At 30.4% G+C, this 144179-nt stretch overlaps 2 protein-coding genes across 11 annotated transcripts in view; one reads left to right on the top strand and one right to left on the bottom strand.

Annotated features, from left to right (window-relative positions):
- Nucleotides 1–17191: 17191 nt before the first annotated feature.
- On the bottom strand, nucleotides 17192–84209 carry LOC142319267 (endothelin-converting enzyme homolog). Its single transcript, XM_075356322.1, has 18 exons — nucleotides 84005–84209; nucleotides 79364–80183; nucleotides 77671–77847; nucleotides 75922–76035; nucleotides 72792–72888; nucleotides 68632–68854; nucleotides 65982–66119; nucleotides 61955–62056; nucleotides 57502–57629; nucleotides 43691–43874; nucleotides 40914–41090; nucleotides 40608–40714; nucleotides 37917–37981; nucleotides 34497–34610; nucleotides 31034–31176; nucleotides 30788–30943; nucleotides 26382–26458; nucleotides 17192–22351 (listed from the first exon to the last, which is right to left on the bottom strand). Exons 1-18 carry the CDS (start codon nucleotides 84194–84196, stop codon nucleotides 22240–22242), a joined length of 3126 nt encoding a protein of 1041 aa, XP_075212437.1. The 5' UTR covers nucleotides 84197–84209; the 3' UTR covers nucleotides 17192–22239.
- Nucleotides 84210–91075: 6866 nt separating this feature from the next.
- Nucleotides 91076–144179, top strand: part of mxt (Eukaryotic translation initiation factor mextil) — a 75975-nt gene continuing 22871 nt past the window's right edge. For 3 of the 10 annotated variants that reach the window (XR_012755159.1, XM_075356323.1, XM_075356331.1), the window contains exons 1-11: nucleotides 91076–91230; nucleotides 96717–96860; nucleotides 107733–107873; nucleotides 113428–113582; nucleotides 115610–115781; nucleotides 117210–117281; nucleotides 134996–135056; nucleotides 135824–135969; nucleotides 137287–137414; nucleotides 141930–142003; nucleotides 143226–143365. Coding sequence is in view for 9 of the 10 variants with exons in the window: in XM_075356323.1 (XP_075212438.1) it covers nucleotides 96746–96860; nucleotides 107733–107873; nucleotides 113428–113582; nucleotides 115610–115781; nucleotides 117210–117281; nucleotides 134996–135056; nucleotides 135824–135969; nucleotides 137287–137414; nucleotides 141930–142003; nucleotides 143226–143365 (1204 nt within the window). In the remaining variant the exon portion in view is untranslated. Of the gene's footprint in view, nucleotides 91231–91351; nucleotides 91489–92569; nucleotides 92592–96716; nucleotides 96861–107732; nucleotides 107874–113427; nucleotides 113583–115609; nucleotides 115782–117209; nucleotides 117282–134995; nucleotides 135057–135823; nucleotides 135970–137286; nucleotides 137415–141929; nucleotides 142004–143225; nucleotides 143366–144179 lie in introns of those variants that run through there. The other 7 variants (XM_075356328.1, XM_075356332.1, XM_075356326.1 and 4 more) reach the window with 6 other exon arrangements.

Below are 144179 nucleotides of genomic sequence, written 5' to 3' on the forward strand. Positions count from 1 at the left end.
CCTACGTAGATTTACTACTAAATTACAATGTGAAAAATTTAGCAAATGAGTACAATAAATTATTTTCATACGCATACATTGTTATAACAACATAAATTAAGAATATCGCGGTGGCTGAAATCTTAACGTTACTATATTACGCGATTATAAGAAAGTTGTATTTTGTTCGGAAGGTTGCTATTTAGTTTGGGTTAGACGATTAGTCATGTACACGATTATACTCATTTTTAATCATCCTTATTATATTACAAATCATGCTTACTAGTATAAATTTATTTTTATACAGCTTTCAGATTCAAATAGAATTACCTGTGCGTGAGCCTGGAATTGCATCTAATAATAATAATAATTTACTGCATTAGAATGAACAAATTTATAATAATAACTCTTCTGAATTTATATTTTTATTATAAATATAGAAATATATTTTTATCGTAAATGTATACTTCTTGCATACAGACTTTAATTCAGCTAATACAAATATTGTTTATAGATTAGCATCAATCATACGTCTAATAAATGTAATATAAAAATGCTACAGCAGAATCGCCAGGATCAAGATCCGTGGTGTCAACTAATGGAGTTTCGATCAAAAGTAACAGATTCTGTTAATATTGTTACCACATATATGCCTAATTTAATATCGGCGGAAGAACACTGTAGCAACTCAATATGAGCTGGCGCAAAGCATACGGACGCGCTGAAACAAGCATCACTACCACAGCGCAGATGACCGCACAGTTCTCCCACCATAGCGGCGCTGCGGCCCCACTACTCTCAGGCTCCAATAAAAGAGCGTGCACGAGAGTGTATCTTCAATTCATCGTCGACCACTACCTGGAGAATACCAAGAACAAGAAGAAGATGAAAGAAGACAGAAGAAATTCCCTGGCCGCCTCGACATGGGATCTCCCGGCGGATGCCAATATCCCCGCCGGAGCAGCAGGCTTGGCCGGCCCGCCGAGGAAGCCGCTGGACGCGGACGCTACCTTCCCGCTCCAGCTCGCAGGGCTTCAATCGCCCTGGCTGGCGGACTCGGCAGCAGGAGCCGGCCCAGCAAGGGATCGCTCGGGAAGAACCGCCTCAGCCGCGCCGACCCGACACTGCGGGACTTTGGGAGCCACCACTATCAAGCTGTGATAGTGGGTACCCATGGGGAAATTTCCCATGTAGTGGGTACCCAACTGCCGCTAAGGGGAAGCTCAGTCGGACTTCAATGGACGAGCCACAACTCCCCGACTTCACCGGAGACCAGCTTCCGGACCCAACAGCTCTTCTCAGAGCTAACGCAAAAAACGACTCTTTTCAGGGCCGCCATAATGTTATGAATTACGAGCCGTCGAAGCCATTCGACGAGAACAGCCCTTCCCAAGGCTACCATAAGGTTAGTAATTACAAAGACCTGTAGAAGTCAATCGACGAAAAAAACGGCCCTTTTCAGGGCTACCATAAGGTTAATAAGTGCCACGTGCTGTCGAAGCCATTGGGCGACAATATATAGGATATCCAAAAAGACAGAGATTAAAAGTTATTTAATATCTCTTAACTCTGGCTTACAGTAATGAATCACAAATAAAATGTAAGAATAACTCTTACAGTTTTTCCTTACAAGTGTTCAATTTGAACACCTTTCTTTACTCGGTATGCATCAAGCGATAGGAGAGTTCGTACAACAATCAGCACATTTGATGTAAAGGCTGCGAAAGCTGCTTAGCAGAGGCACATACACAAGATTCTTAATAAAACTTCTAAGGAGAAAATCACATGAAATTAGATCGGGTAAATTCGGAGGCTATCGCGCACAAGCTGCCATCGGGTCCATGCTGATCATTCCAGTGACCAAGGAAAAGGTTATTCAATCATTCCCTTACAGAATTATGCTGGTGAAGAGGTACATGTTGTTGCCAAATAAAAGTTTTTGGTCCATCTTCCAGTCGAGAAAAACGCTATGTACGCATAATGTCTAAATAAGCAACCACAGTTACGCTAGCTTCAGCGCAAAGAACGGCCTGTAAACTTGCCTTCATTATATTTCATAGAAAATGTTTAACTTTGGGGCGTCCCTTTCGCATTGTAAAATTTCATGGGGAGTTTCTGATCCCGAAATACGGATATTATGTGTGTCAATTTTTCCACTAAGATTAGATGTCACTCATCGCTAAACATAATACGATCAAGAAAATTACAACTTCATGCTGCAACATTTCGATTGCAAAGTCGATACGCATACAGTAATCGATATGCTTCAAATTTGTAACAGTTTTAAATGACTTCCTTAAAATATTTCACACTATCACTACATGCTTTTCTATTTCGCGGCCGTTCTTCCTATCAGATTTCATTAAGATTATGCAGAAGCGAATCCATGTCATGCTCAACATTTTCTTCAAACACTCTTGGTTATCCCATAGTTTTCCCTTTATACAGACGTATGGTCGTTTTTTACTGATTATGCCAACTACAAAAGTTATCGTCACTTTTAAAGGAGGATTACAATTAAACTTTCTAGGGAACGCACGTTGAACTGTAGCTACTGATTCACATTTAACAAACTAAAAAACACAGAAGGCTTTCTGTTCAGGAGTTGCCATCTTTGTTAGTGACGTTATTAAGCGAAAATATAGGGAGGGAATCGATCTACGCAGCCATGGGCGCTTCTAAGATTGTCTTTTTCTCTCTGTGATTTTAGCCGTAAATCGACTTCACAAACTTCATCCAGGAGATATTAAAATAAATAAAAGCTCAGTTATTTTTTTTGTACGGTTTTTTTAACAGACACAATTCTAGTAATTTTCTTTTCATTCAATTAATTATTAAATTCATTTAATTTTCTTTACGCTGTAAATTTACTCTTGATTCAGTAAAATTAGTCGGTGTTACGTGAATAAAACCTTATTAAACACGGTGTAAACGAAAAACCTTATAAACACTATTTGTTTTATAAAGATCAAGGTGTCACATTTGCTTTACTGCATATAATCTTTTTTATTATCTGACAGGAAAAAGCTTATATATGTGTAATTATTATTCACTAAAGGCTACACCTTGTCGATTTAGCCACGTCACTCTCATCTCCGCTTCTCTCTTCAAGTAATTATATGAACCAAGGCCCACCTCTTCTTTAACATTATTGATGATGGTTGTTCTCGGTCTACCTCTAGGTTTTTTACACAAAACCTTGCCTTCAAATGTATTCGTCAAAAACTGGTCATGTCGTATTACATCATTTCTTTTTCTATCCACCCAACTTGTTCTTGTTATTCTCCTCCAAATCTAGATTTCCATTGCTTCCATTCTTCATCTTTCTGCTTTCCCAAGCGTCAATGTTTCACGAACTGTTTCCTTTTTTGATTAGTCAAATGATTATAAGTCAGTATATTCTTTTTATCCTTGAAAGCTCGTTTTGCCAGCGCTATTCTTCTTTTTACTTATGTGGCACATTTATTATCGCTAGTGACGATGCTTCCCAAATAACAAAAACTGTCAACCTTTTCTACAACAGTATCGTTTAATTTAATATCTGCCTTTGTACCTTCCTTTATTTTTCCTAGAATCATAATCTTTGTCTTCTCCTTATTAATTTTCAGTTTAAGTTTTGTTAGTACTTTAGATAGTGTTTCTAACATAATTTCCATTTCTCTTCCTAATTCCGCCAGTAACACAATATCAGCTGCAAAGCAGATACAATGTATGGATTTTCTATTAATTCTGATTCCTTTTGTTTTTTTTTTTGTTTTTTTCATTTCTAGAATAGCTTTTTCAATAAATAAATTGTATATGTGTAATAACGAGAATTTTAAGCCACATAAAAAATAAATAAAATTGAAAATATATGAAAATTTGTCGAAGAGTGAAAATTTTACAACCAGGTCATCATTAATTTTAGTAACAGAAATTTAAACGACTAATATTGGACTACTATATATTATTTTATTACTTTGTAGGGTTTTAAAATATAATAATCAATCTTAAAAAATACGAGATAACATAAATTAACTTATATTACAATTGACCGAACTTTTGTCTTATCAATTATTTATTAAATTTTAAAATTAAATTTAAATATTATTCCTATAAATCAGAATGAACTGAACGAGTAACTTGAGGGCAGGGAAGTTGCAAGAGTCTTGTCATGTTTGCCGTTTAACGTCGGGTTTGTAGATGATTGATGGAAAAGGCAGTGTCGTTTGACGGAAGCATCTTGAAAAGGCAAGCCAGATATCAAGCTCCAATGACTCGCTTCAATACAATCCTCTTCACTCCTACCTACTACAAATAAGAAACCCGCTGGAATATGGAAAGTGATAAAGCGAGCGGCAGGCTCATTAATATGCATAAATTGACATACTGCTCGTCTGCGAGGCCATTGAATTTTAATGTGTTTACATGCAGCGCACACAGGGTTGGTAGATCGTATTCGTGTAGATTTATCGATATAACGGCAAGGGGGTTGGAATCTCATCTCATCCGCTCTCATTTCGTAATTGCTCTCATCTTTTGTATATCGTGATTAGTTCATTTTGTTTGAACTTTAATTATTTTTATTAATCTGCTATATTTGAAACATTCGCATTTAAATTAAGTTATTAATCTGATTGTTACCTATACATATAAGAAACGTATTCTCTGTATTGCATTTGGAGACAAAACTCGATGCTGATATTAAAAATGTTTAAAAATTGAATTAAAATTATATTTAAAAACCTATTAATTAAAACCCCTACCAATTAATTATTAAACCAATTAATTAATTAACTAATTATATTAAAACCCCGCGCTATTGTGTCTATTAAATTATGTCCGAATATTTACTCAAAGATTAATTTTTTTGTTCTACATTTTCAATGCTTCAAGAATAATACTAGAAGATAATTTGTTTAAAACTCCAGAAGTTTAATAATAATAATAATAATAATAATTCCCACAATAATTCTCCTTATTCTTCTGAAGCGTTTTTTAGTCGGTTTTTTGTAAATTTGTAATTTTAGTTATGGGTTATTGGATTCTGGTTGATTAAAATATTTTGTTTCTGGTGGTTTATTGGGGTTTTTGAACTGATTAGGTTTTGTTTTTGATAAGTTTATTTATAAGTAGCATAACACGAAAACAAAAACAAATATCTAGTAGTATATTTGGATATAAATAATACAATTATAAAGAAAACGTTTTAATGATCATTTTTTCAATTGTAGTTGAATTAATTAGTTTAACTTAATGAAAAATACTTACTCCAGTTCATTTTAAACGTCGGAATGGTTTTCGAGGAATATGAATTTGGTGAAACAATGGATTTGGATTAAGCTTTCTTTATGAAAGAAACATTGTAACGAAAGATTTTTGCATTAACTGAAATGTAAATAATTTTGAAAACGGAGAGAACAATATTGTTATTTTTATTTTTATTTTTTTTTGAAGTGCCAGATATAAGACAGTAAATTTGGCGAGAAAGCTCTTATTTCTTTAAAGTTAATGGATTTTGTTAAATATGAATTCCATAAGACCAAATAAGTTTCAGTTATGACTTGTTTAAAAGTAATTCAGTATCGAAAAAATTTGAAAAGAAGAACGTCGACCCAAATAAAAGTAGTTTTTAGCTTAAATTTCGAAGAAGTCTCTTATTTTTGATAAGGGACTGCCTTGTAAATCGATTATCAAAAACAAATTCTATGTAGTAAATATATCTAAATTCACTTTAATTCTTATCCAAGTGTATATGTTTGGTTTCATACCGTTTTATATTGAAAAAACAGATGGATCATTTGTTTGAGATTAATTATTTTTAATTCTTCTAACCGATAAACTAAAGTTTTGTATAGGATTTTCTCTTGTTTGGTGATCGCGTTTGTTGTAAGAAGGCGTAGGTTATGTCAATACAGACGAGTCAGAGAATATCTCATCGAATAAAGAAATAAAAGTATGTACACAGTTTCAGGACGTATTCATTTAGCTTGTAAATTACTCGGTCGTATCATGTATTATTGAATGCCGTCTTCACATCCAAAAACTTCCGCAGTATAGTTCTTATTTTCTAAACCTGCAGTGATTAAATCCATAACTAGATCAAACTGGTATAATCGTGATCCGAATCTAATCTATGGTGAGGGATAACGTGATGGTCGATAAAAAAAAAGTTTTTCGATTTGATTTACAAAGAACGTAAAGTGAGAAATCGGGCAGCAATATTTTCATCGGATTTTCAGTGTTTTAAATTATATCACAACTTGCCCGATAATTTGAATACAATCCCTTTACTTCAAGGTACTGCTCAAGTCGTTCGATTTCTTTGAGTTAATTATATTTATCAGTTGTTGTTAAATGTAGGGAATAAATGGTAAATACAAAATTTTAGGGGTATAAACACACATCAGTCATATATATTATCCACTGCTAGCGTAGAAAAAGTGTCTATCACTCTTTTATGGGACCATGCCAGGAAGGAATAAATATATGAGTGGCGTTTATGCCCTGTAACTTCAGAACGGTCGCACTGATGTTCATCAAACAATTCATTTCATTTTTTCAAGTAATAACGAGTATATAATTATTTGAAGAAAACAAAGCTTAAGATGGTAGACGTAATTTTACATAAGGAAAATATCAAACTTATTTGAAACCCCATTTGTATAATAAAAGCAGAAAATAAAATATATGTTTATTTGTTTAAGAAAATGTATATCTGTTTAAAATCATTCAATAAATAAATTACTTTAATGATTAATAAGAAGAGAAATCTGAATGAAATAAATTTAAATTAAATCACGGTATATTATTTGAAAAAACAATAGAAATTGGAAAAATAAATTTAAATTGAATAGCATATTTATATGTATTTCAAATTTTAATTAAATAAAACCCAAGTAACAAAGATCATAAGTTTCCGTAAACGAAAAAATCTGAGATGGACACCACATGATTTCTTTGTACGCCTATTAAATTATATATAAACATTTTTTGCTGCACTTCATTTAAACTTATTTCATTTGAGAGTGAGATACGATCTTTCAATCTTTAATAAAGTGGTCAGTTACACAACTGCTAAAATATTAGGTTTTATTAACATTTATTTTACAAAAATTTATTCATTTATTAATTCAACAATCTTACATGAATATTTTACACCGAATATTATCGGTGTAAATATCATCATATCATAATTATCGAATATTATCATGTAATCTTACATGAATATTTTATTTTATAGAATAAAAGTCCCTTTATTACTTGTATTACTAGATCAGTATTAATCGTATCTTTGCGAGTTGTTGATTAACAAAAGTTTAGATTTCTTGTGTATCGTATAAATAAAATTTAATAATAATTAAACTATTCCATTTAGTGAACTCCTCTATACTTGTTACAAATGTTAATTTCGACCTTACGGTGTAAAATATTCAGTTTTTATTATTAGATTATTTGGTGAATAATCAAAAATGAAAAAGAAACGATCATACAGGAAAAAGAAAGATAACATGAAGAAATATATCTCAAAAAACCACAAGAGATGAATATGAAGAGGAAGAAAATGTTAAGAACGTGGGAAGAATAAAAAAATTAACAGAAGATGATAAATATAAAGAAGAAGAAAATGTAAAAACCAAAGAAACACTAAAGAGATCAAGAGAAGATGATAAATATAAAGAGAAAGAAAACGTTAAGACCGAGGAAAAACAAAATGATTAAGAGAGGATGATGAATGTAAAGAGAGAGAAAATTTGAAAACTAGAGAACGTGTACACAAATTAAGATCAGAAGAATTATAACAAACCAAAGAGCGATTAAATGATTGGCAACAAAAAACAAATAAACGAAATGATCATCAATTTCGACTTAGGGAGTACTGTCCGTCAATATCAGACGAGTAATGAACAAAAAAAAATAAGAATTTTTTATTAAAGATAGGGTATGTATGCCTCAATGTATGCTGTTCTTGTGAGGGTCTATTTTTCAGCCACTCTGTCATTTTTCAGTCATTTGTGTAATAGTTAACCTTAATGTAGATAAAATTAAACAGAAATTTCAGAATAATTAAATAAAATTAAACAGAGGTTAAACTAGAAAATCCAAAAATAATATGATTTTAAAATATAATTTTCAATTAATATTAAATAATCAGATGTTTCATCAAATCTATTACATATACACGTATGTAATAATGCCTATTAAATTACTTATATACATTTTTAAAAGCACATAAAATTTTATTTCACTAATAACTTCTGATTTTTTCATATTTTTCTTTTTTTTATTGTTATTATTGAATAATTATTTATTGTAATTTTTTTACAATCAAAGGTTAACAATTATTAATAAATCAATATGTTTAAATATAAATTAAAAAAAAATTAAAAAAAGGGGATGAAGACTGATTCGAATTGATGTGCATTCTCTTGTAAGATCCGAATATTTCATTAAATTTTATTAAAATTTATTTTCATTAATTTTATTAAAAATCTGAATATTTCATTAAAATTTTGATTGCTTATAACTCTGGAACCAGTGAAAATAAGTATCATTTATGATACATTGTTGAAAAGATCTCAATGAGAGCTTTACTGCAGTTAAGAAAAAGCCCAAAAATTAATTTTTTTTTGGATTTTGGCATTTTTTGGACACTTTTAGTTCAGCCGATTTCAATCAAAAGGGGAGGTGCACAAACTAGGTGTTAGAAAGTCCTATATTCAAAATTTCAACATCCTACGGCTAATCGTTTTTGAGTTATGCGAGATACATACGTACGTACAAATATAAATACATATGTACAGACGTCACGCCGAAACTAATGAAAATGGATTCAGGGATTGTCAAAAGAATATTTCCGTTGAAATCTGAAAACCAAATTTTTTCGCGATCACAATACTTCCTTTACGTCGCACAAGGAAGTAGTAAAAATAATATAAAATATTTGAATAAATATGATTGAACAGAATTCTTCAATTTTGGCTTTTCTTAAGTAGAAATCTCATAATTTTGCAACTTCTGTGATTTAACGGTAGCGTCTAAGTAACTTATACGAAAGATTCTTGATGCGAATCCTAGTCATGCTTAACATTTTTCATATACCTCGAAAATTCCAATTATGTATTTCTACGCATATGCTTCAAGTTTATAATGTAAAACGATCTTTTAAATCAAAAAACAAGTTGTATCAAACAAATTTTTGTCCTGGAAGTGGAAATTTGGGGCAGGCTATAAAAGTTGCACAATTGATATTTTTAAAATCCAATCCACGTGTTCTGGATCTGACAAAATTCGTCTCAGTATGGTCTCACACCTTCCCAATTCGGCACTACAACACCTACTGAGTTTAATGGTTTGTTCTTACAATTCTTCCAACCCGTCTGGTCGGAAGCTACTGTTGTACCAGTACTTAAACCTGGTAAAGACAAATCATGATCCTTAGGCTACCACCTATCTCCTTGACAACCGTTTTATGCAAACTGATATTGAGAATTTTGAACCTCTGGCTTACATGGTACTTAGAGACATGGCCTTTTATCTCGAGAACGTATGGTTTCCACCAAGAACGATCTTCCTTTTACCATTTAATGTCACTTGAAAGAGCTATTCAAAACGCTTTTCTACTCCGCCAGTGCTTCGTCTTCATCTTCTTTGATATCAGGGAGGCGTACGACATGGAATAGCGAAGTGGCATTTTAACATCCTTAAAAAATGGAGAGTTAAGGGCAATATGCTTGCTCTTATTAGAGGTTTCTTAAATGACCGAACTTTCGTGTTTGTGATTCTTTAACGTCACTTTGGAGAATGGAGTGCCTCAAGGAAGTTTATTAAGTGCCACCTTATTTGCTATAGCCAACAACAGTATTACTAAATGTGCGCAGCCACCTGTTCTTTATTTTTTGATGATTTTGCTACATATATATATATCACGCCCCGTTCAACAGCCACAGCAGAGAGACTATTACAGAACACTATATCTCGCCTTGAAGCTTCATCCATGGTTATCAGCTTCACTTTTTCACCTGAGGAAATAAAATGTCTAATCTTTTCTCGCCTCCGGGATCTTTTTATTCTGCAGTCTTTCTCAACGGAGAGCTAATTGCTATCTCTCGTGATGTTAAGTTTTTAGGTTTAATTTTTAATAGCCGTCTTAATTTTTAATAGCAGTTTGATCGTGGATCAAACACATTAAACAATTAAAAACGAAATGTTCCAAACTTCTAGATATGCTGCAAGTCCTTAGCAACACCAATTGAGGAGACGATCGATATATGTTGAGTTTTTATTATTCCTTAGTTCGTTCCCGTTTAGATTATAGTTGTATCATATACTTCAGCGCATCATACCGCGCTTAAAATACTGGATGCTGTACATCATGCTTTCCTTAGTCTTACAGGTGCCTTTAGATCATGTCCGATCGCAAGCATACTTGTTGACTGCGGTAAGCCATCATTTTTGATAGACGGGACCAGCTTCTAGCATCTTACTTTGCCCGTGTTAGGACAACCGAATCACCCGAGTTTTAAAGCAGTCCTTGCGAATCCTCATTTACAAAGTGACCATTCACGATATAGAGCATCAATGGGTGTTCGTACTCAGCGTTTACTACACCTTTTAAATTTTGGCACACCTGTGTTCCAATTTATCCCTGTTAATTACCTCCGTGGAGAATCAATCCTATAAATTTTAATTTAGACCTTACCTTACAGAATAATAAATCAACAGCTCCTCTTGTCTTTCAGTAAATGTTTTACCAATTTCTCTCCAAGACAAACCCAGACGGAGTAATATACACAGATGGATCGAAACAGAATGATACCGTTGGATGCGCATTTTTGTTAACGACAGAACCTATATGTTTGGTCTACTTAGTATTACAAGTGTCTTTACTGCTGAACTATACGCTATCAATAAGACTTTGAATATCATTAACCCAAAATACAGTCATATCCTTATTTGTAGCGATTCTTGTAGTGCACCCCAAGCTTTAGAAGATTTGCATTCTAGGCATACTATCGTCACCAAAATCTGTAATGGAATTGTTGAGTTGACCATCCCAACACACAAGTGAGTTTCTGCTGGATTTCTAGCCACGTGGTAATTCCGGATATTGAACGTGCAGATTCCATTGCTAAAGACGCATGTAATCAACCGTCCTTCACCACTCGTGTTGGATTCTTCGAGCCAAGTGCTAAGGTGACTGACTGCTACAGTAGATAAAACTCAGATACATCTAAGATACTGTGTTGCCATAGGACTCTTCTTGCAGAAAAATTCCCCGAGATAAAGTGGTTCTCTGCCGACTGCCGGTAGGACATACCAGAGCCACTCACGGATATCTGAAGTCAGCAGAAAACGCAGTACTAGCGTACGGTGTAAATATCGCTTGACTGTGCGCCACATCATTGTGGATTGCGTATGTTATGCGGCCTTACGTTGTAAATTTAAATTGCCCAGAAACATTCATCGAATCCTGGGTAATGATAAGGAAGTTTAGACTGGGTGTTGTTATTTCTACGACATATTAGTACTCTACAACCAATTTAATACTGTTTTTGTCATGTAAAACAAACAATTATTTTTGATTCTGTTTTTGTTTTACTCGGGGTATATATTTTGTATTGTTGCTGAAAAGCTTTCAATGTAGTTGTTTTTTCTTTAATTATTTTAATTTTTATGTTACTTTTTTATTCTGTTATGGGGTTTTTTATATCACTCTCGGACTTTGTTCAACTTTATTTATGTTTATTTAAATGTTTTATTTTTATTTTATTTTTGTGTTTCTTTTTTAATAAATTTATCTTATTGTTAAGATTCCGACTGTGATATTAATGGTAAGTTTAGTGATATTTTATGTGTTATTAGTTTTATTTAAGTTTTAGTTTTTTTTAATTATTTAGATTTAATCTAATTTTAAATTTTTTTGTAATAATATGCTTGTTCCGGGTGATGATAACGCGAAAGGGTTTTTCAAAAACGCTTTGAAAAAATTTTTTTTTTTTCACTATTAAAAAACACAACTAAAACAAATAAGTAATAGGCAATAACTAATAAACAAATATTTTAATAGACCTTGTTTAATTTTGAACATACTTAGAATTTCCATAAGTTAATAAATATTTATTATCTATTACATGCTTTACGATTGAAATTTTTTTCCAGTTTTTATAGCCAATAAAGTGTTTAGAAAATTACTTTCTGAGCCAGCTGGTGTAGTTATTTCTATAAAAGATATCATCATACAATGCACATAAATTGAATGTATTTTTATGTTTTTGTTAGTTTTTTTTTATAATTATTGCCATTGTTATTACTTTTATTACCTCTATTAATTTAATGTACGATCTATAACTAAAAATCTTTATTAAAAAATTGTCAAACTATAACTTTCATAATTGATCAAAAACGTCTGTTTAAATGAGGTTGAATTCTAGATCAATATCTTTAATTTTATCCTCTAACCCCCTCTCAGTACAAATATTTTATATATTTTATAAAAGATGATGTCATAAATTTTTGTATGAAATGTAATCGGTACGGCTGTAGAGACAATAAAATTATATACCGCATTTTTCTATTGATTTACTTCAAAACTGTTAAATTATTCATGAACCAGTATCTTCCCTCTAGTTCAAATATATATATTTGTTTTGCCAAGATGAACAGTGTCATGTTAAACATTAAGATATGGTATTCAAATTCTTTTTCTACAAAATATTCTTTAATATATCTGTATATGTGATGTGAACTTATAAACAAGTTCATATGCTTTTTAAAATTCTTTTTATATCAATTACATCATAAAATATATCTTGTACAGTAATCATTTCATATCAAATATGATTGGTTTATTTATTTAGAAAATATGTATTTGTGATAGCAGACGAAGAAGAATCAGATACTATTATAAGGGTTGGATAATAAATTTCCACAGAAAAAGGCCTCAATCTAGAACTTATTAATTTTTACTTATGGTTTTATTTTTAAAGATTTTTTTTTAAAAGATTATTTCATATAATTTTATTAAATATTATTATTAAATAATAAAATTATTATTTCTATTTTATAGCTATAAGTCCTGGGCTGCAAGTAACCTGGCAAATAAGTACATTTGAAGAATATTTCAAAGAATTAAGGAGAGATCCACCATACAATTTATTTTTAAATCATTTTTGTTATAACTGGACAGATGAACTTACTTCAAACATTTTCAATACAGATTCCTGAGTGTGTGTCCATCAATGGTCTGAAATTTAAAATTTAATAATAACATCAAAATAAATTGTATAATAAGACATTTTAAAGGTTCTTCAAAATGTACTTCCCATTTTATTTTAGGTATTTCTTTTTCTTTTAGATGTTAATGAACACCTAAATAAATTAATTTTATAAATAAGCAAATAGATATAACAGCATCCTCATTGACACACTCCTATACAAAATTAAAAAAATACATCACATAAACAAATATTCAGAGAAAACAACTCACAAATTTAAAAAGATCTGGATACAATGAGTCTTCACAACAAATAAAACAAAACTGTCATTATACACAGAACACAATTAACAAAAATACAATAACCCTGAAATTCAAGCATATAAACTGTCCTGACTGCTCAGTGTTCTAACCCAGTGGTTCTCAAACTTTTCCGAGTCACAGAACCCTTTTCCAATTAAAGTTTTTCCGTCCTACCCTATGTAAAAGTATGACTACTCGTAAGTAAGAGATAAATATTAATAAAACTTGTGTATCTTCATTATTTTTTTATTTTATTAACATTAAATTAATAATTATAAATGTCTTGGTTCAATTAATTATAAAGCTTTTATAAAATTTCACGGCTCCCTGGGGTGCCACGGTGCACAGTTTGGGAATCACTGTTCTCACCAGTCAAAAAAGGATGCAGGTTTAAACAAAGATTCAGTGAAAACTTAAAAGCCATTCACGGCAATATAAAGACAGCATTTGATAACCATATGAATGATACAAATCATAAATCCACCGACAATGATAACAAACTTGACATTCTACATATGTACAAAAAAGGAACACATCTTAATGGTATGAAATAAATAAATGTACATAACAACAATGTAGTAAATGAACAGACGCAATTAATATCACACACTTTTTGACCACATTCTTAATTTCACTGCCTGTTAAAAAAATTACTAGAAGTAACAGTAGCATCAGTCCGAGGATAGTAGCAAAGACATTTATAAAAAAAGTTTGAAAGAAAGTTTCTATAAAAGCATTTTATGATAAAGTTTTTGTCCAGCATGTTATAAACATTAAAATTTCTAATTATATCATCATCAAATATGGGCAAGGTAGCAAAATTTCATCACTAGTTTTGCAAACTAATTCTGTTTTTCATTTTAATTTTTCATACTCATTTGATTAGATATTTCACTTTTATAATTTTAGACTATTTCCAATGACTTCTATAAATATTATTATGAAATATGATTTTTCATATTAGTTAAAATTAATATATTTAAAAAATCCAAATAACGATGAACTGGAACAGAAATAGCGTTAGTAAAAATCTTAAGCACAATCCTCAAAGTGCTCAACAATCTTAAAAAAAGGAGAAGCGGAATTTCACATCCTGAGTAAGACTATTGTATAGAAATTATTACAGGTTTTACTATTTATCATTACCTTTGAAATGTGGAAGATGAATATATTCCACATTTCAAAGAGGTTTTTAAACCAGAAAAACTGCAAATTGTTTTAGTTATTGATTGACTTTTATTCTATGTTTTAATAGCTTGTTAATAGTCATATTAAAATTAATTAATCTAGAAAAATTGGAATTTTTAGTTTAAACCTCATAACTCATTCTCTGTTTTTTCCTGGACATCTTTGCCCTGTGAATTTTTAATACAATTTATTACCGCTGTGTAGACAATGATATCAATTAAACGCCTTACTTTCTGCATTATCCACATTCTTCCTAATTCCTTTAGACCATCATTGTTTTGGTCCATTTTTCATTTTGTTCATTGTCATCAAACATTTCATGCTATTCTCATGCACGCCAAATTCCGTTTGTTTACTATTCCAGTAATTTTTCTTTTCGTTTATATAAATTTTTATACAAAACATTTTTATTTCTATTTTTCAAATTTTATTTAAATAAATATTATTTACTCATTTTTCTCATCCTCAATATACAAGGTCTGTTCAGAAAATAAGCAAATTTTATTTTGTTTAATCTTTATTATTAATTTTACAGATTATTGGTCCTTGTCCTCTTCACTATTCATACACTTTTCTCAGTGGTGTATCCACTTCGCGAAGCAGTCCTGGATTGCTTCATTTGAAATAGCCTTTAATGTCCATGACGAATTTGCTTTAGCATCATCAATAGTTTAAAAACGGCGTTCTTTCATCACTATTTTTAATTTCGGAAATAAGAAAAAATCGCAAGGAGAGAGGTCTGGCGAGTAGGGAGGCTGAGGGAGGGGTCAGATCTGATTTTTGGCACAAAACTGAGGAATTGACAAAGCTGTCTGCAGGTCTATTGTTGTGATGAAGCAACCATGGGTTGCCTCAACTCTGGTCTCTTTTTGCGGATTTTTTCACGTTATCGTTGTAAAACGCCTTGATAGTACGCACGGTTCACTGTTTCACCTTGAGGTATGAAATCAAAATGCACAATTCCATTAAAATCGAAAAAACAAGGAGCATCACTTTGATATTCGATCGAGACTGACGTGCTTTCTTGGGGTGTGGAGATCCTTTGCCGTTCCATTGTGATGATCAAACTTTTGTCTCTATGTCGTAGGCGTAAACCCAGCTTTTGTCTCCCGTTGTGATCCTTTGCATGAATGTTTCATCGTCATCAACTAGTTCAAGAAGTTGCTGAAAAACGTCTACTCGATGTTCTCTTTGCTGTTCGGTCATCAAGCGAAGAAAAAATTTTGCTGCAACCTCGATGTATGTTCAATTTCTCAGTCAAAATGTCATGGCATGATCAATTGAGCTACTAACCTCTTCTGCAAGTTCTCTGACAGTCAATCGGCGATTTGCACGCACCAGATCGTTGATTTTTCTGAACGTGGGTGTCATCAGTTGAAGTCTAAGGCCTTCCTGATCGAGGGTCATCGATTGCTGACGACCACTTTTAAATCGTGAAAACCATTTGTAACATTGCGTACGACCCAGAGCATCATCTCCTTAAGCTTGTTTCAAAAGCTGAAACATTTCTGTGGAAGTTTTTCCCAGTTTCACGCAAAAGTTTACGTTGTATCATTGCTCCCGAAAATCGCACATCATAAAAATCGCTACTAACACTTAAACCCGTTGCACTCAAAGAACAATAACACGAAAACTAAATGAGTTATCAACAATCCAAGAGCATGTGGTTACAGAGGTTACGCGGAACACAATACTGCCAACCGCACGTCACTAAATCTCCGTTGGCGTGTAAATCAAAATGTTCGGTTATTTTCTAAATGGGCCTCGTATTCTTGTTGCTTTATCTATAAGCTGAATTTTCTTTAGTTTGTAATCTGTTTAATAATTTAACCCTAAAAAACACATCTGTCTAATTTTATAACGGTAACAGGTATACCTAAGCAACGAAGCAGCTCGTATACTACTAGCAACTTATCATAGAAGTGTGATTAATATAATTACTACAAAAACAGATTGTGTTTAAAAAAAACCTAAACATTTATTATGCAAAGAAAAACATAATTTAGTCAAACATTTAAAAAATAAATAAAATATCCTACAAAAGTTGTTTTATACGTCCTTTTTCTCTGTAATTTTTGGTAAAATTAATAAAAACTACATAAAATCAATTGAAGTAAATGAAAAACCAGTTAAAAAAGTAGAGTATAGCAATAAGTTAAAAAAAACCTACTGCTATACTCTAGCCAGTCTCAAACCAAGGAAAAGCCTCAAACCAGTCTACTGAGTGAACTTATGATGCCATTTAGAAATTTTATTACTGTTGTGAAATTTCTTATTAAATACATATGTTTATGAAATTATTAAAAATTTACTACTCTCGTTGTTAATCAAATCCAACTTAAGTATCTGTCTCATTAGGAATACAAATGTAAAAAATGTACACATACTTTTATATTATTTTTTTATTCAAATTATAAAACATGTAGATTAATTAAAATAAAACATTTTATTTTGTATATTATTTTATAATTTAATTTATTAATGTTACATTTTCCAAACTTTATTATGTAACTAATTTATTGCGTATTGATTTGTATTGCATTTCTTACAAATGATTACAAGCTAATTAAAGTAAACATATTATTTTTGATTTCCCAAGATATTAAAGAAGTGTTGTATAGAATTATATCTAAAAGATATTACTATAAAGAAAAGATATTAATACAGTTTATTGTTAAAAAACATATTTATTAAAATTAAGTACTGAATAACAATAAAAAATTTGTTTTCATAACATTATATTCACAATTAAAACTTAAAAAATTCATAATTAACTTAGTATTAACACTTAACAAATAATGTAATTTTCGTGTGTGTGTGTGTGTGTGTGTGTGTGTGTGTGTGTGTGTGTGTGTGTGTGTGTGTGTGTGCACGTGCGTGTGTGTGTGTGTATGCGCGCGTGTGTCTATGAGTATTTTACGCATATACTCGTGTATATATATATATATATATATATATATATATATATATACGCTCGCTCGTGTATCTATCCGGGCGCGCGCGTGTGTTTGTATACTGAATTTACTGAATATTTAATGTGAGGTAGCCAACCATACACGATCAATTAAACAAAACTATATAACCTGTACAAAATTTGGCATTCAACTCCCCCAAGCTTTTTCTAGTGCCGCAATCAAACATATTTTTCACTAGCTTCCAATGAACTATACAATAAACATAACCTGAGCCAACAAGGTAAAAATATAATATTAACAGTAAAACAATGTATAAGTTGTTTAACAAAAGAAAATAAACAAAATATGTTATTAGACTTTCACAAAAGTAATTTAAAATAATAAAAAAATGATAAAACTTAAAAAAACAGGACTGCTAAAAATTTGTTTTAAATTATAAATAAATAAATTGAATTTAAAAAAAACACAGTTAATCGAACTAAAAAATAAAATAAAACAAGGCATGGAAATAAAGGACTAAACATCGTTATGGAATATTTAATTTAATTAAATAACGGTGACCAACCAAAATGATTGGTAGCAATTGAAACTGTCTGAAAGTTGATTGGTCATCCATTATTTTATTTAACTAAATACTGCATAATGATGTTTAGTCCTTTATTTCCATACATTGTTTTCTTTTTTTTTTTTTTGTAGTACGATTTATTGTCCTTTTTTTACTTCAATTTATTTATTTAAAAACATTTTTTTTGGCAATCTTTTTTTTTAATTTTTATTATTGTTTTTATCATTTAATACTTTTTAGTGATCATCGAAAAAATTCACGATTCGAGAATGTATGTAAATAACATATTTAACGTACTGAGCCAAATGAGGAGGTTGTAAACATTTCAATCTGTTTATTTAAATAGCGTGTACTAATCTATACTTAAGATTTCTCAAGAGTACCTCGAGAGACTTTTTATCGTGCGGATCATACAGCAATTTTCTGGGATTCAAACAACTAATGGCTAAATTTTCCAATTTCTCACGAGACTCAATGCTACGTAGGCCTGGCCCTTATCAAAGATATGAGTGCTCAGATCTACGAAAATTCTATCTAAAGTAGTAACTTTGTTGTTCCTTTCCAAACATCTGGAAGAAAGTTTAATTTCTAAACCGGGCCTTGGTGCCGGTAGAAATTTTAACTATAGGCCAATAAGCTTGCTGGATATTATGGGTAAGACATTGTAGCGATTGTCCGAGTCTAAGGGTGGAGATTGATGCGTCTGGTGGTTTCTCTTCCAAACAGTTTGGTTTTGTGAGTGGGAGATCGACCACCGATGGTGTTAGATACGTGTTGGATTGGGCCAAGGCTAGAGCTGGAGGATCACGGAGAACGAGGAAGATTCCCCTCATAGTCCTTTTGGATGTTAAAGGGGCTTTTAATTCGTTGACGTTGGTCGGTGGTTTTTCGTAGAAGAGAGTTACCAGGATGTATACATAGCATCTCTGAAGATACCCTGTTTGATTGTCCTAGGTGGGACGGAGCAAGGAGAGGAGCCAATCTTGAAGGGCTGACTCCTGCAAACATTACGGAGTTTATGTTGCGGGGACAGCGTGAATGTTCCACAGTGGTGAGAATGGTGACGGAAATACTCAAAACCAAGGAGGAAGAGTATAGGATTTGTGGTTCAGGACAAAGAAAGCTGATGGCGAGTTTCGACAAGTAGGAAGATCAGGATTGGATTTCCAGGAACAGCATTTGTAAAGACCTCAAAACACGAAAGAGATGAAGACCGAGACCGTTGAGTGAGGGGGGATGGGCAGCCTCCTATGGAGCCGTCCTTTGTCCACGCTTGCGTGGATGGAGGATTGCGATGAAGCACGGGGACTCCTGATCCCCCCAATTTCAAAGGGCTGAGTAATGCTTTATTGCGGGTCAGGCCCTGGGGTGGGGGAGTTGTTGAGGTGGTTAGGTTTAGTCGGTAGGGCGCAGGAAGACATACGCTCTTTTAATAACATCTAGCGGAACCTGCCGCGAGTCCGACACTGCCCCTTCTGGAGCGTACGTAACTGGTAAAAAAAATAAAGGTAGTACCTTGTACTTTATGCACCGTCACAACCCAGCAGAATATTAGTGGCAATATACACCGATCCACTTAGCCCTGTCCCATTGAAGCTTCAAATTCGACAATAGTGGGCTCAATCTTCAATCCAATGCCGACAGCATTATCTCTAATCGTACCTCTACATCAGACTCTACAAAGACCGTTTGTGGGAATCGAATGGCCTGCGCCGTGCAGGCCACTCGATTCCCACTGATTTTTCTGAGTGTATCTGTTTTATTTTTGTTCTGGTTTGGTTCCATCGTGATTTTGTATTATATTAGCAAATACCTCGTTAGAATTTTGAAAATCGGAAAATTGGTTGTAAAGATACAACATTTCTAAATAACTGTGATCTGTTAGATGAAGAGTGTACCTGATGCATGTAAGAGTTAGCCCTCATCCTAACAAATACTCCATTTGAATTTTGAAAATCGGACGATTTTTGCAGAGATATTATAAGAGCACCCCATTGCACCTCCCAAAAAAGCGCCCGAGGGGCAACCCGTTTGTTACCAGTTGATGGTTATGATTGGTTTATCCTCGCATGAGATGCTTGCATCACCTCATTACTCTAGCCTCACACACAATCCTCACACGAAGCCCATTATTATTAAACAGAATTTTTTTTAAATTTCTGTAATGTTACTTTATTTTATTTAATGTAAATTTAATTCTATTATTTTTGTAATATTATTCATTTGACTAATTTGAATCATTCAGTTCAAACCTAGCTGACACAGTGATAGAGGCTCACAGTTCACAGATTATTAATTCAGTTCATTAACGTTTGTGCTTCAACTGGTAATCTCCACTACTAAATATTTATATTTACATATTATTTATTTATATAGACCTGTATGACACTTCCGGTAAGTAAAGATTCGAGTGCAGGGTCATACATCTAAATCAGTTTGGCTGTTGAAGAACTACAGTGGAATAAATATGCATACACACGGACACCCTAAATACATTACATACCTTTTTGGGCAGTTGTTAAAACATCATACATTTGTTTCAGTGTATAATACCTTCAACAGATCTTATGTACGAAATAGAAAAAAGGTAATGTATATCAAAACAGCTGTTTTGGTTTTTTAAATAAATTTTATGAAAATCTAATAACATATTTTACTTTATTTTTTTATGAAGGATTTTTATCAAGTAACGGCTTTATCCATCAATTAATTATAAGTTATTTATTTATTTATATTTAATTGTTGTTTATTACATGGTTATACCTTACATGAGTGTATACCATATATGAGTACCTTATATGTTAGTATATATGATCATATATATGTACATTACTTAAGAAAATTTTTTTATTTTTAAACTATTAAAATTTGCAGTCAGGATAGTGTCTCAAAACACAGGCCCTCCTTTCATAGTCCTCAGTTGTACCATCAGACAAACAAACAACTACATAAAAAATTAAAATAGCAGTTTTTCATTTTCTGTGATAAATTTGACTTGCATGGAATCTCAGAAAATAATACTTTTTGGAGAAATCAAAACATATAAGAGAAGGTTTCTGAAAATAATGCTATACATATGAAAAAAAATGTAAGTAGTCAATTCTCCAATGGCAAATGACATATAGATTAATGAAGGACCCACTTAAATATAAATAATAATAAAGAAAAGATATAAAAAATAATTCAAAGTTCCAGAAATAAATAATGATGATAAATAGATATTCTGGAGAAATTCTACACCAATTTATTTGACAATAAGGAGTAAATTGATAATTAAACAGCAGACAAAATGATTAATTGTTTTCCTTCAACTTGTTTAATATGGGCCTATCCAGAGAATGATAGACAGTTTTTTAAACATTTCCAGTAGTTCAGGTTTTTTAATGTAAAATCTCTTTTGGAGGCTGAATTTTTTTTCTCTCTTTCTCTAAATTTTCTTCTACCTTCATTAGGGGGTCACAATGAAATTTTATTATCAAAAAATTAGATTGTGGCCATTAACATTTGACACAGTTCATTGTAGTAGTGAAGAAGTAGCTTAATCGTTTAGTGAACAAGTAATTCCAAAAAATTAAAAAAACTATTTAGATTACTAAACAAGAAATTTAACAAAATATTTTAATTTAATAACTATAAATAACATTAAATTATCTTAATAAATTATTAAAAAATTAACTGATTAATCACGACTAACTAATAAGCGATTCAAATTGTTATTTTTATAAAATACTGTTACCTGATAATCTGACAAAAACTTGAAATCATGTCAGTTACATTTTATTTAAGGTGTCTGTTGTCCATTTATAAATGCATCGTTAAGACTACAGTTAATTGTTAATAATTAGTAATAAAAACAAACATTAAATATTCTAAATAGATAGAAATTAACATGAATTAAACTGTTATGAAAATTACAACTCGTATAGAGAATGCTTAAATTTTACACAATATAATAATCATTAATCATAATAATAAAATATTTACACTTAAGAATTATATAGAAAAATATAAATTGTTAAATATTAATTGCAATCTTTCTCTTGATTCATGATTTTGACATTTTTGTTTTGTGCATTTTTTGTTCACTGGTTTATTCATTTGAGATAAGGGAATGGACTAATTTTAAATTCCGAATTCATTTCTGAACCAACAGGACAAATAAAATTCAAACTGAATTCTTCAGAGTTGCTGAACATACTTCTAACCCTAGAAAATAAAATAATATTTTCACATACTATTTCTCTTATACTTGCATAGTGAAGAAAATTTAGCATTCACTACAGAAAATATGTGAATTAATCAACCTTTCTTTCCATACAGCATTGTTGCTACAAAACCAGCTGTCAGTGACTTCACTTGGCAACATGTTCTGATTTTTGTTGTTTTTTTTTTTACTTGTCTATAAAGTACACTCATTAGTATAGCTTTATTTATGTGGCAAAGATTATTTTTCTTATGTTTCTATTTTCTACTGTTCAACTGTACATCTGTTTACAAAATAATGTTATAACTAACATTATACTTGTCTCTCAATTTTACTCATTACATCAGTTTTTATTTGACATCTGTAAATAATTATAACTTTTAATTTTTAAATTAAATAAAAGATTTTCATTTTCAGAAACATCATTACCCTCTTGATGAGTTTTTTAAATGATACTAAATAAAAAATAATAATGATAATAAAAAAACTCAAAAATTCATACAAAATGAAGTGAAGTCATGATAGTGATACTGCATCAAAGTGTAACAGTTTTGAATTGAGACTGACTTCAGATGCACGCACAGTGTCATAATAATGATGACACAACACATCACGTCACTCAATAAAGAAGTAAATAGTTCTGTGTCTTCCCTGGCTTGGCAGTTATGAACAGATGACTGTTCTTTGACAGTTTCATGAATGATCTTGTGGTTTTAATGAAGAGCCACTACAGAAATATAATATTAATTATTAAGATTGATTAAGGAAATCTATTGGTTATTATTTTCAGTACATAGAACTGACACAAAATTTGTTGTCTTGTTAAAAATGAGTCAATTGAAGCTGTATAGGAGAGCTTCATGAGGAATTCAAGTAAGTTAGTACAAATGTACTCTCAAGACACAGGCCTTAAAAAAGTAATTATTCACAAACATTTAAAAAATCATTATTCACAATCATTTTAAAAAAATCTTTGTTTTAGAGCTTGTAATCTTCAGTTTTTGCACATATATTCAATAACATGATGTTCAATAACATTAAAAGATGTGCTTTTCCTTTTGATATGCTCAATGCGACAAACTAACAAACAATTTACAAAGATGAGGTGATGAGATCACTTTGAACAGTGATGAGATAATGTTTCAAATTCAAAAATTTAGCATCAGGATATGAGGTAATGAATAGCCACTTTCCATTATTGATCATGGGCATGATAGCCTAAGAGAGATCTGCGATGTGTCTTCACATATGATATAATCTGTTTTATTATATGATAGCCCATGTCTATTTTCAGAAACTACTGTGATGCCACATAAAAGGTGTGACTATTAAATAATGAGACTAATGCTGTAAAATATTTTATTTTAAATTTATACATATTTAGTTATTATCCCCTTCAATATACACCCCTCATTAATCCCTAAAATGCTCCATGTAAATTTTCCATTGTTCAAAACAGTACTGGAAGTCTTCTTCTGTGAGTTATTTCATGACGCGTGCCGCTTTTTCTTTCACAGCTTCAACAGTCTAAAATCTTGTTCCTTTTAATGCAGATCTGGCCTTGGAGAACAAATAAAAGTCATATGATGCCAGGTCAGGTCAGCTGAATAAGGCAGATGGTCTAATACTGGAATGTTATACTTGGCTAGAAACATTTTGACATACAATGTGTGTGTGCCGGTGCATTGTCCTGATGAAGAACCCATGTTCTTCTACAATTCAGGTCGTCTTTTTTTATTATTTTTTCATGGAATTGAGCAAGGATCTCAAGGTAGTAATGTTGATTAATAGTTTGATCTTCAGGAATCCAGTGAAGGTACATAATTCCATGAATATCGAAAAAATAATCATCATCGCTTTGAATTTAGATCATCTTCAACTCAGCCATCTTGGAAATGCTTAAACCACTCAAGAACCTGCACGATAAACATTCATTGCCATATACTTTTTTTTAATAAAAGATAATTTTCAGTAGTAGTTTTTCCAAGTTTCATATGAAATTTCACGACAATTCTTTGCTGTAATAAAACACATCATTTTTTCGGCAAAACATAAAAACAGATGTTACCCAAGCGAAGACCATGGCCAGACTATGCCTATAGAGACTGGAGTGGCAACAATCGACAGAGAAGGCTTCACACTACACAGCTGTTGGTTGTACGAATTTGGCGCATGCGCAGTTCTTCTGTAGCAGCATTAGTCTCATTATTTAATAGCCACATCTCATATTTATAGATTGGAATTATATGCAGTGCCCCAAATTAGAGGTAAATACATCATATTTCAACAAAACAGTAATCATTTGCATTACAGCAATGTTGTTCATAAATCTAAAACACAACACTAGTTAGAAAAGGTTTAGTAGAAGATATGGTCACCACAATTGTTAGATCTCATACATTAAGATTTTTACACCTGGAATTTATTTTGAGACTGTAATAATAACATTATAAATTTTTTGTGTAAATAATTTTAGAGATTTGAAACCAGTCACAAAAGCTGTCGTCAAACCTGATGTGCTTCATTGCATATGAAATAACTGAACTACTATTATACATATGTAGGGCATTGTATGGAAGCCACAACAAATTGTATTAAGATCAAAAAACCTTGGCAAGTTGCTACTTCATTTAAAATATATTAAAAATAATCAGTATGTATGGTATAGATAGTATGATACCACATCGTGGCTACAGAATTTTATATTTGTTATAGTTATTGTATAGTATGTGATATGCCATGATTTTCAGAGTGCTGGCGTACTTCAAACTTTCACAAACTTGGAATTTATTATATCTTATCAACAGTATTTTAATACTTTATATTTTACTTTGTATTTTAATACTAATGCTTTCAATAGCAGTCATGAGTTATGAAGGAGACACTGTATAACATAAATAAATTGGAAAAAATGAAAAAAATTATAATTTTTTAGAAGTGAATTTATTTATTTATTATATATACCCAATAAAAAGTGCTGCACTCAAAGTATTATAGGCTTAAAAACGGATAATGTGTTTTCTCTTAACATAATTTGTTTTTGCCATTAATGGTATATTTATGGCAAATGATTATTTGTTAATAAAAAGTTACTGTAATGTAACTAAAAACTGAATGATGCAGCATAAAAAAATATTACAAATAAAAATGTATTAATGTTTTTGTGAGATTACATTATAAATTATTTATAAATCTATTGATTGTGTAAAGGTAATATTCTAAAACAAATATATACTAGTTAATTTGTGATAAGAAGCTGTTTCAAAACCCCAACAATACACTTCTGCACATTTAGTTAAAATTAACTGAAACTAGCCTGAAGTGCACAATCACAAACTGAAAATTAATTCACTTTAGGTATTTTAAGGTAACTGGTTTTTTGAATACAAGTTATTTTTTGTCTTCATAATATTAGGACTTTTGCACAATAAATTTGTAGTACTGGGGATTGAAATTTTAGCTGATGATTCATGTGCAAATATACTGTAATAGACTTATCAATGCTGACTGTATCACATCTAACAACATATATTATAAACACATACACAAACACCAGCTTGTTTAAAAATTTATAATTTTCTGAAATATTATTTCCTGCTACTTTGCAAAATGGTCCCTCCATACAAAAAAAATTCTTTTAATTTGATAAACTTAATTTATCATGAAAAATCTATTTAATTATTAAGAAATAATTATAACATGACTTATCAAATTTTTAAGAAATTCTCTTTAAAAGGTCATTATTATCCTTAATGTATCTCTCAAGCTGAAAGAAAAAATTTGCAATAATTAAACATATTTAAATACATAATATAGTTATTGAAAGTAGTACAAGGTACAATAAATATTAGTCACAACTTACAAAAGTATGACAGACAGATATTTAAATTATTTATTTAGAGCTTATTACGATTTAAACCTAAAAGGTTACATAAAAAAATTTTAAAGATGATCAGTATATTTCTTGAGAACCTAAGTGTTACTAATTTTTAAAAAAAATATATTATTTCAACTTTTGTTATATTTACTTACCTCAGAAATGGTAGAAGAGTTTCTTTTTCAAATAAGTCAGGAAATGAATTTTGAACTGACTTTTTACTGCAAAAAGACTGGAATGGAAATAAAATTATTTTTTTTAATTTGTGGTAGAAAATACATAACAAACCTTTCAACAAGTAAATGATGAACATTTAGAAAACCTGAAAATATGAAACTACACTTTTGCAGTTTTCCTGTTTAACATACAGTTAGGGAGAACAGCATAGTATATTTTAGAATTTCTATTTTTTAACGTATTTAAAAACTAAACTAGTTTTTAAAAAACTTAAACTTAACTTGTACTTTAACTTAAAATATAATACAAAATAATGAGAACTTTGTAAATAAATAAAAATCTTATTCCAATCGTACATAATTAAATATTACCCAGACCACATCATGAATGGGCAAGCATGCTACTTAATCTAAAGATAAAAAATCTGATGTGAACAACACATGACTTTCTTGTACGCCTATTAAATTACATTTACACATTTTTTTAAAATGAAAACTACATAAAATTTTATTTCATTAAAAACGTCTGATATTTTTTTTTTTTTTTTATTATTATTATTATTCATCGTAAAAATCTTTTTACAATGAGAGGATAATAATTATTAATAAATCAATATACTTAAATTAACAAACAAAGGAGATGAAGTCTGATTTGAACCGATGTGCCTTCCCCTGATCCAAATATTTCATTAATTAAAATTTTATTTGGCTATAAGTCTGGAATCAATGAAAATAAGTACCACTTAAGATATGTTGTTGAAAAACTCTCAATGAGGGCTTATTACTGCAGTTAAAAAAATTTCCTAATCCAAATTTTTTTGGATTTTGGGCGTTTTTGGATACTTTTGGTGTAGTCGATTGCAATCAAAAGGGGAGGTGCACAACTAGATGTTACAAAAGTCCTAAATCCAAAATTTCAACATCCTACAGCTAATCGTTTTTGAGTTATGCAAGATACATACATATGTACATACAGATATACCTACGTACAGATGTCACATTGAAACTAGTCAAAATGAATTCAGGGATGGTCAAAATTTATATTTCCGATGAAATCTGGAAACCAACATTTTTTGCAATCACAATACTCCTTTACTTCGTACATGGAAGAAAAAAGGAACGTCCCCTAGTACTAACCTAGAAGGATTATGTTAAACATTGATAAAGGCAGTAATCACAAAATACTGCGTTAAAGTATATATAATTAATGTAATGTCTATAATATGTGTAATAATAAAGTAAATAATGTGTTAAATCTCATATTAATATATAAAATTAATAAAATATAAAACAATAATAAAGCAAATAACTAGATATAATAAATAAATGAAATCAATACAAAATAAAATAACTCTTTGGAAGGTTTTTAAATTATTTGAATATATATTAAGCAACAAATATATGTTGAAAATTTAGGAATCTCAAAATTATTAAAAATCTTATCAATTAAATAATATTAATTATGTAAAAGAATTTTAAGTAAGTCTTTTGGAAGACCTTTCCCAATCCAATGGATATTTTGTAAAAATTGCAACAGAAACATAATCTTAGTAAGGTTCTTTTTTATTTGTATTCCAAAATACTGGCTTGTACCATAAATGAGTAAATATAATTTTTCCAAAATCATTGTATTTGCAAGTATAAATGCATGGTGTATGTTTCTTTACATCACAAAATAAGAATTGTACATCTCTTCTGATAGTTTGTGAGCCACCTTTTGAGTGAATGGCCATAATAATCCAAATTAGTTGTTTCTGAACAGCCCAACATTAACCCCATTAACCAATAAGAGAATTTTTCCACTTGTTAAAGTTAAATTTGTTAGTAGAATTAACTATTTTAATCTGTATTCTTGAACATTTTTTTCCTAAAAAAACAATCTTCTTCATCAATGAATTTAGAATGGAGTAGGAATAAGGAAAAAAGAATTGTGAGATTTGTATTATTCATATTTTAATTTGTTTAAGGAAAACTGATAAATCAGCATAAAGAAACAGTTTAATACTAATTATTGAAGGAGGATTTTTTACAGCATGATTTTAATTAAAATTCCAAACATGAAATAAAAAGTACTTCATAGTTGTTTTAATATTTCTAATAACTTTTTGTCTGAGAATTAGGACTTATTATAAAATAAAATGTGTTTTAACTATTTTACTTAGGTCATAGTTCCAAATGGAAACCTTCCAAAACTGTGACTAAAACATATAACAAGTAACAATAGGTTACTTTACTAACCGCTTATTTGTTCCTAGTTGCAATTAATAATCTTTCTAATCAGCTTCATTGTTCTATCATCCTGTGTGCTAATGTTTTCCTGATTGAAAGGATCTCAGTGCTTCTATTGATAAATTTATTTTTTTGTTAATCCCATATTAGCTTGATCTTGACCAGAAGAGTACTCTATAATACTGGTAAAATATTTATAAACATTTCATACTGAACAAAAATATTTTTTTCCAATTTATACTGTTACAGTATTATTACAGGGGTATTTTGTGAAAAGAAGGAGGGTTGGTAGAATAAAAAATGAAAAAGTTTTAATGAATTGGAGAAGTTTATGGTAGAATTTTGTAAAACTGGGACAAAGTTGCTGAGTCATATGTTGAAGGATTCAGTGTTAATAAATCTATTTTAGAAAAAAAATGTCTAAAGTAAAAACTGTAAAGACAAAAATTGAAAATATTAAATGCATAATTGACAGTGTAGGGTGTTTGTGGTATGTTGTAATTGAGATCAGCATAAAATAAAAAATGAAAAAATGCATCAAATCATTTAAATGACTGATAAAAGAAAGATACTGCTGTTTTCATATAACGTGTGGTCTGATATGATGAGTAGAGAGTTTTGTTTTGTCCTATAAACAGTTCATCTTAGGGTTGGTTTTATGAACAACCACTAGAGAGGAAACCAAACTTTTATTTTTTGAAGTTTAAAAGCAACCTTTTTCATTCAGTTATTTTGGAATAAAATAACTTTTTTTTCTACAAAAGCACTGATTCTTTTTCCTCTAGATACTAAAGAACCATCTGATAACAGGGTTTACTTTCACCCCAGAATCATGTGGCAAATGAAAGTGTCTGACTTAATAAATAGACTGTCAACTGTTCAGCAGACTTCCACTGGAGGATAAAGATAATTAAGTATACATTTTAGGTTTGATTTAAAGATTTAGATCCAAAACTAAACTAGATGTAGACATAGATCAGTTGGCTAGGAGACTAGTCTGAAGAAATAGTCAGAATATCTGTCAGTGCAAATGACAGAAAGTACTGAAAACCTAACTTTATAACTCAATAATCCTGTTTTTTTTCTGTGCATCATTTACATTATATGGTATGTACTAAACAAGGACTGAACACAAGTATTCAAGGTAATATATTTAATTTATTATGTTTCACAAGTTCTTGAAATGCTTAACATAAACTTTCTGATTTAACTTCCTGGATTTTATGACTAAAAGTTATAAAAGTTCGGAATATGAGAATTATGCTTTTGAATAAGCTGTCTCCAAAAACTGAAAGATCAGTGTAGTAAATGATAAGATGAATTTTATGATATTGATTCATTAAAATTCCTTTTATAAATAACAAATCAGTCTTACTACAAGATATCACTAATGTCTTATAATTTGTTTCATTTTAATTGTACCCAAAACAATGTAGAATGTAATTATATTGGTTATGGGTAAAAAAGTAAACTGCATCATTCACAATCAGCTGTTCAATACTTGATGTCTGAATCTGGGTATGAGATAAAGTAAAATACCAATACCTAAAGCCATGTTTAATAAACCAGCTCCTACAAATCATTGACGTTAAGAATAATTAGATGTCAGGGTTTGTTCTCTGCATAATGATAACATTTTTTTAGTGACCAATGACAACATCAGTCAGTCTAGAGATAGTATTTATTTAGTATTATAATATTCAAAATAAAAAAGCAATTGTATTGCTCACAAGACAATGAAAATATTAATTTTGACTATCAAGAGTGTACTTAAGATGCAGTTTTATTCAGATTAAGGCTGGCAAGTTCTGAAACAGTGCTATTATTTGAACTCAAGTATCAAAGTATTACATGGGTGTTCAGGTCCAGTTAGACCTTCGATTGTATTAAAATGCAGGTCTGTAGGATTAGTGTTGAGAAAAAACAAAATTCCAATCACTTAACAAGAAATAATAAATTTAGGGTTAAAACAAAAGTAAATACGAACCCTTTGAGGTATAGCAAATTGTAACCTTGTTCAAACACCTAACTTTCTGAATTAAAGGTTTATCTTTTATTGTGTAATTTTTTTACTGAACTTATAAGTACTATTTTATAAATTTATTAAATTTAAAAAAAAAAATTGTTTTTATTCTGTTAAAAAAAACATAATTTACCTGTGCGAGTGTTACAAAATATAGTTGTTCCTTACTTAATCCACCCCAAGGAAGAACTTCTGGATCTTTTTTACCTCGTCGTTTCAGTGTTTCTAGAGCCAGTTTAGTTGCACTCATATCAGATAGTCTTTCATTCAGGGTCAGTTTAGACAGTACCTGTAAAACCATTTTGTTATCATTATCCTTTATTCACACACAACTTAAATACCCATAATTTTACCCATTTAATTTATTTTATTATTTTACCTTGAAATTATAAAAAATACCATCTTCTTTATGCGAGTGTGTGTAACTGAAAATATCTGCATCGTTTAACATGAATTTGTACATTTCATAGGCAAAATCAGTCAAAATACATTCTGGATTATTTTTGTGATTGAAAAATATTCCTGAAAAAGAGATTTAAAAAAATATATAATTCTGAAAGTATGATTTTTTTTTTATTTTACATATACATTCATGTGCAAGCAAATATAATCACATGCACACTAATATTCAATAAGCATTTTTCAATATTTTTATTAATTTAAAAAAATTATCATCAGTGTTTTTGAGTTAGTTTTGATTTTTTATAAGTGCAAACACATATAGTCATGGTCAATATTATAATTTAGTGAGTGTTGCCTTACAGAAAGAAAATTTTATGATGTAGACATTAATAAAATAATAACCTCTATAACTTAAGGCAGTTTGAATTATGTACGTATATTAAGAGCTAAAACAAAGTGCTTTAAGAAAATTAACATAAAATTAGTCACCCCTGAAAATGTTGCCTTCTTTCAACAACAGCAAGTCCCTTGCCAGACTTACTAGAGAAAGTTAGTAGTAAAGTGTAGCCTTATCACTCCAAACTAAGCCAAATTAATTGTTGCATGCTTATCCACTATCCATATCAGCATGCTTACCCACCAAAATATTGTTATTTTCACCTCTATAAATTTCACTTTCATTTTGTTCATCGTAGGATTAGAGGTACAATCAAGAACATTTCTATTATCTTACCATTACTGATGTGATAACTACTTATTAAAATAAAATATTGTTTTTAATCTAAGGTTATGTGTTTTAAGATGAATGCATATTTTAAAACACATTATTAGTCATGAAATGACAACAGTGAGCGTCTTCATTAATGCCTTCTTACATGAATTATTTATCAATTTAACTTTATTAAATCTATATACAGTGAATATGATGAAAATAAAAGCTTGCTTGCATGAGGCAGATAGTTTCTGTGCAGGGCATTGTATTACTCTTTTCTCATTACATTAGGATTGTTCAGAAACAGAGTATTCTACAATAAACATTTAAACAGTGTGTTTAATTATTTTCATAAATAGCAAAGATTCTTTTTACAGTTAAAATTTATTATCATTTTGTTTAATTTCAGACAATAATTTTTTTAAATATTTAGCTTACTTATAAATGTTTCTTGCTGTACACTAAACTAATAGTTTATAGGTGCATGTATTAATAGACTATTATTACACTCCCTCCATCACGCGAGTCATAAAATGAATGACCACTTTACACAAATAAAGGTTATTAAAATTTAATTTGAGTTGTACTTATATGCATTTGTTGTAATGGGTATTTATACTAATAAACATCACTATAAACAATAGACCTATACCCTACAAATTATAATAATTTTTTAACAGCTTAGTAATTTTATACGTATTCATAGAATAACAAAATAATCTTTTATTGCATTGTTGATTAATATTCAATATTAATGTTTACTTTTCATTTTCAGTAAATTGATTTAGATAAATTCTTGGTATATCCTGGTACAAATGGTATAGTTGTTTCCTTCTGTAATGTGTGGCATGTTAGTTAATGTTTTGTGTATATTAAAGAACTCATGTTTTTTGCATTTTTTGTTAGTGAATTTTTTTTTACAGTGGCAGAATTTAAGTCCATTATTAAGAATAAAAAGCTCCATAGTCAAGCTCGTGAAACATTTAATAATGTATACAATTTTATGAAGAAAGAAGCTATAAAGTTGGGAAAATTAGATGATAAACATTTAATACACATTCTGAAGAAAGAACCACTGCATCTGCAACTTATGGGATTTCAAGATCACAAGTTCAAAAACTCCAAAAAGAAAAGCAAGATCTTCTTATATCTAAATCACAGTCATTCTCATCCAGTACACCAAAAAAGTAAAACATTGTTCAAAACCATTTAGAGGATTAAACAGTTTTGATCAAAGTTAACAGACAAACAGTTAACAAGTTTCACACAAAACATATGAACTGTGTACATTAAATAAATTATATGAAGAACTTCAAAAGAATATTCAATTTAAAGGTTCTAGAACTACATTAGTGGCTATCCTGAAAGAGTTAGGGTTTGAGTGATGTAAAAATAATAATAGTAGAAAACTTTTGATTGAGAAAGAAGACATCCAGTAGAAGAGAATAGAATATTTAAGAAAAATAACCAATTGCAGAAAAGAAAATTCTTCGATTGTTTATTAGGACAAATTGTATACTTTAATGTCTGATTCGATGATAAACTCGTGGTCAAATGACAGTGGTGCTGACATAAAAGAGCCAATTAATAAAGATGATCAGATAATCATAATCCACACTGGAGGTGAAATGGGGTTCATTCTGAACGCAATGTTAAATTGGAAAATAAGTTCAAAGAGTGGTGATTATCATGACAGCTTCAACAACTAACAATTTCATGAAGCATCTGAAAGATTAATTCCAGATCTTCCTCCTCCAGTCAGTGGTTGTTATTGATAATGCACCATACCTCAATTCACTTCTAGAAAAGCCTCCGAATTCAAATGATAAAGAAAGTGGCATGATTAATTGGTTAGAAAAGAATAATATTCAGTTTAATAAAGCAGTATTAAAACTCCAGTTATGTGACATAATTAAATCACGTAGAAATTTAAAAATAAAATACCATTTTGATGAACTATTACAAAAAGACTAGGCCATCATGTTCTGCAACTTCCACCTTACCATCGCAATTTAAATCTGATCGAGATGGTACGGTCAGTTCTGAAAATAAATGTTAGTAGTAGTACACAACATTTTTAATGTCAGATATTAAAAAATTGGTTGAGGAAAAAATGAATGAAATAAATAAGGATGATTGGAAACCAAATTGTGAACATGTAAAAAAGCTGAACTGACTAAGAAGATGGGTCTGCTAATTGATGAAATGACAGATAAATTTATCATATATCTTGACAATAGTAGTGAAAGTGAATGTTCTGATGAAGACAGAGCAGTTGGTGAACTTGCACAGGAACTGGACATATAATGAACATTTCAAGTAAGTGTTAATAATAATAATAATAGTACAATCAACAATGAAAAGAATCATACAAAAAAAAATTGAAAATTCTAAATATTGTATAAAAAAGAATTGTACAATAATAATTGTACATTTAATTTAGTGGACACAACATTCATTCAAGTACTAGTTAAGATTTTTTTAGTTTAAAAATAGACCTAAATTAGAATTCTTGTTTCTGCAATCTTTATTTACTGAATCATTAATATTAATTATAACTAATAAAACATGAAAACGATAATAAATTAAATATGAATAAATAAAAGTAGAATGATTATTATTGCTGTTCTATTTGATGAGTGTTGTGTTTTCAAGTTCAGTAGTAATGCAGTCCCAACTTTCTCCAACACAATCTTTTATTTTCATTGTACGCGCTATATTTAACTACCTGTATTATCAAATGCATGAGAAAAACCTCTTGCTATTTCATGGCCCAATCTTGCCATATTTACTGCATCTGGCAGATCTATGTTGTATTTCATAAGAATTATTTCAGGAATGGCTGGAAAAATAGCATTTTTTATTAATATTCAATAAAACAAAAAATAATAAAACTATTTTATTTGATTTTTACATATTTTGTAAATCTTTCAATATGAAATTATGAATAAAAAAAAATTTAAATATGAAATAGAAATCTTAAAATATTTTACTGAAATTAATTTTACAAAATGATCTTATTCCTCTGTACTGTTAAATTGTATTTAAATTCTATTAAATAAACCACCTAGTATAGAATACTGAAGTAAGACATATCTTACCTTAATTTTTCGTAAAAATACTTCTGTTATTTCTTATATTTTTATAATTGATATGTTTTATATTTTACTGTTTAAGAATTTGAATTTGTAAATTTGTATTATTTTTTTTTTCTATTTTTATATTTTAATTATTTATCTTATTCATTGTTAATTTTAATTTTGCTTTTTATTGTAATTTATTTCTTCAAACTAGTACTTTTTTTATTATAGTTCCTAGTTCTGAATGTAGAATTCCTTTTTTTTTTTCTTAGTGTTTGGTTGAGGATATCAACCTGAATGATTAAGAGCTGAATTTTTCTTATTTTTTTAAACACTTTTTGAGTATTTACCTTTTTCACTCTGAATTTTTATTTTATTTTATTGATTTACTTGGTTATTTTAAATTTTTTGATTATTTGGTTATAAATTATTTTATATTTTTTATATTGTTTTCTTCTTACTTTTCTACCTAGCGCTATAGCAAAGTTATAACTTAAGAAGGGAAAGTATTGTAATCGGTCCAATTTAGGCATATGCGGTTTTCACTGGATCTTGACGTGTTGACACCTGAAGACGCCAAAAGCTGAATAGAAATTTTTCAAATGTTCATATGTGCATGTCTATGTTCAGTGTTGCCCTCTAAATCACCTTATATTCAGAACTACTGGATCGATTTTGACAGAATGACTGAATCAGATTACTTAGATACTGAGGGTGACCCTCAGTAACTAAGTAATCTGATGAAATTTTAAGATTTCACCTAATTTAGATCTTATTTTTCTTAGTCATATTTGTTAACAATTAAAAAATAATATTTGCTAAAAAATTTCTTGTAAAATCACACCCCCACCCAAAAAGTACTCTAAGTAAACTAGTGGCTAAGTGGGTATACTATGTCAATTGTAGTACTCCCTCTCACTACACTAGTGCTCCTTGTGTAGTACTGACATACAGCTGCTGTAGTTGTCTGCTATGTTGTGACGTCACAGGTGAGTGGTAGAATTAAATAAATAAATAATATTTAAAGTGTAAAAAGTATTTAAAGTGGCCGCTAGTACCGCCACACCCGCGAATGAAATATGGTATGCGCGCACGCTTTACTTAGAATCATTGAGTTAAATAAACAAAGAATATTATATTTAAATAAAATGATAAACATCTTAAATTAAGTTTTGTGTGTGTGTGTGTGTGTGTAAGCCATGCATTAGAAAAAAGCTGCATGACGGGAAAGTCCTACAACTGTGTTGTCAGCTTTTTAATTAAATTTCCTTTGTTTGGATTTTATTTATATTTATCTAAAGCCCATGTTGAAGCTCCAATCTCTAGATAAATGATTTTAGCCATTATTACGTTAAAACTTGGAGAATATGATTTAATTTGTTGTCTGGGTTTTATTTATTTTTATTAAATTACGATTATTTTTCATTAGTCTTTATTTATTTGATTGTTTTATATTAGTTTATTTTGTTTAATTAAAAGAAACTCAAAGATTCTTGTTGTCTATCCTTCAGTTTGTCATTTAAGATTAGTTATTTGTATATTAGTAACTACAACTAATTTAGGTCTAATTGGAACAATTTCCTTTATTGTTGCTAATGGACTCATTTCATCTGTTTTATTTTATTTAACTGGGATTGTTTATAATTATTTGGGAATTACTTGTAAAAGGTTTTTAATTAATTTATTTATTTTTTTTTTATTATTTTGTGCTACAAACATATCTTATTCTCCTAAAATAATTTAATTTATCCTAACAAACTATTTTTATTTATTTAAATTTATTTAGGATATGCAATTATTAATTTATTTAAAATGGAGATTTAAATTAGTTTTTATTCTTTTTTTTCGGCTTGTTACAAAATTACTTAAAAAAGGCTTACATAGAAACGCATAGGATTAGATAGAATTGTTATATAGAAAAGGCTTTTACCTTACTTTGAGAATTACTGCCATCAATGGATGGAAACATTGAAACCTTCATCAGGAGGTTAAATTCAGCATTTTTAAAAACCCATTGTTTAATTCTTGGTAATCTGTTACAGATTTTAAGTACTTCAGACTCCCAGTTGCTAATTAGTCCCTCTATGGATTGATCATCTTCTTTTTCCATCCCTCCCGTTTCATATCCTTGATTTCATAGATACCATGGAAATGGAATTGGCTGTCACAGTGGCTCTATATGCAAGGCTAAGGAAGTAGTTGCTGTTGGAGCCATCCTTATTGAAGCATAGAATTTGAAAATATTTCCAAAGTTGTTCAGTATGTCCATTACCTGATCTGTCAGTCTGACCATACAGTATTATTTATTATGCAATGTGTTTGGATATGCATCTTAGAAATTAACATCTGATTTATCCAATTATATGAAAATTATCCAAATATTATATGAAAATAATCCAAGCCATTGGATATAATCCATGCTAAGTTTGTATGTAGCTTAGATTGATATTCAAGTCCTTTCCTAATTTTGTTAAAAATTCTTTCACTTAGTGCTTTTATTTTTTTTTTATAATCTCCAATGAATACTTTTGCAGAAATGTCTCCTTTTTCAAAATGGGAGTTTCATATTAAAGATGAATTAAAAACGTAACTGAAACTCCAAAACTGTAAAGAGAAATGTTTGCAATCTCAGATAGTCTTTCCTCACTGCAGTGTAAAAGAAATAGTGAATGGTTAATTTTTATTTTACAAGGAAAAATTTATGAAAAATAACATTGCATTTTTTTTTGGGGGGGAGACTGTTTTATAAAGTACAATAAGTTTCCAATCTATGCCATTGCAAATTATCACTTTCAGATTATCTATTACTTAGCTAAAGAAACGTAGTTTTGTCTTTATGTACTAAATAATAACATTTTAAAATATAAAAGAAAATGGATGACTTGTTTACAAAGAATAAGCAATTGTTACAGTTTTATGCAGTTAATGTAATATAATTTAAATTAAATTAATTTATAGAATATAAAAAAATATTGTAAAATTTTATTAATAAAATTGTTTGTTATTAAATTTAATAAGTATTAAAATATACACAAAAAATAATAATAATAAAAAATATAAAACCATACCTAAAGTATTAGTTTCATATATGTAGACACTTTGACTGGAAAATGATTTTGAAAATAAAATCCATCTGAAAAAATGTTATTAGTAGAATTAAAATAAATGTATTTTTTAATTGGTTTTAGCTGATACATAAGTAAAAATAATTAGGCTATAAGTTACCAGTCAAAGAGTAATTCACCATAAAATATTTCTTTATTTCTCTATATTTTTGTCTTCTTGGTGCATTGATTTGAGTTTAATTTTATTTTCTTCTATTTTATTTTATACCTTAATACTACGATCATTAAATCTATGAGAGAGCTTGTAAATTGTGAAAATTGAATCTGTGAACTGTTTAAAAAAATTTCAGATAAGGTAAGGTGGATTGATGTTGAGTAGGTTAGGTAATTTTTTACTGAGAATGATACAAATTGACCTTGAGAGAGACCTTATGAAAACTATACTTGGGTGCTGGTAAATGCAGGAGAAAGTGATAAAATCCTTGGAGAATATATAAGGAATGCATAGTTCGCCTTGTAAACTGAAAAAAAAAACCCTTATAATGTATATACCCAATCACTGATTCTACCAATATATTTTAAAACTAATCTTAAACTAAAAATAATTAAGATATGAAAATAATTTAAATACAAAGATGAACTAAAACCAAAAATCTGTTCGTCATCATTTGAGAGAATTATGATATGTGCTCTTAATAAATATCAGATGGTCAATGTCATCATTCTGATAAGCAGCAATTTGTCTTAGTTTACATTTTTGTTTTTTTATATGTAAAATACAATTGTTTATTTTTATGTGGACTTCTGTTTGAAAATATTTCAACTACAGTTGGGTGAAAAATTGCAGCAAGATGAAATCAAATAAAAATAAATTTCTTCACTAACTAAATAAACCAACTCAAACATTTAGTGCATTCTGACTTTTATAACAGATTACATACTTTACAATCATAAGCTAGCCTTAAAGCTTGGATTCTTCACTACCAAATATTGGTTAAAGAATACTTACATAGAGCAGTTTAAATATTTGGTTATGAAGATTTAAATTTAATAAGTAAGCCCTTTAGAAATCTGCTACAGTTAAATAGAACTTTCATTTGTTCTAATTTGTTGCTTAATTTTGAGACTGATAGTATAAATTGTTCTTTCAATGATTCTTTAGTTATATTTGGAGCAAAAGAAAAAATGCTAAGGGTTCATTATGGTTATTCATTCAATCATAGTTTGTGAAAAGCTGTAAAAATTAAAAGAAATAGTAAATACTTGAAACTGAATTTTACTATGTAATAAAACTGAATTCCAGGGAATCAATAAACAATTAGTACAGTCTAAATAAAGAACATTTTATTTTACTACCAAGATTATACTAGTGTAATCTGTACAATTCAAAATTGATGTAATTTATATACCTGTACTAGACTGTTGACCAATGCTGTTTCAAACACTGCTTTACTCATTACTAAATTTTTTCCAACAATGTTAAACAAATTTTAACAATGCTAAATTTCAACAAATGTTTTAACTTATAAAATCGATCTGTAATATTTTTTTCTTTACGTTAAAAAATAAGTAAGTTAATAAATAAATAAGGTAGTAAGAATAAAACTAAAATAATTAACATTCTATTCAGGTTATCTTTCAGAATCATTTGAAGAAACTGGAAATTAAGGCCTTCTCAAAAAACAGTTTCCATATATTTAAGGAGTCATTTATAATTTTTAATACATATAGTATTATATAATAATTAATTATGTAACAATGTATAGTAGTATTATTATATTTTGTCATGCTGTTCAACCAAGTAAATATAATTTTTTCTCATTCCTTTTTATTATTTGCTAATCATTAATTTTTTAATTACTTTGTATTCTAATCATTGATTTCTTTTATAGTAATTTTAAACCTGAAATCAGAAAAAGTCCCTCATTAAATCCCATAGTTATTATTATGAATAACCAGCATTCCATTCCAGGCAGACTAGGAAAGAGAGAAATAAAGTAGTTTCTGATTGTCTTTTTCACTAAGCTGTATACAGTATAATTTTACACATCAACATGCCAAGGCAACCAAAAAGTAGATGTCATGGGGGTTGAATACCCCATGATGCCTTCACTCTATTCACCCCTATGACTGTGTAGTGAAAATTGTAGAGTGAACTTACTCTCAGATAAAGCAACTCTGGCTGGTGTTTCTTACATCTAAAATGGTTTATCACAGCAGTAAGAAAGATTGAGCTAGATATCACAAAGCAACATAGGTGCAAATTAGTGTACCTTTTAACTTGAAATTAATTATGCTGCCTTTCTTCTGTTATGAAATAATTAATTAAACCTAGATATTTTTTAAACACCCCCCCCCCCTCCCAAACCTACATACTGCTCTTGTATGGTTTTTACATAAACTTCTTTTCCTTTGGGACATCTTTAAATCAATTAATTTAAAAACTTACTAGCCCACTTTATTTCTAACATTAAACTCTGCTAGTTCTACATCCCAAATTTCTCTGTTCTTTGGCCTTTTTACTCAGCTGTTATTCATGTTTTGATAGCATAAAGAAGTAATCTCCAAACAGTTATTTCTAAAAACTTTCCAGGTAAAAGAATTAAATATTTCTGAATCTGTACTGATAAATAAATTATTTTTACTGATTTATTATGATATAATTTTTATTTAAATGAATACTTAGTTACCTACATTGCTTGTGGTGAATTGGAATCTATGCTATACATAGAATATATTAGATTATTTTTACGTTTGATTAACTTCATAGCATTGGAAAAATAATCACTCTCCATAGGAAACTGTAAACAGAAAAATTTCATTACATAATAAAATGTAAAAAAAAAAAATAACTAAATAAAAATAAATCTGTTTCGTTAACTCATGACTATAGGCTACATTCTTATACAACGGCATTTACAAACATGCACACACTTAAATACAAAAATAAACAGCACTTATAAATATCAGTTAGAAGATTATAAAGTTTCCATTTCTTACCATTTCAAACTCTTGACCATTTATAGATGTATTAACAAATGTCACTGGTAAAACAAGTTTATGGGAATTTATTTTGTTTTTTATTTCTTCTGAAGAGATTTTATCCAACCATACAGTTCCACCATCTTCTACTTCTTCCAGTAATGTTCTACGCACTGACTCATACAGTTCAATAACCTTTAAAATTTATTTGAATACAAATTAAAAAAAGAAACTGATATAATAAATGTACTTATACATATGGTCATCTTTTTTTAAAGATTTTTAAAGGTTAATCAACTTGTGTTTTAATATAAGAATTAGTAAAACCTACTTATGAACATATTAGAATAGCTAACTTCATGTAAAATTTAACAGTTTATATGAGTTTTTCAAATCCAGATTTAACATCAGATATAAAATACTACATCAGGAAATGCATTTCCATTGTTAACACAAAATTTGGTAGTTGTAAATGGCCAACTGATCTCTGTGATAGCTAAGATGTAAAAAACAGGTGTGTCAATTTAAATAATTTGTAATGTTCAAAATTTATTTGTTAATTTTAATAAGTGTGTAATACTTAAGTGTTTATGTGTCGTTGTACCAAATATATTTCTTCAAATGTTCAAATTTATTGGTATTAATTATTCCTAATTTTCTAGATTCTTCTTTATACTATAGTGCATCCATTTGTAATGAGATAATCATTTCAAATATTTAAAATGTTTTAAATATTCTAAATTTTCTAAAATGTTGGTTTAAAGGACCTATTTTTTAGTCTTACCCGTACATATTTGCTTATGTTTATAATTAATTCATCAATGACAATTTATCTTATGATGTAGATTTATTATGGTTAAATCCTCTGTTAAATTGCTTATCGATTTAAAAGAACTAGTTTAATTTTGACAGTTGAAAACATTATTTTATTTTTAATTATACACAATATATCATTTAAGTAGGTGTCTGTTTTTTCAGATGGAATTAATTAGATTTTTGTTTCTATTGTGTTTTTTAAATGTATTATTTATTTTCTTTGTAAGATATCATTACATGCATTTTCGTTTGCCATAAATTTAATTTGTCTTAATTCTTTGCATAATTTAGTTTCAAACTTGCGCATTAACGAAAATTCACATTTGATATTGTAGGTATGAATTATTAGAATAGTATATCACCATACAAGTATATATATATATATATATATATCAGACCAAGGATGGTTTAATTTTCATGGTAAAGAGTTAGTTTTTTAATAATTTCAGAAAATGTTACATTAAATTTATTAAAAAATACATTAGAATACAAAAGAAATACTTCATGTTTTAGTAGCTAATTTATCTATAACCATATTATAAATCAGTTGGTCAAGAAGACAGCAATCAGATGTTTACATATAACAGTTTGTAATGCATTGCCTGATCATTTGTAACTAATGATAAATTCATGAGTTTGAAAAGCTTATTATACAGATTAGTAAGTTTTACATTAAGCTGCCTGCTATTTTGTTACATTAATAGATAAGTTCTTATTTGTTATACTTAGGAAATATTGTATTACTAATGAAAATTCACATTTGATATTGTAGGTATGAATTAATAGAATAGTACGAGTATATCACTATAAACTCATTTTATTTTTAGATTTTTACCATGAATTTCACAAACCACAGGAAAAATTTCTTGATTTGAAGAGAAAATTATCTAATTTTATTTTGCTCATAATTCTATCTTACAATTTTCACCTTGCTGTTTGTAATTTTTCAGCAGTCTCTCAGAATTTTATTAAATTTTTTATTCTCCTAAGTTTCTTCTGGTTGACACCAGTCTTTGCAATATTACTATTTTAAGAGAAGAGGATGAGAAACCAATTAGTACTTAGTAATTAGTATTATTAATTAGTACTTTAGAAAGACATCATAAAGAAACTGAATAGATCTTACACTGGTTAACATATGTGGACATAAATTTTTATAAGTTTTATGAGTTTTGAAAATAGAGTATTTCTGAAACACATAAACATATGATTTAATTATGACCATGCTAAAAAAGGTGGATAATTGTACTCAATAGAAAAATTAAATTTCAAATTTATTCACAATTAAATACTTGATTTATTATTATGGTAAATGTCTTTTTATTTTTGTATAATTAATAAGTAAAATTTTTTTATTATCAAATAAGTAAAAAAATTAACATTTTTTGAAATTCTTTTTATGTAAAAAGCACATGAATTCTAATATTCAGGCTGCAGCTTTAGCTTTTTTTTTACTTAGAATTGCATCTAAAATCATTAAATTCATCTTATAAATCATGTTCACATTAATGCAATACCAAATTTCTTTCTGTCTTTATACATATCATATTATTTAAAAATATAGTTTTATTTATAGATCGTTATGAATAATATGGTGTCATTGTATCTTACAGTAGGATTGATTTAACTTAGTACTAAATACAAAACCCACCAGGTTGGTCTAGTGGTTAACGCGTCTTCCCAAATCAGCTGATTTGGAAATCGAGAGTTAAAGTCCTAGTAAAGCCAGTTATTTTTACACGGATTTGAATACTAGATCGTGGATACCGGTGTTCTTTGGTGGTTGGGTTTTCAATTAACCACACATCTCAGGAATGGTCGAACTGAGAATGTACAAGACTACGCTTCATTTACACTCATACATATCATCCTCATTCATCCTCTGAAGAATTATCTAAACGGTAGTTACCGGAGGCTAAACAGGAAAAAAGAAAAGAAAGAAAGTACTAAATACAAGGAAACAATCTCAGGTAACTCACCTTTTCATGCATTTTCAATTTATTTTTGTGAAATGTGCTCATAAATAAATTTGATGTAACATCAGGTACAAGACGTGTCATTATTTTCAAACAATAATTTTCTCTATCACAAGGATTTCCATCTTTAACAAAATGTTTGTAGATATTGTGTGCAAGCTGAGCTAATAATGCATTGTGAACTTTCCTTAAAAAAATTTATATATATTATATGTAAGTAATTATTATTTCTATAAATTTAATACAGCAATGAAATTACATACATATTTAAAGTAAATTGGCATTCACCTAAACCACCATATATTTTATTTGAAAATTCAAAATCAGTGAGACAGTTCCAAAACCTGGCCTGAAACCAAACTGATCTTTGCATGAAGTACTTACTTCATTTAAATATTTTAAAATTTACAAGAAAATGGCCATTACAAATCCTTTGAAATTACAGAGTAATGTTTATGGACATAGAACTTTTTGTCATTCTTTGAGATGCAATCTTTAAATATAGGTTTAATTTCAGTTTAGGCATTTGGAAAGATGCATTCTTAAAAACAGGTATTAATAATATTTATAACATGAGTAATAAGAGCAGTAGAATACCAACAGACTCTTAATGCAGCACTTTTAGGGAAGAAGTTATAACTTGAATTTCATACAATTAAGGAATCAACTGATTAGAAAATCCTTAAAAGGATGAAAACAAGTATTTGTTCTACAAAGTTAAGGTTAGTTAGCACTAATTAAATTAATAATTGCTTATTAAATGTATCAGCTCCACCGCCACAATCACCATCACTAACGTTTTTTTTTGTTTTTTTTAAGTTTTAGGGGCATCGACTGCTATGGTCATTAGCCCCTTCCACAAGTATCTTTTTCCTCCTCAAAAACAGAGAACAGGTGACATGGTCAAGGACTAGTCTTGTCAAAAGGAGCATCTAAAGATAGACTTGTCAATGGCTATTAAAACCCCAAAAACACAACATAACAAGGATGTAAAGGCCTTGCCATATAACATCACACAGAACACTCACAAAAAAACAAAAAGAAACATGTTTAAAAATTATCATATTAATAAAAAATTAAAAATAATGTTATGCAAAAATTAAAATATTCATCCATTTGTTAAAATTTTTCAAGGCATATAAAACAAGCTTCATCTTAATGCCTATTGCCTAGGTTTTCCCTTAGGCCATCCCTCTTTGTTCCTCTTCTCCATGTTTCTGAAGGCCTCAATGTCAAATTCTGAAGTTTCTGAGGCCTCTGAGATCAATCCTTCAATTCCTCCAATGGAAATCGTGGAGGATTTCCTGTTGCCAGCATCAGATGACACCGGCTCCTGTGACATGCTGAGAAGCACATCACAGTCCAAACTGAATGCACTCACAACCAGAACATGTTAGGCATCCAACATCCTCACTCTCTCTGCTAAAGGCCTCCGAGATTTTTGGGGCTGCTCCATCTTTGTTTTTTCCAAATCTTTTTTTTCTAAGATTTTCACCTCTATATTATCACTTACCTGCACGGTGATTTCAATAATTTTGACTTTTTGTTTTGGCTTCTTTTCTTGCCTGCATTCACTGTCATTTGTCTTCAAAGGTTCATTTCTCAAAGGAGAAGAACACCTTTCGTTAACAGATGGTTTTTCCTTCTCTCCCTTTAAGCAACCCACGTTTGTTAACAACAATACGATCAACCATACTTGCTAACGCTGGAGACAGTTTCACAATTATATCATTTACATTGAAGGAAGCTTCATATACAGCTTGTGCATATGACATTGTCTTTGGTGATCTATTTTTTACAGTTTTCTTCACTTCTACATAACTCATTTTGAATGGGCTTAATCTCTTGTATTGCTACCTCTTCTTTATATATTGGGAAACTTTTAGACCTGGTTGAATGATTCCCCTGACAATTGATACAGACAGGTGGATCCCTGCATGGGTCATCAGGATGGAGTGGTTCACCATAAACACAGATCTGTTTCCTATTCCATCTGTGTCCATCACAGATCTGTGTCCATACCACTGACATCCAAAGCATCACAATGTTGTTGAGACAAATGAACAGACGTCTAGTCTGTGAAAGCCAGCCTTTATTTTTTCTGGGCATTTTGACTTGTTGAATGTCAATACATGTGATGTGGAGAGTTGTACTTCTCCACTTGCACCAGCTGTTCAATCGACAACAAGCTATAACTGCCTGTTCACTGAGTTTGTTGTTGAGAACAACATTTTTGGTGGTATGTTATTTACTCTATTGCCTCGTTTATTATGAGAAATTTACACACAATTGGCTCTGTAAAATGTAGAACTTGGTGCAGGGTTTGTGCTTTCGCAAACTCAGTTAGCTAGTTTAGAGGGCAACGATGTAGGACATACAAGATGTCTGGATGAGGCCTGCAGTGAAGGCAAAAGCTGAGTTAAAAAATCACTGATGTAAATATCTACCAAGGCACTTACATCAGTGGCATTTCAACCGAAGCCTGGCTTTTTACTGTGAGGTGTAATCAGTTAGAGGATCTGAAGACGACTCCCGTTAAAGCCCATCAGGACTCTGAACGGGGTTGGGAGTGTGGCCACCGGAATCGTTACAAGGTGGTCTTCCCCTACGGGAGTTGGGATGTTCACTGAGTACATCAACAATCTCCTCTGCAGTTCAGTTCAAGAAGTCCCTGCACACAACTACACCCTATTAAAGGTTCCGTGTGGTGATACATCAACATCTAATAGTCCAACCTCCTTCGCCTTTAACAATCGTGAGGACTGTAAATCATTGACTGTTTCAACGAAGAGTCCTACTGCAGTCTTCGTTACATCCTTTACCGGTCCACCAGCAGCTTCCATGCAAAGTCCACAAGCTAATGCAAAGGGCTAGTTTTCGAAAAATCGCCATCTTTCTTCTTTATGACTAAATATTTTGGTACTGGACCACTATTATGGTCGTTATTTGGTTATTGGTCGAAACTTACGAGTTTCCTTCTTCTTTTCAAAATCTATAACTTCTTCTTTATCACTAAATTCTACACTCTTCCTTCTCCTCGCCTACGAAGACAAAGGCTCTTCAGAACGAGGGTTTTTACGTGGACCCTCTGCCACGGATGCTGTGGAAGGTGAAAATAATCCATAACCTTATATTTTCGCCAGTCAATATGTCACAAGGTGCAGGCGGAGATTCGGTTGAGCGTGCTCCGGATCATAGACTCTACCTGGGTCCCCAGTCCGCCGCCTCCCACAAATTTAACCTGGGCCGGGGAGTCAGGTACTGCCAGACCCACGATACCGACATCCTAGGGCTCGTACGTAGCAGTAAGGACTCCGATACCCTTACCCGTGGGACAATCCCTGACAAGGGCCGAAGCGACTGACTCACACTGGACGGCGCAACACTTCGGCAGAGCAAGCTCACTGCACCCCACCCTCAACCCGGTCCCACAACCGAGAAGAGGGATGGGCACTCCCCTTCCGCATTCCGCCCAAAATCAGCAAACAGATCATGGTCATACTCTCACCTCCACTGCAAACAGCGAAATCGAAAAGCACAACCGCAACCAGCTCGGACTGCTCGGGACCACCAATCCCACACTGCACAGGGGTCTCCTGAGCAAGACCATTTCCCCGTTGGCCGACATAAGTGAAGGTACCGAAATACCAGGTCGCTTGCTGCCCCGAACGTGTGCATAGATGTTATTGCACGGTCGCGGAGTTGGATTTATCCGGGGCATTATTATTTTTTTTTTTTTTTGTGTTATACGGGCATCGACTTCTAATGTCATTAGCCCTCGTCACATTCTTTAAAAAGGGTTTAAATCACTGTCAGGTTCGTCATACGTAAGGGTATAAAAGGTCCTTAACATTTTATTTAAAAGCAATACAAAACATTTAAACACTCACATATATTAACGACACTGTGAACACTTACAGGTGTAAAAAGTCCCGATATTAAAATGAAAAAAATAAATAAAAAATAAAAATGGAAAAGAATGTCTTCGCAATACCAATATTCTTTTTTTCCCTTTCCTTTTTTTTAACCACTCCCAGTGCAACTGAACCGCAGTTAAGCATTACATCAGTCGCCCCGGATACTATGGCAGTTTACTACCCCACTATAAATTGTCCTGTAGGGCTTAACCCATTGGGGTCCCTCCGCGTCATAGGAGCAGTTTGACCACCAATTGAGGACGGCCAAAGAACCCCTCGGCGGGGAGGCTGCTCTTCCCGGTTCTAACTTACCTAGTTCCAGGTATGCCTTGCCTATACCCCTTGCCACACGCCATCTGTCCACCCTTGAGGATCCCCCATCCCATCATCGGATACGCCCCGACATCCCCCACTCTTGCATGCAGGCGAGCCCTGGCGCCCTAGGCAAGAGGGCTACCTCCCGGCCCTATACGTGCCACGCTTCAAGACTCCCCTTTTTTTTGTAGATAGAATTAAACTACTTCGCTTAGAGATTTTTTAACATAGCTTGAGCTTCCTTATAGACTTATTAATAGTCCACTGGCGTGCAGATACGCAACTATTTTTTCTTCATTTCCATTTTGCAAAACAGCAGCAACACTATTTCTTAAACCACACTTTCTGAGGTCCTCAAATATGGTGCACTCATCCATTCAATGCCTGACTGTAAGTACTTTATTACAAACGCCGCACATTAGTCTTTCTTCGCCGGTTAACAAATATGAATTTGTTATTTGTGTGTGACTGATTCTAAGTCTGGTCACCGCCACTTGTTCTCGGCGATCAGCTTCACGTCGTTCTTCCATTCATATGGAGAAGTTTTAACAGAGTTTAGTTTGGTATTTTATCTTTTCCAATCATTGCACCACCGGTTTCTTATTGTATTAGACAATTTTTAGCATCTACCACTCGTACAGGAATTATATCCAGGTTATCACAGACTGTCGCCTTTCTGGCAGCTTCGTCTGCACTTTCATTCCCTGCAATACCAGCATGCCCTGAAGTCCATACAAATACAAATCACTGTCCTCGTTGATATAAAACTACAAAATGGACAGGATGTTTACAATAAGGACGTCCTTAATGTTCTTCTTCCGAATTGCAGTAAGAGCACTCAGACAGTCAGAACATGTTAGCACTCTCTCTTCGCAGAAGTGTTCCGAGTAGCGAAGAGCTTGCTGTATGGCAATAAGTTCTGCCATATAAACACTTGCCACATCTGGCAGTTCAAAAAATGGGCTTCTCCATTTACATATATGGAGCATCCAACACAATGTTCAATTTCAGTATAAATTTTAATTCTATTCTATTCTATTTTAATTCTTCGTAACTACTGACGGTTGATAAAAATTCCTGTAGGATGATTACTGCTAGCTTCTCTTTTATTTTTCTACAAGAGAGATCCAGTCTTGTGTTTACCACTGGTAAAAGCCATGGCGGTATTTATCTTGCAGAAATTGCTAATGTCTCTGTTAAAGCAATTTCATATTTTCTTGTCAATTCGTGATACCTCAATCTGGCTGATCTGGAATAGATAGTACGATGTTCATATAATGCAGCCAAAGGATGATTATTGAAAGTTTTATTATTCATATGGCTAGGAAAGGCCCATATATTTGCCGCATATCTTAGCAATAGGATCTCTCTTCTACAATGTAGTGGCGGAAACTGAGATTCTACTTGGGGGAGCACAAGAGGGTGCCAATGTGAGTGAAACATTTGTGATCGTCATAAATTCGAACAAGGAAGATGCCCAGGTTACTAAGCATATTCTAGATGAAATTTTGAAGATAGAGGGTTTTGCCAAAAACCCAATCCCTGTGAGCATAGCATTGGGCAGGACAGGATACAAAGTTAAACGGATATTAGAATACTTGGCCAGGAGGGATGATGACAAGAGAAGATCTCTCTATATAAACAAGAAGCAGAAGGTCGTACGGATACCAGATAAAGCTGAAGTGGCTGCAAGAAAGATAATTATAAACAAGGAAGTGTTATCTTATGCTCAACTCTTAAGAGAAATCAAGACCGCAGCTGGAGAGACAATCTCAGGAGCCATCTCAGCGAGACGAGGCAGGGGAGTCTTATCAGATCACATTTAGAAGACCCTCCAGGTGGCAAAAATAACCTCCTGTAGTAAGCTAGATAAAGAGACTGCAGTGCACATAAGAAATTTGGACTGCGAAACCAGTAAAGAAGAAGTGCTGAGAGTAGTCAGGGAGACTGATAAGATCACGAGACACAGAGGCAGGCATATGCTTATTGCGGAGGACTTCAATCCAAAGTCTCCCGAGTTCGCGGTCACGAAAACCAGCATCAGAGGATTACATCTAAGCGAGCGAGTCAATATGCTTGTGCTGACGTGTATTAACGGGGCGGGAGATACGTTCGTGAAGGGAACATCAAGGTCGGTCTTGATCTAGTTTTTATCAGTGAGGAACATATGAATGAATATCATAGCTGGAGAATTTTAGAAAAGAATTCCATGTCAGTTCACTTACTGATCCGATTCAACTCTTCATTAAGAAACAGAATTCACCACCCGGTGAGGCCAGCCACCTCTTGGATCGACTATATCAGATTCACTCGACATATTCAGCAACAACTAGTCGGGGTAGTTTCCCCAGAAGGGCTGGAAAGGACGGTATAAGAAGAATGTTGGTGCTCCAGGGTCACTTACGAAAGACCTCGTCGCAGATAGGTACATTGGTGGAACCAAGCGATCGAATGTTTACATAAGCGGTCTTCAGCTAAAAGTAAGGCCTACCAGAAAAACCCCGAGGTCATGAACAACTTTCGCAGTGAATTTTGGGCGGCATCCAGTACAATCCTCAAGTATGCGATCAAATGTGCAAAGAGATGTTGGTGATAACTCTGTTATCAAATAAATATAGACCCCCCTGGGACCAAGGCTATCAGATAGCCACAGAGAAGTGTGGTCGTACACTGCCGGCGTTAACGGAGGGACAGGTACGAGTGCTTTTCCCTATTGGGGAAGTTATGCCGAGAGAAGATATAACAGTTGATATTGTACCATCATTCGAGGTTCAGGAGCTTATCCGGGCCGGTAGGTGGATGAAGCTTCGCAAAAGACCCGGCCCGGATGGAATACCACTGGAGGTTCTCCAAATTTTAGTTGAAGAAGCGCCGGTGGAAGCCCACCGAGTTTTTAATAAAATGTTAAATCAAGGACGGATGCCCGAATCTTGGAAGCGTTCGAGACTAATCCTAGTGCAAACCTGGAACGAGAGAGGGGCCAATCTCACTCAGGCCTACATGTTTGGTGAATAATTTAACGAAACTGTACGAGAGGATGATAGAGGCCAGGCTTCGGAAAGAGATCATCAGAAACGGAGACTTTCACGAGAAACAATTCGGTTTCCGACAAAGGCGGTCAGCGGTTAATAGGATCGATGAAATGATGAAGATAGTGGACCAAGCAGCTACAGGTATCTGGAGAACGAGACGCATTCCTATAATTGTGCTCCTGGATGTCCACAACGTCTTTAACTCCCACAATTGGAACTCAATCTTCCGGGCACTGAGGGAGTAGGGCGTTAGCGGATACTTGAGGACTACCTCAGTGAACAGAGGTTAATATACAATACAGGCTTGACTCCTCGTACTTGTGGTTTCAAGCAACGTGAAGATTGCCCCAGGGCTCTGTTTTGGAGCTCCTATTATTGAACATCGTCTATGACGGGTTCTTCGTCTTCGTTATCCAGCAGGAATGGTTCCAGTGGCTTAAGCGGAAGATCTGGGCTTCGTTATCAGCGAAAACTGAGGAGGAGGTGACTCGGGCGGCGAACGCTGCCACTGCCATAGTCAGTGAATGGATGGAGGTGGCCGGGCTCTGGCTGTCGCATGAGAAGTCATTGTTTGTCCCTGTGGCAGGGAGAAGACAGCTGGGGCCCTTCCCAATAACAATTAATGGAGTAACAGTCCAATCCCGAGAGACTGCCAAGTATCCCGGGATAAGGTTAGATAGTAGACGGACGTTTACGAATCATGTAGGGGAGACATGTGAGAAGGGCGGACGGACTGTCAAAACCCCTATTAAGCTGATGTCAAATTGTTGGAGGATCTCGAACGAGCAAGAGGAGGCTCTATGCCCAGGTGGCCAACTCGGTTTTGCTTTATGGTGCACCGGTTTGCGCAAGATCAGTGTTTGTAGAACGTAATAAGACGCACTTGGAAAGTTTTCAGCGTCGGATGGCCCCAAGGCTAACATCAACATACGTCTCGGTATCTACAGAGGCGGTACTAGTTATTACAGGCATGCCGCCAGTGCAGTAGTTAATAAAGGCTAGTTCGATGAGTTATCAGTGAAAGCCTAAGGAGGAGATAAGAGCGGCTGTCGCAAGAGACTGGCAGGCCAGGTAGGATTCGTCCACTACGGGGAGGTGGACGCTTCGCTTGATTCCATGTACAGAGCCGTGACCGGAAGGTATTTTGGCCCATCCAATTCCTGACCGGACACGGGGCCTTCCGCTCTTATCTATTTGGAGGATCCTCTGTACCCATACTGCCAAGAACTTGACACTCCTGATTATGCCTTTTTTCAGTGCTCGAGGTGGGAGCAGGAACGTCGCCGCTGCGTTACAGTCACGGGGCAGATTATGGTAAATAACATTATAGACACCATGTTGAAAAGCCAGAACCACTTTGATACAGTCGCAGGATTTGTGGGAGGAATCCTGTCTTTGCTGTAGTGTTCGATTGTCTGTGAGGTGTTTGTTTACGTGACTGGATGTGACTGGCTTTGATGTGATGTATGGAGTGTGCGGCGTGAGGTATATTTTCTGAGTGATGATGGGATGTCGTGGAGTGTGTGGTGAGATTTTAGTCTGATGTTTGGTATCTTGTGGGTGTGAGGTCCGTGTTTGTTGACTGTGGTGTCTGAATGTGTGTGAGGGCGCATTCCGCTCTTCCTGAAGTAATGCACATCAGCTGTACCAGGAAGCCAGGAGTTGAGGTTTAGTCGGTAGTGCGCAGGAACACATACGCATTTAATAACATCTTGCGGAACCTATTAGCGAGCCCGACACTGCCGAGGCGTACGTAAACTTGGTTCCTCCACCTCAAGGGGTCCTGCAAACCCAAGTCCGAGAAGGAAGGAACTGATGGATGCTTCCAGGTGGGTCTTCTAGAAAGTACCACGATACAAAGTGCACAGACTGAGACGGAAGAACATGACCGTAGGGTCGGAAGGTGAAAGGCAGCTCTGCGGAGCCGTCGTTCGTCTGCGCTTGCGTGGATGGGTGTGAGCATGGAGACTCTGGAATCCTCTGGCCCAAAGGCACCTCTCGGGGACCTGCAATGCTTAATTGTGAACCCGACCCCGGGAGGGGAGGATCGGTGAGGTATGAGGTTTGATCGGTAGGGCGGAGGCACACACATACTCTCTCTTAACAAAATCTTAGCGAGTCCGACACCCCACTCTGCCCGTAAATAGAGTTCATCAGACACATCAAAAATTTAAAAAAAACCAATTCACTAAATGAACAAACACAACATAAATAACACACACTTTTCAATCACATTCTTAATACACGTCTACATTATTAAAAAATACCACTAGCTTATCAGCTGATACAAGTATGAAAAAAGACCACCAGTTACAGAGGATGGTTGCAAAGATTAACTAAAGTATTTTTTATATAGAATTCGATGCAATGTATTGTAAATAATTTTAAACATCAAATTATTAAGATTTAATTTATACAAATATGTAATAAAAATTTTAAAACCAATCTGTCGCTCGTTATTTATAATAACATAAAATTTATTAATTATGACATTACCATTCTTCCACACATCCATAGATGATATGATAAAAAAATAAATGATACAATAAAAACAAAAATGGTACTGTTTTATGTGAGTAAAACTAGATTATTGAAAGATTTTTAAAATCTGCTATTTTGAGTAAAATTAAATAGTATTAAAAAAAATTATTTTACCATAAATTCATGTCTTACATAAAAAATAAACAAATAAGATTTTAAGGTTGGGTTTTTTTATGTTGAGCTAAGCAAAAATATATTATGTTGTGATAAATTATGTCAGTTTGGTTTCACATTCAACTTAACTACGTTATGGCTTAGCTTCCCCTTTCAAATTAAGTTTAGTATGTTTCAAGTGAAGTTTACTTATTTATTTATGTTTCAAAATGTTATTTTTAAGTTGTCCCTGAATTTGGTATCTGTAATCCACAGATTTTATATTCCATATATTTTATTTGTTCAGTTGATAAGATTTTTTTTTTAATTTCTATTATAGTAAAAAAGACACATCTTGAGATTTAAGTTCAAAATAAAAATTACAGATAAGATTATTAAAAATTAGTAAACTTATAAAACTAAGAATTTGTAAAATTTCATATTTAAGGTAAAGTAGACCTTAAATTGTGAAATGTATTCACGTGAATATTTAATTACGCATTATGTTGAATCATATCTAAAAAAAAAGAATGGATATTATTATATTTAAGATACCGTACTTTTTTGATAAAAAATTGATCAAATAAATGTAAAAACAAACAAAAATAATGAAAATTAAAAGTCTAACTGTCACTCCCCTCCACCATTAAATTAAAAATAAAATAAAAAATCCCTTTCGGCACGCCGGAAGTAGATTTCACCGGTGCTAAGTAGAGGATAAAAAAGATTTCCACCTTAAAGTTAAGAAAAACTTCAAATTTACTCAACACGACAATGGTTGCATGTGAAAAAGTTTCATATGTTTACCATACGACAAGCCCCATCTTCTTCCAATTCGAGCAAACGTTTGGTCATCCCTTGCAGTAAGCGTTGATCAAATCAAAACTTGTTTCAGACAAGTTTTAGGTAATGTTTAGAGGTCTAACGATCACTTTAAACCGATTCGATACAATGCCTATTAATGGAGGTATGATTTTTTTTTTTGGCTTCAAAACTCGATTTTTCCACCCCCTAAGCCAATGATTGGTGATATCAAAAAATTTACCGAAATAAGTTTTAGGCTCTTATCCAAAGAATAGCAGGAACTTTAAACAAATTTTATATTTTATTTAATAAGAAAGTTATAGCGAAATGTTGTTATTACGAAAAAGCCCCCCATTTCCACCTCTATGGTCCGATTTTGGCCGTTAACGAACTCGACCTGAGATTTTGAGACGAGTTATTTTTAAGGAACAATTTGAAAGTGATAGGCGCAAACTTACGGCAGTTATTGTGCGATAAAGCCCTGAGGGGCTTTAACGGAGGTCGTCTTTAGACCCTCTCACTGATTACATCTCAGTTATCAGCCAGGCCTCGGTCGGAATGCCACCGATATAAATGCCTCGGCAGACATTTGCATTTGTCTACCGAGGCATTTACATCAGTAAAATACATATCAAATTTCGCCTTCACGTAGGCCTCAAACGGACATCTTCACATCCAAACTAACATGATTCCCTCAAACTAACTAACCGAAAACGCGGAAGCGCGAACCCCCCGTCTAGTCCAGATTTGACAGCACCGTTCGTGATTGTAAATGCCTCAGAAAACGAAGGAGTTTAAAGTTAAATCAGTGCTACACTCTTACAAATCAAAGTTATCTTACGCAACATAGAAATTCAGACCTACACCCAAATAAGTCGACCAATTTAGGTCACCTAACAAGGGGAACATAACCTTATTCCGGTCCGCGCAGGATCCCGAGACAAACCCCCCCCCTCCTCCAACGGGCCCATCATAGTGTCTCGCGTGGCATTACCAAGTCACGATCAGAACCGCCACCGGCAGAGGGAAACCACGCACCCGGTCGCACGGGTTACCATACCCCGGCGGCCCGGCCCCCCCCACCAGCGGGAGCCCCAAATCGAATCACAAACAATACCAATATAACCATGGCACGATGCCAATGCGCCTCCTCCAACCAATCCAATGCCTAACCCGGAAACATAACCACCCGGGATCCTACCACGATCGAGTACCTCGATTAAACTCCCTCTGCAGAGCTACACACCGCAAGGGCGCGAAAAAAACCAGCCACTATAGACCACTCCTCGCAGATCATCATCCAGTGATCATTACTGTTCAATTCTTCTTTGCAGTTCATAAATGGCCGAAGGCCATCACACATAATTAAACGCCCCAGAAATGTTCAGGAAGATTCCCAAGACATATTCCATTTCACTAGCTGTTACCACACTCATCATATGTAGTATGGCATCCTCAGTGCCTTTTCCAGGACGAAACTCGTATTGATTCTCCATCAATAAGCCGCGTGAGGTTAACCTCCCATTTATACAAAGGAACAGAACTTTTTCAAAAACCTTAACAATAACCAGTAGTAGCATCAAGGGCCTACATGATGAACTAACAATGAGATACTTGCACCACCTTTAAACAATAATTTTACAATTCAATTCTTCCAACAAACCGGGAAGCATCCGCCAAATAACAATTTATTGAAAACGTGCGTGATAATTCCCATGTTTACTCCAACCGACCGAACAAGAAGCTCCACCATTATGCTATCAAAGCCTGGAGCCTTGCCTCTACCTTACTGTAAATAGCTTCACACACCTCAGCCTCAGTAATCTCCAAGGACAATGTACCCTCATGAAAATGAGTGACCTCATGCTGCACCTGCAGATGGTACACTGTCTCTCCAGCTTTGTCATCATCAGGCAGTAAATCATTAAGTAATCATGTAAAGTTTTAATCATATTTGAAATTACACCATGCCGGGTCAAGAGAGCAGACAGAAGAATGTCTACAACATCTATTAATATCCAGACCCTCCCCTGTAGGAAGACACCCTCCACCACCCCCTGTGTTCCTAGCCCTTATGGGCTTTACCAGAGGTCATCTTTAGAACCTTGGCTTTTGACATAATCCAGTCCACCTCGGCCAGGATGTCACCGATGCATAAGCCATGACTGATATTCCCACCAGTGTACTACTATTTAATGAACTCAAAACCAAACACATCTTATTGAGTCTTAAGAAAGACTGAAAGGGCTGAATTAAACAATGGAACTGAACTACCTACCCATAGAAGGTAAAAGTAAGTTCAACACACAACATGAAACATCATAAAAACAACATTAAAATATTACACGTAACAATAACAACTCAGTAACATTGAAACAAAGAAAAGGACAAAAACATCTATTAACAGCAAAATGGAGATCTAAGCTATGTTATACATTGAGTCTAACTATGAAAGGTGTGCAAAGATGATAGGAAATAGAAAAATCAACTGGCCAACAGTTTGAAAAACAAAGTAAATCTTAGCTTAACTTGGCTTTTAAAAACCAATAAAAATTTTTTAATGCTTTTCAACCTTTAAAAATTAATAAAAATTCTGATTTAAAAAGCTCCAAATTTTAGTCTATGCTAGTATGAAATATAAATCTCCAAAGATGGAACAAATTCTTAAACATAAGTGTAGGTATAGTTTGTGAAAGTTTGAAGAAATTTAAAAATCTTAAGGTGAATGCAAGAGAAAATAAATTTGTGGCTACCGTAATTGAAGATCTACCATACTATCTACCATGATTGAAGTCACAATTATGTTAGAAATGAAGTAGGTTGGTGGAGTTTATAATGAAATACTTAAGATAGTTAAATTTAAAATAGGAAAATTCCATAGAGAGAAATTATAAATGAAGACAAAGATTGAAACAGACAACTTGATGTAATAAATTTGTTTTAAGTCAAAAGATTAGCTCAAAAATAGTACAGAAAAGAATGAAGAATAAAATCTAACTGTAAAATGACTAATTACACCAAAAAAAATTGTATTGTTATAATTGTTAATCTTTATATTATTTTGATATTGTTATTCTAGATCAGCTTTCACAGCTTTACAGGTTTAACTTACCATAGTTCAGTTTCATCACTTAAGATACTAAAAACATCATCAAAATATGATTTGAAATAGACTTGCACTTCAGTCTCATCACTGATATCATGATTTAGTAGAATTGCAAATAGTAACTTCCAGTCCACCTTTGAAATCACAGTTAATTTAAAACATAAAAAACAGCTTTAAAGAAAAATTATAATTCTTATTTAAAAATGTATATTTCTATAATAATAATAAAATTTAATTAATTAGGTAAATATTTAAAGTAGATGAGATAAGGAAAGAAATCAATATGAATATGTGTGTACATTGAGGATGGAATGATCAAGATATATATTACTCATGAAGCTTATATCATTACTACAAATTTTAAAAAGATAAAAAAGTAAGTAAAAGGAAAGGAAATGGTATATCCTTATGACAAGTGTGGTTCAACAGTTTTAATAGAAATAAATAACATAAAGAATTAACATATTTATTTCCTTCTGTACTGCCAGTAGAAATTGGTGAGGAGACAGATGTTCACCAAATTTCTTGAACATCTTTTCATAAAACTATCCTCATTGTGATATCACGGAACCCAACAGAAAAGCCAATTTTTCATTCTATTATACCACTATCGCCTCTGTATAATTTTTGTCTAAGATGGCTTTACATTGATTTTTAATATATATACACAAATCCTCTTTTTTTTAATTACACAGTTTTTTAAATACATATACTTATTGTTCTGTTTGCTTAATCCATTTTATTATTAATTATAGTTTTTATAAGAATAAACTATTAAAAATATTGTAAACTTTCTTCAGTTAATAACACTGACATATCATTTTTTTTCTTAACATGTGATACATGAAACCAATCTGTTTTTTAGTGCAGAAAACAAATCTGAAGTCAAAATTTTTCCATAATCTTATGTTTTTGAAAAATTTTAATATTTAAATTTTGAAAATTTTTGATTAAATATATGGATTATACACTTATGTTTTATATTTTATATATGATTACTTTACATGCTCAATATATTTTTAATTACATGTACTCAATTGTTAATCATGAAATATTTAATTAAGTCATAACACAAACATCACATATCATGACATCATACCTGTTGTAGCATAAACAAAATTCATCATGTCTATAATTCAAAGCAACATAAAGCTTGTTGGCTTGTTATTCTACTGCTTATAATAATATAATCAATTTAGTTGGTGTGATAACTGTATTAACTAAGTAAACAGTGAAGTCTCATAATTCTTCATAAATGTGTAAATGATTCAGACAGTTTTAGTTAAGTGTGTTGTGAGTTCACAATAAAATCACATAAGAAAAACATTACACCTTTAATTAAAAAGCTTGTAAATTGTGCTTTGACTATAAAATTGGTTATCTGGATAAAACACACATGATCTTAATAAATTTAGTAACTGTGCGATCAACTTAAAGAGGACAGCTAAAAGGAACACAAAATACTTTGCCATTTGGTGCCATTAGGTGGGCTATGGTTTGGGTAAATCAAAAGTTCAATTAACTAATTATTTCTGTTTAATTAATGTATCTGGAATTTCTAAAAAGTCTAAATACACTGTATTCTATCCTTCACTGTCATCTTCACTCAGAGACCTGTACATCACATTGAATCTATTCCAAGGCTCCTGAAAACTTGTTTCTTAAAAAGAGTGACAAAGAAAAGACATTATGGAAGAAGATAATCATGATTCAGATTTTGCAATCCAGTAAGCCACATCTTATATAACAAGGTGGGCTAAATGACTTGGTAAGGGGGGATTTAAACTTATAAAAAAAAATCAACCTGAACTTTTAGGCTAAGATCGCAAGATTGGAATTTACTTAAAAAATCTCAGGCTGTCAAAATTGATAGAACGATTTTTCACAATACTTTACTGAAGAAAATTACTTAATTTACTGTACAAATACTGATGAACTTAGTTACAATTAAGGCAAGTTCATGAACCTGAGGAGTGGGGGCCTTTTCATTGATTCCTCTAAGTATAGCTTAAAAGTAATTCTAGTTGACAATAGTAATATTCTTTGTACCAATCTGATATAGAATTAATATGAAAGAAACATGTGATGTTATGAAAACTGTTATTGAAAAAGAAAATTATAAAAAGCATAGTTGGAACAAATGTTAATTTTTAAAAATAAAAGCTTTTTTGTTGGGTGTAGTTAGGTTATACAAAATACTGTTATTTTATTTCTGAATGGAACAGTTAAGCTAGGGATCAGCATTATGCAGTAAAGCATTAATGGCAGAAATGAGAGAACTTAAATCCTGGTGAAAAAGACATTATTCATGAGTCTCTAGTTAAACCAGAAAAAATATTTTTACTTTCCCTTCACATCAAACTGGGATTAATACAAATTTTTTAAAAGCTTTTAAGAAGGACAGACAAGGATTCTTGTAAAAAAAGGCAGAAATTCCCAAAAGTAAGTGAAGCAAAAATTAAAGAGGCTTTTTTTGTTGTCCCATAAATAAGGAATGAGATGAAATGTTTAATACTATATTGATCAATGTAAAACTCACTACTTGGACAGCATTTATTGACTGGCAAAACCTATTTGGATGTCCATAAATCATAAAATTATCGGGATTTTTTTTATATTTAAGGTGAAGATTCACAAAAAATTTGAAAACCCAAAAAATATGCCTTAATTTATTACAATCAAAGACACAAAAGTAAAAATTATTGTTTAATACCTCCTCAATAGTACACTTCAATATCACAGCTTTCAGTGCATTAAGTTACAAGTGTGATAAGTTAATGGATGGTAGCTGTTCATTTACACCATGTGCTAATGGAATCATTGTTTAATAGAACTTCTGAAAGGTCATTCAACTTTTAAAAATTACATTAATCCTTCCCTTCTGTTACAGAAAAACAGGAGAAGTGGGTATAAAAAATACAAAAAAAGAAATTTTTTATGAAAATATATCTTATAAGTAAAACATGGAAATGTAATAAGATAGCAGGTAAATAAATAATAATAATATTCCAAAATTGGATGTAGAAAAGAACAGTTTTTTTTTTGTGAACTAATAGAAGGGGAACTGGTAAAAGGACTAGCCTGAGTGAAAGAAAAATAAGTATTAATTTTCCTCCAAATTGGATTTCGTTTTTTTGGCTTCATAATAAGCTTGAAGCTTGTGCATGGGATATGGAATTCTTGTAGTGTATGAAAAATACCATGCATGACCAGGATTTGAACCCAGAACCTCCGGATAAATTGCTAAGACACTACCACTCACGCCACAGAGGCCAGGCGCCTATTATTAAGTAATATTATAATTTAAAGGTAATTATTTACCTAATCTCTTTATGAAAATAAAATATAATCAATCATAACTTCTTAATCTATTTGAACCTAAATTAATTATTTTTTAAGAAAATAGGTGGCCAGCGACCTTAGCCATGTTAATATTCCAGTTTTGAAGTGGTCATCAAAATAAAATAGCATTAATTATAAATATATTATTTTACATTAGAGTATTATATTACATTATTAAGTATTAAGTACATTTCTTTAAATAAATGAATGTGATCAATCATTTTCTTTATACCCTGTTGAGATCCTCTTTGACCTGCTGCCAAATTTCTTGTCTATTCCCAGAAAACTCAGAAAAATTTATATAAGTGAAAAAATAAAGGTAATATACATACTTTTATCAGAATTATTTTGCTTGCAATTATTGATTGCTTTGTGAAGAAAAGTTCTGCAGGACCTAAAGATTTGAACAAAATATTTTGAGGGCACCAACAATTTCAGCTAGCCAGATGAGGAGATCAACTGTGAAAGTGGAATGTCAAACACTCAATGGGAAAGGATACAAACAGGAAATCTCACTTGCACAATATCCTTTAAAGCATTGGAAAATGTATTAAGAACATAAATATTTCAAGAGAAATAAATATTCTTATTTACAATAGTCTGATAGAACCAGAAGTCATATATGTATCAGAAACATGAAGAATGACCAAAGTAGATGAAGATCACCTCAGCATTTTTGAAAGAAAAGTATTTGGACCGATTAAGGATGAAGATAATGGAAAGTAAGGTACAATGGTGAGCTCAATAATATAATGAATGGTGAGGATATTGTGCACATCATAAAGGCCCAAAGGAGTGTAGCCAGGACATGTTGAAAAAAATTAATATTGATTTTTATTGGTTTTGTTGGGAAGGAGAAGATGGATGGGAATGGTTGGGGTATAGAGAAGTGTAGAGAGCTATCATGGAGGAGAACTAAGCTCACAAAGGACTGTTGTGCCATAGACAAAAATACTGGTGCTATAAAAATATTGATGCTAGTTAGCACTGCAATGATGATGATATTTTTCTAGAGAACTAAATCTTCAGTATAAAGTAGCTTCATAATTGTAAAACTTAAAGTTAAATTACAGCAAAAATAAAACTATTTTTGTCCAATAACATATAATATACATACAACTTTGAATGTGCTCTGAAGTTTCTCAACTGTCATCACATCAAATTTAGGTTCAATCTTAGTGGAACTAATGAGATGAATCATTCCAGGAGTAGGTAATTTCTGTAATCAAAATATAATGGTTATTCCTAAACAAGTTATACTAAACATTGGTTTCAAATAATAAAAGAGCTTGATGTTTATAATTAAAAGGGGCTAACAATTTGTTATGTAGAACTTTAATAGCTGATAATTAGTAGTGTCATGCAAGCAAAATATAATATTGTTAATTCTTTAAAAACCCAATTTAAAATTGTATGCTTAATAAATGTATGAAGTTCATCAGTGTAATGTTTCATTAAAAAAGATTTTGTCAAATTTAGTATGTTTTAAATATAATAATGTTGAAGTGTGTTAAGGTTGTGGATTTTAGGTAGTATATATAAAATTATGTTAGCATCCATAATGTATGTATGTATATGTATGGCTAATTTTTATGAGATGATTTGTGAAATTTAATTCTTTAATATAAAGTATTCATGTACATATACTGAATTCTGCTTTATGTAGTATTTAATGACTTACTACAGTTTAATAAGACCCTTTCTCATACACTGAACTTTGTGTTGCATTATATAAAATTAGTTTTGTTTGGTTTGACAGAAGTTGATATAGTAATGTGGATAAATGTTGATATTGTGAAATTCATTTTTACAATAATTAATTACATTTACAGTACATAATTTTTCCACTATTGTCAGTCAGGCCATCCTGTTCATAAATTCAGACGAATCATTAACTCTTGTTTACTATCGAATTAGTGTTTTCCTAATTAACCCCCAGTTTTGAATTGAACATTAATATTTTTTTTCTAATAATTATACACTCTACTGATCCCTTTGGCAAAGTAATACCATCGTCCTTCATCCAAATGATGACAAACTGTAAATTTTTTGTGCTGCAAAATTTATATTTTTTCATTAAAAAATTGTGGGCTGCTAAAATTTTACATTTGTCTATAACTGCTAAAGTGGTTAAATGAATAATTAAATTCCTTTTATACAGTAACTGTTATTTTATATGTTCTTATATTTTTTGTGGTTTTTATTTTATTGTTTTCTTACGCAAATTACTTGACGATTTACTGCCTGATGACAGTGAAGCTGGATAAACCGCATACCATCTATGGGTGCGGCGTGAGGTTGCTCAGTTTCGCGGGGATTTAGTGTCCTTGGAAATTACTGATGCTGAAGTGCATCAAGTTATCTGCAGTATAGGGAGAGACAAGGCCCCAGATTTTATGGAATAATGGCAGAGTTATTTGTTCGCTCAGTTGGGGTTAGTGTGAAAACAACCACACACGTGTTTAACAAATTACTGTTTGGAGGATACTTCGCGTATGTTATTTTTTTTATTTATTTTTTTTTTAACCTCTGGTACCACCATCAGGTATTGCTTCAGAGGATGAGATGAATGACATATGTAGCATGTGAAAATGCCATGCCTGACTGGGATTCGAACCCAGGACCTCCAGATGAAAGGCTGAGATGATACCACTTGCGCCACAGAGGCCGGGAATTTCACTGTATGTTGGAAGAAGGGTATTATGAAATTGTTGTTTAGAGGAGGCAACAAGAATCCCGTTGTTACTTCATCGTAAAGGCCTTTGACGTTGCTGCTGGTTATTGGCAAGGTATTCGAAAAGGTTCTGTACCTGCGTATAAATGAGAGGCTGATCTCAGAAAGCTTATTGATGGAAAATCACTATGGGTTTCGTCCCAGAAAGCATACTGAGGATGTCATAATCCGCATGAGTGTGGTAAGAGCTAGCGAGGAGGAATATGAGGTTTAGCTCTGAGCTACCCAGGCATGCAGGATACTTAATTTATGGGGTCATCAACATAAGGTGACGTTCAGCCTGGAAAAGACCAAGATGATCCTTCTTAAAGGCCGTTTAGCAGTTAAGCATCAGGTTCATGCTTCGAAGTCAGCCTTTCAAATTAAACATGTTCAAGTTTAAAAGTACCTCGGGGTGTTTCTTGAGGAGAAATTGCAGTTCGAGAAACACCTTAATTACATCGCAGAGAAGATTATCATACCTTCTTTGGTATTCGACAAGTGGTCAATCCTGATTGGGGTCTTAATTATAAGACTATAAATAGCCTATATATGGGCGTGTGCAAGGCAATTATGCTATATGTGGCGCCTGTTTGGGTGGATAGGCTAAAATTTAAAAGCTATCGAGATATATTATTAAGAGCTCAACACCTTATCTTATTAACAGTAACGGGAGGTCGCCGTACTATTTCACGGGAGGCAATCTTGTTGATTGCAGGCGTGAAACTGATAGATTTGCTTGCATCAGAGAGGTAGTACCCTTATGTTGCTTAGAAGTTAGGTGAGTTAACTTCTGAAAAAATTTGGGAAATTGAACATGGCAATACTTTGTGACAGGCCAGGTGGGACAAGGCAGAGGGTGGCCATTATACACATAATCTCTTCCCAGAAGTTGTTGGTTTGCGGTGCGCCCCTTGTGTTCACCCTAATATGTATGTGATGCAATTTATTTCAGGTTAAGGCACCTTCCAAAATAGACTCCAACAATTTGGCCGGGTGGATACAGGTGTGTGCCCTACTAGGGTGTGTGGACAATTGGATGACATATACCATGTAATTTACAAATACGCAAAATACGAACTTGTCTGCTCGACATTATAGGGTCCACTTTAGATCTCCGTGTTTAGATATGTTTTCTTTTCTTTTCTTGAGAGTTCTTAAAGATAATAGTACACCAATGGGTATGTCACATGTGGCATTCACATGGGTGGAATCCTGACTGAAGCAAGAGAAAGTCTGAAAGATGCCTTTTGCCAAGGTTTTAACATCTTCAAAATCCGAAATGCTCTAGCCCCAATTGGCTAGAGGGTGGCATGGTGACCGAAAGTGCCACGTGGGGGTGTCTTCCCCTACAGGGTCAAGATGTTAATAAATGGAATTCTGGATTGTTGAGCATGTCACAAGTTAAAGATTTTATTTTTAATTTGTTCCATATGTACTGCCACAAAAAATACAGTTAAAAGATGCATACAAGGTTTTTTGGCACGTAATCGTGGAAAATTTTGGTTCTCTTATTTCAACAGAAATACCCATTTTGGCCATCTCTATATTAATTTTGACTAGTTTCAGTGTGACTTCTGTACATACATATGTATCTCACATAACTCTAAACGATTAGCTGTATGTTGAAATTTTGGATTTAGGACTGTTGTAACATCTGGTTGTGCACCTCACCTTTTGATTGCAATCGACTTGACCAAACATGCCCAAAATCCAAAAAAATTGTCGGCTCAACATTATGGGTCTACTTTAGATCTTCGGGAGAATTGGAAAAACCAGGCAGAGTGGATAATCGTTGAAAATTTCATCGGGTACCTGGCAAGAGAATGAATTGCCAAGGGAATTTAGTGTTCCACCTGGTCTTTCCTATGTTTTGGTTTTGTTCTTTTTGTGTTATAAGGTTTGATGTTTTTTTAGTGTTTTGTTTATTTAATTTTATTTTTATTTCTTGTTTTGTGTTATGTTATGGGTGTGTGTTGAACTCAACTTCTAACTTATCGGATAGGTAGTTGCGTTTTTAATTTCAGTTTCTTCATGTCACTCAATCTTGTTAAAGACTCGATATAGATGTGTTTTGTTTTAAAGAGTTCATTTCCTAGTAGTACACCAATGGGAATATCACATGTGGTATTCGCATCGGTGGCATCCTGACTGACACAAGAACAAGACTGAGAGATGCCTTTTGCCAAGGTTCTGAAGATGACCTCCAATAAAGCCCATAAGGGTTAGGTACAGAGGGGGTGGCGTAAGTAATCTCATAATACATTTTCAATCTGCAATAACTATATTTACATGGTAGATAAACATCTATTGTGTTAGTTTAAAAAAAAACAGTTATCATTTTGGAAGAATTCTCTTCCTAGACTACATCCTTGAAGTCCATGTACTTTCTGCTATTGTCACATATTTACCTTTTTTTATTATATGATACCTGATACAGAAGAAGTAGTTTTTGTTCCACTGCCATTTGAACCTGCTGAATTTGACTCATGGATTGTGTCTTATTAGTAAATACATTAAATTTTGATAAAGCCTCTCCAATTGTTTTTATGTACTCTGAATAATTTTCCTAAAAAAAAAATATATAGATAAAGAATTATGTTATATTAATCATGGTGCACATGTTTTTTTGTTTAGTGCATTAGTGCATCTGTCTTTTTTGTTGTGTCTGTAACATGATGCACCAAAATTTAAAAAGTGAATGACTGATATTAACAATAATTATATATAATAATGATTGATATTATAATAATATTAATATATTTTCATATTCTGATTACATTGTTTTATAGACTTATTGTTTAAATTTTTTTTATCTTGGAATTTTTGCTGTATCATAATTCGCTTTAAACCTATTTAGAAGTCAATCATTGTTTGTGGTCAAACTTCCTTAAAAAGTATTTAATTATTTCAATATACATATCTGACATAATCCCAAAATACAACCAATCAGATGTAATTTTAGTAAATATTCTAATGACTAGAATTGAGCTGAATCTGACACCACTGCTGAACAACTATTCATACACTTGATCAATAATGACGCTTACCACTTGCTCATCTGAATGGTTTTACACACTTTGCAGACAAAAAATCAGTAATTAGAGTAGAAATTTATATTAAAAGTCTATGTATTCTCATTGAACAAGACTTAATTTGGATAGGAACAAAGGATGTGTTAGAAGTTTTATTCTCAGTGCATTGCCTAATATGATTATCCCTGGAAGCCAAAACAGTGAATAAGGAAATGTACATTGATGATATCTTTTGTCATCTTTGGAGTGGAAACAGAAGGAAACACTGTACAAATGGAAAACAAAAACGGATTTCTTCTGCATAACAATATGCTAGTACATCCATGCTAGTTAAGAAGTACCTTGTATGCAATATGATATACAATACAATGTCTTTGGAGCACTCATCATTTTAACTTGCCAACAACTGATATTTACTTATTTCCAACCTTGAAATTGATTTTGAAAGAAACCCACAACAATAACTAACAATCACAACAAAGCATCTGAAAAATTTTTTTAAGAATAAGTTCCAGAGATTTTACAAAAACCTTATGAATGTTATTCGTAAAATTTTGAAAAGAATATAATGGAAGACTATTTAATGTACACATTTTTTTTGTAAAATAAATATATTCTGGAAATGTTTTGATTGCCTTGTAAAAACACAGTGTAGTATTGTATAATAATATCTATTAAAGCTACTGTATTAGTATCAAATATGTTTTTATTTCAGTTTTTTACAACCAGCAAAAATTGTAACTGTTCTTGTAAAAAAGTTTGTTACGGTTGGCCAGTTATTAGTGATCAGCACAATGGCTTTACATTCAGCAGTGGTATAACAGTCAGCATTGTCAGGGTGGCTTTTCATTCAACTGATGTAGAGTTCAGTTTTCATTATCCACATAAAAAACTCTATAATTTGCTCTATAGCAAATTATAGAGTTTTTAGTGTAATTTTTAGAGTAATTATAGAATAGAGAGTTTTTAGAGTAATTAATTTACTCTATAATTATGCCAGTTGATAATGAATGAATAAGTACAGTTAAATATTCGTTGGACTTTCTAGTCTGTTACATCAACATTAAAATATTTCACATTATACTTTTTGCAGAAAGTAAAGACTCCTCAAACATCAAACAGAAAGGTTTTCATTATACTGGAAATACCAAGAACATCTCTACAAAAGATTTCAAAAGGAATCAAAGTTAAAGTATAATTGGCCAAGATTACTTCTTGAAATTTGTGAAGATAATTTTGACAAAACGGTTCAATTATATAATATTTCAACTATAAATATGTTCTTCTAGTATTGTATTCTTTTAAAAAAGTTTTACTTTTATTTTGATGTTGAAATTCACTGATGAACATAACAAAGTGGTTAAAGTTTTGAAAAAGAGCTAATGTAAATATAATGACTTATAATACTATATTACTTTCAAGATCATAGAAAAGACACCAGAAAATACTACATTCTAACAAGATATCTCTAATGAACACAAAGAATGACAAATTAAATTAAAACTGTAACAAATATTATGATACAGATCATACACGCATATGTTAGAGATATTATGGATCACCAAATACAAATTATCATTCTTGTATTACACATAAAAGCAAGTCAACATTTGTAAATGACTTTGTAGAGATAGAGCATTTGTGTGTGTATGCGCATGCTCTCTCTCTCTCTCTCTCTATATATATATATATATATATATATATCTGTGTGTATAAATGCACACGTGCACCCACCCACACACACACATTTATTAACCATAATATGCAAATTTAAAAAAAAATCATGTACTCAACTTATCAAATGATAAAATACAATACCAATCAATTTTAGACTTGATAACTTACAAACCATCTCAAAACTGATGCCATTAACAATAAAATGGCAGTGATATAGAAGCCAAATAAAAATAATTCTCTGAAAGCATGTTTACACATATTCAAAAAGTATCTGTAATTAATTGTTTTTTACTTTTTTTCAGAAGTATTGAAATTTCCTTTAATCATGCTTAAAACAATTTTAAATACCTAGGAAAAACTAATACTAACCATACATGGTTGGTAGTAATCATTATATACTGTTTCAAGTGGCATAAAAAGTTTGAAATTTTTCAAATTTTTTTCTAATACTGCACTTAAAACGTTTTTGCATCTTTTCTCTCTTTCATTCTCTGTGCTAAATAGATAATCTTCTAATGGTATAGTCATTTTTAAAGCAAGTTTATTTGGATTATTGTGATGAATATCAAGGCTTATTTCAAAAATAGGAAAACTGAAAAAAAAAGTGTAGTTAAAAAGTATAAAAAGCATGGCTATAAAAATATTAAAATTAAATAAACTTATGCTTAGAAATTCTTTATTGACCTTTGCAATCTAAATATATGTAAAAATAAGTCCATCTGTTAAGCAATTAATTTGGAAAAATTTAATCTGTTTTTAAAAAAACACTTACTTAGTTTTTTGAACACATCAAACCACTCAATCTCATATAACCTTTCTGCTTTTAAGTAGATAATGCACAGACTATTCAATACATCAATATCACTTAAAGATTACATGGAAGAACTCTAGGCTATAAAATATTTACCACACTCAAATAGATATAGCATCACTGACTTACTCACTGCTACAGAAATTAAAAAAAATAAAAAAAAAAAATAATAATAACCTAAACAATAATTAAACCACACTAGCACACATAAACAACAGAAAATATATCTTACAGATTAAAATAAGCAAACCAGCTTTCCTAAAAAAAGGAAAACAGAAAATTATTTCACATAAAATGTAATACTTCTGGAATATTCCTGAACTGTTCTATACTTGACAGACAGGATGTAGGTTCGAACAAAGATTCAATCTACACTTCAAAGTACTCCTTAGCAATATGAAGTCAACATTTCCCAACCAGCTCACAGATACAAATCATTAATTCACTAATATTCTTATAATCTAAAGTTCTGAATTGGAAGTTTAGGTGTTTTTAAAATAAATTTACATTTCTTTTGAAATTGCATGAAATGAGCAACAGTAATTTGTATATAGTTTTTATTTTTTATGCTTATTCCAAAAAAGCTATATTAAAATACATGACTTATAGTGTTTTATAAGAACTGTTTACTCGTCAATTAACTTTTTAAGTATAATTTTTCCAGTCTCTGCTTGTGATTATAGCTTAATAATCAAAATGGCCAACCTACATTTAAATTTATTTTTTTAAATCTTTGTAAATCATTTTCAAATATAATCAACAAATTTCCGACTCTTCTGAAGAAATGTCAGTCAAGTTTCTTGATCAGATCTTTAATTTCTTTTTATGATTAATAATTGCTGATAATTGTAATCAAAAATTAACATCAAAATATGGTTCATTAAACTGCTCATTGGGTCTAATAGAAACATGTAATCTAGCCTTGGTTAAATTTTGGCTAAGTTTCATCAGAAATATCTGACTAAGACACATCCACTGTTTTGGAATGTGAAGTATAATTAGATAATGAAAGGTATGATTTTAGTCTTCTGTGAAAAAAGACTAAAATCATACCTTTAAATTAAGTCCCTGTTATAAATTCATGTATGCATTATTTTGTTAAACAAATTTAAATCACTACCCAATTTTTATATATACAAAAAAATGATTTATTTTCCACCAAGACAGTATAAATAAATTCATTTTTTAAATCATATCTTTTCATCAAATTGTAAAGAACTTCATTTAACAAAATAAAATGTATTCAACCATGGCCAAATATTTTTGAAATTTTATGTACATAATCATTATAATTATTTCTTCACTTCTTAATATATCTGAATATAAGTACAGGGAATTTGCACAGGTCTTCAAATATGTTTTGATGATTTCTTAATTTAATTTTATCTTTAATTTTCTAATTATAATAATAAATTTGTGTCTTTAATTATTTTTATTTATCTATAAAATGTTTAAGTATATCTTTTTGTTTTTATTTCTTATATATTTCCATTATTTTTTTAACTATTATTTGTGGTGATCTTTTGTTAAATTCTTAGCTACAACACAAAATTTATTGTTTTTACTTCTTTGTCTGAAGTAAAGGAAATATTGTGATTGCAAAATACTTCAGTTTTCAGATTTCAACAAAAATAATAATATTTTGACTATTCCAGCATGACATCTATATGTATATATGTGCGTATAAATCCTGCATAACTCAAAAACGATTAACTGCAGGATGTTGAAATTTTAGGACTAACATCTAGTTATGCACCTCCCCTTTTGACTGCAATTAACTGGACCAAAAATTCCCAAAATCCAAAAAATTTGGATTTTATACTTTCTTAACTGCAGCAATAACCTCTCATTGAGAGCATTTTAATGATATATCATAAGTGGTACTTATTTTCATTGGTTCCAGAGTTATAGCCAAATAAAATTTTAATGTATGAAATATTTGAACCTTACAAGGGAAAGACACGTCGATTCAAATCAGACTTTATCTCCTTTTTTAAACTTTTTTTTTTTTTTAATTTAAATATATTTATTCATTAATAATTTATTAACCTCCGATTGTAAAGAAATCTTTACAATAAATAATAATTCAATAATAACGATAAAAGAATAAAAATTAGAAAAAATATCAGTTATTAATGGAATAAAGTTTTATGTACTTTTCATTTTTTTTAAATGTGTATATATAATTTAATAGGCATACAAGGAAATCATGTGGTGTCCACATCAGATTTTTTTTTATACTATATTGTTCAAAGAATTTTTTAAAGTAGTTTATTTTCCCAGCATAAATTATTTAAAAATTTGTATTTTTACAGGTTATGTATTTTTTAATTTTATTTCCATTATAATTATTAAAACAGTTTTTAATGTATATATGTTTTACAATTACAATGAATATACAAAGAACACTAGGAAAATTTTGCAGTACAATTTTATCTTTTATAATTTTTCATAATAATTTTCACCAAAAATTATACACTTATCCATCCTTTGAAATCAGTCTTTAAAGAAACTCTACCATTTTTGGCAGAAATCTTGACACACTCATTGTCCCAACTCCTTAGGAGGTCATCATCGCTTGTAAAATGGCTTCCTTTCTGACTGATCTTCATCTGGGGAAACCAGAAGAAGATTAGTCTTTCTCCATGAAGTTACATGGAGAAAGATCAGAACTGTAGGTAGACATTCTCAAACAGTTTTATTCCAGTGCTGCCCAAATACTTGGAGCAGTGCACTGGAGCATTACGGTGGTGAAAAAACAATACATCCTTAGTTACCCTTAGTATCCTTAGTATTCTTAGTTATCCTTAGTATACATCCTTAAGTTGGACACACTTCTTGAGAGCTTCAACAACTTTAGGCAGACATTCCTCAGTACACCACTTACCTGTAACCTTTATTCATATTTATATTTTATTCTTTCATATTTAAAATTCTATTCACATTCATATTTAACGCATTGGACTAGTCTAATGGTTAATTCACAGGAAATCAGTTGTTTAACATTTGTTTTTCTAAGGCAGATGTTCTGAGATTCAAATCCTCTTTTATCTCTTTTTCCTGTTTAACCTCTGGAGCCACCATAAGGTATTATTTCAAAGGTTGACTAATATGTATGAATGAAGTGTGATTGAAGTGTAGTCTTGTACAGTCTCAGGTCAACCATTCCTGAGATGTGTGGTTAATTGAAGCCCAGCAACCAAAGAACACTAGTATCCACAATTTAATACTCAAATCCGTATAAAAGTGACTGCCTTTACTAGGATTTGAATCTTAGTACTTTTGACTTCGAAATCAGGTGATCTGCGCTGATGAGTTAACCACTAGACCAACTAGAGATTCAAATCCTAGTAAAAGTTGGCTGTATTTGTGTAGATTTAAATACTAGACAGTGAATACCAGTGTATTTTGGTGGTTGGGGTTCAATTAATCACACTTCTCAGGTATGATCGGCCTGAGTGATCTCATTTACATGACATCCTCATCTCATATGGGGTTGTGGGAGGAGTTGCTGGTTGTTCACAAGTTGATCCCATTAATGCTCATCAGGGCTATGATTGGGGGGGGGGGTGGCAACCAGAAGCATCATAAGGTGGGTGTCTTCCCCAACGGGCTTGGGATGTCCACTAGTTGAACAGATTGCAATGTAGTACACATTAGGAAAATAAAAATAAAATATATAGTTACTAAAGATTAGAAATACAGCCAATTAAATTACCTGCCTAGCTGAATTAAATTTGCTATTACTTGTGTTAAATTGTGTACAGGTTCTCTTTGAATATACATATTACCCACAGATTTTAGTATTTGCTCACCTGTAATAATGCAAAGAAAATTCTTCAGTAAATTTTATTTCCTATTCTACTGGCTAGTGATCATATTCAATTTCAGATCTAGGTAAATGAACCTTTAAAAAGTTCATCAATTCTTTCTTCCTTTTAAGAGAGAATAGAATATGAGTATTCATAATGTTGGTACGACTTATTATTAAGCAATATTTGCTTATTTAAAAAGTGCTTTGTAGTAACAAATTCATGAGTAGATGGATGCACAGATCATTAAATCATAGCTATAAAAACTCGATAAACATAATATTTTTATTATTTTCAATGTACTGAAAATAATATTGCTATAAAAATTATTACGTTCAGCCAGTTGGATTAGTTAAAATTATAAGGTAACTAAAAATATCAACAAATATGTGTATTAAGTGTTGTTATAATAGTCATGGTTATAGGTGAACTACCATAAGCCACAAGTGACACCACAAATTGCACAACCATCTTCAAGATAAACAAGCATATATATCATGCTTGCAAGGAAAATTAGGGAGTGAGGTGGTCTCCTGTTAGCTTTCTTTACTGATCCAAACATCTGATTGCAACTCAACATGCCAAATGCACCAAAACTTAGCTGATATTTAGCCCTGCAAATGACACATTCACTTTGTTTTCACCAAGGACTGACACCATAATGAGCATCATTACCCTCAAAGAATACAATTTTTAGTGGTACTGTTGTGCCTCAAATGCTTTAAATGTGTTACAACTGTATGAAAGTCTGAGACATATAATATAAAGCAACAGATTAAAAACCCCTTTCTGTGCATTGTTAAACTGATATAAAATAATTCTTTATACTGGTTCAACTCTGTAGGGAAAATCAACAATCATATTTATATTTTTAAAATGAATAGGGGATTTAATGAATTAAAAGAACAAGATAATTGAACTGTGAACAAAATATAAATATTAAAAAACACGACTGCCAAAAAAAACATGGTTTTTGCAGCATGCAGGTGACAATTTTGTTTATAATATCCAATTTATATTTTGCTTACAATCATCTTTTGGTCATTTTACTGTTAATTCTAACAACACAACTGGAGGGAAATGTTAATTCAAAACATAGAATTTTGTACAGCATTTTTATATGTAAAAAAATTGTACAGTGTTTTCAATTTAAATGAATGAAAACTAACCATTATTAATAATAATAATTCAGAGATTTGTATTTATAAGAATTTCTATTAATAAGAACTACCATATGACATGATCAAAGAACATCATTTAAATCAGTATAAATATAATTATTATAATTTGCTAAATTATATCTTTTTTGTCATCACTAAATTTATTGAGACAGTTTTATCTAAGAATATGCTTTCACATTAATTTGTAGTAGAAGATGTAACTTTGAAAATAATACATTCATATGCTATACAGCATTAAATAAAGTCCATTTCTGAGTATATCAGTTAATTTTCTGGTTTGCTTCTATCATGATTTTGTATTATACTAGCAAATACCCTGCTTGAATTTTGAAAATCCGAAGATTGGTTGCAAAGATAAAACATTTCCAAACAGCCATGATCTGTTAGATCGAGAGTGTACCTCATGCGTGCAAAAGTTAGCCTTCAACCTACTAACAAATACCTCGTTTGAATTTTGAAAATCGGACGATTGTTTGCAGAAATATTATAAGAGCATTCCATTTCACCTCCCAAAACAGCTCTTAGGGGCACCCCATTTGTTACCAATTGATAGTGATGATTGGTCTAGCCTCGCATGAGGTGTTCACATTATCTCACCACTCTAGCCTCACACATAGTTCCCACGACAAGCCCATTATTATTAAACAAAAATTTTTTAAATTTATTAAATTTTATTTAACATAAATTTAATTTTATTATTTCTTTAATATTATTCATATGATTAATTTGAACCATTCAATTCAAACCTAGCTCAAATAGTGATAAAGGCTCACAGTTCACTGTTCATTAATTCAATTTATTATTAGTCTGTGCTTCAACTGAGAAATCTCCACTACCACACACACATATATATGTACGTACATATATATATATTTATATAAGGATATTCCAACGAGGGGTCAGCTAAATCAGTAATACAAACATAAGTACATACATACACCTACAAGGAGTGTATACATTACAATCCTTTTTGGCAGTCATGTAAAAAGCCAAAATTTGCTTTATTTGTTGACACTAACAATTAATATTCATATTAAAAAATGATTTATCTGTTCCTATTTACTTCCTAATATAAAAAAATTATAAATATTGCATAATAAAAAAAAGAGTTTATACTATATGTTGTCAGTTTTCTTTCATAATTTCAGTAGAAGTAGAAGTAAATAAAAGTTTTTATTCCAATTTCTTTAAAATTTTCAAAATACTATAAAATTAAAAAATATTTCACTTGAAAAAAAAGCTGTTAATTAGTGCTTGTGAGTAATTTCCTTAAATTGCAGCTACTACTTTGGAAAATAATTCATTTTAGATCCAACAAAAATATATCCAAAAAACTGATAAAATTGGATTCTGCAACTTACAATTTTTTATACATGACTTAAAATATTTTTAAAAACCCCCTCCTCTCAAAAAATATATCCAACTTATAACATTTAGTTATGGTGGGCTCAAAATAAAATACCTACAGAACCAAACTCATTGAACTTTATTAGCGAATACTACTAGATTTTTAAAACTAAAAATAGAGCTACTTATTAAGGTAGATAACAAAATAATCTTATAAAGATGGATTCTATAAATAAAATCTAAATTATTAATTCAAATACTTAAAGTATTAAAAATATTTTGATGTATTTAAATATTTTTTTTCAAACTGTACAAAGCTGGAAGTAATACAGGAAAAAGTAATATGATACTCATGATTTTTCAGCTTTAGAACTGTCGGTGTTTGCAAAATTTCATTTAATCGTTTCATATTCCCGTAAGTTGTCATAAAGCAATCAAACATACAAACTATAAATTGGTTGCTGTGTTAGATCTTGCATCTTTAACTAAAAAATTTATTTATACATACCTTTTTGTAACCGTTGATGTAAGTTAGTCTTGCTGTAATTTAAACAGCTTTCATAAAAAATTTTCAGTTTATCTTTAGAAATTGATCTTTTTTCATTGACTTCATTAATTTCATCTAAAAAAAGAGTAATGATGTAAGTAAAAAATAATAAATTATCTCAAACTTATTCAAGAATAAATTTAAGACAAGCCAGTTAGTAGCAGTTTCAATCCTACCAAAAACTGAATTAATATTTTTTTTTTGTATATACTTAAATGAGAAGCTAAGTTTTCCAAATCTTTTGTTTTTAAAAAAATCTGTTTTGTTACCTTCCCTTTTTAAATTACAACAATTGATTTATCTTAAGTCTTAAGTCTTATTTGTCCTATTTGATACAGTTTTATTTTTTATTTTTGCCTTTTCTAACTTGATCCCCAGTACCTTACACTTATGCAGTTGGAGAAGGCCCTTACTCAATGTGGCCAGGAAAACTGTGCTTTCAAAGTAATGACAAGCTCTGTTCCAGCTAGGATATTTCATTCAAACTGTCTTGCTGATAATGGTTTCTGCCTTGCCTTTCCACAGGTTAGAAGTAGGTTCTTATGCTACCTAGTAGGTCAATCAAGGCTAGCTGGAGTTGGAGTTGGTTATTTAATTGTACAGCAGTTTTGCATTGTGTGATGATTCAGGTAAAACTGAGTGTTTCCACACATATAGGGTAGATCATGCCCAAAACGTCAGATGGACCTGGTCAAATCCACTTTGATTGCAAAAAGATTAATTCTTCCAATTCAATGGCCATATTGGGTTGCCATGCTGATTACACACCAAACTTTGATTTACAGCTGGGTGAACAATATTAAATCACATTTTATAGCTCATACCTATAAAACAAACTGCAAGCAGCAGTGTAAAGGCCTATGAACTACCAAAGTGACAATTTGTCTTATTCAGTACTACCAAACTTCTAAGTACTATTTAATTGTGGTGTAGAAGTCCGGGCTTAGTCGAACAGCATGATCTAGAGTTTACTGTCACTGTTCCCAGGAACAGATCAGGATACACCAAATTTGATGCCTAGATTCTAGGTATTAATATTCAGCATGCTAGCATGAATAGCATACTGAAGATAGTGAACTATGAGTAGTTTTCTGTTACCTTCTCCTGACCTGAATGTACTATTGAATTCAGTGATGCAAATGACAATTTGAGATGTATTTTTTTTAAATATGTCTGTAAAGAAAAACTTACTTTTTAAATTAGCAGATTGTAATTTCAAAAAATATTTAAAAGCTTTATTCAGCTTCTTTATCAATGGTATTGCTGATTAAGGTAGTATAGATCCTCTTTTTAAGGTTTTAATATATCATTGCAAAGCATCTTGCCAAGTGCATTGAAATCAAACACTAAATTAAGCAAATGACATTTCCAAAAGCTATATACTGAATGAATCAGAAAATATAAATCCTTGGTTATTTGAATAGGGAAACAGAAGAAATAAATTTACCTCTCAAAATCATGTATACTTGGATGACTTTCTAACAAATTCTGTTAGTTATATTATATTAATTATAATAATGATAATGAATTATGACATCTGATTTTCTAATTCTTAAGAATTTCTAATACCAGAATCAATAAATTAAAGTAATTTCAAACTTCAAATATAATATAAACATCAAATGAATTAGTACTTTTTTTCTTAAATTAACCTATTATTTTCTTTTTTCTTTTAAATTCAAAAAAAAACATTTACATATTTACACAAACCTTCAATTCTTCTAATTACAAGTTCTTCTGGACTATTCTCTAATGGTGCTTTTTTGTGTCGTACACCACCACAAGCATATTCAAAAAAATCTTGACAGTATTCAAAAGAATGATTCATATTTGAAAGTATAATACTTGATTCAGTTTTACACAAATTTGTCATACAAGATGACGGACCTGAACAAAAAAAAAATATAATATTTCCAATCTAAAGTAAAATTATTTTAATGATTATAAACAAATAGTCTTAAAATGATTACCGAAAATAAAAATTAAAGTGGATATATTATTTAAATTAATAAGTAAAATGTGTATTAACACTAAAATTATAAACTTTGTGGTATGTCTCTTTTTCTCCAGGATAATTGAAAAATTGCTGAAATTCATACATTTACATCTAACAGTTTTGTTTTCAATCATCATTAAATATTTTTTTAACGATACAGCAAACGTAAGTGAGAAGAATTCTAGACCAATACTAAAACTGGAGAATAAGAAGAAAACTAGAACACTAAGTTTAGAATGAAAAGAAACATGTAAGAGGGATTGGCAATCATAACCAAAACAGATCAGCAACAAAAAGATTGGTAGTTGGATAGATAAAGAAATAAACAGAGCTATTTTGTATTGTATACCATAGAAATATTGTAGCCCTCAAGAAATTGCCTAATTATATTTGTATTTAATGCCTATAAATTACCTAGTGATAAAGTTTTTTTTTCAGTTAACACATTCTAAACTGCTATTTTATATTGTATTTATTTTATAAGTATTTACCTATTTCCTTTACATTTTTCAATTATATATTATTAATAATGTGTTACTTATGGATTTAAACCATTTCTCCATTTTATTAGTGATAAATATTTTGTATATTTATTAGTGATAAATGTAGTGCTATAGCAGAATGTCAAAAATAAGATGGGTGGATAAAGTGACAAATGAAGAGGTGTTGCGGCAAATAGATGAAGAAAGAAGCATTTGGAAAAATGTAGTTAAAAGAAGAGACAGACTTATAGGCCACATATTAAGGCATCCTGGAATAGTCACTTTAATATTGGAGGGACAGGTAGAAGGAAAAAATTGTGCAGGCAGGCAACGTTCGAAATATGTAAAACAAATGTTAAGGATGTTGGAAGTAGGGGGTATACCAAAATGAAATAACTAGCACTAGATAGGGAATCATGGAGAGCTGCATCAAACCAGTCAAATGACTGAAGACAAAATAAAAAAAATTGTTGGTGTTGTTCTGATTAAGGTTTTCATTATAGCTGTTTTTTTTTTATTCTTCCAAATGCTCTGCATCATTTGTCTGGAAGGAAAGCAATTGCGATCTGTTCCTTTTTATTATCAATGAAATAGCACACCTAACTGATTCTGATTCTGACCTTACCTTACTGATTCTTACTGATTCTGCATCTCTAATCATTTACTTATTTGAATGAAACACTTATTTTTATTTAACAGGACTCTCAACTTTAAATTATGTTTAATTTTCATTTATGTAAAAATAAGAATATTTTATTACCTTTGTTTATATTTTGAATTATCCTGCTAATACTAGGTTTAAGTTCATGATCATAATCTTCTAAACACAATGTCAGTGTGGTTTCATATATGTCAGTGGGTGTGGGCACTATTGTTGGTGTTGTAATGTCAAGTTTTGAAATCATTGATGAAGGGAGATACTCACTTATATTATTTGATGTGTTTTCTTTCATTAATTTAGTTGTAGGATTAATTAATGTTGATATGTCATTTGTACTAAACATTCCACCTATGGTAGTTTTACTAAATGTAGTCGAAGTACTGATTTCAGGAATAGTAATTTTCTGTGTACTGTGTGTGGTTGCTGTCATCACATTATTAGGTATCAATGATAACAATTTTGTAATGGTTTCATTATTCTTATTATTAATAATTGTAGTTGTGTTTTCTTCAGTAAATATTTGATTTTTGGTGAATTCAGTTGAAGCAGTTGTTTCAGAATTTTCTATAATTTGAGAAATGGTAGTTTTTTGTGTATTGTTTATTGTTGCCATAATTTCATCAGTAGATTTAGAAGTTAATGAGGATTCTGTATTAATTTCATTATTTTTGTTAGTGAATCCTTTTGCTGTTACACCTATGATTTTATTACTTATAGCTTCACTTGTCACTGGAGAAGTGAGAGATGCAAATGTAAAGGAATTTTTCTCATATATTTCATTCTTAGTTGGTGTAACAGTGACAGTTGCCAGCATTTTAGTTATAAGTTGTGTAGTGTCATTATCAGTAAAATGAGAGATTTTAGAATTATTTGCTAACATTACTTTTGTTGTCTCTGCTAGAGTTTTTTGTGTTGTGTTTAATGAATAAACAGTACTAGTTATGTTACTTGTTGTAAGCAATCTATCTTTTGTAGTGACTTCATATGTTATATTTTTTGTGGGGAAAGCAGAATTAGTTGTACTTTCACTAATTGCTGTTGATTTTCCCCAGCGATCACCTTCACCGTGATATAATTTTTCTGCCTAAAACATACATAGTTACAAATAGATATAGATTACTATTACAAATAATAGGTTAAAACTAAAGATAAAATTATAAATGCTGTAATCTTTTAATATACTGACTCTACTTGATAACTTGATCATTAATAAATTTCTTTCTTTCGAGTGATATTGACTGCTGTGGTGACAAGTCAAAAAATTCTAAAGTGCAACCTATTGTTTTTAATTTTAGTAATCTGTGAGAATTTATTTATAAAATGATATGATAAAAAATTCATAATCATGAAAAGACTGTACCAAGAGGCCATCACTATGATTATAGCAAACTTTTACTGATAAACTTGACGTAACCTAATTCATTAAGTGCAAGCAAAGAATCTCTACTGATATTTATAAAACCACTTAATATCATCCCATTCATTTCTTCCAAAACCATAGGGACTTTATTATTTTGTTTCTCATTGTTTCATTATATTACAGCTTATTTTTATTATGCTGTCATTAATAAAATTTTAATATAATTATTTAATAAAAAGATTCTATCTTTTACTTTGTGTTTGGCTTTGTAAGGCTTCATTTCATGCATGTAAAATTGAAATTTAAAATGTCATACAGCAATTGCTTAAGCAATACGTATGCATTCTGAGCAATGTAATTGTTATTTGTAATTTTAATGAAAATCAAAAGCTATTTAGAAAAAAATCAAGAGACTTTAGAATCACAGTGCGTTTAGTTATTACAATCAGTTGTTTACAAGGCATGAATTATCTCCTACTACTGCTTATAATGATGTAAAATGTTTTGGTATTGCTTTCATCCTGTGGCATCAGTATCTCAGTCATCTTTCAGTAATTTTAATGTCTTAAACTACAAATCTTTAAACGCTTTTTCAAATTTATTCTAGGCTGTTTTATTTGTTGTGTTTCATGAAAAGATATTTTTGCTCATTGCTTCAGTTTTGAATAAATAAGTAGCAAATCTATATTTATTGTTTCTCTGTGTTTTGATGAAAGTTAAATAAATATATGAAGCATTTTTAAAGAAAATCACCAAAACTGGTTGATATCTGTTGACAGTCAACGTATGCAGTTCATTCAAAATTTATATTTCAAGGGGTGAATGTAAATTTTTGACACTTGATCTTAAATCAGTATGACAATAATGTCACCTGCACAACTTTCCCAGAAAGTCTGTTCGGGCCAAAAAAATCATTTATGAAAGTTATAGAAAGTGAAAGTAGAACACAATGTCCTTCACAAAAGTTAAAATAAAACTGAAAATAAATCTTACTTTTTTAAGAGAAACCAAAAGTTGGGTTTTTTCTGAAATCATAAATTATTTAAAATTAACCTTGACTCTAGTTCCAGATTTTTAATTTATATTTTAGAACATATTTTTTGCCTCCTAAAAATCAGTTAGGAAGCCAAATCTGAAAAGGGGTAAAGTTGCAAAATCGGAATTTACAAATTCCAACAAAATTAAATTTTTAGAAATAATTGTTTGTAATCACTAACTGAATCTTATATATAAAGCTGAAAGTTTGTTTGTCCCATATGTGTTCCTATACCTCATCCGACTGTGATGAAACTTTGGTGAGTTGTGCGCACACCCGCAAAGGTTTCTAAATTAGTTTTAACCTGTTAGGTGGTGCTGGGGCCGAGATATTTGGAAAAATTTCATTTATGGTCCTATTTGGCTCATATTCAGAATGTATATTAGTTACGTGAAGAGAGATATTTTTGCAAAAAATGGAAAAACAGAAAAAGCGAAATAGGGAGAAAGGGAAGAAGAGAAGAAGGGAAAAAGGAAAGATTCAAAAAGGGGAAGATGGGAAGAAGGGGAAAAGGGGAAGGTTAAATTCTGTGAAGTTCTGTAATGTTCAGTTTTTAATGTTTTATCAAATTTTCATTTTTCATTTAATCTATATATATATATATATATATATATATACTCAAAATGGCAAAGCATTGCCAGGTCAGCTAGTTCTTAACACAAAAAATTGTATGGGATAATATAAAATACCAAGTTTCACCCACTGATATATAAATTGGTGCAAAATATTTATAATTTTACAGAAAATTGGGCCAAAATGTAGGAGAAAAAGAGTTAAATCAGTTCAAGAATCAAGTAGTAGTGATAAAAAAAGAAGATAAAGAAAAAGATAAGCAAATTCAAGAAGAAGTAAGAGGGGGATGTCATCATTGTTTTATAACTTGTATATAGAAGAAGCAATTCAGAAAATGGGAAATTTTGAATGGCATGGATTTATTTCTAGAAAAGAAATTTTGTTTGAAAATAAATAAGACTTAAAACATAGATAATTGAATATAACAGAAAGGTGGTTAATCAGGATTAAACATAAGATAAATGAAATAAAATATATATTTATCTAAGCGAATATTACTGCTTTAATATTTTAAATATTTTAAATGTTTCCTCACTTACTTTCATCTAAATAAATAAAAGAAACAAAAGATAATTTTCAATCCTTTTGTGCTGATTACATCAGCACAATCATAATCGTCAAACTGCAACAGCATCATCTACTAATAAAAATGTGCGATAAGAAAATAATTACTTTTATTTTTTTCAAAAGGGTGGTTAATAAAGATTCAATTAATAATTTGAGAAGCTTGTTGACAAGAACAGATTGGAAAAGTAATAAAAAAATTAGATTTGATTAAAGATTTAACAATTTAAAATTAATTTCATTAGGCTTCTTACTAGCAAATGGTTTAAATATAAAAAGAAAAGAAAAATTTATGGATTACTAAATGCATTTTAAAAATCTAGCTCTATGCCAGCGTTTCCCAAAAGTGTTCCACAGGACACTTTTCTTTTTTTTCTGTTTTAGCCTCCGGAACCACCATAAGTTATTATTTCAGAGGATGATATGTATGAAAGAACACCAGTATCCACAATCTAATATTCAAATCCATATAAAAATAATTAACTGCCTTTACTAGGATTTGAACCTTAGTACTCTCAACTTAAAATGAATTGGAAGACAAGTTTATGCAAAAAAAAACCTTTTTATAAAGAGTTTTTATATAAAATCTAAATGTGGTTGACCATTTCAACTGATAAACGATCATTATCATTAGATACTGTTGAGTTATTTATTTTTTATTCATATTTTTTTCAAAGAATGATGATGATTCGTTAACGATCAAAATATACTCCTACTGTTTAGGTTTTATGTAAGATGATTTGGAAATGGTTTTTTGACCATAAATTTGTCTTCCAATTCATTTCAGTAATTAATATGCTGTCATCCATGGTAACCACAATTATCCCTAAGGCTCTAGGTTCAAATCCTAATCAAGTATTGCTCGTTTCTTACCCTTAAATAGCTATAATAAAAAAAATATGGTAATTGTAATTGGATATTAGCCTATATATTTGGTTTTATAAATAATAACTGAATGACTACAGCCAAATTCAGATTTATGATTTTCTTTTTGTAGGAAATATTATAACTTGCCTAAACATATTCCGCTATTCATATTAGAATGGGACTCTGACTTCCAATAAGGTTAGAATGAGATCTCAGAAAAATATACTTCCATCCAAATATACTATAATGCATTTAAAGTAATCTATAGCTTAACAAATATAAATCTAAAACTGATTAAGGGTCATGAATTACAGATATGACATCTTAGCTGCCAATGTTTTATATCATTGTTATACCTCAATTTTCTTAAGAATGAGGAAATAAAACCTTCTAAAAGTAATTTTTTTGTAATTAATTATATTTTTATACCTTAACTTAATTCAAAATCATCATTCTGTTTTACAACACAATACTTATAAAAAAAGAAATATATTTAAAGGTTTACCTCTGATTTTGATGACATGGAAAAAAATTTTTCTTCTCTGAGCACTGAAGGAATAAGTAAAATGAAAAAATATAAACAAAGAAAGAAAAATATTAAATAGATACTAATATGAAATGACCGATCATATTGCGAATTTGTTGATTTATGTGTGATAGTTTTATTTTCTACAAGATAGTACTCTCCTTTTGCCATCGTGACTTTTCAATGAGCAGATAGCAACCTCAGTATTAATTTCTATTTGAATTAATGTAATTATGAAATTAAGATAATTTTCATAATAGGATAACCATTTCCTGACATTGTGGTTTTGTTTTACCACAAAGCACATTAATTATTTATTAATAATTTACCTAATTATGTTGATCATTTTTTATGTTCTATAAATTATAAAAATTCATTTTATTTCTGACAATATTCAGTTGTAATTATCATTACCCACATTATTAAAAATTAAATTAATGCTTTATATAGTATTTTAGTAATACCACAAGTCAGGAATTCAGTTTAAGATAATATTTATCAATTTTTATGCCATTAAATCAATATCATATATTTATTTTGTTAATTGAATTTATTTTTTATTGATTTTTTTCTTAATCATCACTTATCGTAAGTGAAATAATTAAAAAATTGATTAATTTTATGTAATTTAAATTTTTTAAGGCAGTAGAAAACCTAGTTTTTCCTGTTTTTCTTATTTCCAATTTTAATTTTTTTTTATACATTTTTTTAATGGTTTTTAGTGTTTTGTCATAATAAAATGTTATGTCTTGCAATAAATGTGTTTTTCAACTTGAAGTTTGGACTTCATGTAAAGGTGAGAATCTTTAGATGAAGTCATAAGAACACCTCAAAATTTATTTTAATTGTAATTATTTAAAATAATATATATATTTTATAATTATAAAAATTATAATGTTCAACTTAATCTTCTAAAGATATGAGGGAATGTTTTTTTTTTTCTACTTCTTTTAGAACTGAATCAAAGTAAGCTGAAAAGCAGACTCTCTTCACAAGTTATTGACACATCTAAATGGGCTTACACTAATTTGGTTTGTGGACTACACATTTAATAAAATGATAAAATAAGAAAGAAGGAAAGTCCTGAAAACCTCAAAAGAAATGCTGAGTGTACACAATGAAGTTCAGAAGAATAGATACTTCCCATTACAGATGCCAGTATACAGTCAATCTCCACTGTAAATTTTTCAAAACTGTAAATTTTTTTATAGTATTTTTTATTCGTCATAATTTTTTTTTATTACGTTACATTTTTATAAAATTTTATTGATTCAGGTTTAGTAATTACATATTATTTTATCAATTACTACTGAAAATAATTAACAATAATTGTTTTATTACTAAATTTTTATATTTCTCTGAGTATAATAGTATTTATTTTACAGTTCAGCCTTTATTTTTTTCTAATTAAATTCTTAATTATGCCAGTGTAAGATGATTCATACTTATTCTCTCCTAAAAATCATTTATTGAATATCAGATGATATTTTATTATTTATCTCTCAGCTCTACTAGTTAAAATGAAAGTGATTTTCATTTTGCAAGAATGCATTAAATACATTAGTACATAACATTAATATCTGAAATATTATTTTTTAAATAACACTGATGAAAGCAACTGAATAAAGATTATACCTTGAACTTGGTGGACAGTAACAAATAGTAAACGTTCAAAAAAAATTATGATTTTCAAATCACAAAATCATTAGTTATGTATGGCATATAACTAAACACAAGATGTTCTGAAGCATCCTTTCATCTCCATTAATAAATATTTTTCATGGTGAAAATGAGATGTTTGGGAATCAAAAATATTTACATAGACTTAGGACATTCTGGAACATCCAAACCAGGAAAATAATAAAACTAACAATTGTTAGTTTGATTGTTAATTGATTTATGCAACCTCAATTTAAAAAAAATAAGTAATCAGATTATATATTTATTTGAAGCAGATTCCTATACTTCTACAGTTTAATTAAAACAACCATACATCACATCACAATAAACTGTTAAAAGATATATCAGTATGTTAATTGTTTTGGAAAGAAGAAATAAAGAAATAAGAATGAGACGTGCACAATTCCTCATTCTTAAAATGAAAGTCCAGGACATAAGGCTTTGGAAACTTGGTGAGAACAATCTGAAGATTGATAAAAAGAGAAAAAGTGGCATGAAAATTTAAACATTTTTTTTAATTTTATGGAATTAATATTCAAACCATGTAAATAAGGAAATGCAGTTTACCATCTTAATCACAGCCACACAGTTCTTTATATTCCATTAATATATTTTTTTATGTCCTGGGTACAGAGAAGAAATAATTAATAAATATTTATATGCTGGCCTTACCATCTTCTCTTCCAGACAACCTCCTTCCATCAGCGTAATTTAGTTCAACTGATGTCATTAATAAACTACTTGTTATTACTTTATAATAAAAACAATAGATATTATGTGTATTAGAACAATTTTATAATAATACTCGTATAATAATAAAATGTCAACATTTAAAAAGAATAAATATAATTATGTGTATTATAATTATTGTATAGTGTTTCTGAAAAGTAGTAAATAAATAATGCGTCAAATAACTAAATTTTAAATGATGTATTAGTGTTGAGGAGACATCAAAACAAAAATTTTGGGATCTATTTATCACATGTAGATATTAGTGCCATCATTATTCATTACAAGGATATCTTTACTTAGATGCAAGGTTGAATGTTAAAATAATTTATGAAGTATTCAAAGAAAAGCACCCCACTACTCAAGTTAAATAAAAGTTCTATTTGAATTATTTCAATGAAACTTTGAACTTAATTTTGGACAACCCCAAATAGACATATGTTTTACATGTGAGCAATTTGTAGTAAAAATGAAAAGCCCCATATTAAATGAACTCAGACATATTTTATCTCAGACAATTCATACTATTTTATCACAGACAACTATGGGTTTATGTATTTAACATATATAATTTAGATACAGGAAAATCTGTTATATATAAATACCAGGAAGGAGAAGGGAAAAAGGATGTAAACCAAGTTTGCTCCTTCATTCTTGATTATATAAAATATTTTGTCCCTGACACAGTGGCCCAACTCCACCTCTTCTCAGATGGATATGTGGGACAAAACAAAAATCACTCTGAGAACATGCACAACTTTAGCATAGACCAAATTATTTGAAGAAATTTATCAATTCTTCCCTGTCAGAGTCCATTTGTTTAATGCATGTGACCAAGAGTTTGGCCTCATAAAAAGATTTATTCAAAAATGTGTTCAAATATATTCTATAATGGAATACATTGAGATTTTATAAATGCTGCAAAAAAAATATAGGTTTATGTAAAACTTATATCCCACCAGGATATTTTAAATGTTAGCTGATGGGGGCAAACGTTTTATAAAAAAAACCTGTTTTTCACATGAAACACAAGCAGTACCATGGAACTGCAGCCTACAATGTTCATGGAATTCAGATACTATTCCAACCATCAACCATCCAGGGCATCTTCTTGACTCCAAGGGGAAGACACCCAGAGAGACACCCACCATGTGATGGGTCCGACTGTCACGCCATCCCTTCTGTACTTAAACAGTGGCTGGAAGAGGGCAATTCAGAAAATGAACCTCACAATGGTGACAGTGACCTCAGTGACTGTGACAACAATAATTTAGTAGCAGATAACCATAATTCAGAGACAGAACAGGAAGCAAGTGACAATGAAGAGAGTGGCCAGAGCAGTGATTCAGATGTATTTGTAGGAATTGACAGAACAAGTGTAGTAAAAACCCACCCCGGAAAAATGTGTAAATTTGTTCAAACAACATCATAAGCCACATACCGGGGCCTAAAGATAGAGCTAAAGATGCTAAAACAGAAATGGATACATTACAACTTTTTGTTAATGACGACATAGTCAAAATTATCACAGTTAGTACAAATTTCTATATTCACAAAATAAAGGAAAATTACTCTAAGGAAATTACTGACTTCATCAGTTTCATCCAACTGATGAAACTGAGATTAGAGCCCTCTTAGGAATAGTGTATCAGTTTGCATTATTGTAGTACAACCAGTACAACAAAAATGTGGGATAATTCCAAAGGGTGTGGAATAGAAGCCTGTTATCTCACCATAAGTGAACACAAATTTTATTTTCTGATGCAATGTCTCCATTTCAACAACTACCGTACGATAGAAATAAGAAGAAAATCAGACAAGCTACTTGAAAAATTTTTGATGAATCTATAAAGAAATTCCAATGTTATTTTACCAAGGGAATACCTCACAATAGATGACTAATTGCTCCCTTTTAGGGGAAAGTGTTCATTTCGGCAGATTATCCCGAGCAAACCTGCCAAATATGGGATAAAGATATTTGCACTAGTTGATTGCAGGATGATGCACACAATAAATTTAGAAGTTTTTTGTGTAAAACAGGAACCAGGGCCATATTAGGTCAGCAATGCATCAAATGATGTCATCCTCCATCTAGCCAAACCAATTTATGGATCTAATAGGAATCTAAAGTGAGAAAACTAATTTTTAGCATTCCTCTGGTGGAAGTACTGTTTGAAAAAAAAATCCTTACGTTGGGACCCTAAGGAAAAACAAAAAAAGAATTCTCCCTCAGCAAATATAAACAACTAAATACGCCAGTTTTTGGCTTTCAAAAAAATAAGACTCTCGTACCAGACACTTAAGGAAAAATAAAGCAACAATTTTGGTATCTTCTATGCATGATTCTATAGATGTATCTACTGGTGAAAAAAGAAAACCTGATATAGTCACTTTTTATAATCATTCAAAAGTTGGAGTTTATATAATTGACCAACTTTGTGCTAATTATTCAGTTTCCAGTAATACAAGGAGGTGACCTGTTGTTGTATTCTTTGACCTTTTTAATCTGTCAGGAATAATCCAATGTGCATATTCTCAGTGAATAATGATTACAAAAAAAATAAAAGAGACAAATTTATTGAATCATTTTCTTGGAAACTAATTAGACCTCAAATACTAAGCCACATACAAATTCCTCAGGTGCCAGTCGAAATCAGGAAAAGAGATGTACTATTACTCAAGGTAGATGTACCAAAGTGTAATCAACCACAAAACAGACCAAGCAGTTCAAGGGGAAGATGCCAGATCTGTGCCCGTTCTAAAAATAAAATGAAGATCCTGCTATAAGTGCCAGAATTAGTTGTGCCCTGGTCACTGTTCTGATATGTTCTGACATATCTAAATACATATGTAGCTTAGTATCATTTATTACATTTTTCTACTGTTATATATTAATATTATTATTTATGTATTTATATTATTCTTCCGACAAATGTTCTGTATAAAAAAACATTGTAAATACAGTCTAATTTTTTATACATTTTCATCAACATCTGGTAATATTAAAAACACTATTAATGTGTAATTTTTTTTAACCTATATTATGTTAATAATACAAATGACACTTATAGAAACAAAAAAATGGGTTTAAAATTAGAATACTTAGTAGATAACTACTATCATCCACGCGATCTCTCAAGTAAATTAGTTACACACGACCACTTGAGGGTTAAAGAGAATCTTTGACAGATTTACCATACTACGGAGATTTGAAAATGGAATTTACTAATTTAGAGCTACACGAGTTTTGGAAAAAAGTTAAAAATGAATATCCATCATAAGAATTATGATGGATATTATGATGGATAAAAGAATTATTATTTTCAATTCCATTTTCTATTACATATCTTTGTAAAAGTATATTATCAGCTACAGTGACAGTAAAAAATAAATTTTGCAGTAAACTTAACTTTGACCCAATTTGCGCTTAAAATTTAGTTCCAGATTTAGTTCCAGAACCAGATATTTCTTTACTTGTTACAAGTATGTACAATCAACCTATTCACTGGATTTTTAACCTTCAAGAATATTGTAATCAGTAATGTAAGTAAATGTTTTTTTTAATGATTAAAAGATTTGTAATAAATAAAGGAATTTTATTACATGATTTTTTTTATAAAATAAATACTTTCAAAAATTTGTAATTTTTATTACTTTACCATTCTGAGATAAAACTATTGGTATTCGAATGATGTATTACATTTTTACTAGTTCAGTGGTACATAACTGATCTATAATAAACATGAGTGATATTACTACCATTAAAAATCAATATAAAGTTATTTTTCAGATAATTGTCTTTTATGGCATAATGTAACTTATCTTTATATTAATGTGATTTTTTTTGTTTTACAAACAATATTTGCAATAGATGTATCATCAGCATATGCTACTAATTAACTCTTCTTCATTTGTAATATATAATACCAACTTAATATATACCAGACCTTAGTAAGGCCATGGTATTATCTTATTTATGTCATCTTTTTGTAGTTATGTGTATTTTTTTAAAATGCACCTTGTCTGAGTTTATAGTAATGTAATAAAAACTTGTTTAGTACCTAAAAGTTTTTTTGTCTAACACTAGGTAATTATTTAATTTTCTTTAATTGGTAAGTTATATATTTTCAATAAGTAATTGATCAAAGGACTTTTTTATGAAGGAAGCTTTAATTTTAAGCAACGAATTGCAAATTTTAATATACTATTTTGTTTTTATTGGAATAACATTCAGGATCCATTACTTAAGATTAAAATTTGATCACTAGTCGAATATAAAATTAATATTGGAAGTTATGTCATATTTTTCTGATCAATACCGTGGTTAATTAATACGGTTAAAAATAGCACTTTTGAAAGCCATACAGAAAAATGTTAGCGCTTTCTTTAAATGAGTTGTTGCCAACATGCAAAAAATATTCTCCCTCTTAACAAGAACATTTATTACAAAGCAACAAGATAATAAATGCTAAAATAGGGAATCTTACTAATTATTTCATTTAGAAAATAAAACTATTTTTGCTTAAAATAATTTTAAAAAGTGATTATTTATATTATATATATGGATTTATTTAATACACACGAATGGGATATCAACGTCTACGATAGAATTTTAAACGATGCAATTTTAAAATATGTGTTCTATATAAAATTAGCAGATGTAGTTAATGTGCTTTTTTACTTTTTTCTCAAAGCATTTGTTTTGCAAGTGATTACGATGATGATCGTAATCAGGGTATCGTAACGATTTGTTGCCTGTGATTTTTTAAGCTAAACGAGAGGATTTCACTTAAAAGGTATTTGTATTGCTTTGTAATTAATATGCCCGTTATTTTTTCATCATGCATTATGTATTTTAAAACATTAAAATGCGTCATTTTTCGCGATACGTATATGATGTAGAAATTAACCCTATTTGGTACTGCCTAGTAAATGTAGTAGACCTTATTGTATCGTAAACCCGTTCTGTCATTCCAACTTGTACGTAAATAAAATGATGATTTTGTGAAATCCCAATGAATTTACCTGTAAAAGTTAATGCCTAATATAATCTGGTAAGCTAAAGACGATTGAATGTTTTAAAGAACGTATTAGTTAATTGTGTTACGTGATTTTTATTTAACACGGCTTAGTAAGTTTAGCCGTTTACTTAAAAGACTGTATTTTTAATAATAACAGAACAATATTGCTTTTTTCATTTTGTCTTCGGGTGTTTAATTGGTTCTATCTGTCCAGATATTTAGGGTTTTAATGTAAAATTAGGTTAGGGATAAAAATTTAATTGATTTATTGAAAACCGTTTTGATAAAATTTGCTAATCAATCGTGATTTTCGTGACTTTACTCAGAAATGTTAGTTTAGTTATTCACATAATGTTTAAGTAAGCTAGGTGTGAAGGATATTGGTTAATTTTTTGCTGATTATTGGATGTTATGAAACTTATTTTTATTCTGCAATAAAATTGATAATTATTGAATTTTGACTGAAATAACCAGTTCTTAGAATATTATTTATCATTGTGTTTTAAATACAGCTGAATTTATATTCTGTTCACGGAGACTAATTTTTTAGCATAACTTAATCCAAACTTGAATAATGAAAGTGAAAGTTTGGTAATTTATTATATTACTGTAATCATCATGTAGATTTTAAGCTTATGAAGTTACAGTATTTAAACTTACAATAACCTTTCTAGAAAAAAATGCCACATCTTTCTTTTATCTTCCTTATTGCCTAAAATTATATTACGCAGAGAACATTGCTGTCAAATTATAATACTTTATCTTTGGCCTTGCAATTTTATTTATTTGTGTTTATTAATGTATTATGAAAATCTAAGAAAAAAGTTTATAATTTTTATGTAACACTAATTCTTAGGATAGATACGAAATAAAATCTTCATCTAGCAGCTAATTTGATTTTAAACTAAGCTGTATTTACTTAATTATAAATCTAAATGTGTGAAACCCCACATCGTCTGGCTCATCACTAATTCTCCCTTTAAGCAGACAACTGAAATAAGGCATAATGTATTCTGAATGAGTAAAATAAACAAAAACTAGTTTGACAATCCATATGCTTAAAAAATTCAGTATTGAACCCTGCAAAGAACAGGTACTTTTAAGAGCATGCTAGAAAAACTAGTTTACTTCTTTAGGTGTGTATTAATTTATAAAAGTTTCTTTTTTTTAACAATTAAACCAAATAATTATATGTGCAACCTTAGGATTAAGATGTTTTTGAAGTAGAAGTTAGAGATGATCAAACTTCATTTTATAGACTAAATGAAATTACAAATTAAATGTTTTAATATATGTTTATATAACGCAAACTTAAAAGGTTGTTTTTAATACACAGTAATGATTATTTTACTTATCACAGAAATAAAAAAATTATGAATTCTTTTGTAACTCTGCTCTACAAGCACAAAAATATTTGAAGTTGAAAAGTAATTTTTATATTGTGATATGTTTATTTAATTTTGTTCAGTTTTAGCAGGTTACAAGCCTATAAATTTTATTAGTTGGCTCTGTAGAAGCCCTATTCTACTAATGAAGATATTCATTTTCATTATTAATAAATATGTCGAATGTATGGGGAGATTTAAAATTAACAGAATATATTTAGGAATACTAAGTACGTTTTTCTTTTATCATGAACGAGACAGCCGAGTTTGGTATCAACATTATGGTATAAAATAGTATAAGAAATGAGTTAATTTAACTCTGGTGAAAAAACTATTGCTCATATTTCCAGTATCTAAGGCAAAAATTTCCAACTAAAAGCAAAGGAAATATTAAAAAAGATCTATTCATTGATTCACAAAATAAGCAGCTGCCAACCATATAATATTCAACACTATGTTAAGTTAATAAAAATTTGTTGTTTGGTCAACATTTAAAAACATGTAATAATTTTCTGGGTGTTAACAATCATAGAATTGTCAGGATATTGTATATAAACTTAGTAATTAATGCAGAGTATTAGGATATACGAGGTGTGACAGTAAAGTAATGAGATTGATTTTTCTTAGCAAGATGTGGCAACCCTGCAGCTTGCGTAGGCACACCATCTTTGACCTTGGTCTATAAGCTACTTCTAGTGAAAGCGGCACATTGATGCAACTGCTCAGTCGTGAGTTGTGCTGTAATAAGTGAACACGTGTTTGTGTCTCTCGTCACAGAAATGAAACCGCAAAATATTGCGTAATGGTATGCCATTTCTTTTTGCGTTAAATTGGGTGAAAACGCGACGACAACTTATGGTAAGCTTCAGAAGGCTTTTGGAGAGGAGGTTATGTCAAGAGCTCAAGTTTTTCGGTGGCATAAAATTTTTAGTGAAGGCAGAATGAATGTTGAAGATGAAGACTGCAGTGGATGACCATCAACCCCACGGACAGATGTCAACTTGAACAGGGTGCGTGAAATCGTACGATCTGATCGAAGATTATCCGTGAAAATGATTGCAGAAGAACTCAACATCAATCGAGAAACAGTTCGTCTAATATTAACTAAAGATCTTGGTATGAGAAAGATTTGTGCAAAAATGGTCCCCAAAAATCTCACACAACAGCGAGAAACAAGGAAAAATGTGGCAGCCGATCTGTTAGAGCAAACGGAAATCAATCCAGATTTGTTGAGCCGTGTTATCACTGGTGATGAAGGTTGGTTTTTTCAATACGATCCAGAGACAAAACGCCAAAGTTCGCAATGGTGCTCAAAGGGATCATCCAGACCAAAAAAAAGCTTGCATGTCAAAGTCAAAAGTGAAATGCATGCTCTTGTGTGCTTCTTCGATTCCAAGGGAATTGTTCATAAAGAGTGGGTGCCTCCTGGACAAACAGTTAACCAATATTTCTATAAAGAAATTTTAGAAAGACTTTGTAAACGAGTTCTTCGTGTCCGTGCCAACATTGCTGATAATTGGATTCTGCATCACGATAATGCACCATCCCGTACTGCTCTGTCAGTACAGAAATTTTTAACCTCAAAACAAATTTCAGTACTACCACAGCCACCTTATTCACCAGATATTGCTCCGTGCGACTTTTTTCTATTTCCAAGAGTCAAAATGGCGGTCAAGGGACACCATTTTCAAACAACACAAGATGTCCAAAAAGCTGTGACGAGGGTCTTGGAGGATATTACAAAAGATGAGTTCCAGAAATGTTACCATCAATGGCAGAAGCGCTGGAATAAGTGTATGCAATCAGAGGAGAACTACTTTGAAGGAGACAACACTAAACATGACTACAACAGTAAGTAACATTTTCTTTCACATCAGTCTCATTACTTTATTGTCGCACCTCGTTTGTCATAAAAATTCATTTCCTGCATTCACTTAAGAATTTCTTTAGACCTTTGAGTAGTAAATAATTCACATGGTAAATGTTTCCATCTAGATTTTCAGTGATTGAAAATTTTCACAAAGATAAATTTAGGGTTAATGTACAAGCAGGTTGTTGGACGTTAATTCAGCTTGCACCAGGGAAATGAAAAGCCTAAACTAGAAATTTTTACTGTAAGTTTATGACACCATTTTATTCTTGTAATAGTACTTTGTTACATTAAATTTTTTTGTTTCATTTCTTCTAAAATAAAAATAAATTGTCTGTATCATGTGGATAATTGTAACTTTGGATACAAATTTTATATTGAAAGTGTGTAACTTTAATTTAGATTCTATTTTTTATTTTATTTATTGTAATTAGTTTGTACTTATGTGACTGATCTAGATTTTCTTTGTCTTCAGTTTATTCCTGAGGCAGTTACTTTAGTTAACTGTTGATTTGTGTCTTGCCTATCCATTCTGATTGTGATGGATAAAATATATTTTATTATACTGTTTAACATTATAATTAAGTAAATCTATTGTGTTTTGATCTCGACAAATATTTATTTTTTTACTTAACTACAGTATCATTACCATCAGCTCATGTGTATTTATTTTCTTTTACTGTAATACAAAAAAATGAAATCAACTTTAGTCTGTCTGTATATATACAAACACTGTAATGTATTTCTATAACATACATTACGTTACACAGTTTTATATCTAATTACAAGAAATTTCTTCTTTCAATTTAACAATTTATTTTTTCAGTATTATTGCACATTTTAATCAAGATAACGTAATTCAATGAATGAACTTTTAATCCTCTGTAATAGTTAATTTAAAAAGGGGAGGTGTGGATTAGATCACTAACAAAGGTGGTAAATTCAGAATTAGTTATTTTTTAACTTGATTACAAAATTTGTGAAAAATGTATGTGGTGGTAATTTTCAGCTGCTGAAGATTTTCGCAATAACCTTTTAGTGTACTATTTACAAAATAATCATTCTTGTTTCTTTTCAAGGACTAGTTTTTTTTATAGATCATATTGGAAGCTAACCGTTTAAGTGCAATTTTTTTATTTTGGAATAGTGTGATTTAATTGTACATGACTAACTAAAGATTTCACTTTATAAATATGTACTATTTGTGTAAGTTTAATCAATCAAGAAATACTGTCATTTAACTTTATTACACAAATTCATAGATTTTTTGTAACACAAATATCTGGTTAGTAATCTTTCAAAAATTCTACCTGTTGTTGCCAAACATTTTAATTGTATAGAAATGGTTAATAATACCCCAAATAGTGCTAAAGTTAAAGTTATCAATCCAGAAACAGTTTTCATCCCTTTTGTATATTGCAAAGACAAAAAACTCTCAGAAAAAATATGAATAGATGAAACTTTGATTTTTGCCTCCAAAAGGTGCTGGGTTTTCATTTGCTACAAAATTTCTGTTCTTTATTCCCAAACAAGTTTAAAACTTATGTGGTGAATCTACCAACAAATTTTAGATCTGTATATTCTTTCTGTTTCAGTTATTTAAACTGGATTAAACTAATACTACTCTGTGAAAATATTATTCTAATTCATAACAATTTTCTTATTGTGTACTGTTTTATGTACTATTATTTGTGTATAAGTTTCTGTTTTACTCCCCTGCATTTGTTATTCATTCTTTATCCTCATTAACTAACAAAATTATTTTTTACAAATCCTATATTCTTTTATTTGTTAATTTGAGCTTTCTGTTTTAAATTAATACTTATTTTTCTACCTCTCCAGGGTAATGTTTCCCAACAGCTGTTTAAATTCTCTTCAGTTTTACTCCAACCAAAGTACTATTTTGTTGTTTAGTAATTCAGATTTTCTCCTCATTATTATTGTGACTTATATTTTCTGATTTTATTATTTTGACATATATTAACATTACTATATATCATTTTCAGTGATTCCTTCTTCGGCAGGATTTGTAAATATGGCTTCAGGGGTTATACGATTTGTTAGCACTAGAAATGTTAAGAAACTTGAACGACCTCGGCCTCTCAAAACAACACCTTCAGAAACACATAATAAATATTCGTCTGGACAGTGTGAGTAAACATTTTATTCTTGAATTATATTTGTTGTGCCATAATTTTTGGAAATTTTGTAAAGGTGGAATTTCAGTGATTAAATTAAAAATTATTTGATAGAATAAAATTTTGTTGTGCTGATAAATAATGTTATTATCATATTCCTTGCTGGAATATAAAATTTTTATTCTGCTGTTTGTTTAGAATAATAATCTGTTAAGATAAGGCCCTGAGCTAAGTGCATTAAAACTTCTGTGTAATGTATTACACATCATATTGATGGTTAAGAATTTTATTGGCATATGTTGATTTATCAACACAGAGTTTAGTTTTTTTTTTGTCTTCAGTCATTTGACTGGTTTGATGCAGCTCTCCAAGATTCCCTATCTAGTGCTAGTCGTTTCATTTCAGTATACCCTCTACATCCTACATCCCTAACAATTTGTTTTACATATTCCAAATGTGGCCTGCCTACACAATTTTTTCCTTCTACCTGTCCTTCCAATATTAAAGCGACTATTCCAGGATGCCTTAGTATGTGGCCTATAAGTCTGTCTCTTCTTTTAACTATATTTTTCCAAATGCTTCTTTCTTCATCTATTTGCCGCAATAGCACTTCATTTGTCACTTTATCCACCCATCTCATTTTTAACATTCTCCTATAGCACCACATTTCAAAAGCTTCTAATCTTTTCTTCTCATATACTCTGATTGTCCAAGTTTCACTTCCATATAAAGCGACACTCCAAACATATACTTTCAAAAATCTTTTCCTGACATTTAAATTAATTTTTGATGTAAACAAATTATATTTCTTACTGAAGGCTCGTTTCGCTTGTGCTATTCGGCATTTTATATTGCTCCTGCTTCGTCCATCTTTAGTAATTCTACTTCCCAAATAACAAAATTCTTCTACCTCCATAATCTTTTCTCCTCCTATTTTCACATTCAGTGGTCCATCTTTGTTATTTCTACTACATTTCATTACTTTTGTTTTGTTCTTGTTTATTTTCATGCAATAGTTCTTGCGTAGGAGTTCATCTATGTTGTACATTGTTTCTTCTAAATCCTTATTACTCTCGGCTAGAATTTCTATATCATCAGCAAATCGTAGCATCTTTATCTTTTCACCTTGTATTGTTACTCCTAATCTAAATTGTTCTTTAACATCATTAACTGCTAGTTCCATGTAAAGATTAAAAAGTAACGGAGATGGCGAACATCCTTGTCGGACTCCCTTTCTTATTACGGCTTCTTTCTTATGTTCTTCAATTATTACTGTTGCTGTTTGGTTCCTGTACATGTTAGCAATTGTTCTTCTATCTCTGTATTTGAACCCTAATTTTTTAAAATGCTGAACATTTTATTCCAGTCTACGTTATCGAATGCCTTTTCTAGGTCTATAAACGCCAAGTATGTTGGTTTGTTTTTCTTTAATCTTCCTTCTACTATTAATCTGAGGCCTAAAATTGCTTCCCTTGTCCCTATACTTTTCCTGAAACCAAATTGGTCTTCTCCTAACACTTCTTCCACTCTCCTCTCAATTCTTCTGTATAGAATTCTAGTTGAGATTTTTGATGCATGACTAGTTAAACTAATTGTTCTGTATTCTTCACATTTATCTGCCCCTGCTTTGTTTGGTATCATGACTATAACACTTTTTTTGAAGTCTGACGGAAATTCCCCTTTTTCATAAATATTACACACCAGTTTGTATAATCTATCAATCGCTTCCTCACCTGAACTGCGCAGTAATTCTACAGGTATTCCGTCTATTCCAGGAGCCTTTCTGCCATTTAAATCTTTTAATGCTCTCTTAAATTCAGATCTCAGTATTGTTTCTCCCATTTCATCCTCCACAACTTCCTCTTCTTCCTCTATAACACCATTTTCTAATTCATTTCCTCCGTATAACTCTTCAATATATTCCACCCATCTATCGACTTTACCTTTCGTATTATATATTGGTGTACCATCTTTGTTTAACACATTATTAGATTTTAATTTATGTACCCCAAAATTTTCCTTAACTTTCCTGTATGCTCCGTCTATTTTACAATGTTCATTTCTCTTTCCACTTCTGAACACTTTTCTTTAATCCACTCTTCTTTCGCCAGTTTGCACTTCCTGTTTATAGCATTTCTTAATTGCCGATAGTTCCTTTTACTTTCTTCATCATTAGCATTCTTATATTTTCTACGTTAATCCATCAGCTGCAATATATTGTCTGAAACCCAAGGTTTTCTACCAGTTCTCTTTATTCCGCCTAAGTTTGCTTCTGCTGATTTAAGAATTTCCTTTTTAACATTCTCCCATTCTTCTTCTACATTTTCTACCTTATCTTTTTTACTCAGACCTCTTGCGATGTCCTCCTCAAAAATCTTCTTTACCTCCTCTTCCTCAAGCTTCTCTAAATTCCACCGATTCATCTGACATCTTTTCTTCAGGTTTTTAAACCCCAATTTACATTTCATTATCACCAAATTGTGGTCGCTATCAATGTCTGCTCCAGGGTAAGTTTTGCAGTCAACGAGTTGATTTCTAAATCTTTGCTTAACCATGATATAATCTATCTGATACCTTGCAGTATCGCCTGGCTTTTTCCAAGTGTATATTCTTCTATTATGATTTTTAAATTGGGTGTTGGCAATTACTAAATTATACTTCGTGCAAAACTCTATAAGTCGGTCCCCTCTTTCATTCCTTTTGCCCAGCCCGTATTCACCCACTATATTTCCTTCCTTGCCTTTTCCAATGCTTTCATTCCAATCTCCAACTATTATTAAATTTTCATCTCCTTTTACATGTTTAATTGCTTCACATCAATCTCTTCGTATACACACTCTACCTCATCATCGTCATGGGCGCTTGTAGGCATATAGACGTTAACAATCGTTGTCGGTTTAGGTTTTGATTTTATCCTTATTACAATGATTCTATCGCTATGCGTTTTGAAATACTCTACTCTCTTCCCTATCTTCTTGTTCATTATGAAACCTACTCCTGCCTTTTCTAGCCTATCAACCTTTTTTAAACTTCTAACATTCCACGTTCCGACTCATAGAATGTTATTTTTTAATTTTCTGGTGACCCCTTCCTTAGTAGTCCCCACCCGGAGATCCGAACGGGGACTAGTTTACCTCCGGAATATTTTACCAAGGAAGGCGCCTCCATCATTGCTATATGAAAATGCAGAGAGCCTCATTTTCTTGGAAAAAAAGCAGCTGTAGTTTTCCATTGCTTTCAGCTGCGCAGTACTCAGAGGACTGAGTGATGATATGGCCGTTTAAATCATTCTGACTCACGCCCCTAACAACTACTGAAAGAGCTGCTGCCCTCTTTCAGGAATCATTCCTTAGTCTGGCTCTCAACAGATACCTCTCCGATATGGTTGCACCTTCGGTCCAGCTACTCTGTATCCCTGAGCACTCAAGCCCCCTCACCAAGAGTTTAGTTGATAATATGGAAATGTATTTAATTTGTTTTAATATAATAGATTTGTTTATTTTATATATTACATTCATATTTTCATCTTGTTTACTAATAATTATTAGTTCACTTCTTTTATTTTTAATATTTTAATAGATTAGGGATACGATATGTTATTTAAAATAAAATATCTCAGGGATATTTGAATATCACTTGGTTGGAATATTTTTTATTTATCTTTTTTAACTTTTCACTATCCTCTGCCATGTATTAAAAAATAAATTCCAGCAAGTCTTTAATGTGATAGCTTCAGTAATTTATCTATCGGTCAAGGACAAATTTGATTATATAATATTTTTATTTCTTGTTCCTGTCTCAAATTGCAAAATAAATCCAAGAGTACTTCATGGCCGATAGAACATTAATTTTAAATTTTGTAACTTCTGTTGTTCCAAGTTCCAGTTTTGTTCTTTTAGATGAATTTACAATTACAAAAGTACAGCATATCATTATGCTCCAGTTCTATTTTTTTTTCATAATTCTTCATTTTCATTATCGCTTGATGAAAATTGATTGTCAGAACCATTTCAGTTATTTATTGGTATTATTTTGCACAAAATATTACAAATTAATTATCATCAGACATCGTTACACATCTACTTTGATCACAATCAGGAGATAATAAAGGTGATATACAACTATAATAAAATATTTTGATCAAATTTTTATTCAGATTGATAAGAAATTGATAAATATAAGGTTATTTAAGGTAAGCTTGACCACTCTGTGCTTGTAATCTTAAATTGGCAATATTTATGTTCCTTTTTCTCCTAAACAGTTAATCGATTTCCCTGAAATTTTTACTAATGAATCTATACAGTTTTATACCAATTCCGCACCAAATTTACTATTTACAGATTTAAATTTTTTTTGTTAAAGTCCTTTGAAAATTTTAATTTTTTAAATGAAAAATAATTATTAAATATTTAATGAAGATATGTTTATGGATTTGGTACTAGGTAAGTAAAATCATGTAAAAATTTCAGCTACTTAGCTTTGATAGCTTTTGAAAAAAAAACATTGGTGAAAAAAATCACATTCCTAGTAAATGCAGTTTAAAAGTAAATAAGAGCACTTGGTTAAAAATGTTCTGGATCTAACTCTGCCTCTTCTAAGTCTTTTTTTTTATTTTCCTGTGCTCTCCTTTTGGTCTTTATAAACTACATCATTGAAATTTCAGCTTTCTTCACTCATGCTGCATCTAGACTCCGTAACTCTTTTTTTCACTATATTTCAAATCTAATTCTTGTAGAACTTTTAGTTACCCACAAAATCCATCATTAAACACCAACACTGAATCATAAACCCCTATTTTCTTCTTTTTTTTTCTGTTTAGGCTCCAGGAATTACCGTTCAGGCATAACTTCAGAGGATGATATGTATGTGTCTAAATGAAGTGTTATCTTGTTCAGTCTGAGTTCGACCATTCCTGATATGTGTGGTTAATTGAAAACCCAACCACCAAAGAACACTGGTATCCACAATTTAGTATTCAAATCCGTATGAAAGTATTTACTAGGACTTGAACGCTGGAACTCTCGACTTCCAAATCAGTTGATTGGGAAGACGCGTTCACCACTAGACCAACCCGTTAAACCCGTATTTTAAAAGTATCTAACCTTACAAAAACAGTTTTTGGAATTTTTGATCACAATATGATTAAAACTCTCATTCAGATTTTGTGTGCGGTGGTGTAAGCATTTCTTTAGCAACTCTGGTTTTGACAGGTCATTATAAATCGGCTTAATTGTTTCAGCAATAGCCATAGTGAATGATGTTTTATGCTTTTACCTTCACCTAAAGCAACTGCTTTGTTGTACTTGCATTATGAATTGATGTCCTTGGGACATAAGAAATGTTGTGGTTCTCTGTTGCTGAACGTCTCATGGAAATATGATCTCTAAATATTCTTTCTCATTTCCTCAGTGATATCACCCACCCTGATAACTTGACCATAGTATGAATGAATTCGATATATTTTGGAAAAGGTAAGCCTGTTTTTACCGTCAGTGGGTTTTCCATCTGCCAGATGCTGCCCTTTCATGTCTTAATTTGCGCAGCCGAGAGTCCATACATTTGCATGTGCCCAACACATTCAAGTTTTTCTATGATTACATCACTCCCATAAGGGTTATCCTCTACTACTTTTTGGAAATCCTTGCTGTTCCCGTCTCCCAGATACTTAACATACAATTCTTTCTGTACTAAAAACTTCAATGGCCCCTACGGCCTTCATGCCTCCACATGTCCCTTTATAATTTTTTATTATTTTTTTTGCAGTTATGTTCCTGTGCATTCGAGCTAAACATTTCTGATAGTATTTGCTCAATTCACTAACTTCAAGGATTTTATTAATATCAAAACTAGTTACATTCACAAATCCATTCAGTGAAGTGTGACCTATCTTCTGCCACAGGCTGTCAAGAACCATTCTTAGATTTCTTGAGTTATTGTTGACAGACAAAGCTTCCTCAGTGGCTCATATCATGAGCCACTGAGGCTCATGATATCATACTTTCTTCTGCACAACACTTAACAGTACTCCCAATCAGTTAAAATTTTGTGTAAGCATGAAGTTTTGTCAGAGGCGAGGATAAGTCCATGGGGGAACAGAATAATTAGAAAGATTCAGCCCCTTGCCAGTACTCATAGCATACACAAAACGCAAGTTTATTCATATTTACCACTCTTTCTTTTATCTTAATTCATAAATTCAATCGATTTAATACACATCACAAAATAATAAAATACTTTTGGTCAAACCAACCCCTTTCTTGTTAGAATAGATCAAGTTTACACAGTCATATTTACAACAAATGATTTTAAAAACTTACTCAATAAATTAATGTCAAATATGCAATATCCACTTCCTGATCCTTTAAAACTTTCATAACAAACTAAATTCAGTTTCTTTTTCGAAGAACTACTAGGCCTATTTACATCTGGTGGTGGCTGATTCAGTTAACAGATGGATCTTTTACAGGAACCCTTTTTTTAATGTGCTGGTTTCCTCTAAACTTACATTTTTTTGTAAGCCTTACAGATCTTGGCATTTTGTACAAACACTTGTAATATAAAACTTCATGATACGCAACAATTTCACTAAATACAAACTTGCCACATAAAAAAACAAAACAGAAATTTATTACATAACCTTTAAGAATAGCAATGTGTATAAGTAAATAAACATCACCATATGTCATGTATTGTTACCAACGTTTAGAAGAAAACTATGGTGTATAAAAAAATAAAAGTATGGTACTAAATCTTTTCAAGTGTATGTAGAAAATTGTCAGAAAAATTGTGAGCATGAAACAAACTGATTTCAGATATAAACAACACTTTACAAATATATTTTTATCTACTATATTTTTTATCGTATGAGCAAAATATGTACAATGGAATTGTACAGAAATAAATGTATAATCACATTGCACAAATTTAAAAAACCGATATTTTTCAATTTTTGATGGTTACGCTTACCTTAAACAAAATCTATCAGTTGCCAATCCCTGTGAGAAAGTTAATTATTTCTAAGGAAAGGGTGTTCGATTATGAGATAAACCACAAACATTAAAATTCATGCAGACCTTATTTTTTAGGAATGTATGATGGGCATGAAAGTGTTCCAATTTAAAAAAAAATAAAATCTTGGTTTCTGTTTTTTGAATAGGGCTTTTTAAATAAAATGAAAAATAATGTAACTTCCCTGAAATTACTTTATCTGTGTTATTTGTTCTGAGAATGATGTTAGAACGTGTTCATTATTTTCTATTAAACTATTTTAAAATATGTGTACACATTGACTCATTTTAAAATAGCACCTTGATGTATTAGTTATATTTGGTTTGATAAATCTAATCTAATAGATTTCTAAAGTTACATCCATCTAAAGTGGTATTTTAGCTAGAACAATGCATCATTTACAATAACTTTAGGCAGGCTCTGTGTTAAAAAAAAAATAAAATATATTCATAATACTTTTGGAATTATAATTTACCATGTCTCTATTTTAACATAATCCTGGCCTGCATTGGTAGTTCTTAACTGCTCTGGTATTTATATTTTTGTTTCGTTAGGCTTTTTATCTGTGCAGTTTTTGTCATATTGTCCACAAGATTTCATCATTTGGTTTAAATGAATTGTATAAAGCATAATAGTGATTGAATATCTGACTAGACAATGCTAAATGGGTTTTGGAAAAATAAGCCATAATTATTAATTAGAGAACTTGGTTCAGCAATGAATTGCTGAAAAGAGCAAACAATTTTTTAAATATCTGCTTTAGAATTCTAAATAGATCTGTTAGAGAGGAGCTCTAAAAGAAAATAAACGTATTTATATAATATTGATTACATAGCGTGATTCAAAATTGCATAGAAATTTTTTGGAAGCCAGATCCAGATATTAACATAAGCAAAAAAAATTGTAATATACATTTGTCTAACACTTTATTTGATCCTTCAGCTAGTGAAATATTTCACTGATTTCTGCTTCAAGGGTAAAATGGAGCCAAACTGAAATTCTTGTGACCAAAATTAATTGGCAAAAATGGTGGTACTATTTGTTTTTTGAGCGGAAAATTGAATTTAAAAAAAGGCATTGTACGACTGTATCCACTGTAGTTTCTGATAAAATTTTATCAAATTAAAATTTTGATAAAATTTATAGTAGAAAAGATTATATTTTAGGTTTGCTGTAAATTAACTTTATTATTCGTTTCATTGTAATACAAGGTGTGGCTTTTAAATAATGAGACTAATGCTGTAAAATATTGTATTTTAAATTTATACATATTTAGTTATTATCCCCTTCAATATACACCCCTTCCTCTATCCCTACAACACTCCATGCAAATTTTCCATTGTTTGAAACAGTGCTGGAAGTCTCCCTCTATGAGCTCTTTCATGACGCATGACGCTTTTTCTTTCACAGCTTCAATGATCAGAAATCTTGTTTCTTTTAATGCAGATTTGACCTTGGTGAACATAAAAAGTCACATGGTGCCAGGTCAGGCGAATAAGGCAGATGGTCTAACACTGGAGTGTTATACTTGGCTAGAAATGTCATGATAGACAATGCAGTGTATGCAGTGTGAGTCAGTGTATTGTCCTGATGAAGAACCCATGACTTGTTCTTCCATAATTCGGGTGATTTTTTTTTTTCTTATTTTTTCACTGAGTTAAGAAAAGGACCTCAATGTCCTATGTTGATTATTAGTTTGACCTTGTTTATTACGTTGATTATTAGTTTGACCTTCAGAAACCCAGTGAATCCATACAATCCCATGAATATTGAAAAAACAATCACTGGGATGACCCAGGCGAACATCATTTTTAATGTCTTTTCAGCCATCTTGGAGACACTTACACCACTCAGAAACTTATGTACGTGATAAACATTCTTTGCCATATACTTTTTTTTAATAAAAGATAAGTTTCAGTAGTGGTTTTTACAAGTTTAATATGAAATTTCACAATAATTCTTTACTCGAATAAAAATTTATTATTTTTTTGGAAAAACAAAAAAAAACCAGATATTATCCAAACGAAGACCATGGCCAGACTAATATGTTTACAGAAACTGGAGTGCCAATAATCAAAAGAGAAGGCTTACGCTACATAGCTGTTGGTCATATGAATTTGGTGCATGCACAGTTCTTCTCTAGCATTAATCTCATTATTTGATAGCCACACCTCGTAAAATTGTTTACATTGTGTTGCCAGAAAATGAATAGTTTCTAAGACTATTTGTAGAGAGAGAATTTGTTTCTTAGAAAATTGATATAAATAAAGTCAGAAGAAAATAAATATAAGTTTTAAAATTTTAAATTTTATTTAAAAAACAGACCAAAATATAAAAGAATTCATAATGTTAAAAAACATATATTCAAGTAGTTGCTTGGTATGGCTGGCATTTTGTTGAATGCAGCATTCAACATTACAAATCTATGGAATCTTTAGATGTCTTTTAGAATCAGGACTTTCTTAGTAGTTGCTGCAGCTTCTATGATAAAGTTTCTTAGTTCTTATGTGACAATATGGGTAGAATAAACAAACTATTTTATCTAACCCCAAAGGAAATAGTCTGATAGCATGAATTAGAAAATATTGGTAACCATTTCAATGGCGTATTTCTAGATAACCCTTCACATTACAGCAAATTTGGGCCAGTGCACAATCATATAAAAACCACATCCCTAGGCATGTGCCAAACATGCCATGGCACATTATATCTTCAAATTCTTTTGACAAAATTCTAAATTACTTTTTCCCATAACTGCAGCTCTATGTTGTCAATACCTCTTCAAATTTCTGCTTTCAATTCAGGAATAATTCTTGGTTTTGCAGCATAAACTTTGAATTTAATGAATTACAAAAGGAGAAGAAAGTTGCATATAATAAGATCGCATGATCCTTGTGATCAATTCATTTAACTGCTATGCAGAAGAATCTCCCATTAAATTTTTGCTGCAACAAGTGGATCTTTTTAGGTACCATCCTGCTGAAACCACATGTCATCCAAAACTATGCATCCAAATGGACCCATGAAAGATCAAATAGCATTTCATGATAATGTTCATCACTGACAGTCACTGCATTTCCCAAGTAATTTTGAAAAACCAATGGTCCAACTCCATCAGTATGAAATCCACACCAAATAGTCACTTTAGGTATTCATAACTGTTCTTGAATGACCTTAGGATTTTCCGTGCCCCAAATATGACAGTTTTTCTTGTTTACATACCCACTAAAGTGGAAATGTGCCTATCCCTGAACATGATTTTCTTAGCCAAATCCCCATCTACTTATTAATTCTTCAACCCCTGAATGGACAAATGTCTGGCATTTCAAGTAGTTGTTTGGTTTCAGTTCCTGGGTTAGCTGAATCTTAAATGTGTACAAATTGAAATATGCTTTGTGTTTTTTTGAAATTACAGTTGGAATGATCAACAATGCATGAGACATTCCACCACATTGCAGCTTACAGCGGCAATGTTTTTGGCTGAATGACAGTATGACATCTGCCTGTATTTTTTTTTTGTTTTCAACCAATAAATGTTTGTTCAAAATTTTTAACTATTGATTTCACAGTTGTTTCATTTGGAGCACTTCTCACTTCTGAAAAAGTCATGTAATTTGGGTACAGTCTCAGCGAAAAATTTTCCATATTTGTAATGAATTTTAACAATCATCACTTGCACTTACATTGTGTACCACTTCGCATTGATAACTGCAATATGTTTTGCTAAAACATGTGACTTTGCATTATGCTGCCAGCACTACAGAAAACAAATTGTACAATTTTGGAACACATGTTATATGGATTGATAAATACTCAATGGACAGAGTTTTTAACAGATTTTAATAATTTAATTTTTATTTCCTGTTTTTCTTGTAGTGGATAACCTTATGTGCCTTGTTGAAAATGTATCTCAGCACATAATTAATACTACATATGATGATACACTTCGAAGAAATATACTTACCCTTAGTGATAATTTAAAGGTATTTGGCTGTCAATTGGAGCCTGTTTATAAAGGTAAGATGATGTTCTATATCTGTTAATTGCAGTATATTGGAGTATAAATATTTATTTATAAATCTATAAAATAACTTCTGAAGTATTCAGTACTTCAGAAATTGTTCCTTGTTAATTTCTTGTTTTTGCGTATACAAATTGATAATAGAACAAAACTGAGGTTATATTAATCCTACAAATATTTTAAAAGTATAAAAATATCATCTATTTTGATTTTTGAATGGTTTAAACAAACCCTTCTTTAAAAGGCTAAGTTTTAATAACCAACCAGCCAATTGATGCATGCAGTTTTGCCATGCTAGCTTCTAGACCAACAGTCTTGAGTTTGATTCCTGGAAAACTTAATTCCTTTAAGATCTTGGTTTTGAGCTGCTGGATCATCCACTATACAGTCCTTGCCTGGCTCCAAATGATTTTCACTTTTTTGGCCTACTGAAATAAAGAGGTGTAAGGGAATCTTTTTTTGTTCTAATGATAAAGTTTTGGAAGTGTTGCAGAATTGGTTACCTGCAGACCAAAAGGTTTTCTCCATCAAAGAATTCAGAAGGTTATTAAAAGTTTGATTAATTAAATTTTTAGTAGTTAGAGGGGATTGTATTGAAAAATATTCATATTTCATTTATGTAAGTGCAAATAGAAAGATGGTTATTTAAATTTCACTTTACTTTTTTACTTACCTTTGTGTGTGCATGTATAGCTATCAAATGTCTAACTTTGTGATATTTGAAGTTTATCAGTTGTTAAAGTTGGTAAGTTTTATGGTATATCCATCATTGTTTATAGGATTGTATATGGTTAATCATTTAAGTAATTACTTTCGCCAATCTAATCTAATTAAACAATTTCCCTATTTATTATTAAATATTCGTTAGATTACGATACCTCAGGTTTTGATATAAAATTGTTAAGTTTAAAAATACTATTTTTAGACTCTTGTATATAAATAGAAGTGGTTCATTTTTAGTAAAATTTCACATTGTATAAAAATGTTTACAAAGAACAGATCAAAATTATTTTATATAAAAATTTGTTTTGCTCATTTTTTGTCCATGGTGATTTCAGAGATGAAAATGATCTAAAGCTATAACTTTTATAACAAATTAAACCAAATTTAATAAATATAAGTTTTTAAAAAATTTGTTCAAAATTTTGTTACTTCTTTAGTTACCATCTTCAGTGATTGGTATGGCTGTTCTCTGTAGTATTTTAATTTAAAGGACATATCACACACTCAAACATTGAAATATATGAACATAAATGTATTAACTGTTTAGGCACAGTTTAAATCCAGTATTATTTTTTTACTAAATATATGTCTGTATAACTTAAAACAGTTAGTTGGCAATAACATCTAGAACAGTAGTTAAAGAGTCATTGTAGAGTCATAACAGTGACTGAAAATCTTTTGAAGTAATCTTTTAAAAACTGTATTATTATTAATTTAGGTAAGTTTGTAGTCTAAATGAAATTAATGATATAAATTTGTTCCATTGTAACAATTTATTTAATGTACTATTTGTTTAATTTACCCTGTAATATTTGATCATTATGTTTTTCTTCTAATTGGTCAAAATTACTTAATAAAATGTTGTGATATTTTCCTTTCATTCATGACTTTTATCCAGATTTATCTTGCCTCCAATAAACAAACATCATCATGATAATATAATGCAGAATTTATTTTTATATAACTTTTAATTTGAGAATTTTGTTTTGCACTTTAATGCCACACTGTATTTAGTTTTTTAAATTTTATAACTGAAAATTTATTAACTTGATGTTAATTGTTTATTTGTATAATAGAGTAGTATTATGTTGTAAAAAAAACAAGTGATATCATTGTAATTCAAATTGTAAAACTATTCTATTTAGAATAGGTCTATTTAAATTATAGTGATACAAGACTTAAATAATAGTAATAAACAATAATTAAAGTTAATTATAGTAATTAAATTGTAATTAATATAATTACAATGTTATAGTAGTTAAAATAGAACAGATCTGTTTTAATTACAAAAATCTTGCTTTTTTTTTATAACATGCAATTATAACAATTTTAGCAATGAAAAATTCCAGAAGGAATTGTGTTTTTAATATCTCCAAACTGGATGGATTGATTTGGTACAATAATTTCTGTGTTTGGGAAATTGATACCAATCAATTCTGGTCACAATTTGCCAAGTGGGCAGAGAAGGACCTCATGGACCCTGTATTTCAAAATTTTACTTTAGTGTTTGTAAATTTTTTCACATTGTATATTTTAATGCTCCTTAGGGATATAATACTCTGGTAGGTTTTCTCTTTGTTTCTGGATTCAGTCACATTCTTGTACAAGTTAGATTTCCATTACATTAGTATGATATTTTGGTTGTATATTTGGGCAATTTCATTTTTTAATTATAAAAACAGAACAAATGAAACAAATGAAAATGAATACGCTTTTTATTATATATTTATATATATATAATTATCCTTCTACAGATTGTAACAGGCAAGCTGAAAATTAAAATGGATTTTTTCAAGTTTTATAAAACAAATTGTTGTTTATTTAATAATCCTTTATTCTCCATTTTTATCCCTATTCCCACATGTTCTAAAAGATTTTTAAAATTAATAGTTAATAATATTTATTCAAATAAAATATTAGTCCGCACACATGAAACTCATTTAGTTTTTTCCTAGATTCTTATAAGTGTTATTGTTATTACCAAAAATCTCAATTCAAAAAACCAATTAAAATGTTAATTAAACAAATCATCTGTTGGTGCATAAGTATGAAAAAAATAAAAGTTAACGTAAAAAATGAAACCAGAGTCCTTTTTTTTGAGAGACTAGAACACTTGCCATTCAGTTGCTGCTACTGTGTGACTGCAGGTTTACAAATAAAGTACTTGATCCACTCAAAAATCTTTAATGGAGTTTACTTGGAAATGGGGCCAAGTTAAAGTAGGGGGACCTTAACAAAATATTGATAGAAAGAAAGAAATGGAGGTGACTTAAGGCTCAATGCCCTCCATAGCCGACCTAGCATGTATATATATATATAGAAAATTGTTAAAGATAAAAGAATTAATATAATTTGAAAATGATGTAATAATGACTTACAATGTGATTAACAACATGATGTCACAATTAGATAATTCTAAAACTATAAACAATGAGAGAAATTTCATTATTTAATAATGATAGGAGAAGGTACAAATAGTATAAATAGCCAATATATAGTTACATAAGACATCATAGCTAATTGTCTTTTACAGTTTTAAATTTACAATTTCTTTATGGAAATTTTATATCATATGAGCATTAATGGTTATCCCCTCTTTTAAATTTTATTTAAGGGAGGAAATGTTTTTCTGATTGTTTAATGATTCATATATTACATTTTTCTTTCTTGCATTAAGAAAGAGAGGAGAACACTTTCTTAATTCTTATCTTATCTATGTTGTATAAGAGGCATGGTTAGTTTAAGGTGGGCAGTCTTAGAAGAGACTTTGTATGGTTTAGATTGTTTTTATGTTAACTTTCCATTTTCAACTGGTATTTTCTAAAACAATACTCCGTAGCTTTTAGTCAACAATTATTTTTATTTTAAAAATGGTCATAAGGAAAAAAAGACATAATTTAAATGGGATGGGTGTAAAAAACATTATGTTCAAAGGAAATGAGACTGTGGAATGATTGGCATTTGAGAATGTAGAAGCAGGCTATTTAGGAAGCTATGTTAAATGCCTTGAGTGACATATGTTTTGTTAATTAAAAAAAGTGATAAATGCTCTAATTTACCTGCTACAAAGAAAAATAAAAAGGTTAGATATGAGTTAATTGAAATAATTCTTTTTAAACATTTTTGTTAAAATTATTTACAATATAAATCTTAAAATTAAATGAATGAAACCACTTGATTGAACTATGTTTAAATATTGCAGTCATTTTGTCTTTTAAGGCTCCCCTTCACGTTTTTCACAAGGATATTCACATATGGTTAAGTTTGCTCTAACTTCACCAAAAATAAAAATTAATTCAACTTCCATTATCTCATCCCCTATTCAGGTAGCAGAGGAATTTAATAATTTCTTTTCTAGTATTTCAAACAAAGACATACACCTTGAATAGTTTTGATGATGAATCAGTATTTTTATTTCCTGTTGATACCCAGCAAGATCTTGTAAATACAAAATTAAATATTCCATGGGTATTGAGGATATTCCTGTTAACCTTTTAAAAGAACTCATAGATGCTGTTTATAGTTTAATTAATGAATATTTTAGCAACGGGGTATTCTCTATCTGCCTTAAGGATTCTGTTATTTCCCTCCTTGAAAAAGATTCTGCACTTAATTTACAAAATTTAGGCTAATTTGTTGTCCATATTTTCTAAAATAACTGAAAAATTGATTTTACTTTTCTTGCAAAGGATATTACCATATTAATAAACTTTTGTTTTATGAAAAAAATTCTCTACTGACACAGCCATTTCCAAGCTTTTGGAAAATATTTTAAATATAACTCGTAATCCTTTTCTTAGATTGGAACAACTGTTTCTATATCTTAAGATAACTATTTAAAAGGAATTGAAAATTTTGCAATAGCTCAGAAAATATTCACTAGATGGATTTGAATCATCTAACTTTAAATGTGGATAAAAACATTCAATTGTGCTTCAGAGGTGACCTAACATTGGTGATCGCTTGGATAGAATTCCCATTAATGTTAACTCTTGTATTTCTGTTGCCCACAAAGTGTTTTATTAGATGACAAGTTCTCATGCAATGATCATATTGTTTTCATATGTATCAAAGTGCCTTAATAAATTGTCATCATTATTAAATATTTATTATGCCTACATATTCTTTACAATATAATTTCATCTCTTGGAGCTCCCTCAAGTTTTAAGATACAAAAATGGGTTGTCAGATCATTATCTGGTGCTTGTAAACATGAATTGTGTAGACCTTTGTTTAGAAAATTAAATATATTAACGTATCCATGTGTTCATATTTATGAATATTCATTCTTTGCTAAATGAAAGGTCTCGTTCTTAAAAAAAAAAACAATGTCCACCTTTACTAGTCCAGACAACACAACTGTTTTCATGTATAACTCAATTCAATACTTCCTTATGAAATAGATTACAAAAAAAGGACTGTATTATGCTTTCATTGCAATTTTTAATAAATTGCCAAACCATTTAAAAGTAAAAAATCTTCCCACCAAAATATAATTAAAATCAAAATAAAATTCTTTTACAGAAGCAGTATTTACTATGTTGATGATTTTAAAAATAATACTAATTAAAAAACACAATTTATTTGCATCCATTTAATGTAATTATAAATATATGTTCAAAATAATTTTCAACAGCTTCTGAATTGTGAATTATTTTGTAGTAATTTATTTAATTTAATGTATTTACGTTAGGTATTTTCTGTTATACAGAATTTAAACACTTTTGTTTTTATATATATATATATATAATTTATCATATTTTGATGCGATTTGTATAATGTATTTTTTTGTACAGATCAGAATAAATGCTTATTCTCATTTTTCAGATCAGCTAGATAGAGCATTTGTTTCATTCAGGAATGGTACAAGGGATGAAAATCTTGACTATAAATCTCGTCTCACGTTGTTAGAACTGATTGAATTAAGAGCCAAAGAATGGCAAAAATGTGACGATATGGATGATTATTATTCTAGGCTTACGGTGTGTAATTTATAGTAGATTTTAGGTTTATTCAATTATTAACTATTTTATTGTAAGAAAATACATCTACTGTTATTATAATGTGATTGAAAGAGTGTTAATATCGTACTACTGTTATTTTATATCAGCATTAGTGAATTTAATTATATCCTTTCCTTCATGTCCATAGATTTAATATACTTATAATTTACTATTTTGTACAACCTTCTAAAGTCTCAACTATAATAATTTTTTCTGACCTGGCATGAGTCATCAAATCTAAAAAAATTACATTATTCTCAAGAAAAACATGTTTTCCATGTCATGCTTTTGAAGAAAAGCAAGGTATATTGTTTCACTGTATGAAATACACTGTTGAATATCAGTATATCAACCCCACACAAATGCAAGTGATATTCAACCCTGTAAATTTGCTCTCATTAAGAGACTAGCTGTATAATGAAAATTGTTATTATCAGAGGATACTGCTGACTTTACAGGTAGTTAAAGCAACAGTTAATGTGCTCCATTCTTTTGTGGAATAATGCATTTTGTATTAAGTTTACAAACTTAATTTAATAATTTTTTTCTCTATAAAATGAAAGTTTGTTAACATTCAGAAAAATATGTAATAATCAGAAAAGTCATGACTTAAAATTAGCTTTTCATTTATATATTATTTATCTCATAGCTTGTATACAGCAGTTTAGAATACAGCAGTTTAGAATACAGCAGTTTAGAATACAGCAGTTTAGAAATGGTAGCAGTACATGATTCTTCATGTGTTGACCAATTTTGTGCTATTAAATTTTTTAAATTATAAAGTAAAACTTTGGTATTACATTCTTCTATTTTAGAAATCTCTAATGCTAGTACTAGTCAGTCCCCTTCACATTCCTATAATAAAGCAATATATTTCAAATTATTCTCTTACAGAAGAATTATTGAATTGAAAGAATTCAGGAATCTCTTTAGCAGTGAAACTTCTGGGCTAGATTAAATTAGACTCTGTTAGATAATGGTCCCCTGTTAAAACCTAGTGGTTTTAACTGTACAAATAAAAGAATATGTTTAGTGGTGATAAAAAGAATCTGTATCATTTTATTTCAGAACAGTAGGTTCCCATTTACTTTGTCCTTTTATCAAGTGGCTCATTTACTACCCTTACATTTTATTTACTCTTACATTTACTATCCACACATTTTCAGAATTTCAACTTGTCCATTTGTTGAGAAAGAAGTGTATATGTATTGTATTGTGCTTTCTGTAAGAGTTCCTGTGAATCAGATAACATGATTTAACTCCAAAGGTCTTTCTTTGGAGTGCAGGAAAACCTAAATGAACTGGGATGTTCAAGGCTGGCAGTTGAAATGCCAATGGGTTCCCAGCCATGTTAACATAATGGTAGTGAAATGGCTGACAAATTGGCAAAGCTAGAAACTTCTGCTTCAGACATCCAGCACTCCTTCTCTTGACTCAGCCAAAGCACAAAAAAAAACTACAGTAAATGGAATGGCAGGCGAGAAGTGTCTTACACAAGTCTTGTTACACATGGCCCATAAGCTATAGATTCCATTGAGCAATCAGCATTGTTGCATTTAGATTAAAAACCAGACATGACTATCTGGCCTCACACCTACATTGGATATGGGTTCTGACCTCTCCAGCATGCCAACTCTCCAGCCACGAAACTATGGATGCAGACCATCTGGGGACCTGCAGAGCTCTGGACCACTTGCAGAGGGATGATGAAGGCCCTGTTTACACAGGAGCCCATCTTGGCTCAAAATGGCTCTCAACAGCCAAGAATGGGCGTTGGCTATGAAGTAAGTAAGTGATTTATTTAAAATTAGTATATTATTACCATGTACTTCAGAGTTAAAAATAATCAAGACATACTTTTATTACAATATAAAGGTTGTTTAATTTTAAAATATTTCTCTCAAACATAAAATATAGAAAATATTTAGTTTTTGAAACATATTAGTCATATTCTCTTTACAGTAATTTAAGATTTGCGTTTTGTCTTATTTTTGTTCTTTTTTCAGGCTCCTTTAGATGCATTTAATTCTAACAGTACTGAGGCAGCTCTTCCAAGCCCTACTTTGGGACCTGGTGAAGTTCTAAAGAAATCAGGAAAGTATTCAAAACCTACAAAAATACCTGGAAAAAACTACTGTAAAGACGAAGTTGTGATCCGAAATTCAGATTCTGGGAAAGGTATGAAATTTTTATTGTGCTCTTATTAAAAATTTCATCAAAATTGTTTTTTTTAAACTATTGGATATAATATTATTTTGTTAGCAATTTCTTTTGAACAAATGTATGTGTACAGTTTTTTTTTTTTATTAGTAATTCATTATTTGTTAATCTTTTATGAGGATTATTATTAAATTATTTGTAAGTGGAATTTAGATAGTTTAAATAAAATGTTTTTACATGTAGTGTATCTGTTTGCTGATGAGGTAGCTATATTTTTTTTCAGCCGCTGAATGTAATTTAGCATGAGTAAATTATGTGTTCTTTACTACAATATTAGTAACATGTTTTTCAATGAGTACAATTTTTTCTGTTTATGTAAACATTTGTCTGCTGTATTTATTCATTTTATTTGTTAATATTACAGTTTTATGTTAATGATGATTTAGATAAAGTATTAATCTATTAGTTGATATATTGCCAATGTGAGTTAGACAATAATCTTGTAATATAATAGGGTAAAAAAAGTACTTGAATCCTTTCATGCTTTGGTTAATGGGTCTCCCAATTTCTAGACTATTTTACCGATAAGAGTGGTTAGGGTTAGTGGTCCTTCTTCAAGGCTTTGTTTAAAGTAAGTATAGATAAAATACAGAATATTGAAGTAAACTGCATTTTCTGTGTATGAAAGTTCTTTCAGGAGTGTATTTTTTCACATGTGATTATTTCTCAACTTATTTAATACAAAATGTATTATTTTGATATTTAATTATTTTTTTCTATTCAACTACATTGAGCATCTTTCTATGTTCAAATCATCTAACTAGATATACATTTTTGTTGTAATTATTCTACTTCATTATCCATTTTTTCTTTATTTATTTTTTTACTAGTTAATAATCAGCTTTTTTTTCAATTATCTTTCGTATTAATTGTTAATCTGAACATAATATAAAAATGTTATAAGTAGTTGGCAAATCAGCACAGTAATTTTAATGACACCTTTCTACACAGAAGTTTAGGAGTGTTCTCCATATAGTAAAAATTCCTAATAAGCAATAAGGAGAGATTCAAACATTTATATTATTCGTGTAATTTGATACAATCCAAATTATGTAGAATAAAATAATGTAGATGCAAGGATTAGATAAGATAGCTATCCTGGATTTCAGCTTAATTTTATTTTTGTTGTTGAAGTAATACCTCAGCATTATTATTTATGTGCATTTTTTTTTTTATTAATTAAGCTAAGCTATGTACACTTTTTGGTGTAACTGATTTCAATTAAATTTATTGTATTGTTTATGAAGATTATATATATTTTACTGTAATTAATGTTCTGTTTCTGATACACATCACTAAAAACAGGTTTTAAACAATTTATTATTTTTTTTATTTTTTTTAATTATAAGAGAGGTTCAGGTAGTAGCTGTATTATGTCTTGTTTAGTGATGGGGATCAAAGGGCGCCGAGTTCATATGATTGAAGAATTGAGCGAGACAATCATTTCATTCCAGCGAGGTACTGTGAGAATAAAAGTAAAAAGTATACAATCTCCCTGTCTTTCTAAAATAACATGCTGATTGTATGCCACTTGCCATGCACAGCTTTTTTAATCGTGCCATTATGTCTGCTTTAACAGCGCCTGAAACGGTGAAATTATCTGTGTTCCAAGTGTGTTTATCTGTGTGCTCATCTTTTTATCTAATAGAAGTATGTTTTGTGTTGACTAATTATTAATAACATTATCTAATTTGTAGTATCTGGTAGGCTCTCTTAACCTACTTCCTCTTGTTCCCTGTTTTTTTTTTTGTAACTATCAAAGAGGCTAAAGATAAGTAACGGGATTAGAGATACTCCAATGCATCTGAGGTGTAGTGAGGTTAACTCATATTGTACTGACCCAGATATTAGTCACACTTTTAAATTAATTTTGATTATCTAAAAGCTGAAAAAATTAAAGATTAAGTAAAAAATTAACTTTAGTTAACATCATCTGACCTAATTTAGGGTGCTGCTTATTAAAAACTGCATTGTAGTTTGAAAAATTTCAGTTCTTGGTAAAGGTTTATTTTGATGTCATACGTAAAAGCAAAAAGTAAATAGCCATTACTGTTCCTAATTAAATACAGCTTACTTAATTATTCAAGATTTTGATTGATCTTTGGCTGCTTTAAAGAATAATGTTTCATAAACTAACTGTTTATTGACAAAACATAAATATAATTAAGTCCCATTACTTATTCTGAAATTTTAGTAGACAATACATATGAAACCATATGACTTTACTCCTGTATACAACCTGCTGTACGGTTTTATATTTTACAAATAGATTATACAAATTTAAATGTCTTGCTTAATGTTTATTATAATATCTGAATATAGTTTTAATCAATTTCATTGAACACTCTTAATTTTTGAAGCAATTATAGTCACTAAAGTAAAAAATATTCAGCTTCAAGGAATTGTACTTATGTAACTTCTAACAGTATTTTTATTGTAGACTGTATTGGACAGATATGTACTCGTTTTCTTACATGTGTGAGAACACAACATTACAGTTATAATCATTGAGTTTTGATATTAAGATATGTTTGTTAGAACTTCCTTAATAGTCTCCTTCAGAACCTAGGGTAATTTGAGAATGACAAATTACAGAATTCATATACATCATATAGTTGTACGCTTGAAAAAATAAAAATGATTGTAATGTAATCTAACTGTATTACACAAACATAAAATAACTATACTATATAATCACTTTTACACTAGCAACAAAGTTAGTTAGTTAGGGTAACTAATAAAAGGTTTATTACGTGATTTTGTTTTAACTGAATAATATAAAATATGTTCATTTGCCCTAGAAATTTTAAAAAATTTGATTATTTCAATAAAAAATTATTAAACTAAAAGTCCATAACATCTGTGCTTTGTAGACTATGAGAATGCCTTCAATAGGGTACTCAGAGGAAAATTATGGAAATTAAGACGAAATTAAGACAGAGGAAATTATTACTTTCAAGGCCTTCCACACATGATCTGCATTGTCGATCTTGGAATGCATAACTCTACAGAACATTTGCACTTTGATTTCATTGGTGATCGTTGAACCAATGCCTCCACAACAGTACACATCTTAGCTAGAGTGCCCAGCCTCTCACTGCAAGGCGCATCAAGAACACTTCTCATTGCAAAAGTCTTCTGCAATGATGATGATGATGATGATGATGGCAATTGCTGTGATGATGGCAATTTCTCAATATCAAAACACACAGTCATTCTCTAATGTTTTACAGTGTGTGGTATTTATGAACCCAAACGTAACCTTACAAACATTCTTGGACAGTGAATGCACTTGTATCGCCATCACTAGATTAGGAAAAAGGTCATCCCACCATAAATGTACACACGGGACAATCCCCACCACCGCTTAATTCTCTCCTTTTCCAACAGCAATGAGAATTGGCAGCAATAGAGCCCAATTATGCTGGGTTTATTGCACTGAAAAGGCACTTCCTGTCCAGATAGTATACTGCTTTCAAAATTCTTGAACTTTTCATTCACAAAATATTAGATTTCCAGAAATATTCTCCTCTAGTATTGCTTTAAACTTTCAGTAACATCTTGATCTGTTGGTCAAATGAAACAAGATAAATGTGGTTTAAAAAACACATACACATGAATATGTTCACAGAAATAATAATGAGCAACACTATCTGGAGAACTATTTTCTGGAGAAATCTAATACGTTGACATATTATTATGAACATTTTCATTAATGTACATAAAATCATACTTTTAAGCTATTGCATTTTTTGTCTATGTTTAGGTAAAAAATGCAGCTTATTCTCATGGCAATACAGTATCTATACTTGTTGCTTAATTTTCTCTATAAAAATCAACATTTAGAAAATTTAACTAATTTTTTTTAGAAATGGGGGATTGTTTTATTTGTTATATCATAATCAATAATATAGTGTCATTTTTTACGTTCATTAAGAATATGAAATTGTTTATGTATTAATAAAAGTTATAATATCCATTAAAATGATTAATTATTATTATTCAATTTGTTTACGAAGAGTTACATGTTTGTAAATAAAACTGGATGAGTAAGAGCACTTTGCTGAATACCCCATACTGAAATTTTTTTCCAGATAATGTTTAATTCATATACACTTATCTTTTTTGAAATAATCGTATACAAATAACCTTTCATAAAACACACTCTAAGGATTTCTTTTATTAACTACATATTTACAGTGTAATATTTAAATCAATTTTACAACCATTAGATTGCTGTGTATACTATGATAGTGCTTGGAATCCTTATAACAAAAGCACTACATTTTTTGTTAATGTTTTTGCTTCTGTTTAATTGTATTTGGTGATTAAGCTTTTATTTTTCTTAACATGCTTTGTATTCTTTTTTTAACTGTAGATTAGACTTATTTTTGAGTTTTATAATGCCCATTAATAACTAGAAAATATAGGACATATATATGCCATTAGTTACGTCCAACTAATGTAAGGTTCTGTATATTTTACCTCCCAGCTGCTAAATTCTTTTCTAGCTCCAGTGCAGACATAATTGATCCAAAGTACAAAATCATTATATCTATTTAAATCAAATTTAATAAGTAAATTCAAAAAATAAATAATTTAAAAATAATATATTTTTAATTGTAATAATATTTTTATTATATGCCACAAGTAAAAGAAGAATATTCTGAACATAGAATTAAAGACTATAGGTAATGTATCTGAAGTTAAAAAAATTTGGGTGTTAATAATAATAAGTTAAAGGCAGTTTTTAAAAAATTAGCTTACTTAAAAACCTGTATCTATTAGATGATGATCTGACATCATCAACAACAATGCTTCAATAACACCTTGTGACTTATTTTGTAGTAATTTTTTATATTTAATGTATTTACCACATTATTTCATATGTTTGTATTTAAATAATTAATATGGACTTTACATCTATTTTTATCTTACAATTTGCTTCCAAATAAATTAAAAAGCCACCCAAAAACAGTTCTTAAAGGAATAATCCCACCCACCCCAGAATTGTATGTATCAAACAGCAATAAACTGTTTAATCAGCTTGATGTTAAGAGGTAGAAAAAGAGGATAATTAATAATTTAAATATTAACTATATAGCTGTGTTTTGCAGTTATAACTGTAGAATTACTAAAACTAATTACTATAACGTAATTATCTAAAACTGTTCTAATTTAATAAGCTGTAAACAAAAAATTTGTTTTTCTTTTTTATATATCATATTGAATTGCATTTGGCATGAGATTTTATTCATTACTATTAAGTAGACATTTGGGAAAGAACATAAAAATTGTAAAAATCTTAACTTGTAAGAAAGGTGTTTTATTTTTCATAATTCACATTTTTTTGACTTTCAAAATACCAAATGACCAGTGATCTATGTGATCAGTTTTGGGGACTCTGGTGTTGGGGGGGGGGGGGAGGTCTTATAGTAAAAGTACTGTATAAAATTCTGCAGAAATTCTTTTCTTATTTTTTATAAGTTTATTATTAGGGAAGAAGGAAGAAAAGATTATAAAAGTAAGTATTAGTCAAAATATTACTACATTTATTTATTAGCAAAATAATAAATTTAGCCTATTGTAAATTATAAGAACTTAACAACCACAATTTCATATCATTAACTTTTCAAGAGCCTATATTCCATTATGACAAGATGATTCTGCAACACCTGGAACATCTCAGGAAGTAGCATCCTGTAAACTGAAGAGTGAAAACAGGTGAAATGCTAATTGCCAGAGCCACATATAATAAACTAGTTTCTGTTGTTTACCCAAGTTAAGCTGCATTTTTGTTTCAGTTTACTGTATACTGTAGGCATTTATTAGAGGCTAATTAATTTAAGTGGTCATAATTTTTTTTTAATATGTATACATCTCTCTGATATCAGATAGATATAGAGTAAGCCCAACAAAAAAAGAAAACTAGATTCAAAAACGCTAACACTGATGAAATCAACCTAAATCATTTCTAGAGTTAAAAAATAAATATAGCTGTTATGTTTATTTGTGAATTTTTTTTTTAATATTAAAATGAAATGTTTTAATGTTAATATCAGAAAGTTGATTTTTCATTTTATTTTCCTCAATTTTAAAAATGACATTTATATAAATGAACCATTTAACTGATATTTATAATAGTCTCAACCCAATTGGTTAAGAGAGAAGAGAGCCTTTGTGTTGTACTTTTAATTTTGTATCTTATATTTTTAAAATTAGAACCTGGCAGTGGTGTTTTCTACATACATAGTCATTAAAATAAATTTTTATGGTATAATATAATTTTTTTCTATAAGAAGCTTGAATTATAAAGTTGATTTTTGAATGTGCATGATAAATCCTGGAGTGTAGTAAAGAACATATATTAAACATATTAATTCACCAAGTGATCTGTCCATATTTGTGTAATGGTAGCTTTTATATTTGAACAGATCCTTAAACCTTCCTTATGAAATATACTTCCTCAGGTACTACCTAGTTGAAGTATCTGATAGCTCTGCAGAGAGCTATCAGATGAGCAACTATCATAAAAGTGAAAGTTGATAACTCAGAAAGTGATAGTTGCTCATCTAATGTTTCATTTACATTGCCTGCAATTTTTACCTTTTTTCCAGTTTCTAGGTTTTCCACTTATTTGCTCTAGCACTGTTTTAATCAATCCTCTCATGATATATCACAGCCATTTATCTTTACCTATTTTGAATTCTATTCTTGTTCATTCTTTTCATTACTTAATGTTTCACTCCTGTCTATCCATTTAATTTTCTACAATCTCCTGCTTATTCATGTTAAAATTCCTCCAACCTTTCTTTTTTTCTGATTTCTTAATCTCTGTTTCCCACATACATACAGGTATAAATTCCAAACATAACACTTCTTCCAAAGTCTTAACTCAGTCTTGCTACATAACGGTTTATTTCTGTTACATTTCATTATTGCAACATTTGTTACATTTCATGCAACAACATTTCATTAGTTATTGCTGTTCTTGTTATCTTTTGTTTTCATTTTTGCAGTCTTGCTAACATGGACACTACATGATTAGTGTTTTATTTGTTCTATTCTTCCTTCTTTTGAGCAGACATTCACACAAGGTCTATAAATTTGAAATAAAAAGTTAAATATCTTGCCCATCAACTAAAAATACTGTAAATATTGATTTATTCTACTTCCTCATACTCTTGATTTCTTCATCTTTTACAGCATTTTTGATTATGTCAACAAATTGTTGTTCTGCATGCACCTTTGCCTTCTTTTCATAGGTCAAACCACTGGGTTTGAGCAGCTTTCACGTTTAAAGCAATTTCTGATTCAGGTTCAATTTTTTAATTAATATTTTTATTATCAATTTACCCTTTAACTTAATATTTGCACTAGTTAAAACCATTTACTACACTCAAATGTTTTATTCATAGCTGTAAAACATATTTATTCTTTTCTCTTCACCTTTTTGATTGTAGTCCTTACCAAGGGGTTTAGATTAGCCCAACTGCTTTTTGTCTTCTCTTCCTGAATCCATGTTGTTCTTCTGTAACCATTTGCCCCATTTTTTTACATTTACTACTGTTTAAATTTCACAGACGAGTCTTTGCTGAATGCAAAATTAAATGACTTAACACACTACTTCACTATGATTTTTTTGGGATTGGAATCATGGCTGTTTTAAAAATGTTTTCTTATGGCCACTTCCTATTGTAGAGAATATTGCACAGTTTCACAGTCTTTAGTAATCCTTGTTCATTTAGACATTTAATGGTTATTGAAATGGTTTTACATATAATGTCAGCTGAGTATCTATTCTCACAACTTTTCCAGTTTTCATTTTGTGTATTCCTTGTGTAACTTTATCATGATTGCTACTTTTTTCTTCATGATCTACAGGAAGATCATTTGGCTTTCTGTTAGCTATTGCTTCTTCATCTATTCTTTCCACCTTTTAAGTATCCCTTCCTCCTCTACTGGCAGTTTCTTTAGAATCTGTATTCTTATTCCCATGCTGGTGTTATTTTTCTTTCTAACCTTACATATATATGTGAGCATTTATAAGCCATTTTCTCCTTTGCTTTTTGTGTTTTTCACTATAGAGCCTCTTTTGTTTTTCCTTTCTGTTCTTGTATTTTCTCTGTCATCATTTTTTCAATAATTATGGCTTCTTTATTCTTCATTACTTAATACAGCCAGTAGTGTTTGTGTGCTGAATTAATGTAAAATTGATTTATAAACTAAGCCATATCTTCTATGTTGCTCCTCCCATTTAACCAAATTGGGAATGTTTGGTTTATTGAAAACAGAAATCTGGTTTGGCTTTATCCATATATACTCTTTTATTAGTTTGGTTTTTTCAATCCCCACTAGGAAACAAGAGTACTTGGATATCTCCACAAGCACACAGATCATTATCCCACTGAACTCCAGTGAAAAGCAGTTGACCTGACTCACCTGACAGTGGCCCAAAGAAAAGGTATTGAAGAAACTGCATTATAATCGTCAGAATAAAGAAAATAGTCATGTAAAAATAAATCTAATGATGGTTTGTTTTCTAGTCATGTCGGAGAATTTTTTGCCTTGAGTTTTGCTCCTAAGGTAATACAGTACTACATTATTTGTCATGAAAAACTTAGTAAACACACACTCCATGCAATAAATAAGAAACACCCTCCATTTTGTGTTAAAGAAAAACTTTTTTCTCACCATTCAAAAGACTAAATTTTTAATTAATTTTATGTGTTTTAATTGATTTTTTTTAATATTGATATTATTTTCAACGTTTTTGTTTTTATCAATTAAATAAAGTGTTTTACAAGTAGAAATTGTACAAGTCATACTACACATGTAATTTACATCGACTGAAACCTGTTGAAAACGTTTTTTGTAGCTGTAAATAAAAATAAAATCATTTTTATATTTAGGTTATTAAAATACTTTTTTCCAAAGTTTAGATGCATTTCAAAAAATGGTTAGTTCTTCATTCTTCATGAGAAATTCTGTATGTCTAATCATATATATTACGTAAAATTTATCACTGTGGTCAGTTAGTATTGAATGTTCAAATTGAATATTTTATATCTCCCTAAGGATATTGGTATGTAGAAATTTTAGTGATGTGTAAAACATTTATACCTTGTTGAAATAGCTCTTCCATCACAAAAACATACTGAGAATTTTTGTATATTGTAATTTTAAAGTTCAGAATACCTGCTAAAGATTTACTTTTGCAGAATTTTTTTAACTTTGATAAAGAATTTATCATATTTATTATAATGTCTATTCTATGTTATATATATTTGTTTAGCAGTGTTTATCAAAATAAAAGTATTATAATAAACCTATTATTATTTAACTAAAGCTTCATATGTCTACTGAATCAAATAGTCAAGTTCTTTTACTTGCAAGATGCAACAAAAAATTTCCAGGAATACTAATTATGAAAAATCAGAGTTTAGTACTTAGTAAAGCAAGCAAGTAGTAACCTTCTTGTGACAGAACACCAGATGGTACTTTGCAGCAGTATTCAGATATGTTCTATATTCATATTTTTGTGATATTTAAATTATCAGCATAGACTTTAAACTTGAGTAAAATTTATTTCTATCATAAAAGGTTCATTGGATTTCTCTGACAGACTGCAAACAACAAATCAGTGAGCAGAGAAAGATGTTTTATACGGAAGAAATTTCCTGGAACTGAGAGGGCAGCATAAGCTAACTGCAAAATCAAAAAATGTTACAACTTTTCCATATGCTTGGATGATGATGAAGGAAGTTGTTGATGTTACCAGCATGTCATTTATGTCTCAGAGCGATTTCTGTTGCAGGATTTGATATGCAAAATGCAAAATATAAATTACAACAATGCATACTCATTCTTTGTTAAAAAGAAATAGATTTTTTCTTATCTGAACCAACACAATCATAATTTTCTGTTTTTTCCATCATGTGCATAGGTACTCTGCTATTTTAAGGGTTTATCACCTGATAAGCATTTTTATAAATAAAATTGTTCTTTTAAATTTTTGACAAATTTGATTTTGACTACTGTTTGATATTAATGTCAAGTTTTTAAGGTCAATGGCACAACCCAACATTGTATTTTTCCTTTCCGTTGGTCACAGCAGTCTAATCCTACATTTTAATTAATTGTTAATTAGATTGTGTAGATGTATTTTATTCACTTACTGGTATAATAATATTTATTACAAACAGATTTCAAAAAATGTTTCTATACTTTTTTTGGAGTTAAAACTGTAACCATATTTAAATACATTTATTATGTCATATCTATTATTTTAAAATAAATATTTAATAGAATATATATGAATGTTTGAAGTTACATTTGTATACACAGTATTTAAACTGTGTGTAAGTAAAACAGTTAGCTGATAATTTTATCATGTAAAAATATAGAAGAATTAATTTTTAAGGAAAACTACAATTTTATTCCATGAAGATATTTAGAAGCATCTGTGTTTATATACTGGATTGTAAACCCCACTTAATATTAGTAAGTCAATATTATCATTTATTTTAGAATGTTTTTTTTTTTTAAATTAACAGAAGCATGTTCATAGATGTGACTTTATTTCAGTTATAATTAAAAAAAGCTGGCAACAATGTTGCTAAACTTTCACAGAATCTGTACAGCTTTAAACTTATATAATCCTTCCTCAATAATAAAGAGGTTATCTTGTCCGTGGAAACTTACATGACATATGATAAGAATAATGTTTATTCTTATCGTAAAAAAAATTAAAATTAAAATGCTACCAAATGATTTTTTGAGCTAGTAAAATGTAAAATAATTAACACAAATTCAACCCTGTTTAAATGTAAGAAAATGTATTTAATTAAATTTACAATTTAAATTTAATTTGAGTCAAAAAAAAATTTACAGTTTGCTTATTAAGTTTGTGATGAATGTTGAATTTCCACTCGGACTAGTATCTTATCTGTGTATGTTAGATCTATAAGCAAATTGTAATTTGTGACTTGATATGAGAGAGAATCATATAAAAAATGATACAGCCATCCTCAACAATTGCAAGTGTCCTACATTTATTACAAAATGTAATGAATAAATTGGTTCTTTTCTCTTCTTTACTGGGGCAAATCTAAGTTAAATCTACTTTCAAAGCCCAGTGAAAGCTTAAAAATATAAAATATCTTCACTGGACTTTGAAAACTCATATAATATACAGAAAAAATACGATCCTGGTACTACTGTGTAATGACATCTTACAAGACTAACACACAGCCATATTACTCATGAATTTGCGATTTATCTCACTGTTTCTAGAATATGACCTTACTGTTCTGAGTAAACAACATTAATATCTTCAAAATCTACTTATCCCAGATCCATAGCATTCAGTTTATTTGCATAAATTGAATTTTTTGTATACTCAACTGTCAATTGATGGCTATATGGGAAAACTCAACACTACTGGAATATCCAGCAAATAAAAGTAAAAAACACGTAGTGCTTAAAATATCTATACCATATGCTATATTTTACACACCCAATTTTATAAACAACATGTTAGATACAAAACAAAACAAAATCAGAAACACATCCAATGTTGATGTAGTCCCCCAGAATTTATGATTGTTCAAAAAATAAGGTAAGTGTGTTGGTTTAAAAGCAAACATACACATAATCACATAACAAAACATACTCAAATTATTTTAACCAGGAGGGTAAAAATTAATTTGCAGTTTTTAAATTGTACATTCAATAGACACATCAGATGTAGATTCAAGCCTAGATCCAAAGAGGTCATCTAACTGTATACACAAAAACAGTTTTATGTTTGCAAATCACCTCACACATTTAGTTCTTATTGGACATATATGAAGATGTTAACAACCTCCTACAGGTCTTTTTTAAATCTACAAATTTTATTTAGATTATTTATTTTATTAATTTAACCATACTAGTAAACTCCTTGTTCATTTACCATCATAACTAATTTTTTCCTAATGTATTTGAAAGAAAGTAGTCTTATGAAGCTATAGTAGAAAGTGCAACATTTTTAATGATAAAACTTAACATTAACACTTTTAATATTAAAAACTTACTCTGTTTTGTGACTTTTAAAAAATATTTAATAGCTATTCACAACACTTAATGTTTAAAATCAATTCATAATCTTACTTTTTTAATAATTAGTTTGAATTAATGAATAAATTTATGAAAATTTTTAGTTTAGTTGTATTTGGGATTAAACCCTTTATAGTTTTTGTTTGTGCTTTCACTACATCTCTCACTAATTTTCTAACATTTAAAACTTAAATTTGTTCACTGGTGACTAGAGTAAATGCTGTTTTTCTATAATTTAAAAATGCTTATTTTTGTTCCTGTGAAAACTCTTAATGAGATAGGATTGATCGTAATCTCATTAACAAAGGAATAAATAAAGCCATTCTTAAATTTTCTTGTTTAAATTTAAATTTTACTTAATAATTAATTGCCTTTTTTGTGATAATTATTTTAAAATGCAGGTATCATTTCCTCTGCATTTACTATATTTTTCTAAGTGTGGGTATATTTCTGTGAGAAAAATTATTTATTTATTAAAGAGAGTTTGTAATTTTGATGGATTAAATTGAAAAATGTTTTGTTTTTTTTTTGTTATATGTTTGAAATTTTTTGTTATCTGCAGCTGGTTTTAATTCTAACAATCACAAACTTTATTTTACTTTGTCCTTGTTGCCTAGAGTTTCAATTATTGTTTATTAGTATTTTGGTCATTTGGCAATATCATGCTAGAAATTATCCACTCTGATGTGTTGTGTTCTGAAAATTTAAATATATATATATATACATAATGAATTATTTATTTTTCTGTGATCCTGACAATAAATATATTAAGCTTGTTAATAATCTGCTTGTTTAGGTTAAGAGACTATATTATATTCATTCAGCTGACAATTTAGTTTTCAATAATAATTTAAGGTAGCAAGGTATGGTGCAGTATTTTGGCTGATATATTAAATTTTTTATTGGTCTAAAGATTTATTTAAAAAAAACAATTCTGAATAGCATCTTTACTGTTTGTTAGGAGATTACTTTTATTTCTGATAACTTTATTGTGAAGTGAAAATTTTAATAACTATATTACTTGACAATCGATCATTGTAGTAAATTGTTTTGTTTTGATCTTTTTCGTGTACAGTTAATTTTTTTAATTTTATTATCTATTTTTTCTTTTGTAGAAATTGAATAGCTTATTTATTTAAAAGAAGAAAATTTATAAAAAATATTACAAAAAAAATTATTTGAGATATCTTTAGACTTAATTTAATATGTACTCATTTCAACAATCGCATTTCATTCAAAGGTAAACATTCTCTTGAAATACTTTTTTTTCTGTTTATTTTTTTAATATGAGTTTCTTTACTGCTTTTTAAATTCTTTTTATTAAAATATTTTCTTATTTGCAGTTTTATTTTCACAAAATATTAAGAAGATTAAAAGTAATTATTCAAAGTGAATACTGTTGGAAATTTTCTCTTTAAAAACATTTTATATTAACAGTACAGTTACAATGTATCATATCTTCTTGCCAAGGTCACAGTATTTGAATTGCAGAGGTAAATGTGATGAGCCCTAATGCTTGTAGAAGTTTGTATACCACTAAGAAAGTTTTATTTATTGTGTATGTTTGTATGGTAGACATTCAGTTACTGGATTACTAGATTTCAGTAAATCATTAGCAGCTCAGCTAATATAGACGTTTTTATTTTCTAGATATTTTAAAATAAAAATTGTTTTGTGTATATATACGTGATGCTTTTTATGAATATTTGTTCTTTAGGTTATGTTTAACACAACCAGAATATAAACTGTCAATAATGCTTTATTATTCATTTATATGTTGCACCAAAAATTATTTAATATTTGAGAATTTATTTTTCATCAAAAGTCCTAAATTTATAAACTGTTGAGAAAAAAGTATATTATTGTGAAAGAAAGTACATACCACTCTGAAAATGTACGAGTATATTTTTTCTTTTGGTAAATTAGATAATTTTAAAAAATTTTAGTAGCTCTAAAATGTGTAAAAGTAAAATAATTCAGAAAATCCTACATTGTTCTAAAATGAAACTTTTTTCTTTGTTCTTTTTTTAATGCATGAAATTTTTTAAATTAAAATGTTCTCACATACCCTTTCTGTCTTCAGTTTGGCATGCATAAAATATAGTGGTTGAGGTACTAGCAGAAGTATTTGTTACTGATGTAACTTTAATAGTATAATCCTTCATATCATACTTCATTACAATTTTGTTTAAATCTAATTTTCTATCAATGTTTTAGAAACCTTAAAAGAAGCAAGGAAAGTATTTTCTCTACTTAAAAAAAAAAAATTATTTACTTAAAATATTGGCTTGAAAATTAAACACAAGCTGTTTTGTAAAAAAAATATTGTCAAATATAGAATGGAGCTGAGTAGCATTTTATGGTACACAAACTTGGGAGGATGTTGAAAATTAGGTGTAAAAATAAAATTTCATTGAGGTGATCTCTAAACAAAGGAACTGGAAAGTTATAAAACCTAATCTTTAAGTTGAGAACCCCATGTATTAGATATCCAGGAATTCATAAAAAGCTTTACATAACTAAATATACAAAACATTGACCAATATTTGGTGAAAGGGAGTGTGATAAAGATAAAACTAGACAAAAATTGGAATAAAGGATAATTGAGAATTTGATAATCAGAATTTGGATTGAAATTCTCAATAATGAAAATTTAGTAAACTTAATATAAACAAAAAGATTTAAAACTTAATTTAACACATTTTATTTTGGATAGCTGTTAAATGTGTTATCCTGTAAAATTATTTAATTTTGCTAAAATCTAATTTAACAGGATTTACATTTTTGGGGTTGTGTTACTCACCTCATAAAATACTGTAATTATTGTCCCTTACTTTAAATACTACAGTAAAATCAAATTCTTTTGAGGATGAAATCAACTTGACATTAATATCAAAAAGAAACCATTGTCAAAGTTTTAAACTTTTTAACCTCTTTATCATTATTTTTCTGTTGTATCTTTGTTTTCATTCTCATCTATTCACTAAAAAATTGAGGATGGCTTTCTAATTTTGATATGCATTTCAGATAAAGTTGTTCTAAACATTTTCATATTTTTTTGTGTTAATTATTTTTTATTATACTGTAATGTTTATCATGTGATTTCCTAATGTAAAACCTTAACTAATTTAACTACAAATTTTAAAAACTCTAATAAATTCTAATGTTGGTCCCTTAATTTACTTTAAAAACAAGCTGTACAAAAGGTAAATTTCAACATTAAAATTGTTTGGTCTGGTATTAAGCTTAATAAAAAACTTCCTTATATTTACATTTAATATTTAAAACTTGCAATTTTTTACATAAAGTAATTTAATTTTTTTATATAAATTGTTCTGACAGAGATCTATGACAGTCAACATAGTTCATCAATCAATAAAAGATAAATAAAAAATCTGTTTAACTTTTAATAAAATAACTACATTGAGCTCAATACTTTGAAATTAGGCTCATGTGTCATTTAGGACATCATCATCATTCACTAAAGTCTACGCCTTGTAGATTTAGCCATGTCACTCATCTTCGCTTCTCTTAATCATTATATGAACCAAGGCCCATCACTTTAACATTATTGATGATTGTTGCTCTCGGTCTACCTCTAGGTTTTTTTACTCAAATATATTTGTCAAGAACTGGACATCAGTCATTTGAACTGGTCAACTGTCATTTCTTTTCTTTTCCTATCCATCCAGCTTGTTCTTGTTACCTCCAAATCCACATTTTCATTACTTCGTCTTTCTTTCTGCTTTCCAGAGTGTCAGTTTCACATCCATAAGTTAGAACACTCTAACTTATTTGGCTTCCTTATTTGCATATTCATATGATTTTCAGTATATTCTTTTTACTTCTGTGGCACATTTATTACTGCTAGTGACTTCCCAAGTAACAAACTGTCAACCTTTTTTGCAACAATACTAATTTAATATCAACCTTCTCTACAACAGTACTGTCTGATATTAACTTTGTACCTTCCTTTGTTTTTCCTACAATCATAATCTTTGTCTTCTCCTTATTAATTTTCAGTTTTCAGTGTTTCTAACATAATCTCCATTCCTCTTGCTGCTTCTGCCAGTAATGCAATATCATCTGCAAAGTGGATACAGTGTATGTGACTATATTTAAAACCTTTGTCTTTAGCAAAATATCATATCTTGGTAAATATGATAGCACAAGTCTTATCACAAAACTGACAAAGGAGACATGATCGGTAAATTTGTTCAGCAGTAGTGAGCCCAAAGAGCCCTGTAAAGGAAATGAATTATGGTAACATTCTTGAATTTTGAAAGGTGCATTACTAAAATTCTAACTTTTGATTCTACTTATCCCATGGTACTCTTAAAACTAAACTGAGATAAAGTTTCATCTTTTAATGAATATTTATAAATGGAAATGCTTAACATATTTATTTTTTTGGAACCTAGACTGTCTTTGGTAGATAATTCTTTTTTCAGAATACTTGCGTGTACAATTTTCCAAAGCTCTTGAAAATTGAAAAAGCTTAGGCATCTTCTTTGAATTTGATTATTTAAATAAAATTATTTTGATTTACTCTTGTTACAGAAAACCTGATTTGGAAATGTTAACGCATAATATCGTGCTTTATGTTACACATACCATACATACTTCATTGGCTGGAATACAAAGTTTCTTTGTTTTTAAATAGCCACTTTGTATAGGAAAATTCCTTCCAACCTTCATGAATAATTTTTATATGGATAGTAAAGTATTAAATTAATATTTTGAATAATATGATAGGTTGCCAGCTGGTCTGGTTGGCAATGCTCTGATAGAAATAAAAACCAAATGACATAATAAAAATTCAGAATGTTTTTTACAATATCAGTTAAAAATTACAAAGTTAATAAAAGTTAAATTAAAAATAACTTTTAAATTGTTATTTTACTTTGTAATCTACTGCTGAAGGGTAGCAATAATTAATAAAATTAATCTTAAATGCATCAGATAAGACAAAAGGATAAAAACACATCAGATGGATGAAAAGATAAAGCACATCATTCTCTTATTATTGCAGCTGCATAAGATCAATTGAAAAATTTTACAAAACTTCTAAACTTTTTTGAGAAGATAAAAGATTTTCTACAGTGTACCATGTTTAAAAAGTTGTTCTAGTCTTTGTTGTTAAGTATATCAGTAATATGCATATTTAACCAATAGATTATATACCTTGAATTTGCCAGTGTTGTCAAATTGCCATTATTTCTACTTCAACATTTCTCATTTCATGTCAAATCTTCTGTAATTTACTTGGTATGTGAGTTCACCAACAATGCTTGAATGTATTTGCTTCATTACTGCTTATTTGAAGGGTTTTACTGTATTTAGCTACCACTTACTTTGTATGCTTGAAATTGAATGAAACACCTGTTTTATGTATTGCAACTTCATCATATCCTGTTGTAACATGTTATTTTTATCATCTATCACCTGGTGTTCCAACTAGAATATCAAAGCCACTTTTGCGAGGAAAATAAAAAGTTTTCTTTATTTTTATTTTCTGTATCAGATCTGCAATAATTTGCTGATTAGAAAGTGGTACCATTGTTTTTATGCTGTGATTCTTGTAGTGTACTTTATTAGTCTTGCATTTTGTAATTCCTTTTCTCAAAAGGTGACGTATGCGTAAGTTATTGCTGAATTTCTGTATGGATTTAACTACAATCTCAAGCTACTGGTAACCAGACATCATCCACAGAGCATGCAATCTATTCTGATCATATGTACTTCATGAAGCATTGATTGAGAAATACTGTATTGCTACAGAAATCATCTGTTTGAAATATTCACCTAGAGTATTCAACCTTCATGGTCTGTTTGGAGCACATCGCAGGGGATGCACCTCAAGTGAATACCTTATGTCTATTTCATGATAGCCTCAAGTGATGAAGAATACCTTATGTCCATCTCATCATGATACTATTTCTCTATTGACTGCTGCATATTAGCAGTTATGCAGAAATTTGCATTTTTTTTTCTTTGTAAGGTATTACCTTGTCTGATTGTTCATCTATAAAAATTCCAAAAGAAAAACCTGTCTAAAACAGGTTTTACATCCTTACAAACAAGTTTTGACAAGTTGGATTATCATAAACAATTTTTGTGCCTGATAATTGTATAAGAGAATATACTGTTACTAAAGTAGGGATGCTGTAATAATTAAAAGTAATCAAAATTAATCTATTAGTAATGGTTAATTTGGAAATTTTACTATTGTGTGAAATCTATCTGTGATAGATAATTGGTCAGTAATTTTGCAGATGTTACACAGTTTGTATGTGATGTTACACAGAATTGGGTGTTTATATGGGTATTTAGTATTAAATTATGAGAATGCATTTAATATATTTACACACATAATTTAATCTTCATGTGTGTATTCACTGCCAAATTACAAAGACCCTCCCTGATATAAGTTATTTATAATTATCAGATAAGAAGTAGTGCTTTTTAATTTTGAATTACAATTAAAATGCTAATAAAGATTTAATAACTACGTGAATAAAATAGTAAAAAAAAAAAAAAAAATAGTAAAAAAATATTTTACTATTCATAATTTTGATTTTTAATTTCTTTAATGTTTAAATTAAAAATGAATTTACCAAATGTGCACAGCATGACCTTTTGAGTGTTACTGATATACTCTTTATAGCATTAAACAATTGCATGTTAAAATAAATTTGCACTTGTAAGATATATCCATACATAATTCATGTAAGAGCATAATAAATATTCTTGTTTTATAAAACTTTTTTATTTTGACTGTTTAATTTTTCTGTTACAGATAGAATATGTAACAGGTTAACATGTGTGAAATTCCAGGGTTTTGATTTTTCTTTATTAATTTCATGTTTGTTACATTAAAACGTTAATAACATTGTATTGTATGGTTACTCTGGTAAATTATTTCCTGATAAAAAATTAATTTTAAGTAAAAATGAGTTTAAACTTGTTTTATTTTTGTGAAAATGTATTTAAGGATTTAAGAACTAGTTTTTAAAAAGTTTTTTCACCATAATTTGTTGAGAAATTAATATAAATTGTAATTTTGTTTACAGTAAATCCTGGTGCAAAGGAGAGACTAGTTCAAATCACTGGACCATCAGAAGATAAAATTATGTAAACATTAGTCAAATTATTTATCATTTTTTAAGTAGTGTACATATCTAATAATTGTTGAAGGCTTTAATTTTTATTTGTTGAATGTTATTCATTAAAAAAAAATTATACCTAACCAAATATTACAATTTTTATTTTAAGTTTTAACAGTTTTTGAAACATTCATTCATTGCATTTTTTAACTTCTATAAATTAATCAAACAAAAATCATGTTGTATAAAGAAGTTCTATTCATTTCAGATTTTGGCAAATATTTAAGGTAACGCAATTAAAAATAGTATTTTAATAAGCTTGTATATGTATCAGATCCATGTTTGTACTAGTACATCCCTAAACTGCCCTGCCAAATCACCAATCTGCCAGTTATAATATAAAATACAATTAAAAAAAAAAATCAGTTTATTTGAAAAGTAAAATTTTGTGCGTAATATATTGTGTAAAATTTAGCTATATGCTTCTAGCATTAAATTTGTTGAAAATTTGTAACATGATTGAGCTTTTAAACTAGTAAATTTGATTTACTGCTATAGCAAAGTATATTAAATGGAACCTTTTTAGCATTTATACACAATTCATTACCTAGCAGTAGTGAAAGTTTCAGCTTATGATATGCAGGTTATTCTAAAATAAGTTTGTGCATATTGATTAAAGAATCAATCATTGCTGTTGAGTTGTACTCCTTTTCTGTTTATTAATTATGAACAAGATACTCTTGTCTGTTCATTAATTATGCTGATACTGAATTAATCATACTGTTATTTTTTTAGCCATGCTCGTCAGTTAATGGAAGATACTATTCGACGAAATGCATCTCCTGTTAGAGAAATGTGCGAGCGTGAACGTATGGGTGGTTCCAGTTCTAGCTTGAATAGCAGTGCTTCTGATGAAAGTAACAGACTCCCATTTTCAGGTTGTACGGAAATTTTATTAACATGTTTTAATTCTTACATCGCTAGTATGAGATGGTGTGGGTGTGTAAACTGGTATGTCATAACTTCAATGAATATACAATAATCTACTACTTTGAAAGTTTTGTTATGAAATATAATAAATGAAAGATGACTCCAAGTTACCAAAATTAATTTATTTTTACTTTAGCTAAATTCTTGTATGTGGCTGGTGTAAACTTTATTACATATCAACTACAGCAACTAATGGAAATTTTATATAGAATATAGCACATTACAGCTCAATACATGATTGAGAATGGTACAAACACAAGTTTTATTCAGAGTTTCAAATTTTAGCAAATAGTTATAAGGTAACAATACAAAACAGTAAACACAAGCAAGTGTAGGTTAAGTTTGGTATTAAATTTGCCGGAACGTTACAACCAAACTTAACCTACACTCACTTTGCTTACTATAACTTTGACTAGCAAGGTTTTGCACACCGTGTGTGCATTATAGAGTGCATCAATATTTAAATCTACTTTTCAGACATTTTTGAGATGATTTTTGATTGAGAAACGAGATTGAGATATTTTTTGTGATTTTTGGGGTGAGGCACCTCAACTAAGTAATTACCCTAAATATTTTTGAGTTAAAACACAGAGTTTAACAAGTTTTGTCTAAAGTAGATTCAGAAAATCCTAAAATTGTTTGAAAATCAAACTTTTCCTTGGTTCTTTTTATAATGCCAGATGTAAAATTTTTTAAATGAAAAAGTTCTTATACCCCATTCTGTCATAAAATAGTTCCTTGGTATTGGTGTTCTGTTAGTAAGTATAATTCATCTTTTGATGAATTATTTCTCTTTTTTAGTGATGAATGTTAAATTTTATTTTATTATGAGAAATTAGTTTTGATGCGAGTCCATATATTAATCTAATTGTTTTTTTGTATGTTTTAAGTTTTATATGTTTTTAATTCCTGTTTAAACAAAAATATTGGCAGTACAGAGTGCTATAACATATCAGTATAATCAGTATTTCTATAAGAATAGGAAATCTGCTGCTTGGTAGCCTTATCTGGATGGTCTAAAAAAATCTTTAAAATTCATTTAGTTATATTTTCTTAAACAAATTTGATTCGTTTTGTGATTTCTTAATAGCATAATTTCTAAAATGAAAGTAATAACACATTTTACACAGTTGTCTTTGTTACCCAACCACTGAATTAAAAAATTCTGTGCACAAAGATCCGCACAATAGAAATCTCATGAATAATTTAATACAATCTAAATTATTCAGAATACTTTTTGCATTAATTTTGACGTATATTTTTGACAGGGAGAGGTACAAGGACTCTACTTCATAGTCTTTCAACACCTGATGCCAGCATTGGAGAATATAAATATTCTGTAACAGTGGGAAATGACACGATCAAGATTACTGGTACCAATCATGACCTTGTAAGGGTGAGTAATTGTACTACAGTACTTAGAAAGAGTGAAAATTAAAACCAATAGGTTATGCCACATCATATTGCTGAATGTTATTGCTTTAATGAACACAATGTTCATTGTGCTAAAGTATAAACATATATTCATATTTTATTAGAACAAATATTGAAAGAACTTTTTCTGACATTAATCCTTGTTTATATTTTCAGAAACCTTAAGTGTCTCTGGTTTTGTTGGTTTCTTTCATTACATGATGCAGTGCTTCATATTAATATATTACATAATATTATTAAAAATGACATTAAATCAGTTTGAAGTATTCTGATTTTTAGTCTCTTACTAGAGATAGTAGGAAAGTAGATAATCAGTTCATGTGCTTCTAGTATAAACATACCTACTCAGTACTATTTTAAACTTATAAAAACTTTAAAATAGTACTGTACTAAATAGTACAGTGCTTATTTTAAACTTAGTTAGAAAGTACGAGTACAGCGATACAATATGGTATACATTTAACAGGTGTGAATAGTGTGTGCTGCCTTCATTGAGTAAGTTTTTCTCTTTTAAACCTGTCAATTTTACTAAGGTTTCTTCACGAGTTCCACATTCCATCATTAGATAAAATTCCTTTACACAACAGACAATTTTGCAATCGAGATCCCTAGACCTAACTGCATCAGATTTTTTTTTGCACAAGTTTTCGAGTTGTGGAAGATTGGAGTTAATTATTAAAATTAATTATGTAATTATTAAAATTTTATAATTTTGTATGTTTGGATATTAAATATTGACTAGAGGTTGAACACCATTGATTCTCTATCATTACTACCACCACATAACCACAAGGTCAAAATGTCAATTTATTGCTCGACAAGCAAAAAACTATAATTGGGAAATGGCACAAAATTTAAATAGATAAAAACCATTTTAAATAATTGTTAATTACAATACTTATAAAAATACTTTCACAGCTAAAAATATATACATAAATATCACTGCTAAATCTGTGTTGCTTTACTTAAGCATGGAAAATCAGTGGCATTATTAATATTAAAAAATATTCTCACTATTTTTACATGAAATATTGTTGAAATCTTTGATTTGTGAGGCGTGTGTAAAACTAGCTTTTGTGTATTACCTTGTTTTATAGGAGAAGGGAAAATCTGCAGCTAGATGCCTAGCACCAGCCCTTGAATTACTGGGTGTGTGGGGTTTCCTGCATAATGCGGGGACCCCCACTAAAAAACTTCCCCCTTAATACAGCAGCTTGGATGCCTGCCTTGCAACATAACTCTGCTGTTCTACCTGTGGGTCTTCATTGAATGGGTTGGAGAGTCCTAGGTATCTCATTGGCAGCTGGTGACCCTGAGGGGTCCCTGACTTCTCCTTGCCCAGGTTGTCCTGTCATCATCCACCCACATTGACTGATACTCATTTTCTTTCTTAGATACTGTCCAGCTTTGGATAAAGTTTCATCACACTAGCCACACTTAGGTGCATCCCTTCTCTTAGGTGCATCCCTTTATTGGTGTAGGTAACTGAACACACCATGGCCTGTGGGTAAGCCAAAACTCCAAACTCATGACAAGTCCACCTTCTATGAATGATATGGAAGCTCCACTGCCTAGCCTTGACTTTTCCCACCTATCCTGCCAGTTTTTTATTAGATGGACATGAGCATCATACTCCAAGACTTCATTGCCTCTTGTCCATAAAGTCCAAGACTGCAACCCACTCTTGGCATTAAACGGGTAAGTCACCAGCCACTACTAGTCACTATGCATGGATACTTACTGCCAAGGACAACTCTACACTCTGCCCCACAGTAGAATGGCAGCATCTTGGCAGTCATCCTCGACCCATTTCCAATTCAGTGACAGTAAGATTAGGTTCGCTGACGATGACCAGATCAGCCTCTCTTTTTCTTGGTAGTAGCTCACATTCTGAGCGCATCTGCTTCATTAAAGGGGTTTTGACACACTTCTTGCTACCAAAGTTGTCCCACCATTCTACAGTTGATGCACTTTGTCCCCACTCTGCACAGATCCTTGTGGTGTCCTTCTGCACTGTAATTGAAGCACAATTTGGACTGTCCAGCTCATTGTAGTTGGCAACCCTATGTCCTGTTGACAAACACCTGAAGCATCTCTTCTGTGGACCATAGAGATTCTGCAGGAGACCCAACCAATGCTGACAGTCATGTTGGTAGAACCAAAGGCTGGCCTGGTTGAAATGACCTTAGGTCCACTAGTTCCTAGAGCTGCTGCCTGCTGAGGAGGTGGATCTAATACCTTTGAATAAGGTAGGACTATGTCTTTGAATAAGTGGACAAGCCTTCCTTGCCTGCCATCCATTGGCACATCCACTCCCTTCATCCATAGTCTCCACGGCATTATCCTAGGAGTTAGCCCTTATCTGAAGGTCTTTGGGGCCCTTTTTCGCTGAGAGGATCCCTTCTGCTTCCTCCGCCACAAAGGAATTCACTTGTCTCAGAAGGTTTGCGTTAAAGATCTTCCTTTTGCTTACAATTATTGTGGTTGGGACTTGTCTTTCAGACCTGGGCTTCTTTGTCTGGTCCAAAATTCTTTTGAGGTGCACCATGAATTTTGTTTTAGACCTTCAGCCATGATATTCTATGACTCTTCTCATGATTTGCCATATCTTGTCAGCAACCCCACTGAAGCTGACTTTCTTGTGGCAGTCATTTCCTCTCCAGTTAGGACCCTCACCTCTTGATTTTTCAACAAAAACTTGACCTGCTTTTAGTCTGTGGCCAGATCAATAACAATCACTGTTCCCACTGTCATCTTGAACAGGTTCAGTGACCAGCTTAGTATATCTATATAACTTTGGGGCCAGCGCTTGAGTAAAAGTTCAGCTAAACTGTCCTTGTCAGTCCCCTCTTTAAGCTGTGCCCATATCTTTTGAGAGTTGGTGGAGGGAGTCTCTGGGTACTGTCTTTCCTCAGCCACCAGCCACTGAAGAAATATGCCTGGAGCAATGGTCATCTACTCTCCTCATTAGGTCACCCAGCTTCCTGACTCATTCTTTTTTGTGTCTTAGTGGTGTTATGAGCTTATTGAACTGCTTGACTTGTACACCCAGCTCAAGCAGCGATGACCCAAACATATCTCGATCAACCTTCCTCTGTTGTTCACATGAAGTGCCGGTTCCTTCGTCTCTTAACTGGTGATCTCAGGATGTTTTTTGTGGCTGAAGACCTGTCTCATTTCATGCACTTTGCCAAAGAAGTAATGTGTCCAAGGTGCACAAAAAGAGGTCTAAGAAAAACTAGCAGTAAAAAAATTAACCAAAACTAGCTTGATAAGCCAAAAGTGGTTTGGAAAACCAAAACTAGCATGAAAACAAGTTATGCCACGTGCTTAATCTGGTTTATGGGTTAACCTACAAAAAATTTAACTAAATTCTTTTAATGTATAACTAAATACTATAATAGTACAGTATTTAGTTCACAATAAATATCATTAATTATGAGTATATATGATGAGGGCTATTTTTCTACATAGTTGCCATTTAAATTGAGGTACTTTCATACTGATGCACAAGCTTTTAAATTCCTTCTCTGCTCTGTAGGAATCTGCCACCTTACCTTTGATTTTTGGCACCCATCTTGCACAAAACTTCTGATTATCAAGCTTCCCCAATACAATTTCATGCAGTAAACTTAGTAAAATTTGGGGGAAACAAGTTCCATAATCGTAATGCAGCAATGAAAATTGCTGCATTAACCTCTGCCAGCAAAAACCTAACCTAATCAATAATTCAATAAACGTGAACGTAATTCACAGTAATATTTAATATTAAATATTTTTTCATTATTCAATAATTCACAATGAACAAAGTAGAAAAATCACAGTCCAGATGTGACAGCTTGATGTATACAGAGTGTAGAAATGTTTTGACGCCAAGATGGCACTCTCCCCACCTATCTCCACACTAGGCACAAACATAAGTTACTTTCTGGACTGCCCTTTATATCATTATTACCTTCAAAGTTCACATGACAACACACAATTCAAAAAAATGACATAAAAAATCACACTTGTAGATTGTTGAAACAAAAAAAGCAAGCAAAACACCCTGTTAAACCAAAACCCTGTTGTTTTTTTTTCCAGTATACTTTAGATCCTAAAATCTCTAAAATCTCCTAAAAGGAAAACTACATTTTTATGCTAGATAAAGTATATTTATGCATTTTGTTTTTTGAGAGTTAAAAATCTGGATGAGAGATTAGAAATAGCCCTACTCTATTAACAGAAATGTCAGATCTATATAGAAAGTAGCTTAGGGCTCTGCTGAACTATGAGCAAAAATTTTATTTAAATAAGTTGTCCTGGGTTTTTTGCTCAGATTAAGTTGGGTGTTATTACTTTTGGTTCAGTCGCTGTTGAATATTTAAAAATCAAGAAATAATTTTCTCTACCCTTTTCAAAATTATGTGAAAGATCATCTTTGAATTATTTATTCAGTGTCATTATTAAACTGTCTTGTATACATACCTTGTTTCAGACTGCAAAATTGGTACTTGATGAACACTTTGCACCAGAACCTTATCAAAACTTTAGAAGTGATTGCTATACTCAGTAAGTAAAGATCAAATCTATTATACTTTACTTTTGTATAATGTTAAAAATTAGTATACAATTGGTAAATAACTTTTAGATTAGCAATTAATACTGCATGTTTAATTGTAAGAAATGAAAATACCTCTGTCCATGAAAGCACAGTGCTTTCTAAATACTTAACATATTAAAGGGTTGGAGAGTAGGTAGGTGACAGTATAATTTGGCTTCATTGAAAGATTCCCTGACAATTGAAGTTGTCTTTGTATAAGATTGCTTATTCCTGCAATAAGTAGTTCAATCAATAACACGTTCATGTACTGTAATGTTACTTGCTGTAATATTTTCAGTTTTCAAAATATCTTCTGTATGCTTTCTTCATTAATTTTATAAATAAGCATCAATCAGAATTATGGTTTTTGTCCTGAATGATTCTGTAATAAATGTGAGTAAACATTTATGAAAACTTTTAAATGTTTTGATAACAAAGTAAAAAATTAAATCTTGTTTAATGTAGATGTTTTATTAGTTTACCTTCATATAATTCTTAGTACCATAACTGTGGTGATACAAATATCATTCTTGAACATTCTTTTTATACCCAGAAAAGATGCAACCTTTAAAAAGGTGTGGGGCAGCTTGCAATCAATGGATTACTCACCTTAGTGAAATTTTTTAATTGTAGAATCTTACCTGTATAAATTATTTTATAAGGTGATTGTTTGGACTAATATAAAAAGATAGTGCAATTTTACAAAAGTTCACAAATAAACCTAAATTTCTCCTGAAGTCATGAATTTTATCACTCGTTTGAAAAAGGTAGAAAGAGTAAATTACAAAAGTCTGATGAGAATTAAGCAAGAAGTGTATAAAACAAAAAATATATTTAGTGATAGCTCACAAATTCATATTATATTTAGTTAAAATGTCAACAAAAAAAAAACACTAGTTTGTGGTTTATTTTCCAGCACTTGTTTTTTCACATTCTCTGTCAGAGGTAGCTGTGTTCACAAGCATGTGCTTAGTCTGACTATTTAAGAAATAAACCAAACAAAAAAGCCAGACTTTTTCTGATGAAAACTACCTATAGCTCACTTTATTTCTGATGGTGACAATTTAATGTTCATAACATAATTCTCCAGTATGGGCCTAATTGTCCAAAAATGTCTGGTGTATCACATTAGGGGGTATTTATAAGTTGCTGTAATTAAATAGTAACTCTAATGTACAAACTTCATTTCAGTTTTGAAGAGGATGTTTTGATGAACAGCCCAAGCCATACTTCTTTAGGTAAACGGTTGGGATCATTGGATTTGGGCAATGGAGGACCTTCAAACAGTAGTGGTGAGAGTGATGATACAACTTGCATTAGTACACTTCCAGGTAACAGATCAGATAATGTGTGCGCATAACATTAATTGCATTGCATCGCAACACAGAAATGATTGTGTAAAATTACTGTTTGCAGCATTATGAATTTCAAGATATTTTAAAATACTCTTTGCAAAAAATGTTTGTACTAAAAAAAGCTTCACTGTCTTTGGTTTCATCTAAAATTGCTTTTTAAAATATTTATTGAATACAAGAAATGATCATTACCCACAGTATCTGAGTTTACCTGGAATAATAAAAGTTGTATTTTTGTCAACCCCTATTATATAGTTTATGCTATTTGTAACTTTTATGCTATTTTCAATTTCAAAATTGAATTGTTTATTAAATAGAAATCTTAGAACAAGTACTTATTTCTAAAAAGTGAACACTTTTTCCTGACTTCATAACCAAAGTAGGTGTAGTATGTAACTTAATAAATTTCTTTACTATGTAAAAAATAAACAGATTTTAATGGAAATGCGTTTTTCACTACATTTAAAATTAGTTTTGTTAAATCTACTTTATATTCTAATCAGTGCATTAACCCTGCACAAGGGTAATGAGCGTGCCATTACATTTTATGCCGTGCTTTGCTGGTTTTGTGGAATGCAACTAGCATTTCATCAATCATGACATTGTATTCACCCACACTACAGCTGCATTGAGTTGCTAACAAAATTGAGATTTCCCTAATTGCTGCAAATTTGTCTGCTAGTTTCCAGATTTCTGATTCTTTCATCAAAATTCAAACACCTCATCAAAAACAAACTGCTGACTAATTGTAGCAGCAGGGAGATTAACATTCCAATCCCATCTCTTGCCC

Source organism: Lycorma delicatula, chromosome 2, assembly GCF_047948215.1.
Source record: "Lycorma delicatula isolate Av1 chromosome 2, ASM4794821v1, whole genome shotgun sequence".
Classification (NCBI taxonomy): Eukaryota; Metazoa; Arthropoda; class Insecta; order Hemiptera; family Fulgoridae; genus Lycorma; species Lycorma delicatula.

Coding starts and splice junctions, on each gene's coding strand:
- LOC142319267 (XM_075356322.1), bottom strand. CDS start 84,196: ATGGCAAAAGGAGAGTACTATCTTGTAGAAAATAAAACTATCACACAT. Junction 66,120..68,631: donor ATTACTACCAACCATGTATG/GTTAGTATTAGT, acceptor TTTTTTTTTTAG/GAAAATTATTCAGAGTACAT. Junction 37,982..40,607: donor TCCAATTCACCACAAGCAAT/GTAGGTAACTAA, acceptor ACATTTTTTCAG/ATGGATTTTATTTTCAAAAT.